Source organism: Pseudonaja textilis, chromosome 1 (assembly GCF_049901715.1).
Source record: "Pseudonaja textilis isolate UNSWEBS1 chromosome 1, rPseTex1.2, whole genome shotgun sequence".
NCBI classification, from domain to species: Eukaryota; Metazoa; Chordata; class Lepidosauria; order Squamata; family Elapidae; genus Pseudonaja; species Pseudonaja textilis.
The window spans coordinates 209,782,674-209,926,852 of record NC_141990.1 but is presented as its reverse complement, the minus strand read 5'-3'; the positions used below and the strand labels follow the sequence as shown (position 1 = coordinate 209,926,852).

Genomic DNA, 144,179 nt, shown 5'->3' with positions numbered 1-144,179 from the left:
GAAATTAAAAAATAAAATAAAATAAATTGTAATGGCCTTTCATTTAGGAAAGTTGTTCATCACTGCACATGAGAACAAAGAACAAAGTTGCCTTGAGATTTAAAGATATGAAATGTTGTAAATCTATTCTAATGCAAGGGTCCACAACCCTCGGGCCAAAGTGCCAGAAACTGGGATGTGCAAACAAGTGAAGCCCCATCTGCGGGATGCAGCCAACATGTGAAACCATGCCACCTCTGGTCTTCAGAAAAACTTGTCTCCACTGAACCGGTCCCTAGTGCCTAAAAGGTTGGGGGCTGCTGTCCTAATGCATATCCTACACAGAAAGTAGTTTGAGAAAGCACTGGGATCACACGCCCATCTCTAATAGCTTAATCAAATAGATCATTTTCATTTGGGTACAGATCCTTTAATCCAACACTCCACTTTCTTCCTCATATAAAAACTTAGATGTTTCATAATGACTAAAGGATAGAGTCAGAGAAAAGGAAAATGAGTAAAAGATATAGCCAGGCTAAAGGAAATAGGCAGATAAATGACTGAAGCCTGGAAAACGGGCCCCTTGTCAGTCAACAAGAGGGCTGATTTATTACTAAGTTAGGTACTTAGGGGCCAGGGGCTCAGCAGTCCAAGAAAAGAACAATCAAGGACTTAATAGCTGGCCATTGACACACACACACACACACACACACACCGCAATTAACAACAAAAGCCACATACAACCAGGCACTCCATAAATACTGTGCACAGAACAGCCCAGTACACACATTCTATACAGAGAGAAGTTCCCTGAAGATGGGTTCCAGCACAAGTCCGAAGCTTGGAAGAATAAACTTCTGGTCCCAGTGACCGACTCAGATCGATCTTAACAGATAAAAAGATAATCAGAGTTGGAAGGGACCTTGTAGGTCATCTAGTCCAACCCCCTACACCATTTCTTTCTCTTCTTGAAAGTCTCAAGTGATGATGCTCCCACAACTTCCGAGGGCAAGCCGTTCCATTGGTTGATCCATTGGAAGACATCCATTCTCTCTCTTTAACTCCTAAGCCCCTTCTGAAGTAGTCCCTGATTCTGCCCACACTGAAGAGTAGACTGTATAAAGTGTAGAGCAAGTTTGATGTATTTTTTATTTATATCTATAGCAAAGAAGGTTGGGATTCTTTTTCTATTTTTTTTCTTTTTTTCCCTTCTTTCTTTCTTGTATTTTTATCTTTCCTCTTTCTTGGGCTTCTCCTACCCTTCTGTTTATCTTTTAACTTCATTTTTTCCTGAAAATCAATAAAGATGAGTAAAATTAGTTTATGGATGAGACATAAAATATGCGAAGAGGAGATATTTTGTTGAAGTACCAGAGAGGATGATAAGTTTTTAGGATTGTACTTGATGGAGGGGAAAGTCATTTCTTTATGTCTTCTTTTTCTTTAGTTTTTTCCTTTTTCTCTGTATTTTTTTTAACTTTTTAATATTTTCTTCATTTAGCTTTGTATCTGAAAACTTTAATAAAAATTATTATTTAAAATATGAACATCTAGCCTACCCAAACACTGTTGATGCTTAACCTATATTAGTTCATACTAGGTTCATTATGTCCTACATTATAAATCTTTAATCAAGATTTGACAACTATAATTAAAATAACGAAAATATATTACCGAAACAAGATGGTAGAGTTGAATTCTTCCATATAATCAATACTCATAAAAGTCTCTGGAGATATTTATTTTCACAATTTTATAAATATTTATGTAAAAGATCTATTATTCTTCCTACCAGCAGCCTAGAATTGTAAACAAGCTACAGAGAAGAGCCAAGCCCAATCTTAGAGTAAACCATGATTTTAAAGGACCTTTATAAATTGCCCCCATGATATTAAGAATTTCTCAAAACTTTTTGTGAAGCCTTCTGTGTTAAACCACTTTGGAACTTTCACTCAGTTTCTGATGTTCTCCTTGCTAGCTTCTGAAACTCACATTGATTTTCTTAAAGTTTGTCCTCAAATAAAGTAAAATAGGTTCATCTCTGAAATTCATGTTCCTGCCAGACACAGTTCCTCTGATATATTGCAACAATACATCAGAGGAAAGCTGGCCTGTTGATCTATTACAGTGATACTACAGTTCCTTAGGGAAGAAGCAAGTTAGAATTCCAACTTTTTTTAAAAAGTGAGCCTTCTTTTCAAACATGGTCTACTGCTGGCTAAGGAATTTCACTGTAACATCTCCCCCCCCCACCCCCAAACCTCTAGCTGAAACCATATCAGATTGCAAGGTGGACATTTCAAAGAACATGCTCTTTATTGGCACAAATTTAGTGCAGCTTTTGTTACTGGGAATGTAGCCAGATACTCTTCATAAATTCTTCAAAGCCAAGCCTTTTAAGCTGAAAGTAGGCCAAAGTCACTTAGAAGATGATGGAATAAAATTCTACCAAAAAGAAGTGAAAGAGAGCAGAAGAAATGGAGCTGTTCTAATATGCACATATTGTTATAATGTGTTAGCTTCTGTGCGACCAAAGATTCAGGTTCCTAGCTAGTGCGAAAGCCAAGGGATGTATATCAGGTCACAAAAGTTTTCTCCTGCAAACATCCATGGAAACATGGAAAGAGTTTGAAATAAGTTAGCATCACTTGAGTGATAGTGGTTGGAGGAATATAAGGGAGGAATATAATAGAAGCAAGCTGGAAAGACTAATAAGAAGATAAAAGGGAGAAAATGCAGACCTTTTCTTCTTGCAGCACTCTGTCCAATTGAGGTTCCTTTATTTATTTATTTATTTTTGGTTTTTTTGGCAGTTAACAGATAAGACAGCCCCTTCGGAGGCTCAAAGCAATCAGGATTATAGGCAGGCAATTCTCATCCAAGGGAAGAAAGAAAGACTGAGCACTTAACTGGGGAGAGAAACTTTTAGGCCTTTGACTGAGAAAGGTTTAAGCCATGAGGTGTCCTGAGGAAGACTCCCAGTAGTGGGATCCTGCCTTAGTCGCTACCGGTTTGGTGGGTGATTGCGTGTGCACACATGCGCCCCTAGCGCGTGCCCCTAACAAGCCAATCAGCTGAGAGGATGAAGAAATGAAAAGCTAAGAGTGAGCCTCCCACCCCCCCATGCGCCTTTTGGTCTTTTATCCTCTCAGCTGATAGTTGGAGGCCTTTTTCCCCCTCCTCTGAGCTGATCGGAGGCTGTTTTAAACTACCAGTTCATGGGTAGTGATTTTTACTACAGGTTCAGCTGAACTGGGCTGAACCGGTAGCATACCATGACTGAAGACTGGAGGGAATAGATATAACAAATAAAGAGGGATCAAACAGCCAGAGGTAAAGGAGAATGAGGCAAGCGACTTTTGCAGACCTAGCTGATACTCTGGACACTTGCAATGGCAGCAAGGAGGGAGGCATGGGACAGTCTATATGGTAAAGTAGATAGAGTTGCTTCAAAGTTTGCTCAGTCAGTTAAACATGAAAGTCTCAGATAATCTCTAGGTTCTTAGAAAGCCTTTCTGCCAGATGAAAAGGGGATTCATCTCAACACATCCAATAGCTTAGTATTCCTTCATGTCAGTCTTGTACCTATGTGATACTGTCTATATAGCTGTGTGGTTTTTGTTTCTTTATTTTAAGAAAATGCTATGTACAACTTGTATCTAGAGGTTTGTTTTTATTGACAAGGAACGACACACACACACACACACACACACATATCCCCCTTCTTAGTAACTCAGCTCCAGGCTTTGTTTAAAGCAACTCACGACAATACTAAAGAAATCCTTACTTAGGGTTCCTGAGAGATCCAGCTTTGAACACAGCAGAATTTCTGCACTAAGCAGTGGCTACAAACAAATTTATTTTCAATCGTTCTCATTCAGTGTGATAAAAGAAAAAAGAAAACGCGGTTGTTTTGTTTTCTAAAGAAAAGAACATTGTGGATCTTTCTCAAGAGTCTTGCATTTTGATTTGTTACATGGTGACCAAGGAACAGCTATATCTTCTCTGTTGAAATACATATTGCTGGCCGATCTGTTTCGTGAAATCATGTTGTTCTTGTTATTAAGATATATAAGGCCACTCACTAAAAGAGTCAAGATGGTGTGCAGAATTAAAGACATCATAATATACATCCAAATACTGAAAACTGAGTGCTTTGGAGAAATACACAAACAATAAAAGTCAACCATTCATCTTTAATTCGCCGAGACCGCAAATTACCTTCGTTTCTACCCTGCCAGCAAACCCAAGTCTTTCAAACTTAATATATCTTGGAAAGCCTGATATTCCGGAGTGATGGCAGAGAAGGTATGTTCCCAGGGTCCCACAAGATGGCATCATTTAGAATTGGAAGCCAGAATATGACCATTCTGCTGGACTTTATAAGATGGATGGATCCTGCGGAAAAGTGGTCCCACTTAAACAAGCCATGACAAGTTTTATGGATGATGATCAGCACCTTGAACTCAACCCCCCAAAACCCCCCCCCCAAACCCCCAAAAAAAACCAACCCCCCCAAACCCCCCCCCCCCCCCCCCCACCAACCCCCCCCCCCCCCCCCCCCCCCCCCCCCCCCAAAACCCCCCCCCCCCCCCCCCCCCCCCCCCCCCCCCCCCCCCCCCCCCCCCCCCCCCCCCCCCCCCCCCCCCCCCCCCCCCCCCCCCCCCCCACCCAAACCCCCCCCCCCCCCCCCCCCCCCCCCCCCCCCCCCCCCCCCAACAAAAAAAAAAAACCCCCCCCAAAACTTAACTGATAACCAGTGCAGCTTGGAAAGTAGGGGTAGCACATGGGTATGCCAAGATGTGCCCATAACTGCTTGCACAACTTCATTCTGTAGTTTCTCAGGGCAGACCCACGTAAATCAAATCACAATAATCCAGATACAACTCAGAATCTAGTCTGTTTTTGATTTTTCCTCCCAAATAGAAAACGGTTTGTGCAATTGTTCTCTGCATCCCCTTTTCATTGGTTCAGAAGTTATTTGATTCAAAGCTTTTAGAACACTGGTTTATTCAGTAGCATTTTTGCTTTGCTGGTTCATTTTTTAAAAAGAATTTTTCACAGTACATAGACTCTACCCTGTTTCTTCTTTTCAACTTTACTTACAAAAATTGAGAAAGGCTTTGCAATTGCAATTGCAGTCTAGATTTAAACAATTAAAGAACAACCAGAAAGCAATGTGGTGACTCACTATATGTACTTTTTATTTCTTTTAAAATTTATGCCACAGTGCCCCTCAATAGCCTGAACATGTGGATAGCATTGGAACAAAATAGAGTCCCTCATTTACTAAAGGACAAAAATGATTTATGGAAAGGAAACGCATGGGGGCTTCTGAAAGTTAATGCCACAGGACAATTATTTCTATCAATAAAGGAGAATTATATCTATCTTTTATTCAAGGGAACACCTCATCTGAAACATTTTAAAGGACTCTATTTTTGTATTATCTTTAATGCTTGACTATGTTTGACAATACATTGGCACTGGTAAGAAACTTTACATAAAGAATTGGCAAAGATCTGTAAAGTTCCCTGCTACACCTACAAGTAGTCCTCAACTTACAGCTGCTCATTTAGTGACCTTTTGAAGTTACAACAGCACTGAAAAAAAGTGACCATTTTTCCCATTATGACCATTCCAGCATCTCTATGGTCACTTGATCAAAATTTGGATGCTTGATCACGGGGGGATCATGTGGTCCCCCTTTGCAACCTTCCAACAAGCACAGTCAATGAGGATTCCAGATTCACTCAACAACCATGTGAACTAACTTAACAACTGCAGTGGTTCACCTAACAACTGTGGCAAGAAAGGTCATAAAATGGGACAAAACTCACTCGACAACTATCTTGCTTAGCAATGGAAATTTCGGGCTCAGTTGTGGTTATAGTCTGAGAACTATCTATATTTAAATTAGAAAAATAAATGGCAAATCAAAGATTTAATTCAAAGAATTTCTTTTCCCCCAAAGAATCTCCATAAGCTCCAAAAGCATTCTTAGGAAATCAAAACAATAGGTAGAGCCCAGTAGTTACTTTGGATATGAGTTGGAAGGAAAGAGAGAGAGAGAAGCTGAGAGTTCGGGAAAAAGGAAACATTCTTGCTGGTGGCTGGCACCAGTTTCATCCATTTTCTTTCTAGTAAGTAGGCGATTTTATAAATGGCCATTTTGTGGCTGCTGTCCAAAAATGCATCACTCTGCTGTATACTAATAGTGGGTATAAAGAATAAGGGCAGACTTGGAAAGGAGGCTTTCACAAAAGTACAGTAAAAGTTGGGACGAGAGTGGGAAATGGAATTTAAAGAGGAGAAAAATGGAATATCCTCAGTGGGTAGAGAGAATGGAAACAACTGGCCAGGAATAGTGAAAAGCTGAAAGGAATGTAGTGAGGTATGCCGGAAGAGAGATGGCTTGTTGGAACTCTTATTGAGTAGGGCAGATAGTGGCCTTCTCTTTACAATCTCCCAAGTTTAATGTGCCATTCCTCAAATGACTTTCGATTCTGCTATTTGACAGCTGGCCCGGACTACTGAAAAGGGCATGGCTAAGTGAGCAAATTCCACTTTCCCTTCCACTGAACTGAACAAATCCCCTTTTTCTGAAAAAGCATATATAACAGACCAATAATTCCTGTAGGAAGCTGTTATAAATGAGCTTCAAATTCTCAGTAGATGTTACAGAAGAGAGAAAAGGAGCATTAACATAACATTTAAGGAAAAAATACAGTAGTCCTTGATTACGAAGGCATATTGTGATGAGTCAGAATTACAACAGCCTCAGAAAGGGTGCTTTTCAGCTCATAAAGGACTCCCCCCACGCCTGTTGTCTCTCTTCTGTAACATCTAGTGAGAATTTGAGCTCATTTACAGCAGCTTCCTACAGGAAATATTGTTCTGTTATATATGCTTTTTCAGAAAAAGGGGATTTGTTTAGTTCAGTGGAAGGGAAAGTGGAAAATGCTCACTTAGCCATGCCTTTTTCAGTTGTCCAGGCCAGCTGTCAAATAGTAGAATTGAAAGCATTCAATTGAATTGTAAATCACATGATTTCAGGGCATTTGGATCCAGTCATAACTACGAACAGGTTGCCAAGCATCAATAAGGCACGCGCGCGCGCGCACACACACACACACACCATGGTCATGGAAGGGGGGGATGCATTTTGGGCACTTGGCAATCTGTTTGTACTTATGTCTGGCTGCCAACTGTCCTGCAATTATGTGATTGCCATTTACAATTTTCTCTGCCAGCTTTCCCAGAAAGTCATTGGGGAAGCCAGCAGAGAAGGTTACAAGTTGTTGCCACCTGCCATCTTGTCTCTGGCAACTGACTAAAATAGCTATTGACCAAGATGTGCAGAAACAAACCTTAAATCATGAAGACTTAGGTTCCATTTCTTCACCCTGCAGAAGGATGTTAGCTCTTGTGCATGTAACTCATGCAACTGACTGTGGAGTCAAAACCAAAGTTTTTTTAAAAAAAATCAGGAAGAACTGAGCTTCATTTCTGCAACCCATTGGAGGAGATTTCTTCTGTGTATGGAGGAAAGCTGAAATCTTTCCATGGGATGAAGAAATGAAACTTGAATCATGAAGATCTAAGCTACATTTCTGTACCCAGAAGAAAGATATTTCTCCAGAGGGTGGAGAAATGAAGCTTAAATCCTGATGGTCACAGCTCTATTTCTGCACCCCACTGGAAGAGTTCCCTTCTGTTCATGGAACAGAGCTGAACTCATTCTGCAGGGTGCCAAAATGGAACCTAAGATGATTCTTCTAAATACATCATGTCCAGGAGGCCTCAACTAGTTTCTGTGCCCACACTGCATGTAAATAGCAGGAGCCTTCCAAACAATCATGCGAATGGTGCCCACTTGGAGAATAGTGTGAGGTAGCCCATGTGGGAAGACTGTGCCTCACATTGGCTGGGCATTCCTGACAACTGCAGTGCAAAGGTAAGTTGGAACAATTTACTTGTACTGCTGTGCCCTGTAGTTGGTCAAAATCTACTAGACTTCCCCACACTTTTCTTGATGATCCATGTGATCACTTAATGACTGCAACTGGAAGAGCAGTAGTTGAGATAAGTGTCATGTGGGTGTCTTGCTTAACAACTGCTTCACTCAAAAACAAAGATTCCAGGCACAATTGTTGAGGACTACCTGTACTTTACTAAGCTTCTTGAAATAGCTGAGGTCAACAACAGTTAATTGAAAGCTATGAATAGCTCTCAATAACTTTGGGTGACTGCTGTGGACATCATCAGCACATTTTCTTATTCCTTGTAATTCCATTGAGTTCTTGAATTTCCAGAAGTCTATTTACCACCTGGATATTTCATGCCTACCTTCCCCAATGCTGTAAAGCTTTCCAGCACCCCATAATTAGTAACTGGTGGTTTGCTAGAAAAACCAGTGGTGGTATGCTTACTGGTTCAGACTAGCTTGGCCAAACCAAATGGTAGTAGAAAAAGTCTCCAATGATCAGCTGAGAGGAGGAGGGGTGGGAATGACAATCAGCTGAGAGGAGAAATAAGAGAAAAGCACAGGATAGCGCCCCTGCGCTTTTCTCTTCTTTATCCTCTGAGCTGACTGGTGCTGCAGGTCTCAGCCGGTGTGGGGAAAGCTGCGTGCTGGCATTAGGCAAAGCACGCCCAACAAGCCACGCCCACCAAACCGATGGTAAAACAATTTGAATCCCACCACTGTAGAAAAACCCTTGGCCTGAGGAAGACAAGCTTCTTTACATGTACTCTTCCTCAACAAGTGTCCGTGCATATCTATGCATGTTCTTGACTCATCATCTTGTCCTTTTTGTAGTTCTCAGGTTGTCAATTCTGGGCTTAGACGAGATTTCTAAAATCTTCAAATTTCTTTTTGCGAAAGCATCTGAAGAAGACAAAACTGGTGCTGATTGGTAATCTTCGCAGTTCTTACACAGTTAAGAAATTCACCATGTAGAGGCCAAGTGGATGCCAAAGAGATCTGATTAACTTTTGCAAATGTTTGTGAGAAAGGATGGACATATGGTGCACACTGATGATGTCTCAATCAAATCAACAAATCGGATTTGTAAGTCTGATTTGGGATTTGGGTCTATTACACCTGGGCAAATCAGGGATGACTGATATGATTTAATAGTACATTATGTATGTTTTTCCTGAAATTTATACCAGTTAGTGACTTGGTATTCTTCACTGTAAGATAACAGCATCTCACAAAAACAAAGGAACTTTTTTCTGCCCCATAAAAAATGGTATTTTGTACAGGTTGCAAGGTAAAAAATTAAACAATACCCCTACAGGTATACATGATGAGTTATTATTTTTATTAGAATTAAAATGCCCTCAATAACCGAAGAGATATTTCATTAACTCACAAAAAACATCTATTGGCATTTTTAACATCTGTTAGATACCTATTCATGCTAGTGACAATGTTCTGAAGTATTTGCCAAATATTTAATGAACAAGCTGCTTTGCATAATCAAATAATTGGGGGAATATGATTAGAAATTTGGGGTTGTCCCCAAACCTAATTGCAAGATCAAAGTTAAATAGATTTTTCAAGATCCCAACTTTACTTTCCATATCTTGGTTAAAAAGAATTGGGAGTTGGAATATCCTTTCTTCTTCTTCTGTTCAATTGGGTTCAATTCCTGGAGACTGCCTGCCCAAGACCCTGCAGTTTTCTTGGCATGGTTTTTCAGAAGTGGCTTGTCATTCCCTCCTTTCTAGGCCTAAGAGAGTGACTGGCCCAAGGTCACCAGCTGGCAAATGTTTATTTATTTGTTTTGGCATGTGACTGTAAAATGCATGTGGTGTGTTTTCGAGGTGTCCTTGAAAGCTTATACAATTGAAATTATTGGTAATGATTAAGTTTAGCTTGAGTCAAACTTAATTCTGGCTCTCTGAATCATCAAAACCATGGAGTTATCTTGGGAACATTATAATGGTTTGATATTGCCTTCTTCTGGTATCCTTTTAAAATATTTTGTTAAAGGTTTTAATTTTTAAAAATATTGAATTAATTATTTTCCCCTTTCTAGGTCCTGCACTTCTGACATGAGATGAGAGTAATTTTAACTGGCCAGACATGTATGAAAACTGGAGACCAATTATTCTTAGGCTTTCACAATTCTCTGAATTTTGAGCTTGAAGGTCCCACACCATAAGTGGTTGATCGGTCAGTCTATCTGTCTGTCTGTCTGTCTCTCTCTCTCTCTCTCTCTCTCTCTATCCCCCCTCCTATCTATCTATCTATCTATCTATCTATCTATCTATCTATCTATCTATCTATCTATCTATCTATCATCTATCTGTCATCTATATTTTAATGTATCTTTTTCCAAAGTAAGTTATTTTGGAAACTGTAAAATAGGAAATGTTCCTGCATATTATCCATATCCAAAGAAAATCCATGTGAGGCAAAGAGAGAAATATTATAAATTGTTGTGATGTTAAGCATTTTCCTTATTTTTAAGATTACAATCTGCCTTTCATTTACAAGGTTACAATTTTTACAATTCATACAATTTTTACAATTCATACAATTCATACTATTTATACATACTATGTACAATAATTGTACATAGTATGTATATTTATTAGAGTATGAAGTATAGTGAATATAAGCAACTTCTATTAAAACATAAACTTAGTCTGGGGAAACAGGAAAGCACGGGAGGGAAATTCAAGGTTTCAATGCTTTGACTTTCACTGGTAATAGCACTAGCACTTGGACTTATATACTGTTTCACAGTGCTTTATAACCCTCTATAAATGGTTTATGTAATCAGCATGTTGCCCCTAACAATCTGGGTCCTCATTTTACTGACCTTGGAAGAATGGAAGGCTGAGTCACCCTTGAGCCATTTAGAATCAAACTCCTGGAGTGAGCAGTGAGTTAGCCTGCAGTACTGCATTCTGACCACTACACCCTCATGTTATAAGAGGGAAGGAAGGAGAAATGCTGGTAGACTGAAGATACTGTTATTATACCCCACATCAGTACAGTCGATTTCTAGTGTTTCTAGTGGTCTGTGTTTCCTGACTTGGACTACTTCAAAGGACTACTATCAATCTTGAACATCTCTGAGGAAAATCAGGTGAGGAAACGAATACCGTAAGAAATGCTAAAACACTAGTATTTTGATGTAGGGTAGTAACAGTATTTTCAAAGCCTGACACTTAGGCAAAATAATAAATGTTAATGACAAAAATACCTATTTGCTAATATGGAGCCAAAGTTTCTTTTCTGTTACTGATATTCCCTCTTCTCGGGTGCCTTCTTTTTCAAAATGGAACTCACACCCTGCTGTGGAATGGCTTCCCTGCTGTTTTCAGAAATAGTTACTTTGAGTTGTCAATAACAAAATTACTTGACCTACCAAATAAAAGATTTTCTGAGTAAAAGAGAAAATAAAATAAAATAGACAGAGAGTAAGAGAGAGAGAGATAGAGAGAGAGAGAGCAAGTCACATTTTAAAGTTGTTTTCAAAAGTAATAACTGTATTCTATTCTTAGGATTAGCAACAGGTGGCTATTAAAATTGACAAGCCAGTTGTCAATGATGGTATCCAATTCTTGGCACCATAATTTAACTGTTGTGTGGGAATGTCTGGTAGTGAGTAAACCTCATTTGGTGTTGTCTATATCCTTCATTAAGTTGAAAAACATGGTCAGAAGTTATTATTTACCTTGCTGTTTATCAGTGCATATAACTGAATCTCATACAGCTGCCACTGTTTAAAATATTATTGTGGGTCATTAGTTACTTTGGAATCTCTCAGATCTGTATCGGTGAGCGTACTATCCATACATAGAAATTCTAGTTTAATAATCCCATGAAGTGATCTGCTACAGGTATAATATTATATTCACCTCATTTACATTTACACACATACACACAGCACACTTTGATTTTACTGTTATTCAATTCAAAATATATAAGGATCATCTCTTTATTTTGTTGTTGTTGCTTTATTTAAAGTTTATTTTAAAAAATAATATTATTCTGACTTAGCAAATCCAAAAGGCTATGTTGTCATCTCAATTTCTTAAATTGCATATGTATCTCTATTCCTTGAATCAGAACTATAAGCAAAGTCCTTTGTGGTGGAAAGTCCTCTTTTTAAAAAAAGATGAAATAAATCAGTTTCAACTTAAATAACCTACCCAGAAAGAAACTCTTGAATTGATGGTAATTATTATTTTCGTGGTCCTCCTTTCGTCCTGACTCAGGCACTACAGAGGCCAAATTAAAGGAAAAGGCAGAGAAGTCAGTGTTCATGCACTTTGTGATGACAGACAAATGTATCAATTCAGATTTGAAGGGGAGAAGTTGCTTTGGGGCACACAGGACTAACTAGAAGGAGTATTTGCCAGCATCTCCTTAAATCAATAGTGCCTTTTCCTGGGATTACGTGAGAAAAGATGTATTTGATTGGAGTTGTTAATTGGTGCTGCATGCATGAGCTCCAAAGTACTCAATTCCCTTTTAACTTGACGCTGTGAACAACCCTACTATGTCATGTGCATGTTGTGTACAAACGTTTGGAAACCCACTACTGGAGTTATCCCTCAGCAAGTTGGCCATTGTGAGGTGGCCATGGCGAGTTGGCTGCAGTGAGTTCGCTGTGGCAAGTTGTCCCATTCCAATGATCCTGGAGACAATCCTTAAAGTTAAAATCTTTAAAAAGTTAGAATTACAGTAATAATACTTGGGAAAGCTCAGATACTCTGAAGAATTATAAGAAATTTCAAGACATAAAATTAAACTTGCTACAGAAATTACGTTGATACATAAAACCGGGCTCGATTTAGCATGTCCTTTTTCTGGAGTCAAACACATTTTTAAAGTCAGTGGCTCTTTTCTTCTTACTTCCATAACTACTGAAAAAGAATACTATTATTCAGAAACAGTTTGACATTGGGTATAAAGCATTGACCTATAACCAGGGAGATCTGAATTCAAATCCTTATTCAACCCTGAAATCCCTTTAGGTCAGGAATATTATTGCAAGGCTAAATCAGATTTGCTGTCAGGGCATAAATGAAGGTGGGGTCATATATTTATGTTTAAGGTTACTTGAGAGAAGAAAAAGTTAAACAGAAATTCTTTGTGCTTTACTATAGTCTCAGTGTAATGTATCTGGGGGCAATTTCCAGGGCTAATAGATTGGATTTATAGTTTGCCTCACAATTGGCAAAATGTTCAAGTCTGCAGTTAAATTCTGCTGAAAATAATTTTCTTCAGTCCTATCACCAATCAAGAGCAGATGGATTGGAAGAAAAAAAAAAACAACCAGAATCACTTCTTTCTTTGTTCTCCAACAAACCTTTGATGGATAAAAGATACTGTTCTACTATCAGGTGAGGAAAAAATGAATATTTACAGCAGAGGGGGCATGCATAAGCGCACCAACATGCCTACCGTCCCTGTCCTATTGTTTCTTTTATTTTTTTATATGGATTCATTTCATGTATTCATAACTATGTTTATCCTGATACTTATTATCTTGTAAGTGATTGACAAATCAAAAAATAAATAAAATAAATAACAATTTTTCAATAACAATAATTTTGAAGTAAAAAATAAAGACTTCTGAGCAATTTGCCAGTAATTGACAAAATGTATATATAAAAGAATATGCTAACTGCAATAGCAGTTAATGTATATATCACTCCACAGAGCTTTAAAGCACTCTCTGAGCATTTTATGCTCTCAGTTTAACAACCGGTTTGGTGAGCATGCGCTTTGCACATGCTTGCGCGCTTAAGGTGCTTGCACTGGAAATGAAGCATTTAGAAACTCAGCTGCTTACCTTCCAAGTCAGCAACGATAAGTAGAACAGCGAAGGTGGGAAATCAGTTCGTGCGAGTGAGATGAGCTACAAAGCAGGATATAAAAGACAGAATAGGGCAGGGCCAACTGATAGTTGGAACTACCAGTTTGCCTGAACCGGTCTGAATCGGCAGCATCCCACCACTGAAGTAGACTCCACATAGGAATAGCAGTCTAGTATTGAACTGAGCATTTACTTGATCTCTGCAACCCCACCTTAATTACATGTTTCCCCAACAATTGCTATTCTTCAAATGTATATAATTAGTCACCCTTTGGATAAATGAGGGAATTTAAGGCAAGATTGCTGTCTTTGATGTCACCTCCATGATCTATATAACATGTAGTTCTCCCCTCAGCGAAAGTGTTTTTTCATTATACTGACTGGAGAATTCTGGTAGTTGAAGTCATCCATCTTGAAGTTGCCAAAATTGAAAGACTTTTCTCTGACCTCCCTCCTCCAAAAGAGTCTGAATTTATTATTATTATTATTATTATTATTATTATTATTATTATTATTATTATTATTATTATTGTTGTTGTTGTTGTTGTTGTTATTGATCACACAGTCATCCAGATATTCAGAGTGGTTTGGCATTTTTGTCTACCTATCAAGTCCTTACCAAGGACCTGGGATCGGCAAATCTGGATGTTTGATAGTGTTACAGATATTTCCGCAGAATAGAAGCTGTTCCAAGTAAAGCTGCCTTCTGCAATTGACTGATGGCAAATTTGTCAATGGTTTTCAAGTGGACTGCATCCAAAACAACCTTTGTTTGCCTTTGCCATAGTCATTCTATTTCTATTTGTAGGTCTTTGTATTTTGTTATCTTCTGCAGTTCTCTGTCTTCTATTCTGCTGTCTACAGGCACTGGCACATCCACTATCCAGACTTTTTTGTCTTTCTTATCGACAACTGGGGTGTTATGTGGCTGGTGCCTGTCTGTCTGAATTCTGAAGTTCAGAGCAATTTAATGTTTTCATTTTCTATGACTTTTTCTATTTTATGGTCCCACCAGTTCTTGCTTACATGCAAATGATATTTCTTGCAGATCTTCCAATGCACCATTGTTGCTACTCAGTTTGTGCAATCTTCTTGCAGCAACTTACCAGGTAGTCCACTGTTTCTTCAGCTTCTTTGCATACGCGGCACTTACTGTCTGATTCTGTCTTCTCAATTCTGTCTTTATATACATTTGTCCTTAAGGCTTGGTCTTGCACAGCCAGTATTAATCCTTTGGTCTCTTTCTTTAACTTTCCTGCTCTTAGCCATTGCCAGGTCTTGTTATTATCTGCTTTCCCTGCTATTTTTTTTTAATGGACTGGCCATGTAGTGCTTTGTCTTCCCATGCCTCCATTCTGTTCTTCATTTAGTCTTTCTTGTAGGCCAGTTTAGTCTCTATCGTAGTCAGCAAGCCTTCCTGGCATATTAACTTCATTATTTCCATTATTACCATTATCATTACTAAATTTACCAGTGACTGAACATTTTTCAAGTCAATTAAAATAGGAAAAGACAATAAAAACAACAAAAACCCAAACAGGATAGAGCTGGCAGATTAACAAACTGGGTGGGTGGGTGGAAATGAAAAGTCATAAAAAGAGGAGGCTTCATTCATCCCCATCAGAGACTTGGAAGACAAGCCAGGTCTTCAGCACCTTTCAACAGATGGGGACGTTGGGCCCTTCTCTGCTGTAACAAAGAAGATGCACTTCCAGGTTCTGAATAGATGGTTTTGATTAATTGAAGGGACCTGGAAAGTGCCAACCTTGCAAATTCAAATAATCTGGGTGAAATACTATGGTAAAACAAGTGAGATATAGATATAAAGAGAAGATGCTGCAACTTAATTATATCCTAACATTTTACCACTTTTATTTTAATAACACTGAAGTTGATCCTAAAATGATTGATCCATTCAACAAATAGCAGACTAAATGAGATGACACTACATATTTATCAAGCTTTTGTAGCCAACAACAAAATATATTTGGCAGTTCAGCTGCTTCCACATCCAAGATAATATCTCAATGGAATTCATCGTAATGGAGCACCATAAACCTGTCAGTGGTATGTGGGTACAAAAGTAGAATTTCTTGCCATAATCTCCCCTGATCATTGGAAGTACTAGAATTCCCACTGACTTTTCTGGTTTAGAATTTCACTGGAGATGAATTCTGACAAGCTTTATTAAGTAATAAATCTTAGCATTGAAGCTTTTCCCCCTCCTTTGACAGTCTTCATAAAACCTTGGATGTGTTTACTTTTTCTTTTTAAGGAACTTAGCATCTCTCAGAATTGTAGAGAGTGTATTTAATTGATGAAAGTTTGATTATTTTATTAAAATTTCCCCAGTTTTGAAGCAAGTTAGGTTTTCAAAAAGCTATTATTCTCTGCACAGAAGGAATCTTTGAAATTTTCAAAGACCAAATTGTTCTGCTTCCCTGCAAACCATTTTTGAAACTGTAGGAAGTTTCTAAATCACTTTGAGAGTTGGCTCAGTTTTCTGCAGTTGGAAAAACAAATAACAGAATTGTAATTCTTACTGAATATAACAGAGTCCAGTAACCTGTCTAATGTCATTTAGTACATGCTCAGAACTACTTTTTGAACCTAATTTAAGGGAGGGGGAAAGTAAAGACACACTTTTTGGGAATTTTTCATTCCCATGGCAAGTGATAAGTATTAGGTTTAGATTTTATGGTGATACCATGGTGTTGTTTTAAAGAGTTGTTTGTAAAAAGCAGAACATTGGTGACATTGAATTCAGAATTTAAGTCAACAAGTTGCACATTTGTATGCAAATCATGCTGCATCTAGTATAAAGGGGAGATCTTTACCAGTATCTTTAATAGAAACATAATCAATAGATTGGAGCCCTATGTATCTCAAAGTGGAAATTAGGACATGTTTTCTTCATAGAACATAGAGTAATATTATATTGTATTGTTTATTTAATTGAATAGTCATAAGACCTTATCAATAACATAATGTAAATATATAACAAGACAGAATACAGATAAGTTAGATATATAAGAATACATTAATAAAAACATATGTGGAAAACCAGGAAGTCAGAAATCAGATAATAGATCATCCTTGCAGGATACACCAATTTGTTCAATATATTGTGTTCTTTTTTTTTTTAACAAATTATATTAATTTTCCAAAACAATACACAGACAAACAAAACATAAAATATAATGACATAGGAATTTTTTTTCTTAAAAAGCCAATACAACAACTTATTTAAAGACAGAATTATTCCAAACAAACACAATTTGATATATATATTTACCTTATCTGTTCATCTTCATATCTTATCCCAAACTTCTCTTTATTACTTCTTTTCCTTCTATTTATTCAAATTATATCTCTTTAACTTTAGATTGTATACATTTTTATATCCATCTGTCTTATATATTTTCATTATTCTCTTCCAATAAAAAAAACAAACAAACAAGACATAAAACATAAAAACATAAACATCTTTTCTGAAAGTTGCTTGATCCCGGGTTAAAACTCATCATACAGACACCTCTTCAAAAATCACGTTCCTTTTATATATCATTCCATATCTTATTACCGTTTTCCATTTTCTATATAGCTTCTTCCTTTTTTTAACTCTCTTGATTTTATTCTACTCATCTCAGTTCAAGTCATAATACTTAACATTCTTTGTCTGTTCTCAACTATCCATTCAGTTTTTCTCTTTAAACAAAACCTCTCCTGTACACTAATTAGAGTATGACGCCTTTAACTCTTTCCCCTAACCTGATAATACTTAATATCACACATAACTTGTATTGGGATTCTGTTTAGCACATCCTAAAGTCACACAATATATTATATAAAGAGAAAAAGAAAAATTTTAATCATACCTATTAATACTTATTTATATATTTATATCTTGAACATTTTATTCTATAAATGCCTATAATAACACAATCTTATGTACCTTACAGAATCCCTTTTTCAATTAAATTTACCCATTGTCTATAAATAAATTTTGTTTCTTCAAATCTTGCTTCCCATCGTTGAGACTTCTCACCCCTTCCTTTCTCCCTTCTTATTCTTTTCCTTACCCTGTTTACCCCTTTGTCTTTCCACCTCCCTTTTCTTCTTGTGCTTTCCCCCTTCCTGTTGTTTCCTTATCTTATATCCACCCTTCAACTCATTTTTATCTTTTTGGTTGTTTTTAAGTTTTAAAATCCCTTTTTCCTTTTCCTCTTCCTCCTTCTTCTCCCCCAGTAGGGTCACATGTTCATCAAAAATGGTTCCTTCTTTGTCCCAATTATCCTGCTGCTAATCAATTCTCCATAGGAATGCACCGCCATTTCTAGAGATTGAAAAAGAATGTCCAAGGTATCTTTCCAGTCTTGTTCTTCCTTTTTATATTTTAGATATTCAGTTTTAAATTCATCCAAAAGTGGTGCCATTATGAAGAGGAAAACTTTTTCCCAAAACAACCACCGAGTGTTTTTAAACAAAGAAAAAAAGTTTCCCAAAAGATGCAAAGTCACCAAACAATCCAGATAAACTATTTCATTTAGCACTTTTTCCCTTCTTCCATTTCTTTTTCTGGGGTTGCTATTAAATCACAAAATTCCAATTATAATATGTCTTTTGAAGTCCTATTAATGTTCAAATGGCTCTTTAAAATTCTAGGCAGTCTGCTCCTTATTCTCAAATTCAATTTTTGTTCCTCTCCCTTCCCACTCACAGCAGAAGAAAAATTTTCTTTAAATATTTAGAAATCCATATCCCTTTGGCATTAGCACAGTCTTTAGCATTTAGCATACCTTCAATGCGGGTTTCCGATTTCTCTCAAAGCTGTTCCGTTTGGAAGGAGAGTGAAAAGAAAAAAAGTTTTCCCTTTGATATCCATTCGCTGCTTACTCAGTCTGAGAACAATGTGTCTTTAATAGGTGTTAAATACCAGGATACTTTCACTGTTCCTTTGTCCCGGTCAGCAAAATCAGTTTCATTTCTTCACAAACCCCTCCAGCACATTTCTTTCCCGGCTGGGCTCTTCTAAATGGCGGCCATAAAAGATCGCCGTTCAGTTGCCGTCGGAGAGGGAGATTTAGCCGGCTAGGGAAGAGAGATGCGATGTCTCTCGTCCCTGCCAGAACCCCCCAGTCTTCACCACCTTCTACAAAGGTGGCTTAGCCCCGAAGCCAAATGGCTCGAGGCACTCAGGCAGTGAACACAGGCAGAACCCGTGCAGAGTCATGGAATCCTGCCTGCACTGAAGCACCACAAGCCGGAAGTCCAATATATTGTGTTCTTAGGACCACTGCCTTAATTATAAACTTAGCAGACCTACAAACGATGTGTACATTAGAGACCCGGAAGAAATACAACAATCTGTGGTTTGATTCCCAGTGGGCTGTTCTTTCCAGTAGAAATGATAAATATTTAAGCCTAATGGGGGCATATATTTGGCAGTTGAGCAAGATGTGGGGAATATCTTCAATGGCAGATGAACCACATAAGCAGGTTCTCTCGTGGTATGGTACATGGTGGAAGCACCCATGTCTAGACATGGAATCCAGTAACTCAAATCTGGCTCTGGTGTAGGCTCTTCTCTGTAATTGTAGCCTACCCATTGAAAGGTATTTTTCAGGTTGGAAGATGTTTTTATTCTTAGCCAACCATCTTATAGATCTGTTTTTTGCTAATAATTCCATGTCAGTCTGAGCACTAATATCCAAGACTCTCTGTTTAAAAATTTTCCTTGCCTGGGAAGCCCTTGACAATAAATATTGGGTAGAAAACCCATGTCTTAAGATGGCTCTGTGGAGTTGACTGGCCCAGGAGTTAAATTGGAACTTATTTAACTGTTCAGTTAGGCATAGTTTGGGAAGTCTATCTGAATCCATTGATTGTTTCTTTAGCCAGTATGTAAATGTTTTAATTATTAAGTGGCTATGTAAGGAGTGGATACCCAATTCCGCTCTGACTGCTGAAGCAGAAATGTTCTTATCAGTCCCCAATAAGTGTCTTAAAAAGCGGGTCTGTATTTGTTCAAGTGGGGAGGCTTTATTTAAACCCCACAGTTCTGCACCATATGTCAGCATTGGAACTATTTTTGCCCTAAATATTTTCAACATAGGGGTCAAAGTGCCTGGGTAATTATGGTTAAATAATTTATATAATCTTTTGGTGCTTATCTCAGCTCTTAATGCACTACTTTTAAAGTGATTAAACCAAGATCCTGTATTAGTAAAGACCACTCCTAAGTAGTTGTAAGAATTTACTTGCTCGATTGACTCCCCATTAATCTGCCAATTATATTTCCAACTTTTTGTGCTGAAAACCAACACTTTGGATTTACTTTTATTTATTTAAGAAATTCAAAGTACAATAGGTATTCAGTTTATACAACAGTCTCCTCAGGCCTATTTGTGAATGAGCTATTAATACCATGTCATCGGCATATAAAAGAGTATTAATAAATTTATCAAGAATCTTTGGCATATGCAAATCTACTGCATGCAGGAATCCTGGTAAATCATTGACATAGAGATTGAAAAGCATTGGGGCTAAAATGCAGCCCTGTCTTACATCAATATTGGTAGGTATGCTCTTAGACAGGGCTCCATTTATGCCAGTACGGATTTTCACATGGGTATTTGAGTAAAGGGCCCTAACCAGAAAAAAGAGTCTGGGCTCCATGTTCAGGTCCACCAGTTTCCTCCACAAAATATTTCTGTTTAATGAATCAAAAGCCGCACTTAGATCAATAAATGCAGTGAATAATTTCTTACCCATTTTTAAATACCTTGTTACCAAGTGATATAATGTGAAACAATTGTCTATGGTAGATCGCTCTGGTCTAAAGCCTGCTTGTTCCTCTGCCAAAAGATTATTCTCCATAACCCAGATTTCAATTTTGCTCAACAAATGCTTTGCATGCATTTTAGCAACAATTCCAATTAGGCTTATTGGTCTGTAATTAATTGGGTTGCCTCTGTCTCCTTTTTTATGTAAGGGAACAATAATGGCCACTTCCCAACCTGCAGGTATGCGGCCAGTATTGTTTATAAAGGTGAATAGCCCTGCTAAAAAAGGTGCCTACCAGTCTACATAAGTCTTAAATAATTTCGGGGGCAAAAAATTTTCACCAGGTGCCTTATTAACTTTTAAGGATTGAATAATGGATTTAATTTCTGAAACAGAAACAGGGGGGCAGATAGGGAGATTTTCTAAAGTTTATAAATCATTGCTTTGGGTATGCATAGAGTCCTGATTGGATTTAAAAATATTAGAATAAAAGTTCTCCCAGATTGAAGCAGGAATGGGGATATCAAAATAAAATTTACATTCCTTCAATATACTCGAGACAGCATTCCAAAAGAAAGCTGAATTTGACCCTTTTGCCCAAATTTCCAAGTCCGACAATAATTTAGTTCTAAAGGAAGCCTTCTTTGATGCTATCAATTTCTTATAATCACGCCTAATTTTCAACATGTTGCTATAGTTTTTTGAGGTGGGACATCGCTGAACCCTATGCATTGCAGCTCTCAAATATTTTCTACTGTGCAAACAGTCAGAATCAAACCAGCTAACTCCAACTTGTTGGCGGTTTCTTATCGGAAGTTTGACAGTAAGAAATTTCTTCAATGAATGACGTAGATCGTCATAATGGGCCATAATATTATCTGAACCTGAAGATGGATGAGAAATTAAGCTTTTCCAGATCTGAGGTTGTGCAGAATCCCCCAAAATAGATAATGCCACAGTATCAATTTTGGCCCATTTGAGTTTTCTATCCTGTCTCACTTCCAGGTTTGCAAAAAACCTTTTGCTACAGGATGAGTTTCTCCATGTATCTGAACTGCCTTGAAATAAGACTGAAATCCCTCACATGGACTTGTATATCTGCGAACCTCTCAAACTTATCTGTTGAAACAGATATATAATCTGGAACATTACTGGAGTTACTTGAGTGATAAGTAAAAGGATATACAAAACCATAATCCTTACCTCCTATAGTATAGAGATTACAGTTATAAATCATAGAAATCAATTGTGTACCTGCAATATTTCTTTTGTAATCACTAGAATGCCAGGGAGGAATAGTTAGTAAATAATCCTCCAGGAATAACACCAGAATAAACAAAGTTACGTAAAGATGCCCCTACCCTGGCATTAAAGTCTCCTGCCAAAACTAAAGTAACGTTAGGGTGTTGTACATTTAATTTTATAACTGTCTCTTCCAAATTTGCCCAGATATTAGGTGTATGATAAGGGGAGGAGTGAAGAGGGATATATATATTCAGCAATATCAATCCGAAAAAACCATAGAAGAACTTGACAATTAAATGAGAAGCAGAAGCATTACCAAAGCCGAGCTTCTGGGCTTGCCAGCCCAACTCTGCTTTGGCTAAAATTGGCAAGCCTCCGGAGGCCCTTCCTTTAGTCTTGGATTTAACTGCAGGAATAGACCATGAATCAAAGCCAGGCAGATGGATCTGTTCTTCATCCGTGGTCAGCCAGGTCTTCTGAAGGGCTATAAGATCAAAGTTTATCAAGAAATCCTCCAAGTCACCATCCATGGCTCTGGCTTTCCAGCCAGCAATATTCCAGGACAATAGGTGAAAATAATCTACTTGCTTGTCATTTGACATTATAGGGGGGGAATTAATGTGAGCATTGGGAGGGACACTGACATTTTCCAGTCATTCCACAGGAGTAATATTATCCAAGATTCCCTCAGAGTCAAAAAAGATGAACTGGTTTGTTAGGTATTTGCCTTCACTACTGCTAAATTGGTAAACAGACTCCAAATGCTTCTGAGGGCCAACAGCCTGTTGCAAAGGTATCATTGTAGGTTGGCCCAGTGGGATAGTATCCGAGACCAAAGGGAGTAGCAACGAGCAGGTGGGAACCTCCTTATGACGCAGTTCAACACCTACTCCAAGGTCATCTTCTATTTGTTGTTCTATTTGTTTTTCCACAGTAATTGAGCAACCACTCCTTTCTTCTTGCCTGTACATCTCTTTTACAGAGTTATTATTTACAGCATCTATATGAAGATGAGTTTCATCAGAATTCTCAGAAAGAGCATTAATAACATCTGCAACCGGGATAGCAAATTCTATGGAAGGTTTTGCAGCTTTACGTGTGACTTCTAAAAGATCCTTCAAGTCATCTAATCTTTTAATGATGCCCGCTTGTTCTAGCTCTGGCAAAGTACAAAAAGAATTAATCAGGCTTGACTTCACTATCTCAGTACGCTGCCGGATAGGAGGTTGATTTTTCAAGTTGCCATTTCTCAAGGGTGTGGGTGAGATAACATCCTTAGAGTTAACAGCTTTAAAATCATTGCAATTAGGCTTGCGGAAAGCAGTGCTCTTCTTGTCAATATGAGTTATTAAAGGACTGATATCCTCCTTAGTAAACACGCAAATAGGAAAAATTCCAAATTCACTAAGGAAGGAATTCATTTTAAACAGCATACTGGCTATAGTGGGTTGTTTAAAAGTCAGCAAAATCCATTTAAAAGCCCCTCTGGAGGGAAGCCATTCCACCCTCTGCAAATCCACAAACTGCTTTTCACAGCGAAGAAGCTGGCTAAGGGAAAGAATAACCGCATTTCTAAATCCCCACTTCCCTTTATTCATTTGGTTATTTAAAATTTGTAAGGTAATCTGATGCCCCTGTAGGTAACAGTTAAAACTTGTGTGCTTTTTATCAGAGACTTCTTGGGAGAGAGAACCTTGCTTAGCATGCACCTCTAAGTGAGGGAGTAAATCACATGTCAAGTTTTTTGTACTTTTAGTGAAACCCAACTTTGCGTCCATCTTTGGATCAGCAAACTTAACAGTTTACTCTTTTAATGAATCCACTTTATTATTGACCTCAGTTAAAAGTTCAAAAGTAGTCAGCACTGTCTGCGCTGTCAGCATGCATTGCCTAGATATAAAATCAAAAAAGTTTTTATTTGTAATTCCCCATACTCTTGTTGCAACAAACCCTCAGTGGCAACACCGACAGCTGCTGTTTGAAAGAGGAAAGACTCCCCTGATAAAGAAGCAGAAATGTCTGGAAGCTGTGAGCTCTCTACCTCAGCTTGTAAGTCCCATTCCAGTGGATCGTATCTGTTAGAAAGGCTAATAAGTGAGGATGATAATTTATTACTTACGACCGTTGACTTAATATCATTTAAAAAGTCATCCATTTTAAGTTGTTTGGTAGGGTTGCATAAGGACTGTGTTTCTGAAAGAGGACGCTCCCTCTTCTTCCGTTTCCCATTGCTCATGGTGCCATTCAGTTTCCTCTCTTTTATATAACACTCTTTTGGATTGCAAGCGTCAATCGAAAATAGAGTGGACTTCCTCCTCTGTTTGGGTTGGCAGTCCAGATGGTGGCAGGAAATCCGTTGGCAGACGGAAAGCTGCTTTCTTGGTTGTAAATTCCACAGCTCAGTAAGTTTGCTTCATTATCTTATTCCTGTGAGGTAATGGATAAGGCAGGAACCCAGGAGAATGTGCATTCTCTATTGGTAATGATGAAACTTAGGAGAGAAAAGGATTAGTTAAGGTTTTCTTTTCAGCCTCGAGTGGGCTGCAAACCTCCATAGAATAATAGAGTTGGAAGGGACCATTGAGGTCTTCTAGTCTAACCCCCTGCTCAAGCAGGAGACTGTAACATTTCAGACAAATGGCTGTCGAATCTCCTCTTACAAATCTCTGATGATGGATCACCCACAACTTCTGCAGACAAGCTGTTGGTTGATTGCTCTCACCATTAGAAATTTCTCCTTAATTTTAAGTCGCTTCTTTCCTTGGTTAGTTTCCAAACATTGTTTGTTGTCTTGCTTTCTGGTGCTTTGGGAAATAGGCTGACCCCTTTTTCTTTTTAGGAGCCCCTCAAATATTGCAAGACTGCTATCATAACTCTTCTAATCCTTTTCACTTAGACTGGATATGCCCAATTCCTGCAGCTTTCTTCATATGATTTAGCTTCCAGACTCCCAAGCATCTTTGTTGCTTTTCTCTGCACTCTTTCCAGAGTCTCAACATCTTTTTATATCATGGTGACCAAAACTGGATGCAGTATTCCAAGTGTTGTCTTACCAAGGCCTTCTAAAGAAGAACTAACATTTCATGTGATCTTGATTCTATCCCAGTCCAGGAGCAATCTATATTGATATATCTTATTGCCCCCAAGCTGTGTTCTTTGGCCAAAAGATTTTTTTGGTGGGGTTGCACTTCAGATCAAGCGTTCAATGAATTGAAAGACTGTGTGGAGTTAAACCAAATGACTTGTTGTGCTTTAACATACTACCTTCCAAAATAGCCAATGGGACATTTAAACGCATTATAAGTAGTCCTTGCCTTACAACCATTTATTTAGTGACTTTTCCAAGTTACAATGGCACTAAAAAGTGACTTATGATTGTTTTTCACATGACCACTGCAGCTTTCCCATGGTCATTGTTCTGTACAGACATTTACCCACTTGTGTTTTTTCCCGAATAAATGAGCTGAACCAAGTCACTGCCTCGCGTCCTTTGTTCGTATGAGAGATACGACAGTCATCTGATCAAAATATGAACCGTTGGCAACTGGCATGTCCCAGGTTCATGTGATCACTTTTTGCAACCTTCTGACAAGTAAAGTCAATAGGGAAGCCAGATTCAGTTAACAATGGTGTCACTAACTTAACAAGAGCAGCACTTCACTTTGTGACAAGAAAGGTCATAAAGTCATACGCATTAAATCAATATGCATTAAAAATACTACTTTTTCTCCATAACAGCTGTCCCACTATTCAGTTTTCATGAATCAATTCAGATTCTTTGCCAAATGGGTGAGACAAAAAGCACTTTTTCTCTCAAATTTCTTGAGTCACTTAGGTGAGGCAGGTGTATAAATTTGAAAAATAAATAAAATAAAGGAACACCATGCAAAACTTTACAAATTTAGCTATGGCTCTCTAATCACGTGCTTTCCCCCCAGCCCCCAAATGAAAATGTTTGCAAAGTCATATTTTTTCACATGCTACAGTAGTCATTTCCAAACCAAAGCTGCAAATTTTAGCTGCTATTTTATTTTTACAGCTCAGTGATATCCCTTGCGATCAGAAAAGAGTACAAGATGCCAAGTGTGATCACACCATCTCTTTGTATAAAAGCTAGTCGTGCTGACAAGTTTATCTTCCTTTTCCTAGTGATCTATTAAAAGTGAACTTCCTCTTTTCCCAGCTGGGTTTCTAGGATTTGTCTTTGTTCTTATACTTCTTTGTGATGAACAAGGAGGATGAGCATTTTACTAACAAGGACACCAATGTAGGTATTCAAGCTGTTCCATAAAACTTGTCTTCTTTTTTTGCTCTCATTTTGGCAAGAAAAAAAAGGGCTGTCCTGATAAAAGGGTTTATGATTCTGTTTGTTAATTTATACACACAAAGACTGTGTATTGTCTTGATGGCTTCTTTCTTAATTTCCTGGATATCTTGCACCTGAATGTGATCCTGCAGCACAAGGGAAGTATCTTAGACCAGTGGCCCCTTTGGGTGCCAAGGACCCGCTACATGAACAGAGATTTTTCCATGGACTGGAGGGGATATGCTGCTTGCAACCCATGGGTGCATGGATGGGGCTTTACTCATTTGTGCAACCCAGTTTCTGGTGCACCACAAAGTGGTGTTAGCCTGTGGACCAGGGATTGGGATCCCTGCTGTTACAAGAAGTATAATATATGAAAGTGGGGAGAGAGTTGCTGGGTTTCAGCTGATGAACCCATTATACCCTACATCGTTCTGTATATTCTGGTGGAATTCATAGCAATAACAATAACATTTAGACTTATATACTGATTCATAGTGCTTTACAGCCTTCTCTAAATGGTTTTACAGAGTCGGCATATTGCCTCCCCCAACAACCTGGGTCCTCAATTTAGCAACCTTGGAAGGATAGAAAGCCAAGTCAACCTTGAGCTGGTCAGGATGGAACTGCTGGCTGTGGGCAGAGTTAGCCTGCAATATTGCATTCTAATTACTGCCCCATCATGGCTCATTTCAGAATTTATGTCCCGATCCCAACACAGTTAGACTTCTGTAACACAGTCTGTGCAAAGGTGCCTTTAGAAATGATCTAGAAGCTGCAACAGAAAGAGAACACTGTGGCAAGAATGCTGATGGGTTTATCTCCTCCTTGTAGAAAAAATTGATTTGTAAGTTGCTGCATTGGTTACCAGTTGATTTTCATTCCCCATTTGAAGTGCTGGCTGTTACCTTACCTAGATGGCCAGATTCAAGTGCTTAAACAGCATAGTACTGGGTTAAATCAGTCAAAATTAAATATATGAGCATCTGGTTTGGACATCTAGAGCCTTCATTGGACATTGACTAGGTGACTGGCCTTCATTTCCACCTTATATAAAACCTTGCCTATGAAATTATAGGCAGCACCCAATTCTTCATGCTTTTAAGAAGCAAGATAAAGTGTCACTGTTCCAGTGAGCTTTTGGCCTATGATTTTGCAAATAAATAATAGATAAACAAATAATAAATATTATAAATAATAAATAGCTGTTAGGATATGTGCAGAGTAACCCTTGTATAAAAAGGATATGCACATGGAAAATGGTTTATGAGAACAGTTATGAAGAAATATCAGCCACACAGAGTTGACCAAGTTGTATTAATGTTTATTTGAAGAAATAGCACAGTCCAATAAACAGTCCATGTCGTACACATTTTTAACAGTCCAGAAATATCCAGTTATAAAGTCTTTTTACTGGTTCCATGTCTTTTACAGCAGACAAATGTCAAACCATAATACAGCAAATGTCAAACCATAATATATCAACAGAATATCAAAATAAACAGGGTTAGTCAGTATCGGTCCGTAGTCAGTCAGTATCAGTATTAAGAGAGATCATCAGTGAAAAAGAGAAAGAGAATTAAACCAAGATCTATAGCTCCCTCTTATGGCAACTTGCAGCATAATTAACCAACCAGAACACAGCATAATACATTACAGTTTATTCCTTAAAGCTACAAACATATATATTTGTAGTTTATATATTGTCAACCCAACTACATTATTTATATATACATAACATTCTCCCCTTTGGGTTGGTCAATATATAATACATTACATCTTTAATTCATATTTTTTTCACAATTAATAACATACAATTTAATAGAGATTAGAAGGTTCTTTATCTAACTCTACATACAATGCTTGTTTGAACTCTGTTATATTTACATCTCTCTCTAATTTACTTTCTAGAATACTTGTTTATTTTCTTCCTCTAACACCCCTATCAAATCTTTTGCAGTTATAGATGGTTCATCTTTTACTGATTCATCAATATTCCTATCATTTTTATGATCAGTGAACAATGGAGTTTTTACAATAATACTATGTTGTTTATTATTATATTCTTGCTTAAACTTTCACCAGCCAACATGCTTCAGAAATTTAGCGCTCCAATATATATTAGTAGTACCTGGCTCCCAAAATTTAAATAATCTACGATTAGCTCCATAACCTACAAAATACAATTTCTTAACTCTATACTGTCCCTTTTGCCTTACTTGCATGGGAATATGAACCCATGCTGGGGTTCCAAATGTATGCAAATAACTAAGATCTGGTTTTCTTCTATGCCAATGAATAAATGGTAATTCACCAGTCGTTAAATTTATTACATTATTCAAAACATGGTTAGCACACATTACTGCCTCATCCTACAGTTGCTCTGATATACCAGAATCAGACATCATATTCCTAGCCCTAACCTGTCATGTTTGTCTTCTACATTCAATATATGAGTTATGTTGTAGTCTATAAGGATCAGAATGCTCATGTTAAATTCTAGCTTTTCATAACATGGTTTCAAATTTGTTATTAATAAATTCAGTATCATTATTTGCAATTAATCTAATAATTTTCTGTTTCTGTTTTCTTTCAGTAAATTTTAGCCAGTTTACAAAATACTGGTATGTTTCTTGCTTTGTTTTCATTAGGTAACAGAAACCATATTGGAAAAATGATCCATAATACTCAATATATAACAGGCTCCACCTATACTAGGTTTTCTAGGCCCAATGATATCAGCAAACACAACCTCTAATAGTTTACTTGTTTTCAGTCCATTTACCATATTTTCAGAAATTACCTTGTTTTCCTTCTTATTACACATATTGCAATCTACATACCTTATATAAGGTTTTAAATCTATACCAGTAGACAGCTCAACAGTTTTCTTGATCATTTTGAAGTTTATATGTCCCATACATCTATGGCATAGATGAATACATTCATCATGAGGCTTCTTATTCTCATAAATTGGGTTAACATTACTTGATGGATCATCATTTATAATAAACAAACCATTTTCCAATTTTGCAGTAATACTTTTACCTTGTTTGTCTATTAAACATGTATCTCCCTTAAATGTTACTACAAATCTTGCTTTTTCCATTTCTCTTACAGATAGCAAATTAAATTTCGTTATTTACATACACATAACAATAGCTATGTTGCATTTGTACACATTTCTGCTCTGTACAACATTTTCTTTACAAACAACAATAACAGAAACCATAAGCAAATCCACACATGAGGAAATGCATTGAAAATATACATTCTCTGTGGAAGATCTTGGAGGAGTCAGGTCAATTGTCTTTCCCCTCCAAAATGTCTATCCTATTAGATGCAGAAAATCAGATATGTATATGAATTTTGTATCCAAAAAGAATGTATGTCATCAAAATTTATTGGGTTTTACCTAGGTTACCCCCCTAGTGAAATTTATGAAGTGGAAGAAATGTACAATGAAGAAAAACACTCTTCATATATAAAAATAGCTTTCCACATTTTTTTAAAATCATCACATACATAAGGTCATTTTCCTTACACCCAAATGAGCAACTTTCATCTTCTTTCCAAAGCACGTTTTTTATTTTGTTGCGTGTGTGCAGATCGTTGTGTATATGTGTGTGTGAAGATTTTCCTGCTGTACTGCATTTTGAAAGTAACTTCTTTACTGTATGCAAAAGAAAATCCAAAAGAGGAAGAAGAAAAGGGGGGTGGGGTGGGAAAAGCCAACAAAAGCAATATACAGCATAGCTTGAATATATTGTGAGGCTAGTCTTGATTAGTGAAAAAAAGAGGTATTCATCTGTGTATTAAAACAAAGGTAATAGTATTTGAGCAACAGAACTGACATTTTTGTGACATGGTAAAGGTTTCCCCTTTCCAGCCTTGTCCAACTCTAGGGGGCAGGTCCAATGATATTTCCATGGTCATATGGCTAGCATGGCTATAAACCAAGGTGCACGGAACACTGTTACTTTCCCACCAATGTGGTACCTATTTATCTACTTGTATTTGTATGCTTTTGAATTGCTAATTGGGCAAAAGCTGGGCCAAGTACTGGAAGCTCATCCCATTGTGTGGCACTTGAACAACCCAGACTGTCACATTTCTAGTTTACAAGCTTTGGGTCTTTTATTTTGATTTAAAAATAAAATACAGAATTTTGCTTTCCTTACCCACTCATGCTATCCTATCAAGTGTTCATAATTTAAGGTAATACATGTTATGCATCCCAGTTCTAATTTGTTGCATCACATAATTATTTTCAAACTTTTTGCTTCCAGACCATTTTGAATATTCAGAATAATCTTATTTTCTCTTCCCATTATTTTACAATCAGATAAATCCTGAGCATCCTTTGTTTCTCAGACTCTTCTGCTTGTTTCAAATTACCCTGTTCTAAAGCACAACTTCATCACTAAATTATTCTCTTACTGGTAATGAAGTCGGTAGAAAATGTGCTTCTTGATAATAACTTTTTAAAGCTTAATATCAATGTAGCTTGAATTTTAAAATAATTAGATTGCCCTTGCATGTACCACATCAGATTGTCAGCTTTTTACATCTCTGAAAGCAAAAAGAGTTTTGGTTTGTGTCTTGTGTGAGTAAACGAAGGCAAATTATGAAGGAAAAAAATCCATATTGGCATCTGAAAAAGTGGAATAGTTGGTTATTATTAGTATTCATCGGGCATCTTTTTACACTGTTAATATGAACAAGATATAATTGCCATAATCTTGTAATTAAGTGTACCAAATCAATATCTCTTTTATATATAACAAAACACATTCTTATAAATATATTTTGGCCTCCTTAGAGAAAGTTATAATCTCTCTGCTTTCAAAAATCTCAGAAGCTTTTAGAGTGTTCAAATTCAACGTGTTTAATTCAACAACTCAATTTGGGTCAGAATGTTAATTGGACAGAATAGCATTTCCACTGAATTTCCAAATCAAATTCGGAAAACATTAAGTCTTCCACTAAAAATTCCTTTCCCATTATTACTTTATAAAAATGATTTGGCACTCTCAAAAATACTTCCAAAAAAATCCACTTTTTAGTTTAGTTCTAGACACAAGGGAAAGACAAAATATAAAAATAAGAAGGATGCTTCAGAAAAAGTACAACACAGTTGCATAGATAGGCAATAACTTACGTCAAAAGCAAAAAAATAGTGCAGTTATATTGTGATTATATAATTCAGTTCCACTATAATTTTAGTTAACCTGATCTTAATTATCCATGAATATTTGTAGGCCTCCTGTAAATTGTAAAATGAGTCCTATATGTTGTAGATGGCTCCCATATGCATAATTCCAGAGCACATCCATGAACACTAACTAGCAGTAAGAACTTGGCCCACCCACCCACCCGGGCTCTTACCTGACCTTTATTTCCTGCTTTTTCAACCGCAGCTGCTTTGTGCAACACAGCTGCGGTTGAAAAAGCGGGAAGAAAGTGCTTTTTCAACCGCTGTGTACCCGTGTGCAATGCTGCTCAGCTGTCCAGGCAGCTAGCTGACAATGGTATACACCCGCACACAACATGTAAAATCACCGAACCGGTAGTTACACTTGTCGGATCCCACCCCTGGCTAAACCCCAATCCCAAGACCCAAATCACAGACTAGACCTGGAGAGCACCAGCATCCTGACAGTGAGATAACAGAAACTTGCCCATAATTATTTGAAAAGCAATCAAACTATATAGATATTCAAACAATTTAAAGTAGAAGAAGGATTCTCAATTGACAACTATTTAGTGGTTTGTGGATTTATCCTAGGCATCTTCTTTCCTTGTACACAGTTATGGGAGGATATTGCCAAATTCAGTTTCCAAATTGATCTGATGAATCAGGATGTGCAGCTAGCTAAATGCCAGCAGATAGTCAAGGTTTTGCATGATGTTATCTGGAAGTCATTTCACAAATCGATTAAATTTGTTTGCAACAGCCATGCTGAAATTGACTTCATTTTACATTTATTCATAGGAAGCAGGATATATTTATTTCCATGTCCACCATTTCTTTTTTGCGGAATTTTAATTTTATCCAGCCATCTATAAAGAGTGTAATTTCTTGACTCATTTGATTTTGACGTATCTTGTTTATTTATTTGTCAAATTCAGCTACTTCTCATCTCACTCTCTGAGTGATTTTGGACAGTAGACAGTTAAAATCAAGGATATATATTTTATCAGGGTATAGAAAGATTTCTGCAAGTATTTGTTCAAGCAGGCACATTTTGTTAGGAAGTTATACTCTAACTTCTCCTGCATATTTTGAGAAGCCTTAACTCTACTTATTTATATTGAAATTCTTACATAATTAATAATGTTCATATGTTCATAGAAAATAATCCATGAATATATTTATACTCATCAACTTAAAGTCCAGCCATGTAGGTGGACAATTTTCAAATACACATCCAGATGTTGTCTGTTTAAACTGCGTTACTTCTAATAAAATGTTAATTTGGCAGGCAACAGAAATATGTATGTTAGTTATTTCTTGATTCACCTAATCAAATGAATTGGATTAAAGAAGAGACAGTAGCCATTTTTCCTAATCTTGGAACTTTAAATATCCATACAAACTGGATATTATCACATTGGTCTTGCATAACTTGTTTTTGGAGATATATATTTGATAGTAAGCCTCCTTCCTCCCCCCCTCTTTTTTTTAAAACATATGGAAGACATTTAGCTTTTTCCAGATTTAGAGGAGCTCTAACTTTATCATGCTTGCATATACAGGTGAAACTTGAAAAATTAGAATATCGTGCAAAAGTTCATTTATTTCAGTAATGCAACTTAAAAGGTGAACCAAATATATGAGATAGACTCATTACATGCAAAGCAAGATAGTTTAAGCCGTGATGTGTCATAATTGAGATGATTATGGCTTACAGCTCATGAAAACCCCAAATCCACAATCTCAGAAAATTAGAATATTGTGAACAGGTTCAATATTCTAGGCTCAAAGTGTCCCACTCTAATCAGCTAATGAAGCCATAACACCTGCAAAGGGTTCCTGGGCCTTTAAATGGTCTCTCAGTCTGGCTCAGCAGGAATCACAATCAGGGGAAAGATTGCTGACCTGACAGTTGTGCAGAAAACCATCATTGACACTGTTATGTCCTGAGGACTCAAGGAGTTCTCACTCAGGTCCACTCACTTTGTGTGGGCGTTATTCCCCCATTCCCATTGGTCAGTTCTCCCCAGCAGCCAGCTATAAAAGCAGGCTGTGGGGTCCAACTGGCTGCTGATTGCTGCGAGCCAGTTCCAGGCATGGCAAGCACGGTCAGCCCTTTATTTGTAAAATAAAGTACTGTTGCACTCATGCTCTGGTTCAGCCTCTCATTGCTCAAACTTAACACTGGCGACGAGGGTGGGATGGCTACCAGAAGCACCTTGCAACCGCTGAGTCACTAGCCACCGATCTACAGCCCAGAGAGAGCGATCGGCTGGCAACAAGGGAAACGCTGATCCGCAGCCAGAGAGAGCGGTCAGCTAAGCAAACAGCGATCAAAAAGAGCAAACGCAGATCCGCAGCCAGAAAGCGGTCTGAGTCAAATAGTTAGAAGCGTCTGTAGCCGCTTGTTAGCCTCGCTACGGGGAAAGTGAAGCGCTGCGAGCCGCAGCCGCTCTGCATTTGGCGCGAAATTCAAAGCGGGTGTCATTTGAATTTCGAGCCAGTAGGAATCACAGCACAGCGCTGTAGAGAGTCACTAACGCCCACTTTTTGGCGCGAATCAAGACACCTCCAACGGCTAGCAGCCAACGTGGTAACCCAGAGAGAGAGAAAGAGAGGGTAGCAAAAAACCTCTCCAGAGCTGATATCACTAGTAACTCACGAGCGTTCGTAGTCCCAGAGAGATTTCTCCCGCAGGTAGCCCAGCCGTTCCAGCACCATGAGTTCCAATCCAGTATTCCCGGCGTTTAAACCAGACGAAGAGAAGTGGGAATCGTATAAGAACCGTTCAATCATTACATCGATGCGGTCGGCCTGTCGGATGCGGAGAGCATCGGAAAAAATCCTATTTCCTAATCTACTGCGGAGCCACCGTTTCTGATACCGCTGCAGCACTCGTGGCGCCGAGAGAATTAAAAAACATTCCGTGGTCCGAGTTGCTTGAGATCCTCACAAACCACTACGCTCCCAGGCCTTCACAAATCGCCAGGAGGTTCACGTTCGAATGAGGAAGCAATCAAGTAAGGAGACCATCAACCAATATATGGCCGCCCTCAGAACAGCAGCCCTGCACTGCGGGTTTGGAACATACCTGGAGGACATGCTCCTCGATCAATTGGTTTGTGGGGTCAAGGATCTCAACCTACAGAGGCGACTGCTAGCTAAAAAGACCTCAACCTCGCGCAAGCGAGAGGAGGCCCTAGCAGCCGAGCTAGCAACGATCTCAGCCACCGAAATTCAGGGCCCAAGCGCCAAGCTAGCAGCGTTCCCAGTCCATTCCGAAGAGGTGGAAGCGGAGGAAGGCCACAACGATGAGAACGATGTCCATCGCCTCACCAATGACAGACGGTGTGAGGTAAGGGCCAAACAAGAATACACCGGTCCACCCAAGCACATCACCCTGTGCCTAGCCTGTGGGGATCACATCAAAGGGCCACCTGCAAGTTTAAAGGAGCCGTTTGCAACAACTGCCATAAGAGGGGCACATTGCAGAGTCTGCCAAGCCCCCAAAGCGCTGCACAAAGACCCCGTCCTCGCACTCGGGACCACAGAGGCAAGTATTAAACTGTCGCACGCACCGCCTTGCCAGGCGTACTTGCCACTCTGTTAGTAAAATTTCTCTCTCCGTTTCCCTAGAAGGTAAACCGTGCCACATGGAGGTTGACACAGGGTCAGCGCTCTCAATAATCTCGTGGAACACCCTCAAGAGACTCCACCCCAGCCTATCTACTACCCGGCTTCAGAGATGCCAGTTCGGTCTGAAGGACTACCAGGGAAGGCCATTCCCGTGATCGGCAGAGGCAAGTTCTTTGTCAGTTTTAGAGCTTTTAAAGGCCACCTACCTCTAGTGGTAGTTAACGGCAATCTACCCACCTTATTGGGGCTCGATTGGTTTCCCCACCTCGGCCTAGGGTTAACAGGAGTCCATGCTGTCTCAACCTCAGACACTGACTCCTTATTCGCTGACTACGCAGATGTGTTCAGCGAGGAGCTGGGGTGTTATAATGGAACCCCATCTCGTTCACCGTTGACCCCCAGGCAGTCCCAATCAGATTAAAACCACGTAGAGTTCCATTTGCTATTCGACCAAAACTAGACGCTGAATTGGATAAACTACTAAAACAAGGGGTCATTGAGCCAACAGATTTCGCCAAGTGGGAGACGCCCATTGTCACACCCTCAAAAAGATGGTAGCCTGAGAATTTGCTCGGACTACAAGACAACAATCAATAAATATTTACAAGTTAGCGCCTACCCCGTGCCCGTCATTCAGCACTTATTGCACACATTCGAACCGGGCAGTATTTTTGCTAAATTGGACATGTCTCAAGCATATCAACAGTTCCCTGTTGATAACCAAACAGCGGAACTTCAGACCATCGTCACTCACAGGGGTGCCTTCCGATGCAAGCGTCTCCAATTTGGCGTAAGTGTTGCCCGGGTATTTTTCAATCCCTCATGGAGCCGGATTTTACAGGGCCTCCCTGGTGTAGTACCCTACTTGGACGACATCTTGGTCTCGGCCAGGGACAGACCCCAACTCTTCCAGAGAGTGCGAGCAGTGTTAGAGAGGTTCAGACAGCATGGCCTCAAGTTAAAAAAAGAAAAATGTGCCATTGCCACTAGACAGGTGGACTTTCTGGGTTATAAAATTGGCGCCTCTGGCATTCACCCCTGGAGTCCAAGGTCAGGGCGATCACGAAGCTCCCACACCGACCTCCAAAACGGAGCTACAAGCTTTCTTGGGACTCCTAAACTTTTATGCATCCTTTTGCCCCATAAAGCCTCAGTAGCCGAACCCCTACACAGATTACTAGACAAAAAGTCACCGTGGCACTGGGGGCACAAAGAAGACCAGGCGTTTAACGCCGTCAAATCACTACTTACGTCAGAGGCAGTGCTCATCCAATTCGACCCCAACCTTCCTTTAGTACTGGCAGCAGACGCATCCCCTTTTGGAATTGGGGCAGTCCTTAGTCACCGACTCGCCAATGGCGCCGAGGCCCCCATCGCCTTTTTCTCCAGGACGCTCTCGGCCACGGAGCGAAATTACAGCCAAATAGACAAGGAAGCCCTAGCAGCTGTTGCAGCCGTGAAAAAGTTTCACGAATTCCTTTTGGCCACTTCTTGAACTGGTCACCACCATAAGCCCCTCCTGGGCCTACTGGCGGCGACAAACAGACACCTCAAGTCCTCTCCCCTCGGATGACAAGGTGGACGCTTTTCCTAGCGGCCTACTCATACAAACTTATCCACCGCCTGGGCAAAACTCTATCCCACGCTGACGCACTCAGTCGCTGCCCCTTACCGCTCCGGCTGAAGACCCAGCTCCTGTCAATGCCATTTTGAAATCACCCAGTTGGACCTGCCCATCACCGCCCTTGACATCGCCGCCAAAACCAAGGCAGACCAAGCGCTCGCCCAGGTGCTCGACTGGGTGAGGAGGGGGTGGCCGGGAGGCAATGTTGATAACAAATTCGCACCCTTTAAGACTCGCATGCAGGAGCTGTCCAGTTTGCAGGGTTGTCTACTGTGGGGCACTCGAGTGGTCATCCCGACCTCGCTGCGCACCCGAGTCCTGGAAGCGTTGCACGAGGACACCCCGGCATTGTGAGAATGAAGGCGTTGGCATGCAGCTACGTGTGGTGGCGGGTCTAGACGAGGACATTGTCAATTGGGTAAGTTCCTGCAGCATTTGCCAGGAATCCCGTCCTGCTCCCCCCATCGCCACCCCTACCAGATGGAGAGCGCCAGCGCCCTTGGTCTAGAATCCATATCGATCTGGCGGCCCGTGCATGGAAAGATGTTCCTAGTGGTCGTGGACGCTTATTCCAAGTGGATAGACGTGGCGCAGCTATCCACGACCACCACACTAGCAATCACCAACGTGTTAACGCGCCTGTTCGTTACCCATGGACTACCCGACTCCTTGGTCTCCGATAATGGCCCACAGTTCGCATCAGTAGAATTAAACTCATCAGTAGAATTAAGCTCAAACTTAACAGACACCCTCCACAAGGAGTGAAAGCCTCAAAAGGCAATTACGAAAGAAGTTGGATGTTCCCAAAGTGCTGTATCAAAGCACATTAATAGAAAGTTATGTGGAAGGGAAAAGTGTGGAAGAAAAAGGTGCACAAGCAGCAGGGATGACCGCAGCCTGGGGAGAATTGTCAGGAAAAGGCCATTCAAAAGTGTTGGGGACTTTCACAAGGAGTGGACTGAGGCTGGAGTCAGTGCATCAAGAGCCACCACACACAGACGGATCCTAGACATGGGCTTCAAATGTCGTATTCCTCTTGTCAAGCTGCTCCTGAACAACAAACAATGTCAGAAGCATCTTACCTGGACGAAAGAAAAACAGAACTGGTCTGTTGCTCAGTGGTCCAAAATCATTTTTTCTGATGAGAGAAACTTTTGCATCTCATTTGGAAACCAAGGACCCAGAGTCTGGAGGTTGAATGGAGAGGCACACACTGCAAGATGCTGGAAGTCCAGTGTGAAGTTTCCACAGTCTGTGTTGATTTGGAGAGCCATGTCATCTGCTGGTGTTGGTCCACTGTGCTTCATTAAGTCCAGGGTCAACGCAGCCATCTACCAGGAGATTTTGGAGCACTTCATGCTTCCTTCCACAGATGAAATTTATGGGGATGCTGCCTTCATTTTCCAGTAGGACTTGGCACCTGCCCACACTGCCAAAAGCACCAAAACCTGGTTCAATGACTATGGGATTACGGTGCTTGATTGGCCAGCAAACTTGCCTGACCTGAACCCCATAGAGAATTTATGGGGCATTGCCAAGAGAAAGATGAGAGACACGAGACCGAACAATGCAGAAGAGCTGAAGGCCGCTATTGAAGCATCCTGTCTTCCATAACACCTCAGCAGTGCCACAGGCTGATAACTTCCATGCCACACCGCATTGAGGCAGTAATTGCTGCAAAAGGGGCCCAAACCAAGTACTGAGTACATATGCATGCTTATACTTTTCAGAGGTCCGATATTGTTCTATGTACAATCCTTGTTTTATTGATTGCATGTAATATTCTAATTTTCTGAGATTGTGGATTTGGTGTTTTCATGATCTGTAAGCCATCATCATCTCAATTATGACACATCACAGCTTAAACGATCTTGCTTTGCATGTAATGAGTCTATCTCATATATTAGTTTTGCCTTTTAAGTTGCATTACTGATATAAATGAACTTTTGCATGATATTCTAATTTTTCAAGTTTCACCTGTACGTCAAGCAGCTACTCTTGAAGATAAATTTTGAAAAGTCCCACATGAATTAAGGCTTTGTCTTTGTGCTAAAGAAGATACTAAATTTATGTCCATGTTCTGTTACATTGTTCCTTTTATAAAGATGCACACATTCGTTTACCACAAGGTTTAGGAAAATGTCCAAGCTGTTTAGATCTTCTTTATGTGGGGTCCTTGGTGTTCTCTGAACTTGTTGTTTTCTTGCAAATATTTCATTACCAAACTAGATAACTTCATCAGTGCTTGCTAGCTTGGTAATGAAACATCTGCAAGAAAACAAGCAAGGTCAGAGAGCACCAAGGATCCAACAGTTCAACCTAAGCTATAAATATTCTCTTCCATTTTCTTTATGTTTAATTGTTGCCATGTGATCATTATGTTGTTGTTTATTCATGGAAAAATCTGCTTTATTGTGGCTAGAACTCATCATGATTTATTGCATTGATGATATAGTCATATTTGCTTTTATTTTTGCCTGTGTTTAGTATTCATTTTTGTTATTTTTAGAATTTTACTTTTTGATCACAGCATAATTATGTTGTACTACATACCTTAATGGGAAAGATTGATCCATAGTACCTACTCTTACTTAATTCTGAATGAATAATTTTTGAAATGTGAAAACTAAAACATAATTGTATGCTTTTACGGAAGGTTTTCCTCTTTCTTTAAAGCCTCACTAATTGCAAACAACCTTTTACAGACAGCACGAAAAAAATAACAGAAACATCTTGGAGCATTACCAAAATGTTCAATTCCCAAATTAATCTCAGAACTAAGACCTTTTGCCAGGGGATGGAGAGGTTTCCTTCCTTTGTGTTTAAACATACAGTGCTAGGCACATATGTAAGCTGCCTACATTTGCACAAGAAAATGAAATTGTTGTGACATTTTAAAGTTGCAGGATTGAAATTTTGGCAATTAACTAATCACCCATAGAGATCTGCTCTTAAATACCCATTTAGATAACATGAATGCTTTTGAAGAAGTTTCTTGACAGCATCATTTTAACTGGCCAAGAAATTAGACCCAGTTGGACATCTTTGTTCCAGAGAAGCCCTCATAGGGCATTTTGGAGGAATTGTATGGGGAGCATTTGCTTGGCGTGTAATTGTCATTTTTCCTTTCAGAAGAACCCTATAGGCCTACAATGGGCAAGAATTGCCTTTTTACCATTACCTAACAGCATCTTGGTGGTGGTAGTGGCGGGGGAGGATCCATAGTCTGATTTAACTCTAAGCATATATTCTAATGAGTTTTTGCCAGTCATTGCCCATGTGATGGTTGCACTGACCATTTTCTCCTGCTTTACTTATTTATTTAGGAGCCTCTGTGTGGCGCAGTGGTTAGAGTGCAGTACTGCAAGCTACTGCTGCATCCAGCTGCCTACAATTTGGCAGTTCAAATCCCATCAGGTTCAAGGTTGACTCATTCTTCCATCCTTGAGGTGGGTAAAATGAGGACCCAAATTGTTGGGGGCAATAGGCTGACTCTGTAAACTGCTTAGAGAGGACTGTAAAGGACCATAAAGCAGTATATAAGTCTACGTACTATTGCTATTATTTGTTCCTTCCTTCCTTCCTTCCTTCCTTCCTTCCTTCCTTCCTTCCTTCCTTCCTTCCTTCCTCCATTCATTCTTAAAGAATTTCAATGGTTGCAACTTGGTTCTACTCAATGAAATGGGTGACTTTATTGGTTTTTTTTTCTCAAAATAAATAAAAAAAACTGAACTCTAACTCTAACCCTCACCCTTCAGAAGGGGGAGAGGAGTCTTATGCATATACCTGAATTGAAAAGCTGTGATGGAGATAGCTAAAAGAAAATCAATCTACTCCAGCCAATATGGAGATCCTTAAAAATAAACATGCATAGGATATTTACACCACAGGTTCATATTGAGCCAGCTAAAGTTCTGGAGAGCATATGTAAAGTGAGGAATGTACCCATTATTTCTTTATGTGGTTGGCTGAGAAGAATCTAAATATCTGCTGATTTTTTACATGTATGAGAAGACCTCAGTGATCTTGAAAGAGAAAAAGAGGAAAAAAGGAAAACATCAGACAAAAGCACAGTCAGCTGTATGAAAATAATACAATTTAACAATTGCCTTTTCATGAGACTGCATTCTTTCACCGTGTTTCATTTTCATTTTGTTTTTAATTGTGATTCTGAAGACAGACAGACATTTGCAACTCAGCTTTAGGCAGCTTTGCTTTCTCTAGCCCCAGCAGTCTTGGAGATCCTTTCATCCAGCATTCCTATCTTCTGAACGGAGCACCAGAAGCACTGAGCAATTACAGCAAACCTGCTATTTAAAGTATAGCAGGGCCATAGTCTTGTCTTGCTAGCAAGGGCAGGACCTGCCAAAAACACGTACGCAAAAAAGAAAACTGGCTCTAAAGTCAATCGAGGGATTATACATGGAATTTAGAGAAATAAAAAAACAGAATTAAAATCCTAAATGGGAGAAGATTGAATGACAAGAGAATAGCAATAGCACTTAGATTTGTATACCACTTCATAGTGCTTTACAACCCTCTCTAAGCAGTTAACAGAATCAGCATATTGTCTCATTTTATCCACCTCAGAAGGACAGAAGGCCGAGTCAACCTTGAACCAGTCAGGACTGAACTGCTTCCAGTCAGCAGACTGAGCCTGAAATACTGCATTCTAACTACTGGGCCACTACAGTTCTTGGTGAAAAAAGAGTAGCAGTTAAAAAGTTTGTGATTCTCAAGGCAGGCTTAGAAGTTGCTGGATTTTTTTTTTCTTTTTTCTTTTCTTAATGATTCTATAGCTCCTGAATCTTATAAAGTTCTTTGTTGCTAGCCATTAAACTTCGCAGAAGAATACCTCTTCATGAACAAATCTGAATATGTCTTCATTCCTCTTTTCCCTGTGCACTTCACCAATGAGTCTAAACTCTCTCTCTTCCTTATCTCTCTGACCAACTAAGGGTCATATCCAGATTTCTTGTGAGAATAGCCCAGAAAATAGTCAAATCAAGATTTTCCAGACTCTTGGAGGGCCCCAGCTCTCTGTTAAGCGAAAGACATTCAGATTCATTTTCTTTTCTTTTTTTTTAAAAAAAATATTGTACATGTTTTGTTATTATTCATCACATTTCCAATTTTACAACAGCAATGTACTGGGTATATCAAGTCCTTTTCAAATATACATCATAGTATACACCCTGGTTATAATTATTATTCTCATAATCATACAGTATAGTCTCTTTTAAATACATAGTGTTGTACATCATAATTATAACTATTATTTTCATAGTTGTACCATAACACTATTACATTTATCACTCTATACACTTTTAAACTATATCAGATTCATTTTCTGATACAGACTTTTGCAAAATTGGTGGTTGGACAGGCAGGTCCCAGGCAGACAAGGGTCCTGTAGCTATGGTTCTGTTAATTAATTCCAATTTATAAAGGTTTTTTTTTACAGTTATGTAAGTGGCTTTCAACTTGCCAAGCCTCTTCTGTACAATACTTTAAGCAAATATTCCTGGAATTACCATTATAGTACACTGCAAGAAAGAAACCAGAGACGAATCTGTAGGCATATGTGATAATTATATAGCTGAAGCTGAACAGGTCCTCTTGGTATGAAATTGCCTGGAACCATATATAAATTATACAATAATGAAGGGATGGAATCAAGAGAAAATGGACTGTTCTGCAGTGATCCTATGGTTTACTTATTGCATGTTCATACAAAATGCTTGTCTTCAATTGATACATGATACTAGGCCCACACATCAGCTTTCCAAACTCCGGATTACAGCTTCAAAAACATAAACAGAGACCTATTTAGACTGCCTGGGAGACAAAATCACTCCCCCATCTATTCCAAACCACAGAATATGCTTTGTCTAATGAGCTATAAAAAGGAGCTGCTGAAATACATAGTCATTTTGCTATTTAAAACTGATAAGAGCTGAGCACGGACCCTTGATTCCTGCTATAAATTTAACTGGGATATTTGCCAGGCTCTGTTGGGTGAAATTGCAGTATTGGAAGGAAAGGAGGAAGTCTCTCCATATCTTTAGCCCCAGGAGGAGACCAAAATGCAAGAATCATCCCTGTGGGTAGTCCTTGACTTACAACCAGACTTGAGACCTGAATTTTGGTTGCTAAGTGATGCAATCTTTAAACGAATCATCACTTGATTGGGCCCAATTTTACTATGGTTGTAAATCACAGGGCTTGTTAGGTAAATCATGACCTTTTATGTGAATCCAGCTTCCCCCGTTGACACTGCTTCTTAGAAGACAGCTGGGAAGGTTGCAAATTTGCAACCACATCACTACAGGCCACCACAACTTTTGTAAATGCAAGCCAGTTGTAATTGCCTAACTGTGGGGGTGGTTCAACATTTGTAGCTTTAAGGAGAGTTGCAAGTTGCTTTTTTTCAGCCCTGTTGTAACTCTGAATCATTGTTAAATGAATCATTGTAAGGCAAGCACTACCTGCAATTGAATAGCTGCCTCTGCTGAGCTCAAAACTCTCTATCTACGTCAGGATGCTTGCTCAGGCAGTTCTTGTGAGCACCATAACTTTCACCAGCACCCAGTGCTTACGTTTCAATTAGTGACATCATAGGAGTGGGTCCAAGATGGTATCACACCCTTTAAGGAATCGCACAGTTTCAGTAGTGGCTGTTATTGCCCCTATTTTAACTTGAGTGTTCCTAAAACTACTGGTAATATTTATTTGGATCTATTATTGGCCCTTACCTCCTTATTAGAAAATTAGATTGCATTTATCTATACATCTTTATCTCCATCTCGGTATCATTATCTTTTGTAAAATGGGTGCAAGGAAAGTAGCATAAGCTACCTGAGATATCCAATGACAACACTGTTATCCTTTTATGGATTGTTTGTGTTATCTGGAGACATAGCAGTTAAGAAAGTACCTCATTGTGTCATTTTAATTTGACTGATAATCAGGATATTTAAGATCCTAGATGAAAGGTCTCAAATGGGATTTATTTTTATTTTATCTTATCTTATAAAAGATAAGATAAAATATCTGTGGTGATGCAGTGGTTAGAATGCAGTACTCCTGTTCTGACCTAGGCTTCCTTAAAAAGCACTAAGTGGACTTTTTGTCCAGGCAAAACCCCTTTTATTCAACAAAGGTGAATTTCTTGCATTCACATTCAGCCAAAGGCCTGGCAAATAGTCTTTCAAGGGTCTAATTAGGAGCACAGACCTTATCTAGCCTGGAGAGCTGCCAAGTAAATATTTTCAAACACTGTGCTGACAAGGAAAGGTTTGGCGCAGAGTCTCTGTTATGCACAGATAGATCTTCACACTACAATGAACGAATGAACGAATGAATGAACGAATGAACTTCATTCGTACAATGAACAAATGAATGAATGAACTGATTGCTTCCTGCAAAAGCCCCCTCCCCTTTTGCTCCTCTTTTAATCCTGATGGGAGGGGCCATTCACAATTCACCTGTGGCCTTAATTCCATGTTGACCCTTAGTTCATAATTGTTCTTTTCTTTTATCAGCTCTGCACATGCACAGGCTGGGAACCTGCTCCAGCTGCTTCCCCGCCTTACTGCTGTCCGACTCCGAAGGCAGCTGATAACTGCCAGCCTGCCCTGGCCCCATCTCTGCCTCTGATGCAGAGCCCTCATCTGAGCCTTCCTCAGCCTCCCAAACTGGCCCATGTTCCTCCCCAACCTCCTCACTGCTGTCCAACTCTGCTGCCAGCTCTGCTAGTCACTGGCAGACCACAACAACTGCTGGCTACTTCTGTTGACTGCCAGCTGCCAGCAGTTTGACTCACACTGGCTCAAGTTTGACTCCGACTTCCATCCTTCTGAGGCTGGTAAAATGAGGAGCCAGATTGTTGTTTGGGGCAATATGCTGATTCTGTAAACCACTTAGAGAGGGCTTTAAAGCACTGTGAAGGGGTATATAAGTCTAAGTGCTATTGCTATTGCTAGTATTTATTTATTGGCTGCCCATTTTACCATAAGGTAGCTCTGGGCAGCTTACAGTTACATATACAGTTAAAAAAAAACCATAAAAAGTTTAAATCAGACATGAAAACCAAGGACACATGGGAAGGGTGGGAGTGGGGTGGGAGTGGGATCTGTTATTACTCAGTCAACCACCTCCATTGTTTTGTTCTCCCACTGTGGCCCAAAGCTGACTGGCAGAACCATGTCATTAGGCCATTACAAAAAGATAGGAGGGTTAGGCCCAACCTCATATCGGGAAAGGCAAGATGTTCCAGAGGGCAGGAGCTACAGCAGAGAAGAAGGAATGAGGGGGTTTCAAATAATCTTCCTGTCTTTAGCAATTCTTCTTCTTTTTCCTTTTTTCTTTTTCATCAAGCATTCCATTCTTTCAGATTTCTCCGTTTTGCCTTGGAACGTCAAATATACCACTCCATGTCACTTCAAAAAAAAAAAAAAGTTTGGACATGGTCTTGGCTATTGCTGAATAATTTGAATAGTTAGTAGGTGGAAATAGAATTTTGATGAGACAAGAATGGCAGGAAGAAACTCAGTTCTTGCTCTTTTGACAAAATAAAAATGAAATTCCTTGATATGGTTACAGACAAATGTCCCTTTCTGTACTTAAACCTGTGATGCTTAAAAATAACCTTGACCTTTATTTATCCTTTGCTTCTGTAAATCAAATTATCTCCTTCCATTTATTTTAAAAAAACCCTCTTTCTTTTCAACTTAGCAGAGCAAGGGGATAGAAGGATGTTGGCTTTTGCTACCATCAAGCACAGTGTCTTCTAGAACAGCAGCCCCCAACCTTTCAGGAACCATGGACTAGTTCCATGAAGAGCAGTTTTTCCACAGACCGGATGGGGACATGGTTTTATAGTTCCACATGAGTGCACAGATGGGGGCTTCGCTTGATGCATGGACCAGTTCCTGCAGGCCATGGACTGGTGTTGATCCATGGACCAGAGCTTGCGGATCCTTGTTCCAGAGCAGCCAAGGCAATTGTGAGTGGTTAATACATGGTGTTATAGTGGTTCTCTTTGCTTCAGGGCTATTCCTAGTCAATAGTGCTAGGAAGAATCTAACTTCAGACCCTATGAGGTAGTAGAACTGGCTAGGTTAGACACATCCTGGGCCTTTCATGTACATTATTGGACCTATAATCAGTCAGGTTAGTCTATTTCATGGGTGTCACACTTGATCATGTCACAGGCTGGATCGTGACATATTGGGACATTTTTTGCCTTTGTGGAGCTGGGGTGGCTGTGGCCTGTGTGACATATCCAGCCTAGGGGCCACTAGTTTGACAGGCCTGGGGGACTTGACCACTTTAAGACTTGTCAATTCTGGGAGTTGAAGTCTATAACTTTTAAAGTTGCCAAGTTTGGAGCTTCCTGATTTTCCTTGTTCCATTCAAGACCTCAGAATGAAAAGGAAAACTACCTGGAAGTACAGGTGTGTGATTGGGGGAAAGAGAAAGTTTGCAAACTTTCAAGAAGTAACATCTGAGCAATGCTAACAGCAAGATTCACAAGATTCTGGCATCCAACTGTCAGGATCAAAGGGCATATTAATTAGTCCTTTAAACCTTAAAGCTGTGCCTAGAATTCAGCTTGGGACATTAGCTTGATGCTCAGCAGCCAATCTGCTAAGAGTTTAGCTTGGAGTTGAGTCCTTTTGTGACATTTCATGAAATTACACATTTCATGCATTACAGCTTAAAAGCAGCACGCTGTGGCAACCAAATTAAGAGGGTAGGACGGATTCCCTCTTTAACCTGTGAAACTCAAAGGCAGGAAAGTGTTGAATAAATCTGATTATAATCTGGTTACTTGAAGACGTTAGCTAGGATAAAATTAACATTTCTGTACCTGGTATTTTGCATAGCCTCACTGCAAACGTATGCATAGTAAGTATGAATTTATTACCATGATTGCTGTGAGTAGATCATTACTAGAGGAAGGGAAATTGGCTTTTCACATGGATGGGGTCATAATTCCCCAAGAAGAACTGGTATATGATTTAGGGATCCACCTGTACATAGGGCTGCCCTTGAAGATCAATAAGAAACTACAGCTGGTCTGGAACATACAGAATGAATAACTACAGACAAACCTTGATAAGTTCATGTAATGTTGCTTCTGTGCTGCATATTAAAATGCTGGTACTCACCTGTTTCATGGCACAAGGCCAGAATACATGCAAGATCATTTGTTCTTGCAATTATCTCTGGTACCCAATATGATTATACAGGATTGGCATGCTCTAGATCTCCATCAATGAAACAATGTAATCTTATGAGATCCAGAAGGTGTGCTTTTTCTGTCATCATAATCTATGTAACAGCTATAGACTTCTCCCCATAAAATTTGCACGTCCCAATGATGCTGGGATTTATGAAGGTCCTGAAGATTTAATTCTTGTCCCACAAATTGAGGCAGGATATTATTTGAGCCTGTTTTACTATGTGGGATAGAATTTCTTCCAGCACAGGTGTTTTATTGGTTTTGCTACACTAAGGTATGTTTTAATCCTCCGTAAATTGCCTCAGGTTGCTTGGAGAATAGATGGATAAAGAAAAGAATTAATTAATTCCCAAACATGAATGAATTTGGATTGAATGAATGAATGTTGGTTTTGAGAAAAAGCACTCTAAACTTTTTTTGCATGGAATGGCTTACTTAGCTCATGTATTGTACAGTCCTACTGTAAATACTCTATAATTATAGTTTGTATGGATTTGTTTTGATGATTTCTACAGGAAGGGAAATTGGTTTTGCACATATAGAAAGACTTGAGCTGAAACTTTATCAAGTAATTATAAAAGAATGGTACAGAAACATTAACAGAAATAAATATTTTGCAAAATTCAATGGAAGTTCATTTCCAGAATTAATTGCTTTTTTCAAAATTTAATCTGACAAGCCTGGAACTTTTTAAATTTTATTAATTATTGGGGGCTGTCCAATTTTACATGGACACTCTAAATGGGTGTCACTATAAATGATGGAAAACTCCTAAGCCATTATCATAGAAAAAATAAGCATTATCTTTTAATGAACCTAAATATTTGGGAAGCTGCTCTTTAAAATATATGGATTACTGATAGTCATAATTGACTTTACAGGAATATTTATATGGTAATTTACTCTTTTCAATAAGCTACTCATGGTATTGCTACATGAGTCCCTGCAGTGTATGTGTAGTGCGAGGGATTCCAGCTTTAACATACAAATGAGATCGTGCATTGCAATATGATTAGCATGTTGTGCAAGTTTCACATTATTGTTCATCAATCATGACATAGCTTAGCATTACTGGTAATAAGATAAACTGCAGTTGATTAGTTTGCTTAACATTCTCCAAACCCCAAAAGATTGTTGGAAATAACTGGACTTGGATAAAAGACGAGGCTATTCATGAGCTGACAATCCAGGCTGAGGTTTCTAGGTCTAACAATGGTATAACAATGGTTATTTGCTGTAAAGTTGTCCATTTGCTTGTATATTACTTGTAAATTTTAAAGAAAGCATATGTATACATTCCTAGTACAATTCAAGTGTAATTAACACTGATTGCAATGTGTTTGAGCATTAGTTATCTGAACTTAGTCACATTGCTACTTTGCTTAGTCACAAAGCCATCCCAGCTAAAGTGCTAAGAGTCCCAAAAATGGAAGAGTGGAACTTTGTCCAAGTTACATACTCAACAAATATCCATCCAAGATCTATACCCTCAACAGTGCAGATTCATAAAACATGTACTGACAAGGCTATATTTGAGTTTTAGCCCCCTCCTCATATCAGCTGTGATCATGCTCTGGCCATGCTCGTGATCAATGTAAAAATAATGCTTATTTTTAAGCTGTACAAATCCTTATCGTTAACATCGAAATGTTGCCTAAAAAAGGATAATGAAAGGTTCCACATTTCCATCTAAGTAACTGTTAGAATGTTTTAATAACAGAAGTATAATTATCCTTGTCTGTAACTTAATTGTGGCTGAGAAGGCAGACCTGATTTACATTACTGGACCCTGGATGAGAAAGGAGGATTGGGTGCCCCGCTTAGAAATTTAGACACCAGGGTTTTGGGTCTGAGCCCTAGCAGGAAATAGGGTAGATATTATCATCTGAGAGATTCTCCTAGCATCAAGTCCCTAGTACAAGTCCCATTTTAGCCATGAAAGCCAGCTGAGTTACATTGGATCAGTCATTCTCTTTCAGTCCAACCCACCTTACAGGGTTGTTCTTATGGGGAGAACAGGAAGAGAAAAATGTTTGGATCTGTTTGTCACCTTGAGTTATTTATAAAAGTAATAAAGGCAGGATACAAATAATAAAAAATATATAAAAACATATTCTGCAAATGATCTGATGTGAGAACTTGCTTTTATGACTCCACATGCTCCATTGCATGATTCATGCCATATCTGTTCAACTTTACTGTTGAGGGGTTGATAGAATTCCTCAAGCTATACTTTCTTCTTGCATCACTTTCTTGGTTTGGCTTATTTTCCTGAAAACACTCAGAAATCCAGATTCAAACTGTTATACATAAGGAAGGTTCTAACTCTTTCTTCTTGTTCCCTGTTGGTTGTCATTGCTCTGTTTGGGTTTCTGTTTTAAAACCAACGATTTGCCTTTGTTTTTCAATCCCTGCACCCTCCAGAGAAGAGCTTGGAAGGTTGGAGAAGTAAACTTGCACTGCTGCTTGTAAAGGTCCTAATCCAGATAAAGTTCACTACACTCTAGTTATAGAAATTAGAATATGTTGCTCAGAATTATTCAGTTTGCCTCTGAGAGACCCGAGCTGTTCTCTCTAAATCCAAGATGTTCTGACAGGGAAGCAACAACTATTGGAGATGTTTGATAATTCTATACTGTCCTCTGTCTCAACAGCTATAAATTAGCAATGAGCCATTGGTTCTGTCAAGGCAATCTGTATACAGGTAGTCCTCAACTTACAACAGTTCATTTGGTGACCATTCAAAGTTACAATGGAGCTGAAAAAATATGACTTATGACCATTTTTCATAGTTATGACCTTTGCTGCATCCCCATGATCATGTGATCAAAATTCAGATGCTTGGCAACTGGTTCATATTTATGAACTTTGCTGTGTTCCAGGATCATGTGGTCAATTTTTGTGACCTTTTCACAAGCAAAGTCAATGGGGAAGCCAGATTCATCTAACAAATCAAGTTACTGACTTATCTTTATGTCAGTTTTTTTTTCATTTTACATTATGAATATCAACTGCATTGATTCACTTAACAATGGTGGCAAGAGATGTCATAAAATGCGGCAAAACTCACTTAACAAATGTCTCACATAGAAATAGGGATTTTGGGCTCAATTACGGTCATAAGTCAAAGACCACCTGTAATAAAGGTTCTCTCCAATAAAAAGATTCCAGCCCCAACCAAGATCTTCAGGTGAGATATCGATTCATGGATAGGTCTTCTGATTGAAGAAGAGCTGAAGAGCTGGGAAGACTCACAGCAATGGAGGTGGGAGTCTACTGGACTGTCCACAAACCTGCCTTCTCATAAACAAAGTTCAACAAGGCTAATGCTTGATGGTATCATCCTCAACATTTTCTTCTAAGAGGAAACAACATTTCTTCCATTCTCCGTTTGTGTTGGTAAGGAGAGTTGGCAAATGATAAAAGCAGCTTCATGACACGAGCCTTGAGTATTTTGTAAATACATTGTGATGTTGCAAAAACATAAGACAGACATAATTTATTGTATGATGCTACTTTTATCATTTTTATTCCTATAGAAACCCAAGTTTCTATACGGGGGCGTGCATAAGCACACCAATGTGCCTACCGTCCCTGTCCTGTTGTTTCTTTTTATTTTTCTTATATGTATCCATTTCATGTACTCATAACTATGTTTATATTATCTTATAAGCACCTGACAAATAAATAAATAATAAAATAAAAAGTGGCTTCTTACAATCATGTTCCAAATTTGATATGAGAAACCATATTTTGCCTCTGTTTTTTGTGACGTTTTAGCAATGAATGTATTCAATAATTTACATTATTATAATACGGACTAATTAAAGGTTTTTTTAAAGTTTCATTCATTTTCTGGAGAGATAAACATGATCTTTGCCTTTTTGGAAAAGTAGGAAGAAATTCTTCAGTGCAAACAGTATTGTGTCATCTATATAAAATATAGTGGGAAATCTCTGGAGGATAAATCACTTTGGATTTTCTTTCCCAAAGTCACAAAATGGCTGAAAATTCTGTACTGAACATTCAGATCTTTTGACGCTGAATTTTGGTTGCATGTTGCCTAACTTTGAAAGGGTGTGTGTGTGTCTTTAAATGTGAAAATTTGATTAGGTTACTTCTTATGCACAGGCTGGTTATAGAGAACCCACTTAAAGCTTGTGGTGGTGTGGCAGGAAAACATTAACCTTCTGTTTGTCTTAGCCTATCTCTTAAGAACTTGCTGATGTATGAGTTGTTGCCTGCTGTTGCTGTTGCTGTTTTGAACATTTGTTGGAATAAGTAGTGGAAAAATTGCTGCAATAAAGAGAGATTAAGCAAAGCAAAACCCCAGCCTCTCTTCATTTAGAAACACTCCCTTGTTCATTAGAGTCATCTTTTGTTAGTTCATTATGTGTCTTCAGGGATTTTTTACCTATAGTTTGGGAATCCCAGAAATAAGGGGAATTTGTAGAAATATATCAAAATCTCTAAAAATCTATATTCATGTAACTTAATAGTAATAACAACAATTGGAGAAAATAACAAAATATAAAGGCCTGCAAATAGAATTACTAGATAGTACCGATAGTAATAGGTCTATTGGGTACAATCCCAAAACATCTGGAATATCACTTGAACACCTTGGGTATTGACAAATTCATCATCAATCAACTGCAGAAAGGCAGCTTTACTTGGAACAGGTTACATTCTGCAATCAAATCTTTAATGTTATTAAACAATATCTCTCTATTTCAGATCCTTGGGAATGACCAATAGGTAGACAAAAATATCTGGATGACTATACGACTAACCGTACCTTTAAAATAAATTACTAATAAATAAATTGTGCTGCCATTTCAGATGTATAAAATAAATAAATTACTGTGAACCCATTTCATATGTATCTGATCAAATAGCATTTCATTTTGGATTTCTTCAGACAATGCAATCTTCACTTTCAGTTTCAAAATAATTTCACCTTTTCATTTCTTCTTCTTCTTCTGAAGATTTGGAGATTGAACTAAGCAACGAAATGTTACAGTTTTATTTTTGAAAGACAAAATTGGATGACATTTGCAGGAACAGAAGTTTCTTCTAAGGAAATAAAGTACTTGGTTTCTGTAATGTTGATTCAGTATGAAGAATATTAATCTTGTCAACCTACAGTAACAGTCTAACTTTGCTAAATTTTGTTACATTCATGCCAATTCTTAATGGAGGGCATGTTATTTTACTGAAATCTGAAAGTCTGTACCAATGATCCATATTAGCTATGCTTTCTGTGGATGTGCATGTTGAGTATAATACACAAACAAGAAAAAACATCAAATCAAACATACAGACATACAAGTATTTGATAACAATTTACATGCTACTAAAGCTGGAATGATGTGGTACTGGGTAAATTGATTTACATAATATTTAAGTCAAGACATATCAAAATGATGGGATAAATAAGAGTTAAGCTTAAGAGTGGAGTTGATAAAAAAGGATTTGGAAAAAGATTTGAATAAGAGGTCTCGTAATGAATTATGAATACCTAAAACTCTACAGTTTCAAGTTTCAGAAAGTGCCAAACTATCCACCCAGTGTGATTAAGAAATGCTCCCATTTTCAACATACTTAAACAACTTTAAGTAACAATACAGTAGAGATTTTAACACTAAGTTCTTAATGCTAAATGCACAGGTTATATGGAAACTTTTATTGTACAACGAATACTTTGGTGTGACCTGAAGCAGTTTATTATTCAGTTCCAGATGAAAAAGCCAAGTAATCGTATGCTCATTGACATTTTAAATCATGATTAATTTGATATAATATTTATTTCCTTTTTTATCCTCAGCAGTCTTAGCTATATAAGCATTAGAATGTTAATAACATATAACCAACACTCTATAAACAATTTTGTATCAAAACCACATAATGTATTATATAAGTTTAACAATATAATACAAATGCTACTATTAAAAAAAACTCACCATAAAGTTATTCCAACTGAAAACTCTAATTGTTAGTATTAAAACTATACATTCTTCTCTACCATTCCCCAACAATACCTCTCCTCAAAATATGATTCTTTTTTTTTTCTTTAGGGAGAAGATCAGCTTTGAGAAGACCTTAGATCTATCAATAGCATTCAAATATACTGCATTATTCATCATGCTATTTTCTTCTGAGATCAAGAAAATTAAGGAAAGTTCAGCAAACAGTACTAAGCAGAAGGCAAGGGGAGAAGAAAATTCTTTCTCACCTTAGTCTACTATACATTCTTCACTCCTCAGTCTTTTGTCATTTTTCTATCTTTGGAAAGCAACTGTTCTTTCACTACGACCATACATAGTTTCATAGAGTGATTTTTGTTCTTTTAATAGCCCACTTCTCCCTTTCTGTGGACCACATAGTCTCCACTCAAACAAGCCTTTCTTGATCTTTCCTTTTCTCTCAATGTATCTATTTCTTTTGCAATTGTCTCCTCATTCATTCTTTTCATTCAATTTATATCCATTTATTATCCACTCTTTCTTGACCTGATCTCTTCTTGTTTTTCTATGCACATTTTTACAGTAACCCATTCCTACTGCATTCAACATTTCTCTGTCAGCTGATATATCATTTCTGCATAAAATAAACTATGCAGAAAAACACTGTTTGACACAGCCATTTTGCTTCTTTTGACAAATTTTACAATAGACCATATACTATCCTATCTGCATTTGAACATCTTGAAATTTCTCATCCATTCTCTTATCTTTAGGAAACCTTCAAACAAGGGATACAAATTCATTTATTACTCTAAATTTTCAACATTTATTGCTCTAGTTTTTCAATACTCATTGCTCTGGTTTTTCGACAAACTTGCAATGGATTACTTCCTTTTCAATCAGTCTTTGATAAATTAGAATTTGTTTTATTCCACACTCCTCAATGCTTTGTCCAATCTAGCTATCATTTCTTGGAAATCATTCAGATTCTCAGGAAACAAAACATTGTCTGTGTACAAAGTGTAAATATATTCATATCCCAACAAGGACATCAGGAAAAAATAATTACAAACCTTTCTTATACATTGGTTTATAAATATATCGATCAGTCAAGGGAGCACCACACATCCTGGCTTTATACTCTGGCCAATCATGAACCAGTCATTAGACTTTTATCATCACAGATACCTACTTATTGCATTCAGCAATCAGCTTTCAACTATATATTCTTGTAAAAGATTGCAAATTTCAAAGCTATTCCCATATACTTTCAAGAAATGCACCATTTTCCTCACTTTTGAATATTTCACACTGTTTTGCTGAAGAAGCGATATCTTGTCTGCATACTTTGCTACACATAAAACTTTATTACAGTTCCCAAATTTTGGTCATTCTCAATTCTTCTGTTCTTTGAATAAAAATTCTGCAAAATCACTTTCCAGAAGCACTAATCATCTATTAGTTTTTCTAGTTATTTTTTAAAAATCACTTTCTTCAAGGATATTTTTCATTCTCTTCCAAAATAATTTTAATAAGAATTTTGTTAAAGTTATCAAAGTGTAAAGTACAAATGAAAATTAAAATAGTGGGAAAATTGGGAAGGGAAAGATGGGATTTGTGGAAAAAAGAAAATCATTGACTTCTACTCTCACAACACAGCAGAATAATAAATTACATCATTTTATTTAAAAATCTTTTAAATTATAATTTACAATCTAGACTTGTTACTTTTTCTTACTTAATTTGTATTAACCATTTCTAAAATAACAAACCTATCGAATCAGCAAAACAGAAAATACTTTTTCCACTTTTTCCATCTAAAACACAAAATCCATAAGCAGTTTCCAAGTAGAAACAAAGCTGGGTATATTCTTTTCTTTAATTAGAGCTGTTAATTTAGCCATCTCTGCTAATTCCATCTGTTTTTCCAATTATTCATTCATCATGGAAATAAGAATATCTTTCCATTTTGGTGCATTCTTGTTGCTGTCAACATATATAATAACAAAGTTCCGGATTTTTTTTTCAAATCCTTTTTCCTTTAAGCCTAAAAGAAAAGTCTCTGATTTAATTTTATATTCACTTTAAGAATCCTCTGTATTAGAACATAAAAATATACTTTACACCAAAGATTATAAAAAGTTTCTTATTTCCATTTACCTTAATACCTTTGTACATCTTTGACAGCTGATCAGGTGCTAAATATCAATGGCACATCAGTTTATACCAAATTCTTTTAGATTATAATTTACCTTGTACAAGGTATAATGTATGTAATCTAAATCTGTAATTAAATGTAAATGACTCTTTTATTCTTAATTCTTCTTTGCCATCATTGACTGATCTTTCAACTCTATTTTTCTGTTTATACATATGATACAATATCATTCATTCTTTTTATTTGTTTCTGGCAACAGTCATTCTCTCGTATTTATTTTGCTTTATCCATAGCTCTTTCACGTCATCTTCAGGCATCATGTTTTTATATTTGTCAGTAGCGTTAATTCCATTCACTTCTGGGGCACCTTGTTCTTTTCACTCTGTTGAACTTCTCCATTCTGTTTCCTCATGTCCACTTTCCAGTCACTCTGTCTGGAGACAATCTCCTAAGACTCTTTTCATACATAATTCATACTTTTTCTTCTTTGGGCCATTCTACTTTCATTCTCATTTCTTTCATTTCTTTCCTTATCCTTTCTTTCCTCCTAAGACTCATCTTTAGCACTATGAATTGATGGATTAATAGTTTGAATTAATGGTACAGAGAAGAGCAACCAGGATGATTAGTGGATTGGAGGCTAAAACATACAATGAACGGTTGCAGGAACTGGGCTTGGCTAATCTAGTAAAGAGAAGGACCAGGGGAGACATGATGGCAGTCTTCCAATATTTGAGGGGCTGCCATAGAGAGGAGGGAGTCAAACTATTTTCTGAAGTGCCTGTAGGCCAGACAAGGAATAATGGATGGAAACTGAACAAGGAGAAATTCAACCTGGAAATAAGGAGAAACTTTCTGACAGTGAGAACAATCAACCAATGGAACAGCTTGCCCTCAGAAGTTGTGGGAGTGCCATCAATTGAGACTTTCAAGAAGAGATTGGACAGACATTTGTCAGAAATGGTGTAGGGTCTCCCGCTTGGGCGGGGGGTTGGACTAGATGACCTACAAGGTCCCTTCCAACTCTGATGATCTGTTATCTGGTTTATGGTAACCATGAATTAATGGTTTGTCTTGCATTCAGTACCACTCCTCTTTTAACACACATCTTTTATTATGAACAACTAATCAATCATGCTTTTTAAAATTATTTTCCATCTATATACGGCATTTGAACGGTCTCATACTTCAACCATATATTTGAAATACACTTCTTTTTCTAAGGCAATGCTTGCCAATCACCATTTAATTCATTCTTAAATCTATAAATATGCCTGGAGCCAAGCATTTACTGGCCAGATGTCCTTCCTGATGCCACACAGAGTACGCAGCAGATATTTTTTCTTTGTGCCTTAGGAGAAAAACATCTGGTGTTCCCAAGGATTGAACTCTCAACCTTCTAAGTGGGAGGGGAGCATCTTCACCACTAGGCCACCACATTACTCATATACAAGTAGTCATCGACTTACAGCAATCCATTTAGTGATTGTTCGAAGTTACAATGGCACTGAAAAAGTGGCTCATGGCCATTTTCCAAACTTATGACTGTTGCAGCATTGTTATAGTCACGTGATTTACATTTGGATACTTGACAGCTGCTTCATATTTATGATGGTTTCAGTTTCTCGGGGTCATGTGATCATATTTTGCGACTTTCTGACTTGTAAAGCTAATGAGGAAGCCAGATTCACCTAACAATCGTGTTACTAATTTAACAATTGCAGTGATGTGGCAAGAAAAGTTGTATAATGGGGGCAAAACTCACTTAACAAATTTCTCATTTAGCAACATAAATTCTGAACTTAATTGTGTTTTAAGTCAAGGACTATCTGTATATGTTCTGCCTCATATGCCTTTTCTATCTCTCTTTAGTCCCTGTCTGTAGAATCCTGGTCCATATCCTCACAGTGGACTGGTGAAAACTGGACTTTTGTTTCCCTTTTTTTTAACAGGTTCACCAGTGAGTAAGAGGCCAGAAACAGTTTCTGCTGGGGATAAGGATAGTTGGGGGCATTTGGGCGAGCATTTAAAATATTTGACCAGAAATATAACCAAAGCCAAATTTAATCCGAAACATGCCTTATGTTATTCTAGGCAACCAGGGATTTCTCATGTAAAGACTGCCTTGTGAAGCAGACCCAAGTTGCCTGCATCCTGCCAATTAGGAGGTACACACGTGCTCAGAATACAATAATGTCCATTGCAGAGCAGAGTAAAGCTATAAACAAGAACAGCAATGCACTTCCAAGAATGAAAGTCAGTCCAGTGCTTCAGGCAATAAGCTTTTAGGATCATATACTGTTTGAAGAAACTATGTTTGGTTCACAGTAGACCTGCAATCTCTGAAGTGTCACGCTTTGCTTCAGAATTAAGGGTTTCCCTGAAGTTACTTTCTCATAGCATAAGCCAACATTTTCATTGCTTAATATATTGTGGTGCCAAAGACTGCCTTCCTAAAGAAGGCAACTGGTATTAGCATATCCTCAGGAATATTGTGGCTATACCACTGAACTGCAAAAGTATAAAGCGCTCACGTTAACAAAAAGCTTTTTTAAATATCTGTAATTTAATAGCATTTTGTGCTCGGTTATTGTATTTGGATATGCAAAATGTGTAGCTGAGGTGACTTTTGTACTGAGTATGTCATGTACTTTATATCCCAATATATAATTTAGAAAAACTGAAATGCTAGGATGTTTCATGATCTTATTTTGAATGGCTTTTGAAACGTGGCAATGGTTGACAGGGAATTGTAAATAATTTTCCCAACAGGATTTCACTTCACGCATATGACTGATAGAGACACCTGACAAGCAAAAATATCAAATAATTCCCTGGGGCATTACACCAGGTTAATAGCAGAGTTATAAGAAAAGCTTCAAGCAGCTGCTGAATTTAGTAAAGAGAAACAGAATTTTTAAAAACGGTATGCTTTAGAATTTAATTTATGCAGGTGCCATCATAGATGGAAAATGGGGGATATACAGTATTGTAATGCCTCCCATGATATTGTAATGCCAGCATAAAAGGGCAGAAGCCTGCATTGTGAATTCATCACACATTTTGTTAGTAATAATAAATGGTTATGAATAAATAAATTAATAAATGCAGTTACAATAAATGCTTATGAACATACAGTTTGTTTGTTTTTTAAATCTTTTACTCATGTTGCACTTGGGGAACTTTATTAACAAGTTAGCCTCTGTAAGCATCTATTCAATTTAGTTGGAAAAGGTTTATTACAAAGTAAATCATATAGCCTGTCTCTTACAGAATGGCCTGCTAGATGTTCTCAGATATAAGCACCGGGAACTTCTTTTAACATTTCTCTCACTGGGAAACTACTCTGCATGATAGAAAATAAATAAAACTCTTTGAATCTATAGAGCTTTCAGAGTTGGAATTAGGGCCTTGTATCAGGTCATAGAGACTGAGTTTGGCTGTCAAGTGACTCTGTTACTGTCAGTTTAAAAAAGAAGATGAACTCCCCCAAATCTGTCTCTTGGCTTCCCTAGATTTCTTCTCAGCTTATACCTATTATTCACTTCACCCATATCTGAAAGCCTAACATCTGATGCTGGCCAGGTGTGTTGGACTAAGGCCCACATTATCTTGACATTATTATTTCATTAAAAGCCAATGGAAATTAGTAGGTAAACAACTATGTAATATATCCCACGATGAAGGGGTGTGTGTGTGTGTGTGTGTGTGTGTATGTATATATGAATATGTGTGTGTGTGTTTAAAACTATATTGTAAAACTATAGCTTTCGTTAGCCTCTGCTAACATTGTCAGAGTGTAAAACTACCATTGAAACAGTTGAAATATGGCTTTGATGGTAGTTTTACACTCTGACAATGTTAGCAGAGGCTAATGGATAATATAGTTTTAGTTCCGGAGATCATGATCTCTCTCTCTCTCTCTCTCTCTCTCTCTCTCTCTCTCTCTCTCTATCTATCTATCTATCTATCTATCTATCTATCTATCTATCTATCTATCTATCTATCTCTATATATAACACTCAATGCACACACACAAATAAGCCCAGAGATATGCAGTATATACACAGCATCTCTGTATGTATATGAGTGTATATACAGTGTGTGTGACTGCTACAAGTTACCAAAAACGTAAGTTTTCACACTCATGACTGCTGCAGCATCCCCGTGGTCATATGATCAAAATTCAGACACTTGGCAACTGGTTCATATTTATGATGGTTGCAGTGTCCCGGGGTCATGTGATCACCTTCTGCAACCTTCTGGCCAGCAAAGTCAATGGGGAAGCCAGATTCACTTAACAATCATGTTACTTAATATAACATCTGCAGTGACTCACATAACAATTGTGGCCAGAAAGGTGGCAAATGTGGTGAAACCCCATAACTTTCTCTCTCAGCAAGAGAAATTTTTGACTCAATTGAGGTTGTAAGTAGAAGACTACTTGTACACAAACACACACACAGAGATAGTGGTTTTTTAAAAGAAATATACTTTTACTTAGGAATCATGAAAACATATTGTTTTCTTACTGGCTTAAAGTTACTGTTCAAGGATAGTTTATTAGTTCTTCAATTGCAGCACTGTGTGATGACCCAAGGCATGACACAAACATAACCAAGTCACAAAAATAGAAGAAAGTCCCTTTAAGGCGTCCAACTTGGCCCCAATGTCCAATTATCCTCAGCTGGATATCAAACTCTTAAAGAAAACAGTTTATGGAGGAAGTAAATGCAGTCCACACCCAAAGTAAAGTTAATTTGAAATAAAAAATGCAACACAAACCACACTGAAGGAATTACTATGTTAGGCAAGAATGATTAATTGCATACTTCTACCAGATAACGCAGCAACCACAGTTGGGAGGAAACACAGTGACAAAAATGCACGCTTAGCTTCCAGCACCTTTGCTATGTGCAATTTGTCCTTTCAACCAGTCCTCCCAGCTGCAGCCTATGAAGGGGATCAGGGGCCCTTCCTACCCATAGACCACACCACTCACATTTATCCTCATCCGCTCCTCCCTGCATGCCCTAGAATGAAGAGGGGGTGGGCCTGGGTCTTCCTCTGAATGCCCATCCGGCCTTTGCCCTTCCCCAGTTTCATCCACAACCACTGGAGCCACACTCCCATTCCCTGTCAGCTGTTGCATCTCTCCCTCAGAGTCAGACTCCAACATGGGCATGACGTACTGGTTGAAGGAAGATAGGATAAATTATATTAGATAAACTGGCATGATTTTAGATAATCCCATTTTTAATCGCTGCCTTTCTAAAATAGATTTGTTTACTTAGTAGGTTTTTCAAACTGCCCACTCAGTAAATATATTTGAGTAGCTGTAAGTGATATTTTCTTTCTGAGATATAATTTTCTAGAAGAGATTTATTTTTAAATGCTATTATTAGGTTTCACATATACTATCATGTTTATATCTCTGAATATGTCAGAAACCGTCAATAGATTACTACAACCACATGGAACCAGCATAGCACAGAAGCCAACTAAAGCCCTTCAAAGCATCCTAAGCAAAAGATCAAAAGATCCAGCAACCCTAGAAGAAAAAAGCAGGAGTCATCTACCACATACAATGTAATTCTTCAACAACCATTTATGTAGGGCAAATAGGCAGAAGAATGGCATAACACATCTTTGAACATCAACCAGCATAGAAGACATGATGGAAATTCTTTAATTTCACAACATAGAGACAGACTTAACCATAGTTTCAGTTGAGAAAATGTGACCACCCTAGATTAAGCCCAGTCTAAAAATGCTAGGGAATTTCTAGAAGCCTGCCACTCTGACAAATTAGCCATCAATAGACACACAGACATTAACAATATCTATAAACCATGAAAAAGAGACAACTAACTGGCTAAAAAGGGAGCAAAAAGACCTAAGTATCTTTCCACCAGCAATCAGCACCCAGATCAGCAAAGATTAATTCCAAGATTAACATCAGACCAACAGTCATTGGTCTAGTCTAAACAATACCCTAGTCAAGAAACTGCCAAAGAAGTTAACAGTAAACACTCCAGCCAAAGAATCTTTAAGATCACCCCCACCCATACTGTCATATAAACTGAGTATATATAGAATATAAACCAAGAATATAAACTAGAATAAAAAACCAAGAGCAAATCCCACTTCTTACGAGCACTGATGATGTTACCTAGTTTGGGTGATGTAATGTCTGCAAGAAAACAAGCAAGCTCAGAGAGCACCAAGGACCCTTTATTTCAACCCTGAGCTACAGATATTCTCCTATATTGGTACTATCATCTGTAAGCCATGACCTTCCTCCATTGAACCAAAATGTATTAGCTTTGGTTTATTTTGCTGATTATACATATGGAAGAAAAAATTGAAAAAATTAAGATAAGGAATAATTACTGTTATGCATTAAAATAGCATAATAAAAATATTGGGAGTAAAACAATATATCGCTATAAAAGGATAGCCATTTGACTACCTCTGAAAAGATGATCCTTGTAGTGAAATAGTACAGTGTTATTGTCTGCCGCTTGCTCAGATGGTTGATTTGTGTGCAGAAACCTCACCATAGCACTGGAGACCTATGCTTCATTTTGCTGACGGCTTACTTTCCAAAAAAACACTATCAAAGAAAACACTGGAATGACAGGGAGGGGAAGTTCTCTCAATTTGTACGATGGCATTTAAAATGTTTATTTTTCCATTGTTCCATTATTGACTTTGAAGCCCACTCCATGCTGGATAGTGTCATCAGATGTCAGAGCCTTCCCAACTGGTGTCCATTGTTCTTGAACTACACAGAGGAAATTGCTTTCTCTTAGGGAAGGAGTTTGCTGTCAGGCAGCTGTTCAGTTAAACAATAGCAGTAGGTAAAGCTTTCTGAGACCCCAATTTATATTCTGACTTGGTGCCAGAAGTATTGTCAATGCTTTGAAAGAGAAAGAGAAATAAGAATATTCACCTTAGAAGTGTGTAGCACAGTAGTAATATTCTGGATCATAAATACAATGGAAACAGAAAATGAGAAGGGCAGCTGAGTAATACTTTGAATGTGGCCTAACCAGACTGGTTTTTGTTATGACCTACAGGAATGGCATTAAAAGAGTTGGTGCTTCTACTTGCCTTGTTTGCTGCCACTGAACAGTGGAAATCTACAAAGGAAGTAAGTCTTCAATAAACTCCAGCTTTAGCTGGTTATGGAATATAGTGAAGTACCAAATTTTTATTTTAATATAGGGCAATTGTCTGGAGGAATATCTAAGGCACTGAAGGTCACCACCAAGAAAATAAAATTCCCCCAACTTTAGAAATTATTGTGATACATTGTGGGATATAATTTACCTTGTTGGATTAGGAGGAGAGTGATGCAGATTCAAGCCTTCATCCAGGATTGCATTTTTCTAGATACCCTGTTCCACACATTCACAGCTTGCCCTCAGAAGTTGTGGGAACGCCATCACTTGAGACCTTCAAGAAGAGATTGGACTGCCATTTGTCAGAATTGGTGTAGGGTCTCCCACTTGAGTGGGGGGGTTGGACTAGATGACCTATAAGTTCCCTTCCTACTCGGATTATCTATTATCTGATATTATTTCAGTCAAACATAACTTTATATTGTTTTGTGAAGATGAAAAAAATATGGGTGGGTGAGGAAGTGGCTTGTGTACGCTGAGAATTTTCTGGGGTTCCTTGAATAAAAGCAGATGAGATAAACAAGCAAGATGATCATTTTTTTAGATTTGGGCCTGAGGCAAATTAGGAAAAAAAAATGTGGATTGATATATATCAAACCTATATTACTATTCACTTGGCCAGGCATGTATCTGTCCCAACAAATCTATACCCAAACTTATAGTAAAATATCTAGACATAGCTTATTTAGAGGTATTGAGAGTTTATATTTATTCCTGAAAATGAATACATTTCTTAGGGTTCTTGGTTCCCCCCAGATCAGTGCAAGATTGCTGATACTTTGCATTGCTTTCTAGAATGACCATGTGATATCAGTTGGAAAGAATCATATAGAATCTAGACCATGTTTGACATTATCCTTGTAGGAATTTCTCTTTTAGATCTTTCACCATACTGGTAGCCCCTAACTTTATAATCCAGTTTGTCACTGTCCTTTCTGAACTATGGTGCTCAGAATTGGACACACTACTCAAATGGAGTCAGACTACAACAGACTAGAGTGGAACAGTTTCCCCCATGATCTGAATTTTGTGTTCCTGTTAATTCATCCAGAGATGGCATTTGCTTTCCTGGCAGCATGATATTATCTGATTTCTCTCAAAACAGAGGAAGACAAATAGAAGCTGCATGGAAATCAGGCTAAAGGAATGAAGCAGCTGGAGCAGTAAGGAAAAGAAAAAGAAAAGAAACAAATGAGAGTCAACTTTGGCGAAAATTTAGAAACAGAAAGAAGGGGTCTAAGAACCTATGGCATATGGTGGAAATCTGATGCATTACTCTAGTATCTGATGTTGCACAACTGAAGGTAGAAAAGAAGATGGACTAGAGGGGAGGTGCTGTTGAATTTGGACAAAGGTTTCAAGAGGTCTTGAAGAAGAATTTCTCTACTTTGCTTTCATTCGTAAGAATTTCTTTCAATAGAATTCTGCTCATGGGCAGAGAATCATGGATTTCTGCTATCAATAGCTAAATGCTATTACCAATAAAATAACAGCTGATACAGTGAACCTGTAGAAGAAAACTGGGGATGGGCTGTCATTTTAAATTGGAGATGGGGAGACAGAAGGAGTGATCGCTAATATCCTCAGTAAGAAACTCTCCCTTTACTATCTAAATCAGTGGTTCCCAAACATTTTCAGTCCACCGCCCCCTTGGTGCTACAAACTCATCCTCGGTGCCCCCCACCCAGGGATGGGATTCAAAGTTCTACGGTATAGCCTAATTTTAGGGTGTGGCTTGGTCACATGACTGGGTGGGCGTGGCTTGCTGATCACATGACTGGCTGGCGTGGCTTGATGGCTGGGCATGGCTTGCTGGTCACATGACTGGGTAGGTGTGGTTTTGTGGTCATGTGACTGGCAAACAAGCGGCCCTCACTTTATGGCCAGTTGTTTAGCAAGAGTTCTAATTTATGACTGGCCTCTCCAAAGATACTTGACCTGTTTTGGAGTTTTGACAGCCATGCACACAAATACACACACACACACTCCCTTCTAACCCTGCTGGAGCAGGTCACTGCACTAGAATCGGCAAAGCATCTCTGATTAGATTCTAGTTGTGAATAAAATCTAATCAGAGATGCTTTGCCGATTCTTGATTTGTTTTATTTGTATCTCTTTATTTTATGTTGCTGAATTGCATTGACATGTGTGTCCCTTCTTGTGCACACCCCAGAAGCTTTGTGATTCTTTGCAGCAAAAATTACTGACCTCTGGCTTTGCTCTACTTTTCAAACATGCCGCCACTGCTGCATTCTAGGTGCCGGCTCTGCAGGTCCACCCCATTGAGCCCACTGCACTGGAGGGACCTGCCCAAGCAAGTCAAGTCAATGGGGTGAGCCTGAGAGAGAGAAAGAGAGAAAGAGAGAAGGAAGAAAAGAAAGAGAAAAGGGAAAAAAGGAACAGAAAAAGAAAGGGGGAGATGGAAGGAAGGGACAGAAAGAAAAAGAAATAAAGAAGGAGGGAGGGGGAAAGAAAATGAGATATCTATTCTAGTCCAATCACCTGCTCCAGCAGGGTTAGAAGGGAGAGTGTGTGTGTGTTCTCCTTGTAATTTACCAGTACAATTTGGTTTTGCCTTCTTCAGAATTGGCACTGTAATATATTGGGGAAAAGTAATTTTTAGGGTGGAGATCTGGTCCAATGGATCCTGTTTAAAGCCTCAACAAAATGTGAGAGCTTCCTGATAATCTTGACCATGTTTCATCCACAAAACCTTTAATAGAAGCCAAAGATGTTTCAGTGTGGAAAAGAGCCTCAATCTAAGCTAGGACTCATTTCAATCTGATGCATCAGTGCGCTCTCTCTCTCTCTCTCTCTCTCTTTCTCTTTCTCTGTCTCCCCCTCCCTCCCTCCCAGACTGCTCTACTTTCCCAATGTGCCTGCAGGGCTGGAGTTTGAACATGGATGGATGAATGGATGGATGGATGGATGGAGAGAGAGAGAGAGAGAGAGTCAGAGAGACAGCTAGGTAGATAGATAGATAGATAGATAGATAGATAGATAGATAGATAGATAGATAGATAGATAAAGATTGGTAGGTAGGTGGGTAGGTAGGCAGGCAGGCAGGCAGATCTTTTGGATGAACGTATGGATAAGTAGGTAGGTAGGTAGGTAGATTGGTAGATAAATAGATAGATAGATAGATAGATAGATAGATAGATAGATAGATCTATATTGGTAGATAGGTAGGTAGGTAGACAGACAGAAAGACAGGCAGGCAGGAAGGCAGACAAACAGACAGGCAGAACTTATGGATGGATGGATGGGTGGGTGGATGGATGGACGGACAGACAGACAGAAAGAATCTGACAGCAGCGGCACTTTGGGAAAGTAGAGCAAAGCCAGAGTGGGAATTGAAGTCCACACAAGTTGCCAAGGTTGAGAAACACAGGCTGAATATATCAACCCAGCCATTCTGGTTTAGAGTTTAGCATGCTGTTTGATTCTGGCTTAGTCAATAAACGATGGCTAAGATCTTCCTGCTCCTTAATGCAGCTGCCCCTCTGTCCCTTCTCCAGCCCCCTGCCCCAGTTCTTTCTTTGGCATCCAATTTTTCAATGCCAACCTCCCTGGGGCAGCGATGCGGCTGACTTCACCCTCTTTGCTTCAACCCAAGGTCCACTTCCATCGGGCCAAGCAAGGGGAGGTACTCTACACATGCTCAAAGACTCCCAACTTCGGGAAAGTGCTCTGCCCATCTTTATGCTCTGCCCGGGAGGAGGAAGGCGTGCAGAAGCAGCCCAGATGGGCGGAGGGGAGGCAGAGGGAACGATCACTTGGAAAGCAAGCAAGCAAGTGCAGGGCTTGGTTGGAAGAACCAGGCTGCAGAGGGAGTCTAGGTTCTAGGCCCAGAATGGCCACATAGAGCTGAACTGAACCGAGCCACATGCCTTGGAGAGCTGCAGCTGCACCCACCTGCATCCTGCGTGCAAGCCCGGCTGGCTGGAGAGGCAGAGGCCGGACAGGCACTGCGCACTCCCTTGTTCTCCTCCGGGGAAGGGATCCTAATGCTGGACCACCCACCCCTTCCACTGCGCACCTTGGGAGGGTTTTGCTTTCAGGCCTTTAGGCACATCTCCACCACTTCCACCGGAGAGGGCAGCCTGCAAGCTTTCTGCCACCTCCCACCCCTCTCCGCCCCCCCCCCCCAGGCTTGGCAAGGCTCAGCGTGCACGGGTTCTACATTCAAGGTGTTGGCTATGGAACGATGAAACAGTCAATTGGCTGTGTAGCCAGCAGTCAATGAGCCTGCGGGGCTGGCACCTCGAATACCTCCCTGCTGCCTCTTAGCGCCCCCTAAGGTATTCCACCCACCCCCAGGGGGTGGTACCGCCTACTTTGGGATCCACTGATCTAAATGATACTTGAAGTAAGGGAGAATCATTAGAACTGTTGGGCTTTTTATCACAACTTTGGAATCCCTCCCCCTAACATCATTTTACCATTTCCAGGGGAGAAAATGGAGCTCTCTTAGTTCTATTAATGTGAAAGGAGGGTAGCAGAAGGCTGTGTGGACATATACAGAAAGTGAGAAGAAAGTCTCATCTTTCACTTTTGGAATTTCCTCTGCCACTTCTTTCTATCCTTTTCCAGCTACAATTACACATGAAAAAGAAGAATTTTGGAACAAACAAGACATCCCACATAATTTTTAAGATTACCCCCAGTGAACATTGAAATCCATTCATAATTCAGTTCTGGCAAACTTTATCAGTAATTGTAACATTCTGCACTTCAAAAAGGCAATTGAACTTTCTTGGCCTGGGTGGTCCTGCAGTTTTTAAAGACTGGTGTGTGAATATTTAAAAGCTGTCTACACATTTCTTCAGATTTGTCACATTGATTTTAAATCTACAGACAGGAAAGCAAATATTTTTGTTTTGTTTTGTTTCCATTGTCACAATCTGTCATTTTAAAGAACCAACCTAACTGAAGGATCAAGGGCTATTCAGTTCTAGCTGCCAATATTTTGACCAGAGCATACAGTAAAAGAGTTGAAAGTTGTAACAGAAATATAATGATTACAATTACAATTATTATTTCTAAATAAGCTAAAATAATATTTTCAAGCCATTCTAAACTCAAACCTAAACATGTTCCCATCAACTTTATTTTTAATATATTTATTACAAATAGTTATATCCAGCCTTTGAGAATATAGCTAGTCCTTGTGTAAGCCACCACAACTAGGTTGTAAGACAAATGGTTGTAAAACAAAACTATGACTGTACTTACAACCTTACTTCAGCTTTTCTTTGCTTTACAGACCTCTGAATGTCATAAATATGAGGAATGGTTGCAAAGTAATTTTTTTTTTCCCATCAGCACTGTAACTGTGAATGCTCACTAACCCAAGGCCGTTGCTAAGGGAGGACTATCTGGAGCAGTAAGCCTATATCAGCATCATTTAATAATGCATATAAATGAAAATACAATAAATATTATTTAAAAAGCAAAAAAAAAGAAATCTCTTCACAAGGTTATTCGAGGTTAAAGGTGGTGGAGTGAATGTGTAAGAGAGTACAGTGAAGATTTATGTTGGTTGTCACCTACCATAATGGGACCCTTTGATTTTGGCTAAGTGCATTGTATGAACTGAAAGCTTATGATGTATCAAATCAATCATAGTGGCTTATGCTAGAAAGCAGGATTAAGATAATGCATAGTTTGGTGTACTGTGTGAAACTAACTTCTGTGTATAGGCAGCTGAAACTAACTATGGAACATGCTTTGAGACCAAAATATTGGTGTTGGGGAGGCCATGTTAATGCAGAAGTATTGGTGTCTTCATATTGGGTATAAACTGTGGCATTCAACATGACCATTATAGATTCATGACCATTAATAAATAAATGTATGACACATGCCAATGACATTTAAAAAAAAATCAAAATGCAATAAACTTAATAAGTGAGAATAATATAATTTTATATAAATAATAAATACATACAGTAGTTTCAGGACATAAATGTAACAATGAAAATGTAATCAAATTAATATTAATGTGATACTTTCTCTTAGAAGAGTGGCATTTAAAAAAAAAATTCTATGTAACTTCAAGATATCGCCCTCAAACAGGTCAGCTCTTATGTAGGAATTATTTGATATATATATGCATTTACAGAATGTTTACTCTTGATTGCAGGGCAACATGTTCCCTCGAAAGATGTATTGTAATCAGACTAAATGTGACAGCACAATGTTTTTTAATGTTATTTTCTACTTGAAATGGTTCCTTTTTATTTATTGATCCTCTGGTTAACTTTGAAAGAAACAATCCCTTATCATTTTATTTTTAATTCCAAGTGGTTTGACCCAAAACTGATCTGAAAGGAACCTTGTCATTCCTTGTGACACGGGCTTCTAATCTCAATATCTTCTATCAAACCCTAAAATGATTTTTGAAACTTTAAATAAACATGATATTCAGGACAATTTTGGAAGATGTGTAGTAGTTAAGATAGCAGGCTAGAAATTGGGAGACAGTGTGTTCTAGTCCTACCTTAAACAGAAAGCCAGCTGGGTGATCTTGGGCAAATGCAAATCACTTTCTCTCAGCCCTAGAAAGTAAGAAAGGGCAAACCTCTTCTAAAAAAAAAAAAAAAACCTTGCCAAGAAAATTGAAGAAATTTGTTGATGCAGTCTCCAAGAATCAGACACCATTTGAACAAAAGAAGAAAAAAGCCTCTTTTCATCTAATTAATAAGAACTATGCCACAGATATTTGTTGGAAACTGCTAGATTGGATGGTAAATGAGAATCTGATAGGTTGGAACAACTGGATTTAGAATAGGTTACACTAAACCAGATTAGGGTTTGACACCATCAAACTTGTGACTGAAAAATATAGCCAGGCTCCCAAGTCAGCTCTGCTTATTCTGTTTATAGACTTCAAGCAGGCATTTTACTCAATCTTGAGGAAAATGCTTTGGCCTAAGCTGAAAGCCTCTAACATTTGACAGACAGATCCTCACTCTCTTACACACTTCATAATAATATCAGATTGAGTTTGAACTGTAACATAGCAGGCCACCTCTCAGATGTAACCTTAAGCAGAATGGGAATTCAGCAAGGGTAATGGCTCTGCTATTATTTAACTATTACAGTATGTCAATCTAATGGTGAGACCCTTAAATAAAGAAGAACATCATTCCCTCCAAATTGGCAAATAGGTATCTGTACTGCTTTAAACAAATGACTTGCTAATTTTAATAGTCTACTGGTTGATTTAGAAGGACCATGGGAACACTATTCATTTCCTACAACCATTGCAAATAAATTATGAAAAAAACTAAGAGTGTGCACTTGGCAAGGGGAAATAAAACTACCCTGGAGACTTGATGGAAAATTCATCGATCAAGTATCTTGGGTTTGGGTTGTTTTTTTTTGTATTTGATGTTTGCACACAGGGAAGCAAAATACTTATAATGGAGAGATGACCATAGTATTCACCAACCGTTCTTTCCTTTTTCTTCTGCAGAAGCTCACTGTTATCCTAACCATAGTGCATTTATTTGAGGCCAAGGTTCTGTATGGGACTCAGCTAAATCCAGGTATCAATTACATTAAAGTTGAAAGTGTACAAATTAACCTCTAACAAAAGTTGCTCCAGGCAGCAAGTTTTGTCCTTAATGGAGCCCTACAGTTGGTAGGATGGTAGAACTACTAAGGGTTGAGAAAAGGACATGGCTAAGTATTTTCAAATACTGTCTAAAGATTCATTTTCAGTCCTAACATTTGACATCTCTTATCTTGCTGGACAAATTCCAATAATCTGGAAACAGCAAATTGAAGACAGTTCAGAAATTGGGTTTTACTCCAGAGGAATTGCTGACACTGGGATAACACTCTATGGTTTTCTTTGACAAAGTATCCTGGATACAGAATTGTAAATTGAATACACCAAAGTATCAAATGGAATACAACTGGGACATTATAAGTTCCATTTCAAACCAGCCCAGTATCTTAACCAACTTACAGTTAATGAATAGATAGCACTTGTGGCCAGGAGGGCTTTTACATAGATCTATCTTGTGCACCAGTTGTGACTTTTCTGGATTAAGAGATTTTTCTGATACTTGTGCTTTGATTACCTCCTATTCAGTCTACTGAAATTCATTCTCTAATGGGCTGTTTTTGAAGATGACTTAGAAGCTACAGCTGGTAGCTGTAGAAGCTACAGCTGGTAGCTGCACATGTGTATGTGTGTAATTATGGATGTCTTCACTTTACCCATGTAACATCTCTACTTTGCAAACTATGCTTGTTATTAGTGAGCTTCTGAGTATAATTTAAAAAATTGTCATCCATAAAGCTATTCAGTTCTGCTTATGATTGGACATGGCTTGCCTTTTCCCTGATGTGTTATTAGGTAAATATTTTGCTTCTTTTGGTCATTTCTGTATATTTATTGGTACTATTTTGTTGCTGTCAATTTTGTAAATGAGGTAGCATACAAGTTGATTAAATTAAAAAAAAATACACTGGTTTAGAATAGTGGATCTTTCTTGTGTCTCCCCAATGCCAGATATTTCTTTGCTATAAGAGTAGCAACATGAACCTGCATCATCATTCCCTTAGAGTTCTATGCTCCCCGTTATTCTCAAGTTCCTCAAGCACTTGCTACATATATGTCACACCAGTCCTGATCTCCATGTTAAAGGGATCTCTGTAGATTATGTAGTGTAAACCTCAAATACACACTAATTTCAGCCACGGTGGATTCCAATAATCCCACAACTTGTCATTTCACCTATGTTCCCTTCTCAGTTTACAATACAACCTTTAAAAGCCCATTGTTTTCAGCAATCAGTGGTTCCTGTAACCTGTTAGAGCACCAGGCTAGAAAGTGAGAGAATTCAAGTCCCATGTTAACTATGAAAGTCAGCTGGGTAATTTTGGGCCAGTCACTCTCTCTCTCTCTCAGCCTAATTCACCTCACAGGGTTATTGTTGTGGGGCAAATAGGAGCAGGAAAGTGTTTCTAATCTGTTCCTATCTCCTTGATCATCCTTCCAGACCTCATAAGTCATCATTGGCATTAGCATCCCTCCTGCTTTCAAAATCTCCATTGTGCTAGTTTTTGTAGCAAACTCTCCTACTGAACAAGTTTTTTCACATTTTCATGTGTACAGCTTATTTTTTAATAACAATTTACATTTCTGTCCAAGAATGGAACCACCTCCATTCAATATCTCTGTCAAATCCAGGTCGATTACTATTCTTATCCTTCTTCCTCTTGATAAAATACCTGAACTTCCTCTGTCCACTCTTAACTATGGTCTCATCCTATTTGGTCAATTCACTTCTTCTCAAAACCCTACCCATCTTCATTCATTCTCATCTCTCACCTGCGCTGTTCCATGAGTTGAACCCTACAAAATATTCTTAATACCTTTCCCACTTTAGTTTGATTTCAATCAAGCCTATGTTCAATTGCCAACCGTACAATATGAACAAATACAATGCTGTTTACGCAAAATTAATCTTTTTAAACTTGACCTTAACATACAAAGATTCATTCCTCATTGTGCCTTTCACATAATGCATGTAGAATTTGAGAATACATGTGACAAAACAAATGAAGAAGGATTATTATTTATTTGGGTCTTATAAAAAGATACATTTTTTACTGCTAACCTTGAATTTTCCCTTAGCGTGTTGATGACTTTTTCTTGCACATCACTGATCCTGTTCTGACTATATCAGCTTTGGCAATCACTTCTGAATTCAAGTAAAGAATGACAGCGATGCTTTTTTCATTCTGACAATCCAATTTTTACAGGCTTCTGTTATCCTACATAGGGGTCAAGGGTTCTCAAGTAGTGTTAACAAAAATTAGATTAAATTTAAAAGTTGGGAATTCTAATTAAATGAATGTGACAGCCATTTGTTTTTAAAAGTCAAAGTCTTCCTTTTCCCATTTCCACCTTTAGAGGTGATGCTGCTTATCACAGAGTGGAATCATGATGCAGACTTGAAACCACATTGCTAGCTGCTACTATGCATCCTAATCTGATGAAGACCTAATTTCCTTTCTCTCCTGGGATCTGTAAAGTTTCAATTCTTCCCTTTCTGTCATTGGCCTAAAGAAATAAATAAATTGACAAACGGGAAATAGACAGATAAATGCATAGTTCTTTTTCAAGGAGTTTACAACCCCATAGAAAATTCAAATAGATTGTTAGCAAGATCAGAGGAAGCGCAATTTATTTAATTTTTTTTTTTTTTAAAGAACAAAGGAACAAAGGAAACATCTTCCAGTCCAGAGATGGCAGCCTCAATCTCTTAAAATCCCTTAACAAGATCTAGGAATCCAGGAATCCTGGGTCAACCCTTCACGTAACCCTGACAGGTTTCACTATCATCCATGATGGAAGTGCAGCAATATGAATTTGAAGTTACAAAGAAGTTTCAAAGTGCGTAATCTCAAAAAAGACATATGAAATATGCCCACCCAAGCTTGTTTCCCAACACTTCCCTCTCCTCCCACGAGCCCATCCCTTTCCATTAGTGTTTCAAACTCCCACAGGAATATTATAAGGAGTGTGATGGGGTGAGAGGCTACTGAGTCCATTATAACTGGAAAGAAGGTAATCAAGAAACATTCCTAATACTGCAAGAAAAGGAATCTCCCATCACCTTGTGATGCTTAGGTAAAAGAATCCTCTCTCAGGACTCCTAAAATTCAGTCAATGTTTCTCGCTCCTCCAAAATATATATATATATAATCAGAGACACAGGGAGAGAGGGAAAACACTAAAATGAAATTTTGTCCCGATTTTATTTTCAAGTTTTATACCACGGTGTATCTTCAAAATGAACAAACCTTCTTCACAGCTATAAGAAAACACTTATAGAAATTGGCATTAACTATAGAATTCCTTTTATTGTAAACGTCAGAGGGTTGGTCTATGTCTTTTTGGAACTGGCCCTTCAAAACTTGGGCAGCTGAGTCAGGAAAGGCCAAGCAGATGGGGAAGAAGCAAGGGAAGGAGGATCTAGTTGTGCATCATTAGCAACGTGAGGAACTTCATTTACTCCTATTATAGCCAACTGTTAGTGTTAAGTCTGGGCGGTGGGTCCCAAGGAGAGACGAGACTCGAAATAGTGACAACAGCTCTTTATTAGGAAACCAGATACTGAGACAAGACTCCCAGCCGAGGCAGCTCCTTTTATAGAGCTGGCTGTGGCTAGGCAGCCTATGACATGCATTTGAGCTTGCCGCGCTTTGTTTTACCCAATCGCGGCAGCCGAATAAGAACCAATCAGAACGCTTAGTTTTGTCCAATCATGGCCCGGCTTTTCCGGACCAATAGGAATGCAGGCCTACAAGCCTGCTAGTATGGAACAGTGAGAAAGGAAGGACTTTGTTCAATTATTTGTAAAAGTTATTGCATCTCTCTGTCTCTGTCTCTGTCTGTCTCTCTGTCTGTCTCTCTGTCTCTCTCTGTGTGTGTGTGTGTGTGCACGCGCGCACACGCGTGCGTGTGCACATGCATCTACTACTCCAAATCTATATGGAACTTTTGTGCTTTGATTGGATGGTATTAATAGTCTGGTTTGAGGAAAAAAACAATTAGCACACACCTTTTCATGATTTCCCGTTGGACAGAATGAAAGAAGATACTGCTGATGTTTATATCAAGTATAAGGTTTATTTATGTATTTAAACATTTAAACATTGTATGGCTACCTGTCTCAGAACCACAACTGTGAGTTCACAATAGTTACTTAAAACCAAACATCATATAAGAAGATAACAACAAAATAAATAAAAATAAAAAATGTAATCAATGAAACATAGCACCACAATAAGTCTCCCTTGATGCAACCAAGGGCACTTTATTCTAGCTCTGATTTCACCCTATCCCAGAGCTTAGGAATTAATCATTACTGCTTCAGGATTAACCCAAACATTCTGCTGGGCAAATTATTTCAGTGGCTGATTTGCCTGGGAACTGCTAGGATATCTGATTTGTAAGATTCCAGTGGACAACTATTCATGCCCTTCTCAATACTTTTCTGCTGCTTTACTAAAGGCAAGCATGGCAAAGTCAAACATGCTGAAATTAAACCCATCCATAAAGACAGAACGATAGAATGCAATCCCATGGACTTTGATATCAAGGTATATAAAAAATAAGGTAATGCTGACTGTATGGAATCTCACCTCAAAGGAAGATACTAATCTTCTCCTGAGTTGTTGCTTCAGTCCCTCTACAGCTGGGGTGTCCAACTCGCATTGTCATGGTGTCATCACGTGATATATTGCAACTTTTTCCCCCTTCGCTAAACCAAGCCTGGGCGTGAGCAGCATATGATGCATTTGGCCCTCAGGCCTTGAGTTTGACAGCCCTGCTCTACAGCATAAGGATGGTTTGAGGGCCAGTATCAAACTTGGTAAAAGAAATATTTACTATTTCATTCCTGGTATGTAGATAGAAAGTTAAGACAATTTTTGGCTGTGGTTGCCTTATCATGTTTGCCTTCGCTTATAATTTGGTGAACTAAATATTGACCAGATAAATAAAAAAAAATCAAGAAATAAACTGCCATGCAGACAAGATTGATGTATAAATTGTCATGAAGTAAGAGAGGCAAGAGGCTGATTCTCAGGTCCAGGGTATTTAGACCCCTGATCTTAATGCATGTAATTTGGTCCAAATAATTTCTGTTACTTGAAAGAAATAAGAATGTGGAAATGGGAGATGCATATAAATGAGGTGATACAATCTGCTTATGACATATTCTTTTCTTTGTAGGCTATTTTAGTTTTTAAAAACCTTGTCTCCCTCTCTATCCACAAAGAAATCATAAACAGAGAACTTTAGTGCTAAATTTAATATCATCTTTTTATGACCCCATAATCTTTTGTGGGGTGGAGTCAGGGTAACCAAATGGAGCTGAGTGTTTACTGGCTGAATGCCCTTCCTGTCACCAATGCAGAGTTATATATTCAGCAGATATATTCTCAATGTGCCCAGAGAGAGAAATATCTGCTTCTACATAGGATCGAACTGATCGTGAGGCAAGAGCTCCACTTCTAAGCCACCGCACCACTCAGTGCTAAATCTAATATGTATCTAGGCAAATGCTTGAACAAAAATATACAAATCACAGTATTTTGTATTACCATCATGACAGAATCTTTTGTGCTGCAGATACTTTCAGTACTTGCCATAGCAAATAATCTTTCGGAACACTTACCATTAATTATATCTGTGGTTATAATACATCTGGAAACAGACTGAATTAGTGACTCAGTAAATATTTGATGCTACAAAAGAACCAAGATGGAAGAATTTCATCATTGCATATAGGGAGCGGAAGATACTTTTAGGAGACAGCATTGTCACTTTGGAATATTTTCAGAGAAGAAGAAATACTTTTTTCTTTTTCTTTTTTGTAAATTTTATTTGAGTTTCACAAAGAGAAAAAAAAATACAAATAAAACATCTTTTTTGAAAGTAGTGTAATCCTGGATTACATTTCTTTGTACAGACACAAATTCAGGTTAATGCTCATTTTTATATTCTATTCCATATCTTATTACTATTTTACATTTTCTGCATAGCTTCTCCCCTCTTTTAATTTTCTCAATTTTATTTTAATTATCTCATCTTAATTCAAATCATTGTATTTATATTTTTTGTCTGTCCTGTTTCAATTATCTATTATCTTTTATCATTAAACAAAATTTCTCCTGTAGTTACTGATTGGAGTATGACGCCTTTATATCTTTTCCCTAAAGTTGTAACATTCAATATAATACATAACTTCCATTCGGATTCTGCTTGGTACATTCTTAAAATACACACTGTATTCTTAAAAAAAAGAAAGAATTATAAATGTATATAATTAAAACAACATTCCATTCCAATTCAATTCTATTATTAATATTAATATTCATTAAAGTCTTAACATCTTTAACATTACTTTTCAATTAAATATCATACTTCTATGGGAACAATTATAAGCTTTCCATAGTTAATTCCCCCCCTTCACTTATATTTTATAAAACATTAATTAATTAAAATGTTCCCGTTCCTTCCTAATTCAATTTTCTCATTTATTTTATTTCACTTATTTTATTCACAAACATTTCACTAAATTACACTGACTATTTTATCCCTCATTTTAATCATATGTCGTTTCCAATTTTCTAAAGTTATTTCTATTACTAATATAACAATACAATCTTATGTACCCTTACAGAATCCCTTTTTCAGTTAGATTTTCACCCATTATCTCTAAATAGGTCCTGTTTCTCTATATCTTGCTCCAGTCCTTTGTAACTTCTTTTCCTTTCCTTTTTCCCTCTCTTCTTCTCTCTCCCCTTTATACCCCCTTGTCTCTCTACCTCTATTTCTCTCTTCTGTATTCCCCTTTTCTGTTGCTATCTGTTGGTTTTTTAAGTCTTAAATTCTCCATTCTCTTTCCCCCCTTTCCTTTTTCTTCCCCACATAAAATTGCTTGTTCATTAAAGATGGCTTCTTCTTTGTTCCAGTCTTCTTGTTTTGCAGTCTTTTCTTGTTGTTTCTCATAGTTCCAAATCTCCATTTCTAAGAATTGAAAAATGAAGCCAAAAGAACCCTTCCCTTCTTGTGCATCTTCTTTGTACTTTTTAAGATCCATTTTCAATTTGTCCAGAAGTAGTGCCATTATATAAATTTTTAAACAACCACCCAATTGATTTTAGTCATTCAAATATAATAACCAAGAATCCAAAGATCACCAAATAATTCAAATGCACACAAGCTGTTTCTTTTTTGCTCTTTTTTTTTCATTTTCTCTTCCTGGGGTTACTACTTAATTGCAAAGTTTCAGTTAAAATGTATCTTTTAGAAGTCTTGTTGAAGTTTTACTGTAGATTCTTTTTAATTCCAGGCAGTCTCCTCCCTTTTCCAGATCCTGCCCTTATTTTTTTTCTCTCCCTTCCTGCTTATGAAAAAGAAAGGTTTTAATGTCCAGAAATCTTTATTACCCCTTTGGCATTTTGTTTTATTTTCAGCTTAATTGCCTATTGATGTCAAAGCAGATTTTTCCGATTTCTTATTTAAGTCTCTTAGTTGTCAGTATAGGGAAAGAGAGAGAAGAAGAAAAAAGCCAAACCTTTCCCTTTTCACTTTCCTTCGCTGCTTCCGACTCTTCTTTGTTATTTTTTGAAAGTTTAAATTCCAGGGTACCTTAGTTGTTGCTTTTACAATTTAACCCGGTCAGCCAAAACTTTCACTTCTTATCTTCCTCTTGCACATTCTTTTCTGGTCGAGTTCTTCTTTGTGGTGGCCATTTCTGACCACCGCTGCAACTGCCTTCAGGAAAGGGAGTAATGGCCAGTTGAGGAGGAGAGATGCGGCTCTCCTCAACCCTGCTGGCGGTCTCCCCCCTCTTCACCACCTCTACGGGGTGGCTTAGCCCCGAAACCAGCTGGCTCGTGGCGCTCCAGAGGTGAGCCCAGGCAGAAACCATGCACGATCACGGATTTCTGTCTATCGCCGAAGCCCTTCAAGCCAGAAGTCAAGAAATACTTTTTTCAAGGATAGAATTGTTGCCATCTAATGAAGCTGCCATTAAAAAGTAAGATATGCTGTTGAAGAGAAAAGTGAATGAGGAACTGAATGAAGAGCTGAATTAACAACCTCTTTTTCTTTCTTTCTGCATATACCACTCAGAAGAATAATGTATTGGGCTCTTAGCAGCAATTTTCATTTAATTCATATGTGAATATTATTACAATTTTCTCCATTTTTTTGAAGGAAAGACAATGAGTCAAATTTTCTTCTGATTTCTCGGTCATTATCTCCAGATAACATTATCTTGAAGAGTTGTTGTAGGGAAAATTGGAGAAGGGAGCTATAAATATATTACACTGACCTCCTATATAAAAGGTGGAATATAAATTTATAAACTATTATAAAATATCTTTCCTTCCTTTCTTGCATTTTCACTACTGGAATTTCACATCTCATATCTTCAATCATGTGAGAAACAATAAACTAATGTGATCATAAAGGTTATTTTATGTTCAGGTATGATGGACACTCTCTCAGATTTGGTCAACTCTTGGTCTTAAAGTGTTCAGGTACTATTTCAATGGGTATGTATTTAAAAAGTGTTTCAGCATTAACCAGGCTCCTGAGAATATATGGTCACTATATTTTGCTAACTTCCTGTCTAGATGTTTGGATGGCTTTACATGAGGGGCTGCCCTTGAAGATAGATCAAAACACCTGATTGGAATAAAAAGGAGCAGCAAATTCACTCATTGAAACTGGATGTTATGATTATATTACACCAGTATTATATAAACTTCATTCCTAGTTCCTCTCAGCTATAGTACCTGAAGGAACATGTCTTTCTATATGTGATTATTTAGACTTTAAAATAATCCTCTGGAACCTGCTCCAGTTCTAAATCCATGCTCAAGGCAAGGACTGATAGTCTGGGAGCAGGTCATTTCAGTGCTGGAAGCTCAGTTGCAGAATACTCTTTTGTGAAGCATATCTGGCCTTTATTATATTACCTTTTCAGCAAAGGGAATACTTGTCTACATTCTCCAGAGACTCTTGATATGCTAGCTAGATCATACAATTTTAATGGGTAGACTGCAACAAAGCTTTTTAATCAGTATGTGTCTGCTGTCTGTGCTTATACTATTTTTAAAACACAGTTGATATTATTTAAACAGTGATTTTAATTTATTGGATCGCAGAATCCTCTCTGCTTTAAAGGGCACTGCATGCTCATTTTTGCAACCATTTGACTGTTAAAAGTTCTGAGCTTTTTCATTTTGTATTTGAATGCCCTTTATTTATATATTTGTACCACTACCTGTGTGATTATTTTTTCCAAAGCATAATAAAATTTATATTTATTCATCATTCATTGTTACTCTTGATTCATACTCAAACTCTGATTTTCCTTTCTTCTCTCTTTTTGATACCATTACTTCTCTCCATAATCAAAGAGGCCATATTTAAATATGTCAGAATAGGTCAGGCGCTCTGAGAAGAAAGATGTCTCATTAAATGGCTTGCTCGCTCTCTGTTGTTGCAAGATACAGTGAACAGACTCATTAAAGGGTCTACATTCCTTTGCTGTCGTGGTCATGATTACAACAATCCTGCCCTCTGAGCAATGTTTTAAAGACATTTCCTCATAAATGGAAGACAATTTTTCCTTTGTTTTCTTCTCTTTCTCCCTCTTTAGAGTGGAAAAATTTGATCAAAGCTGCCCCCACACCCTTCTTCTTTCCACCAGATATGGGAGAAAATAATACAGTATATAACTCAGACTAGTGCAATCAGCTCAGATATGCCATACAAAATATACAAAGATTGAAAACCTATAATCTAGAATGCTGTAGAGAAAAGGTACCTCTTACCCTGATGCCAAAGAGATTAGCATGAATGCCCAGTAATCTGGGGGGCAGAAGGGGAAGGGTATGTTGTTATCTTACGGACAACTGAGAAGATTCTTTCTCCAATAGCCACTCCCTAAGTATAATTTCATTAGTTTATGTCAGTGGTGGGATTCATTTTTTTTTTTTTTTGCTACCTGCTTTGTGGTCGTGGCTTGGTGGGCATGGCAGGGAAAGGATGCTGTAAAATCTCCATTTCCACCCCATTCCAGGAGAAGGTTACTGCAAAATCCCTCCCCACCCCACTAACCTGCTTTCCAGCTCCGTTCTCCTGTACAGGGCAACAAAAGAAGCCCCAGCTGATCAGCTGGGACTCGGGAGGCAGAGAATAGATGGGGGTGGGGCCAGTCAGAGGTGAAATTTTCTGGTTCTCCAAACTACTTAAAATTTCCGCTAGCGGATCTCTAGAACTTGTCAGAACCTGCTGAAAACCACCTCTGGTTTATATGAAGAAGGACCCCCGACCATAGGATTCTAGAGTTGGAGCCTCACTTGGGCTACCAAATCTAATCATCTGCTCAATCTTCAAATTAAACTATTCCAGGCAGATTGGAATAGTTGCCTTTGCTTGAGCACATCAAGAGAAAGAGATCCGACTAATTTACTCAATCTGAGTAATTTGTTCCACTGTCAAACTTGCTCTCACACTTAGAAATTTTTTTTTGTAAAAAAAAATATTGTTTGGAATTTTCCTTCCTGTAATTTCAGTCGCTTACTATCCTGCTATCTCTGAAACAACAAAGAAAAATCTTTATCTTCTGTGTAACATCCAGAGGTATTTGAAGTGCTAGTATATGGTGACTAACTTGACCTTTTTCAAGGCTAAACACATAACGATCTTGGGGTTTGGTTTAGATCAGAGGTGTCAAACTCACATCGTTATCATTGCCTTTCTATGAACTGCTTGCAGTTTCTTTCAAATCTTCTTAAAGTATGATGACCAGAATAGGAGAAGCATTGGGAGGATGCATTCAAATGAGTAGCATAGAACAATTACTCCCAATGATTTGGAAATTATGCTTTTGTTTATGCTGTATAAAATTATATTTGCCTTTTATAATAGTCATGCCACATTGTTGGCTCCTATTTCATTTGCAGTTAGCCATTTCCAAGTTCTTTTCCCCATAGAGATATATATTTTATCCTCCATCCAATCCTTGTGCATGAGGTTTGTTTGTTTGTTGGTTTGTTTTTTCCTAACTAAAGAACTTTGCACTTACCTTTTTTAAATTTCATTTTGTTACTTTCAGGTTATTGGTTCAATCTGTCGAGATCATTTCAAATTTTATAGTAAAAATAAACCCTTAATTTAATGGGTCTCAGTTTAGCAATCAAAATCTGTTGGATCTTGAAGATTGTTGAGTAAATGAGTCTTAATGTGTAGTGTGCTGATTATATCTGGCACTCATTCCTCTAGCTCTTACATTGGCCAGCTCATAGAGCTGAGTGGTCATTATGGCTCTTCTGCATCCAAGTTCTGATCCTTACCCTACTTGTGATGACATGGGATTTCTTGGCTGTAATTCATATTTGCTGTGCTAATCCACCACTTATGTGGTTGATGGAGTCACAATCACAGCTGTAGTACTTAAACACTCACACACATCTCACTGCTTTTTGTTCCTCAGCTGTAGCTCTAACTCTGCTTTTCATTGGGAGACAGGGAACTTTTTTGATCTAGTATCCATTTAATAAGTCCTTTGGCTTTAATGAACATCCTTCCCTACTAGTTCTCTAAACCAAGGTGTTTTTTTTTTAATTATTAAATTTTCAGCTTTAAAAAACAAATTCTATATAATTTTTTGCAGTTATTTGTGACATCAGTTATACCATTCTCCTATATACATACAGTATTACAATTACCACTTTAAAGCTTCTACTTTTGCATTGTATTTTTTTCTATTGTCTAACCAGACATACAATTTTTCCCAGGTCATATACTATTCTTTATCTTCTCTCTTCTGCAATTCCATTGTGAATTTGTTCATTTCTGCACAATCCATTGCTTTTTTTATAATCCTGTCATTTGTGGGTGTACCGTCTAATTTCCAATTTTAAGCATATAGTATCCTAGCCACTGTTAAAATGTGTATCATTAAACATTCATTCTCTTTTGTATATTCTCCTTTGGTTATCCCTAGTAAAAACATTTCAAGTTTGGGTACTATCTTTAGACTTGTTATTTCCTGTAACTAGATCTGTACCTTATTCCAGAATTCTTTCTCTTTTGGGCAGGTCCACCACATGTGAAAGAATGTACTGGATTTCTTTTTACATTTCCAACACTCTGATTTTAAGTTTGGATAAATTTTAGCCAATCTCACCGGTGCTAGATGCCAACGATAAAACATTTTATACAAATGTTCTTTATATGAGGCTGCCAATGTTAATTTATATTTTTTTGTCCATAATCTTTTTCAATCTTCTGATTGTATGCTGTATCCAAAATTTTTCATCTAGGTTATCATGGTGGGTTTCACTACCTCCTCTTCTCTATTGAATTTTTAAAAATAATTATACATTTTGGTTATAGGGTTGCAACAACCCTAACCCTAATTCTAAACCAAGGTTTTATTTCTAAGCATTCTCTTAATATCTCCATGCAAATCATTAATGAACACACTGAATAACAGAGGACTCAGGACTGATCATTAGACTATCCCATTTGATACATCTGTCCAATTTGATGACAGCAATAATTGATAAGCACACTTTGATTATAATTTTTGAGCCAGCTATAAATCTATTTTAATTGTCTTTCCAGTCAGCTCCCTTTTAATTACCTTGCTAATGGGATGTCATGGAGTCGTTTTTCAAATGCTGTCATGGCCAGCTCAGGCTCAGGGGAAAGTGATAGAGAGGAGACCGTTGTGGGACAGCTGGCTGGATCTCAGCCTGAAGAAACTTTGAGGCTGATTCACCTTCCTATGCCCACAGTCAGAAGATGAAGAATTGGGGTTGGCAAGACCTTCCCAGCCCCAGAGCATACCAACAAAAAGCAATGGCATTCAGTGCCTCTCCTTGCACACCAGAGGTGTTCCCAGTCTTAATGGATAGCACTATTATGCCTTGCTGAAACTAAATCTTCTATATTTAGCAAGTTACCCAGTTTTTTTAAAAAAATAACTTTAATCTAGCAATATTTGTTTCCAATACATGAATGCTGATTTCAGGTTATGTTGTATTGTATATTTAAATTTCAAACCTTTGGTGTTTCAAGTCCAACATCAATATTTTTATTTAAACTCCAAAGGAATGGTATTGGTATTGGTATTGTTTATTTATTTGAATAGTCAAACGACCTTATCAATAACATAACATAAATATATAACAAGACAAAATGCATATAAGTTAGATATATAAGAATACAGTAATAAAAACATATGTGGAAAACCAGGGAGTCAGAAATCGGATAATAGATCACCCCTGCAGGATACACCAATTTGTTCAATATATTGTGTTCTTAGGACCACGGCCTTGTTTATAATCCAAAGGAATGGGAAAACTGCATCCAAGGAAGACTGGCAAAGGTTAGCAAGGAATGATCTAGCAACTCAACTCATATACCATACCTTCACCCACTTAGGAAGGTATAAGTTTCAAGATGTTTCCAATTTCCATTTAAGCAAAGAAAACAATTCTTTGTGTCCACTGAACTTTGAGAAACATCTAGCTAAATTATATTCTCATTTGAAATAATTTTTGTTAGTTCATCTTTAAATGTTACTCCTGCATATTTCTTTGCTGCTTTGTTTCCAGGACATATTCCTACTCATATCTAAATATAGCACAAATATGTCTTAGTAACAACTTTTTTCTGATGTGTCCCCATGGCATTTTTCTGTTTATTTTTTATTTTTTCATTTCATCCTTAGAACATGAGTGAGATAGTTTCAACCATCCTCCCTCCCTCCCTCCTTCCCTCCCTTCTTTCTTTCTTTTTTTAAAAATAAAGTTATATCTTTACTTTTTTACAAAAATATTTTTCCCACAAAAACAACAGCAATATTGTTGTTCAGATTTCCCCTTTATTCTATCACCATTCAAGAGAAGCTTCAAAGTGTACAAAAACAGACAGGCTGACCACCTACTACTTTGGAAGTTGGTCAGGCAGTGACAGGTAACAAAAGAAATAGAGGTAGGATAGGAATTGGAAAGCAGCAAATTCCATGCTAGCAGAGTTTCTGCTATTCAAGGATGCATGAATTGTATTTCAGTTGAGTGTAGAAAAAGATCCTTAGAGGAAGATCTCAACGTGTACATAACATGTTTTGATTCTGTCCCTTTTTTATCCATAGCAATTTTCTGAGATATTTTCTTCCCCGATTTATTTCTTTTTCACCATCTTATACTAAACACAAGACAAAATGACCATATCTTTGAATAACAGACCATGGTCTTTATCATCTGAAATGTCAGCTGAACAGGGGTGGGATTCAATTTTTTTAACAACCAGTTCTGTGGGTGTAGCTTAGTTGATGGGCATAGTTTGGTGGACATGTGACTGGCTAGACATGGCTTGGTGGTCTTGTTACTGGCTGGGCGTGGCCAATTCAACATCACTCACATTAAGGCACGCATCTCCTCGCCTAGCCTCTCATGGCTGTGGGGATGCTGCAACAGTCGTAAGTGTGAAAAACAGTCATAAGTCATTTTTTTCAATGGTCACTCCACACAAGCAAAGTACCAGCAAAGGAGGGGAAAAAAAACTCCAGAGAAGTTCCAGAGACAGGAAGTCTAGTCCTGCCAAGAATGTAATAAGGGTTAACGGAGAGGCAGTTTCTGTAAGCAACACCAGAATGTTTCCTTCCTGCCTTCCTTACAGGATTAGGCCGGTAATTTCTTCTAACAACCGGTTCTCCAAACTGCTTAGAATGTTAACAACTGGTTCTAACGAATAGGTGCAAACTGGTAGAATCCCACTCTGCAGCTGAAGTGGGAACCACTACTGAATACTTAGGAAAAGCAGTGAAATTACTCCACTGCTTATATTGGACTAAAGACAGTGCAAAACTATATGCAATCTCTCCTCAAGAATATTCTCAGTTGAAGATGTAAAATCTAATTCTGCAAAGTTTCCTGGGTCAGAGCAAGAGATGGTCAAGAAAAAGCAGAGTTTTCTTTAATCCAGCTATTCATAGACACAAATAAAGCAATCAAATACTTTTTTGTTTTTCACCTTATTTCCAGATTCTTTCCATTTTGGTTGGTTTTCTTAGGACAAAATGGAATTTAAAAGGAAGGCCTGAGACAAGGCTTCAAGATTATATAAACAAAATATATATCACCTGGGATTTTAAATTTCAGAAGAGAAAAGATATGAAATTACTAGGTTATAGGAATAGCAAACACAGGAAAGTACAAGTTGATAGGCTACATTTTGATGCATGGAATGCATCAGATTGGCAACTATATAATCTGCTAAAACTTTAGCTGATATCAATGCTTGGACTGTGTTGAATTAATGTTCTTACAATCATAGGAATAAATGAAGCACTACTAATCCCAATTTTCATAATTACTTCAGTGAAATTAGCTTTATGTACTTACTTTCTCAGTCATTTATTTTTAGTTTTCACATTTGTCCCTTGTATAATTCCTACATCATTAGCAGAAAATCTTAGCTTTCTGAAAGTGACTCAATACCTCTTCTCATCATATTTCAAGTGATTGATTGAATGACCTCAAGCTTTTGGATTTTGCTTTAATATTTTACGACATTTAAACCCTAACATCATTGGTTTGAAGCAGTGGTGGTATGCTACCGGTTCGGACTGGTTTGGCCAAACCGGTAATATAAAAAGCTCCTACGATCAGCTGAGAGGAGGAAAAAAGACAATCAGCTGAGAGGAGTAAGAAGAAAAAAGCACAGGATCGGCTCTCCCACCTGCCTCTGCGCTTTTCTCTTCTTTGTCCTCTCAGCTGATTTGCACTGCAGGCCTCAGCTGGTGTGGGGAAAGCTGTGCATGTTAGATACACGTGCATTAAGAGCGTGCACGCAATTACCAAACCAGTAGTGGAACAGGTAGGATCCCACTGCTGGTTTGAAGGATATGATTTCACATAGAATGTTGCTTCTATAGAGTCGCATTTATAGAGTAGATTATTTCATAGAGAAGAATGGCCTATAAAGATCATGTTTATGGATCTACTGTGCACTGTCTTCCAATATGCTAAAGGGAGTGTGAATAAAGAAATTATTCTAAAAATGATGGGGTCAAGTCAGGCCTTAACAGAAGTTATAAGTAATTATCCCCATGGAGAAGGACTTTATATCTTATTCTTGCACAGAGTTGGCCATTCATTTTATATGTACATTGACAAACTTAGAGGACAGAATAGATTTTTGTAAAATAACATACGTGTTCATATTATTGTTAGGCATAAAGGGATAACTAATATGAAGTTCAAAGAACATCTTAGCGTTGGGATGAATACATAGCTTTCTTCAAAATCTTTCTACCATGAAATAGCAAAATAGTGCAACAATAGTACAATATCCTGTACTGTTTTTACATACTGTAAGAAGGCTGCATGAGGCCCAAAAAATTAAATCATTGTGGCTAATTTTCTCAGTGAAGATTGTTAGTTTCAATCAGTTTGTTTTATATTTACTCAGCCTGCTTTCTATTCTCCCCAGGTCTCTAGATCAGTTGTTGTTGCCGTATTGGGAGGATGGATTGTAACATGAGGATATTTTTTTAAAAAAATCTCAGATTTCCAGAATTAATTCCTGCTCATGGTTTTCCCCTTTTGGGTGGAATAAATTTTTCTTCAAAAAGGGCATCTTTGTGAGGAGGAGTGCATGATGCTTTCAATAAAAGTATGGACTAGTTTGCCTGGTACTTAGTATCTCATTTTCACCCTTATCCCAATGCTAACAGGATCAACCACAAAGGAATGTTTAAGTGAAAATGAGCAATACAGTCCCGATTTTTTTTTTTTTAATATAGTATTCCTGTTGATATTGAGCAAAACTCTGCCTGGATTAACAGATAGTTAGAAATGTGTGTGTGTGCGTGTGTGTGTGTTGTGTATGTGTATGCCATATAAGTAGGATACAAATAAGAAGTCCACAGAGCAGCCTGGTGGTGAAGATGCTTGCCTCCCATTCAGAAAGTTGGGAGTTCAATCCTTAGTAGCGGCAGATATTTCTCTCCTAAGGTGCAAAGAAAAAAAATATCTGCTGCAAACGCTGCATGGCATCAGGAGGGGCATCTGGCCAGTAAACACTCAGCTTCATCCAATTGCCCTGACTGTACTCTGAATTAAAGAATTACCAGGTTGTAAAAAAAAGGGAGTTTATATAAGTAGGATGTCCATAATTTACAACTCAAGCAAATGCAATTGAAGTTGATATATGGAGAACCATGTTATTAAAAGTTCTTACTAACAGCTTCAATTGCATTTTCTTAGATTAGAAATTATGCCTATCCCACTTGTATAACAGAGTTTGTTATCATTAATCTTAATCCTAACTGGCATGCTACCTTTTACTTCATAAATGCCTATTAAGAATATTGCTCCAGTGGACAGTTATAGAGAGAGAATTTACTACACGGTTAAACTGGAACATATAAAAATCTGTTCTCACTTATGTGAAAATTTAAATACTGGCCGTCTGGTACAATTTATATTTTATGTCCCATGTTTAGCATGCTACATTTTATATCTTAATACAGTACTAAGTGCTATCTGATTAAAAATGGCATATTTTCACAAAATATGATTATAGAAAAGGATGGATGGAGAGACAAGAGTCCTTTTCCAAATTCACAACTAGAAAGCAGTGAGATACTGCTCAGGGCAATTTTTGCCATTGAAAACGTTGGTTTTATACTGCAGTTATTTAATATATATTTATCAACTTCCCTGTTTTATAGATATGAAATTGATTTTTTGTCACAGGCCATAATATTTGATCAACCTTAAAGCTATTCAAAGCTAATATTCAACCCTGATATTCTGTATGATTTTCCAGAATGTTGTGTATTTGGCATTTCACTGTGACAATTATTTTTCTGGCTCTTATTTAGCTTTTAAATAGGGTGAACTGTCACACATACTGCAAATACTTTTATTCATTTATGTTTTTCTCCCTAGCCTACTATCTAAAAGAACTGAAGTTATTCTAGCCAGCAATCTTAATTTAAAAGATTGAAATCTGTTTCCCAAAAGCAGTATCTTATAAACACTATAAGCCTATTCTTTAATTATATGACTTCAGGAAACATGATCGAATTATTCTATAAATGTACGACAGTCATACTGACCAAAAACTTCCAGAAAAAGTGTTCTAACCTTGTTTTCTGACCAATGAGCTAGATTTCAATAAACATAGTATAAAAAGACAATCAATCATACGGAATAAAAAGTTGCCTCAAGCTAATTAGAATAAAAAAGAAAAATTGTATACTTAAGCAGACTTAACAAAGTAATAAAACATCCAGCTTTACCCTTACATTATTACTGAAATGTAGTCCATGTACAAAATAACTTTTGAATGTTTGACCAAATTGTTTGCAATTCTTTTTCCTTGTACATTTTTGTGGGGAAGGGGAAGGACTCTAGAGTCGATGTCCAACATCTCACCTCAAGTCCCAAATGATGCAAATCTGTCTTGTCACGTAGAAGAAAAAGATGTAGCCCATGGCTGTCTAAGCAGGAAGGTCCTCTTCTCAGAGTGTTTAATATCTTGTAATTCAAAGGTTGACAGATGATCAATACCAGTACTCCATTGCTGAAAATCATATGGGTGTTTAATCACTGAAATGCTTGACCAAGAGGTTGGATTAGAAAGCTTCCAAGGTCCCTTCCAATTCTGTTATTCTATTTATTATATGTACAGGTTTGTAAGGATTAGGGTTCTTCTGGCCATTCCTCAAGAACTAACTATGAAAATTCATGTTTCTTGATGTCCTGATGGGCTTTTGAGTGCTTTAGGACCATATGTGGGATTCAATTTTTTTTTTACTACCGGTTCTGGGGCATGGCTTAGTGGACGTGGCATGGCTTGGTGGGCGTGGCAGGGAAAGGATACCGCAAAATCCCCCTTCCTTCCCCACCCCACTAGCCTGCTTTCCAGCTCCGTTCTCCTGTGCAGGGCAGCAAAAGAAGACCCAGCCAGTTTGAACTCAGGAGGCAGAGAATAGATGGGGGTGGAGCCAGTCAGAGGTGGTATTGGCTGGTTCTCCGAACTACTCAACATTTTTGCTACTGGTTCTCCAGAACTGGTCATAACCTGCTGAATACCCCCTCTGGTATCAGCCTGCAATGATTGATTTAAAGTCATGTTAATAATCCTAACGATTTGAATCTAAATTTAGCCATAGTAGCATAAATCCAAAACATAAATTAATGTTCCAGTTTCTAAATTGCAGGTCCAGCAGCAAAGATTAAGTATGATATTCGTAAGTATACACATGATAGAATCTTTTGTTTTATACATTTCATTTTAAAATCGACAGGAGTTAATCTCAGAATCTTTAAGGTAAGTTTCCAGTGATTCACAAAAACAGAATATTCTACCTCATTATTCCAAAGTTTGCATAAATAGCTAATACCAATTTCATCATACAGTTCAACAAGTTGAATAAATAAATAAACCAAAGGTTTAAAAATGGCTACATTGAAAGCAAAATGGTCCAGAGTAAAACGGTTTCAGAATTTTACAAAACAACAGTAGCAACAAGTAAAACAACACAGTTTAGACCTCTTTATATTAGGATTATTCCTAAATCTTCTCTTTTCATGAGCAAAATGGTCAAAATAACATTACATTTTCTATAGATTTATCTTGTGTCATTAAATGCATGGAACCCAATATTTGCCAGGATTTTAATGAAGTCATATCTTATTATTCAAACTTGGCCAAATAGGGAATAAATTAAGTTTTTATTCTAATCAATAAACACAGCTGAACTAAAGGCAAAGTGATAAACCTGAAAATATGGAAGAAAATTAAATTGACCTTTCCTAACTAGTGTTTGCAGTTTGCAAATAAAAATTCTTGACAGATGTTTCTGCCAGCAAATGTTACTGTTATACAATATAATACAAATTTACTTTTACATTTATAAAGGTATAAAACTAAGATGAAAAATTAACAAAAATGTCAATTAACTTTACAGGTAAATCTGTATAGATCAAATTTATCTTACCCAAATTATCATACACACACAGAGAGAGAGAGAGAGAGAGAGAGAGAGAGAATCAAAATTGGAGATCATTGAAATTTACTAACTAAGCAATCTTTCTATGAATACTTATGCTGAGATCAAAATGATTAAAGAAGTCAAAACGCAAACTAAAATTTCAATACTTATAATAATGTAATATTTTCACTGAGTCCAAATGCTATGAAATCTAACTTACTGCAATTTATAAATTAATCAGAGCATCGCACATTAGTAAAACGAAGTGAGAAATACAGGTGTTTAGGTAATCTATAAAATATATCATTCACACACAGTAGAAATTTATGCCCTCCTTTCAGTGATATCCTTTTAACTTTTTCAAAATTTCTAATAATACAACAATACATTCAAAGTCAGTTAAATTAGAAGAGAAAAGGGAAAAAGGCAGCTCTCATGTGCACTATAGCATCACTTTAATCAAGGTAATAGAGTTCTGTTGATAATCAGATGAGAATATAGGTTAAATAAAAATGTCAGTGCAAGCTGTAAAACTTTGGAAGAAGCTTAAAATAAATCAGCTTTCAGTTTCAAAGAATTTGCAAATCATATAAAAATATAAAAAGTGTTCTCAGTCTCCAAAGAAATAATAGCTGCTGGATTCTGTCTCTTTTGAGTTAAAGCTATTATATATATATATTAAAAAACTCTAATATCATTATTCTCCATATAAGTTAGGTGAACAATAATTAGAAGACAAGCTGTAATATAGAGGCCAAAATAGCTTTTAAGATCTCAGCATCCACATTTATTAAAGAAAGAAACTTATAATTGGAGGACACATTTAGAATGCTACCTTGTTTAGGCAGGACTGCATTTGCCTCATTAAAAGTGAATTATGATAATCTTATTTGAAATAAATATACCAGCGATGGATAAGAACCAAATATATTCCTGCGCTTGTCAGAGCCAAGAGTCTTTCCAACTCTTTACTGGAACTGTTGCCCCTGTTTCTTCAAGGAAAAAACAACAATGAGAAAACGAGATTAAGTAATTTGTTCTTGTTCTCAATGAAAACAGGTTTTGTGTGCAAAATAGAGGAACACATATTTGAAAGAGGGGGAGAGAGTCAAACTACACAAATATTCCTACAGTCTTAAATTATGCATACAACTCAGCAAAATGTTACAAAGTAAATCTGGGTTCTTTTCCACTGCTAAAAAAAAAACAGAACAGGAGTGTTAGCTTTTAGGAGCCAATGTGAGGAAAATAAAAGTAAATCCAAACCTATTATGTCCTGAAGAACCCAGCAAATTATATTTTAGATGCTTTAATTCAAAACCTGCAAAGGACAATTACTGGACCGGAACTGTACTTCCCAAGGCAATCATTAACATGGTTGTCTCATACGGGTCATGATCCAGGATGCATACACCCACATTGCAGTCAGTTTTGACTAGCAAATATGACCAAAGAATAATCCAAACAGTAAATCAGCAAGGTTGGAAGAGCCCCAATTACCCAAAAATTTACTAGTCCTCACCAAATGGTAAACCCCATCTCCTTCTCAGCAAATCATTTAATCTCCAAAACAGTCAGGCACCATGTCAGAATTGAAATGTTAAATTCTCCAAAGGTCTGACTCCTTACCCAGGGACTTGTGTACAGTGGAAGCTTGCAGAGACAACATAGTTAGATAAGCAGCTTTCTCACATAGAAGATAGAAGTGATATAGCTGCCCTGCAGAACACAGAAATCATGTTATCTGTCTCTCCATCCCAGGGCTGAAAGTCTACATTCTCCTCCCATCTTTTCAATCAATAGAAACATGTTTTTGTTTTTGTTTTCTTTGATTGTGAGAGGCATTTGCTCCAGCACTGTTCAAGTTAGGGAGAGGCTGTGTTTAGGTATAAACATTGCCTCAAGCTGCAGACAGCAAATCCGATCCCCTGTTCCAAGGAGAATTGTATTGGGTGACATCATTACTGCTATTAACATAAATAAACCAAACGTTATACATGAGATCAAGACATATTCCCAAAGTTTTTAATCAAGATAGCTTTCTTGTTTTCCTTGCCTGGTTGGATTAAATATGACCCTTTGCTATTCTATATACAGGTGTCAGATTTCTTCCTATTTCATTTTTACGATCTTCATGAACTTGTACACCATTTCATTACATGCCTGCCTAGGGTATTTTGTATTTACTGGAGATGCAAAAGTCATTCTCAAATAAATTTCTCAGGCAGAGAAGTTGAAATTACATCTGATGGCTTGGTAGGATACCTAAAAGCAGGATTTCTCTTCTTTTTTTCTTTTATGCAAATAGTGCAGGTGAATTATTTATTGGTTTAATGGGGCTTTTAAAATTCTCTCTTCCTTCAGATGTCTGATTTAAAATCTCCTGAAATCAACCAAAGACTAACTGCAGAGTTTGGGGAACATTATTCCCAAATAAATGGAAAAAGGACAGCACCTGGAGACTCCTTTTTTTTGAACACTGGAACTTTTTAACATTGAGTTTGTTTTCTTATCTATTATGGCAAAATAATTCCTTCTGAACAGAGATGCTATTTGAGATTGCTTAATTTTAGTGTCGTTTGGGGGTATGTGACTTGAAATTATTTTTCACTGTAATTGTTATTTGAGTCTTAAACACCTCTGGTAGGTTCACTGATTATTAAGATTGCCTATCTTCAAGTATGACTTTGCTAGATATAAATAAAAGCTAGAGCAGGAGAGCACTGAAAGATAAGGGATCAAATATTATTATGAAAGATAAAGGATCAGGACATTATGACTCAAAAACTAAAATTGCCATTCCGCTATCAGGACACAAGTACAGAAGGAAAGAGTTTGTATCACAATATCTCTATAAACACACTTCATTTTGATGTAATCTCCATTTACGGAATATGCCTATAAGAAAAGTAACAGCAGCTTAAATTGCAGTGTGCCAAATTTGTTATCATATCTGCATTTCTATATTTTAAGGGTCAGGGGAGGTGAAGCTTAATTTGAATTCCTTTCTATTTTTTCCTGTTTATGGTGCACAAAGGAACTATAAATATGTGTAATTTTATTTCTATTATTTATCTGAAGAATCATTAGCATTTGGGTAAATCATAGGCACTAAATTAAAATAAACATGCTGTTAATAAGTATTTAGTCACTGAAACGGAAAAAAGAAACTGTTTCCCAGAATAAAGATTTCCGAAACAGCTGAATATTTTGAACATTGAGAAAAGATAAACTCTCATGGAAATAGATGTCCATTATCTGGATTAATTTGCTGCATCCACAAAATCCACTAAAATTATTCAATGTCTTGGATAATTCTAGCCCTTCATCGTGCATTCTCCATGTCTCCCTACGCGAACATTTTGAAGTTATTTTTTCTTTTGCCTGTTCAAAAATTCCAAGGCTGTCATGTTCTTTGATAATTACTCACTCCTATAATATAACATCTGGTGATCGTTGAATTTTTGTGTTGGTTAAATGAGCTGCATCTAATACTGAGACAGAGGGAAAAAACCCTCTTGATAAATAAAAAAGGATGACCACCTTGCAGGCGCTATTGATTGCTCAGTGTGCTGAATTTAACCCTGGAAAAACAGCAGATGCTGTGAAGGTTGGCAGCAACTGGGTTAAAGAAAGTCAGCTTCAATCCGAGACGATTTGTGTTGTAAGCTGCAGTGCAGAAGTCATTTTTTTAAGAGGAAGATTCACATTTTAGTAAGAGGAAGAGAGCATCACCCTAACAGGACTGCTGAAGGAAGGAGGAAAGCAGGAAAGAAGCTGTATTCGATAGATGCTTTGAAAGAGCAAAATTTGCAGGGTAAGAAGATTCCAGTTTGATAACGGTGGCTGGAAGAGCAGCCTGATCATTATTACATCCTGTTGCCCAGCTCCAGCTCATTTAATACTCTACCATTCCACTACATATGATTGACTTCAAAATGTGGATATGAAATGCTATTTCTAAGCTGCTTATAAAGCCTGATTATTAAGGGTTCATGGAGACCCTGTAATTCTCTCTACCCAGTCTCACAGCCTACATCTGAGCCCATTTCAATTTGTACTCCATCCTTTTAAAGACTTCCTGCTTTTACATTAGCCTATGACTGAAGTCTGCATTCTTCTAGAAGCAGGACTAAAATAGCACACCTTTTTCCAGGTTAACTCACGGTCAACATGCAGCAAATAAAAGGAAAGGGAAAGCCTGGTTCTCCTTACAGTAATATTCTATACCTTCAGGTAATGTTTGGAGGGAAAGAATGAATTGGGTCAGATGCCACTGCTTCATCTGTATTCAGTTTTAAAATTGTTGTGTCTACTGTTGTATTTGAAGGCAGCAGTAGGGAAAGAGGCCCTACTCTTTCTCGGGATATATACAGTATTTCTATAGCCATCACTAAATTATAGAGGAGGAAGTTGCAGCAATGGTAAGGATCCACTTTTGATCAATAATCTCTACCAGTTGGAAGTTCCATGAATGAATGTGTATGCTTCTTCCCCCACATCAAATAAGCTAGTGGAATTTGAAGTATAATGGTGTTACGAGACATGTTAGGTCAATACACTGAGGTTCCCTTCATAAGAAGGATCACTTAGCATTTTCCTCTTTAATTTTCCAAGGGTTAGCCATTTTCTCCACCTATTGTTTTTATTTTGGGGTTTGTTCTAGAAAATAGTGATAGTTTATGTTTGATTTCATTCCTTGTTTGATACTTCTTTGTGATGCCACTTTGAAGCCTCCTGCTGAAGGCACTATCGCTGAATCTCCTCAGATCAAATCAAATCAAAGCTATACTGGGCATAGATCATTGTGGAAACAAAAAACACAATATCCTGAATTTGATTCTGTGGCATTTAAGTGTATTCCTCCTTCTTTACTGAGATAGGAAACTGGCACTTATACGTGAGTTCTGGAACTTTATTTGCTATTTTTAATTAACGGTTAAAACATAAAATATTGTCCAAATACCATCTTATCTCCAAGAGAAGAATGTTTTTAAAAGTCCTTCAGGCCATCAGACTGTGATAATATTTCTACATCAATCTGGACTCCCTTATATTTATTTTATGTTTCTAGATAGGGTAAATTCCAAATTGGAAATTAAAAATGGGATCTAGCATATTGACTCCAAACTGATGACATCTTTAACTCCATGTCCCAGCTCTGTCTGTAGAATAGAATAGAGCTGGAAGGGACTTTGGAGGTCTTCTAGTCCAGCCCTCTACTCAAGTAGGAGAACCTATACTATCAGACAAGTGACTGCCAAGTCCCTTCCTAAAAACCTCAAGTGATGATTTCTGAAGGCAAGCAGTACTGGTTAATTGTCCTTATTCAAAATGCCTTCAACCAGGTTTAGACAACAGGAAATTGTGCCATGGTTTAAGTATCTAAAGTCCACAACTGATCTGGATGATCTGAGGAAGGAATTAATGCTAACAAAATTTCAGTTAATGGTTAACAGTGATTTTGGAAGGGCAAAGGCAGGTTTCCATTTGACTTTGAGTTCTCTCTTGAGGATTAGGCATGATAGAATTTCTTCATAATCTGTTTTAGGGAAATATATTGCAAAGATTAGGAGAAAGTATGTTGCAGATTTCATTCAATTTGAGATATGCTAGCTGGATTCCATGTTTTTTAATGTAGATCTGAAGGTTGCTAGGAAAGCTTCTACCTTCCTGCTGGAACTATCCTTAGATTAGCAAAAAAATTGCTAAACCAATACACAACAGGACTTGTATAACCAAGTGCTTCCACCAATGGAATGAGACAGCTCATGGCAGCTGACATGCAGTGGCCATCTCACTCTGGCCAGCCAGCAAAAGCATATGCATCAACTATAGAATAAAAATCCTAAATCTATACTGAAAAAATGCCTAGAAGTTGAGTTCTGGCAACCAGACTGCTTTTCTTTTCCTGTTGGTTCACCAATTTCAATTTTTTCACCAATTGTCCCACGGCAAGTTGGCTGCATTGAGTTGGCTGGGGCAAGTCAGCCGCATCAAGCTGGCCGCATCAAACTGGCCACAGCGAGTTGTCCTGGACCCTCCACTTAATAGGAATAAATGTAGTTTCAACCAGCTTTTCATTGTTATATATCTAAATAGACCATTGATATTATATAGGTCAGTGGCCCCCAATCTTTTGGACAGATCAGTGACAGATTCCGTGGAGAGAGGTTTCACAGAGGGCATGGTTTTGCATGCTGCCTACATCCCGAAGATGGGGCTGGGCTTGTTTGTGCAACCCAGTTTCTGGCTTACTGCAGTTCAGTGACAGTCCATGGACCCGGGATTAGGGACCCCTGGTTTATATAAGTATATGAGAAGATATCGGCAGACCCCTTACATCCTGGACACAAACTTTTTAAATTCTTTCCCTTGGGATGACACTATAGGGTATTGTATGACAAGATAGCTGGACACAGAGTTTTTCCCTCATGCCATCACTCTGCTGAACACCTAATTGTTACAGTTGACAAAACATGATGGCTACTACGTTCTGTCTAAAGTGTGTATATATTAACCCATAGAGTGTATCTGTAGTACTATTCATCCTTTTATTACTTATTTCCCCTTCAACTGATAGCATTCTATTATTATTAATCATACCTCGGGCGGCACAGTGGTTAGAATGCAGTACTGCAGCCTACTTCTGCTGATGTCCGGCTGCCTCAATTTAGCAGTTCAAATCCCACCAGGCTCAAGGTTGACTCAGCCTTCCATCCTTCCAAGATGGGTAAAATGAGGATCCAAATTGTTGGGGGCAATATGACGACTTTGTAAACTGCTTAGAGAGGGTTGTAAATCACTGTAAAGCAATATATAAGTCTACATGCTATTGCTATTGTACAGTTAGTCAGATGTTCAGTCTAGATTTGACAGTTTTGTCTACCTATCGTGTTCTCACCAAGGACCTGGGATAGGCAAATCTGGATGATGATGATATTGTTATTATATATTATTAATACTAATACTATATATTAATAATACTATTATTATTGTTATTGTTTCTATTTTTTTATTTTTTATTTTATTGTTTTGCAACTGCACTGAGCAGTGGTGGGATTCAAATTTTTTTACTACTGGTTCTGTGGGCATGGCTTGGTGGGTGTGGTGTGGCTTGGTGAGTATGGCTTAGTGGGCATGGCAGGGAAAGGATATTGTAAAATCTTCATTCCTTCCCCATTCCAGGGGAAGGAAATTGCAAAATCCCATTCCTTCCCTACCCCACTAACCTGCTTTCCAGCTCCGTTCTCCTGTGCAGGACAACAATAGAAGACCCAGCCGATTAGCTGGGACTCGGGAGGCAGAGAATAGATGGGGGTGGGGCCAGTCAGAGGTGATATTTTCTGGTTCTCCAAACTACTCAAAATTTCTGCTACCAGTTCTCTAGAACTGGTCAGAACCTGCTGAATACCATCTCTGACACTAAATGCTTTTGTATTCCTTGTGTGTCTAGTCATTCAAATTCAAATTTAGTATTCAATATATGTTTATGTTCTATATATTAAAAAAAATTGCTGGGACTTTTTAATCCTATATTGGAACCTGGAGAGGTTATTTGTGGTCAATGCAAACAATATATTAAAGCCCTAATGGAATTTTGAACATGTAATAACTTATTGATTCTTTATTCCTTTACTTGGTTGTTTTGGCACATGGCCAAACAAATAAACTAGCCTCAACTTGATTTGACTTGCTACTCAAGGTCAGTCAATATTGATCAAGTGCTGCAATTTCTCTGGCAAAAAGGGGGAAAAATTTAAATGTTTGGGAGGATTAGTACCACTAAGACTATAAGTGCTGCAAAATAATGAAGACATTAGTTTTAAAGAGGAAGTAAGAATTTTGTAGTCTTGTTCAGTCACTTGTGATAATTAGTCACAAAATAGTTACTTACTTTAGCTTCAGTAGATCCTTTCTGCTGCTTTCCAGATCAACAAATAATCATCTGAAACTAAGGCTTTTCCAGAAGTCATAGTCTGATCAAAGTAACCTTTTGGCTTTTAGCTCTGACTTGCTTTCTTTTGGTTACATCTCAGTTCATCAGACTAGTTTAATTCCTTTGAAATGACTTCCAGTTGGCAAGTAAGGAAGAAGAGAAATATCAATATTCTTGGTATTGATTCAGCTGGCTCGTCTCATCTTTGCTATCCACGATGTGGCCTCAGCCGGTGTACTGGGATGTTCGACCACTTGCACTTGTCAAGTTCCCATCAGTCACACTAAAAGCTATTTTTTTTTCCTTTGGAAGAAAAAAGAAATTGCTTTCCCAGGCTATTGCAGTATTACTTCTCTCTCTTTCCCGAACTTACCTTTTAAAAGTTTTGTATAGTAGCACATGGAAACTTTTTCAACCATGCAGAAGAAAAATTAAATCAACTGCATTGCATATTATGAGCAGAAATACCATTACTTTTGGCACTGTTTACAGATGCCATTACATGATTAAAACAAACAAACAAACATGCAGTCCAGTTTAAACTGTGCTTCATTAAATAGCTTCTACAATTTTGCAATTTTCTAGTAGATCGTGTCAGCTTTAGGTTTCTTTTTCAATAGAGGCAACTCATTGTATCATGCATGTTTTACTGAAGAGGAAGGCTAGTGATCAGTGAGGAAAAAAAAACCCACTAATGAAACATTTGAAACTGTATTATGTATTATGCTGATACTTGATCTGTTTTCTAGTTATGTGTGTGGAATTGTATTATTTAATATTTATTATTTTTGTCATAGATAGTAAACTTTCCTTTGGAAAGGTAGAAACTGATTAAAGCAACTAAGTACTTACAACCATTTATTTAATGGCTATTTGAAATTAAATGGCATTGGAAAAAGTGACTTATGACCATTTTTCACACTTACGTCCATTGCAGCATCCCTGAAAATTCAGATGCTTGGCAACTAGCTCGTATTTATGACGGTTGCAGTGTCCTAGGATCATGTGATCACCTTTTGCGACCTTCTGAATCAATGGGGAAGCCAGATTTCCTTAACAGCTGTCTTATTAACTTAACAACTGCAAGTGATTCACTTTAACAACTGTGGCAAGAAAGCTCATTAAATGGAGCAAAACTCACTTAACAACTGTCTCACTTAGCAACAGAAATGTTGGGCTCAATTGTGATCACAAGTTGAGAACAACATGTTTATGTAAAAAGATGCTACTACACACATTCACTTTCCTTACAATTTGAATACAGTCCGAGAACAATTCTTTAAACCATACAGAAGAGTTATTGGTATTCTCAACCGCACTCATAAAACCACTATTATTATCAATTAAGTTAAGTGATAGCTTTATTTTCTAGTCAGAAGGATGTTATAAGCAAATTTGGCTCATTGCAGTGCCTATTTCCTTATGCAAATATCTCTTCAAATGTGATGACAGCCACCCAGATTTGAAGTTGTGCAGCCATGTGGACTGAAAGTTTTAATGCCTCTTTTTAATTAGGACACAGTCCATCGACATCTAATGCATTTTTGGAGTGCTTAATGCTACCCGTTATATTAGTTTTTATTGCTTATTAGTATTGAACAGTTGGAAAAGTGGATTTTATTTTTGTTTAAATGTTATTGTTTATAGGGCAATTAGAAAAGGAGAAGCAGAAATGTTCTAGGTCTGACCTTGTTTATATGAAAATATCCTTAAGTAACCACACATACCTGCTTATTGATTAACAAAATAGTGGCTAAATTAAGTTGGTCATAAATATCCCCATCAATTTTGACTTCCCATGGTCCAGCGTTAGCTCCTCCAAAATTTTACTTTTTGAAAGTGCCAGTGTTATAGGATATAGGAAAGTGATTGATTGAGTGAGTGATTGTTGTGCTGGAGGTCGCTGATAAACTAGATGGTTAAATAGTGCAGAAAGCCTTAAACAGTAATGCTGTTCTGACTTATGGGAAAATGGATTAATTGATATGAATGTAGCAATTTTATATGACTGTGTTTACCATATGAAATCTTCTTCTGTTGTATGTTAGGTCATTATTTCCCCTTGAAGACCATAAATATCCATAAATAAGACCATAAATATCTTACTTTTGCAAAAAGTGTCCTGAGAGAATAGAATAGAATTCTTTATTGGCCAAGTGTAACTGGACATACAAGGAATTTGTCTAGGTGCAAATGCTTTCAGAGTACATAAAAGAAAAGATACATTTGTCAAGAGTCAAGAATCATATTTAATAATAGTCATAGGGTACAATAAGTAATCAAATCATACTAGGAAACAATCAATATAAATCGTAAGGATACAAGCGACAAAGTTACAGTCATACAGTCACAAGTGGGAGGGGATGGGTGATAAGGAGTGATGAAAAGATTAATAGTAATAGTACTGCAGATTTTATAAATAGTTGGACAGTGTTGAGGGAATTATTTGTTTATCAGAGTGATGGCGTTCGGAAAAAAAACTGTCCTTGTGGTTTGTTGTTCTGGTGTGCAGTATGTATAGCTGTATAGCGTCGTAGGAGTTGAAACAGTTTATATCCGGGATGTGAGGGTCTGTAAATATATCACTTGCTTGTGTGGATTAATATAACTGATTTCTAAAATACAGGATGGAAAAAAACCTGTAGCTTAATTTAAGGAAGCCATATGTTCTAGGTGTAAAGAAGAAAGAACATTATTCTTGGCTGGAACAGTCAGCATAATGGCTTTCTATAGATTTACAACACAGTGTTGTAGGAATATTTCACTTAAAACTAGAGAAGCAAGTGTCTCTAGGTATTGTAATCTTCAATTCCCATTAGCCCCAGCTAGCAGAGCCAACCACAAAACATGGGAAAGCAGGAAGATTATCTAGCCTGACTTGGAACATAATGCTGACTGTTTTGCTATTGATGTTCAGCATCAGAGGCTACAGCCAAATAGCCTATAGTATAAATTGGACAAACAACATTCTTTCTCTTAGATATTAGAGCAGTTCGATTGGACATACTGATCCATCTAGGTTAAAAGTGAGTATAATGAGAATATATACAGAAACATATTCAAAGAACCTTTTGTGAAGTATAGCCCCATTTTGTTATTAGAACATGATCATATGTTTGGTGAGCTCATTGCTCTCCCTCCCTCCCTCTCTGTCTCTCTCTCTCTGATTCTGGCCTGTAACATGTTAAATGAGATCCAAAGAATATCATGCAGACAAATCTACTTTAGAAACTCATGGGCTGCTATTGGTTTCACTTTTTTCCAAAACTAGGTTTGCATTGTTTAAAGGATTTATGGTTCATTAGTTCAGGTTAGTTAATAAAAATACTTTGTTATTTAGAAGTTGAGAATTCAGTCGAAGAATGGAAAGCTACTGTGCTTTTCACTGAAATACTTAGTGGGTGGAGAATGAAGAGAAGATTGGAATTGCAAAATGGTGGTTCAGAGTGAAAATGCACTATTAAGAATTCCTTAAGCCCAAATCTAATTTATGTTTAAATAAAAATTTTCACAATCTAGACATTTCATGCCTATAGATTATGTAAATAATGGTAAATAAAAATCTCTTTATAAATAGAAAAACTGAATGACCTTTCCTTTCATAATGTTGTCACCATAGTCACCATAATACAACTACTTTCACAAGCAGAATGCCATGAAAAGCCCTGGATGCTTGTATCACAACTGCATGAAGTATATTGTAAAAAGCCAAACACCATCACAAATTCCTTTGGGAAGAGAAGAGAATTCTGCCTCATTTCAGACCAAATTCGTCTTTGGCTACTTTCCCTGTTCTGAGGAAAACATGTTTGGTCAATAAGGATATGCACCACAGATCTCAAATCTTTGAATACCTAGCAGGGAAATGAAATGCTGCATCATAATTTCTACCAGTTAGAAGAAAGAGTAAATCTTGACTCCTCTTGGAAATTATAGAGAGAGTAACAATTTCTTACTGGATACATGTGTCCTGGCAAGAAATAACAACTACAACAATTACAAGTATTGACTACGAGCTGTAGCATCCACCTATCCCCAATCCCCTATCTATAATTTTGGGAGGGAATTGAAATAGCCAATGAAGTAGAGCTCCATGCATTCAGTTTGAAAGAGCATAATATTGAGAAAAACTTGCCATTTTATTGCTGCGACCCATTGGGTGCCTGCTTTACCACAAAGAAGGAAACTAAACAATGGGAAAGCAAGGATTTTTTTTTTTTTTTACAAAAATTAAGGGCCATAAGGCTGGAAATTTTAGGGTCCTAATTTACTGGCCAGTTTGGGAAAGCTAGAGGTTTCCTTGTCAGTGAAGCTGGGGTTACTTTAATTACATTGTTAGATAAAGTGGCCTTTCAGGGAGGTGGCAGATATGAGGAAGTTCATTGATAAGGAAATTGAATGTTGAGTTCATCAGTCCCAAAGGTGATTTTTCAAGAGGCAATTGGACTGAAGTCTGGTTGCCTTTTGAAACATGCACCTTTGGGACAACCATGACCTAGATCAGGGGTCGCCAACCTTTTGGACCTCAGGGATCACCAAATTCATAATTTTAGATCCCAGGGATCACTAACTGGTTCTGTGAGCATGGCCTAATTTGCGGGTGTGGCTTGGTGGTCATGTGACTGGCTGGGCATGGCTTGTATGTAAATATTATAAATATTGAATTTTTTATAAAAAAGAGCAACTTTTACCCAAAACCAGGCAAAGCAGGCAGATTGAATTGGTCACAGAATCACAGATTCATTCAGAGATCTATCTATCTGCCATTGGCTAGCTCAGTCTGTCACATAAACTTTGCTTGCAAGCAAACTCACAAAATTAACTCACAACACCCCATGCATGTAAATATTGAATTTTTTATAAAAAAGATCAACTTTTACCCAAAATCAGGCAAAGCAGGCAGATTGAGTTGCTCACAGAATCATTCAGTGATCTATCTATCTGCCATTGGCTAGCTCAGTCTCTCAAATTTGTTTGGCATGAGCCTGCACTGAATTTGCTTGCAAGCAAACCTTCAGTCCTAAGGGAGGTTTGGCTGTGCTGAGCCGAAGATCTAAAGATTATCTAGAAAGCAAGAAATCCAACCATTTCCTGCTTCCTAGCTAATCTAAATCTCCCAGCACAGCAGAACAGCTGATGGTTGGAAAAAGGAAAAATAGCAATTTAGCAGGCAAGTTTACCGGGTAAGGAGTGAGTGGGCAGAGAGGGTTCCCATGGGCCATGTGGGCCACGCAGCCTTGTGTTTCTGCACAGCCTGGATTAATTGCTTTGTGGGGGTGCTCTGGGGGTTAAATTTCTCTGCGGCCCACCAAAATTTTCTCATGGCTCACCAGTGGGCCACGGCCCACCGGTTGGCGACTGCTGACCTAGATGACTGAGAATCTCCATAGACATTGAGGTCATCAGCTAATAAAGGATGGAAGACAGGTTTCTCTAGGTTGCAATTCTCTTGGCAGGGCTGACCTTGGGCTATGCCATGAGCTGGTGTCCATTCTTTGGGTTGGTAAAATTGCTGGGGGGCCTGTTTGGGGCAGAGATAGTCAATTTGAGTTAAATGGGATTAGGCAAAGAGATGAAGTGACTTTGGTCATATCCCAAAGATGGAAGTGGGGAGAAGGAGATAGCAGTTTCTATTTTGTTTGTTAGATTTGGTTTTGGGTCAGCTGGTATTTCTCTTTGGAATTTTCCAAGGAATTAAAAATTCTAATTATGCTGGCAACTTTCACTAAAGAAAAATACTGAACATTTGTTTTCAGTAAAAGAAATCATCTTCTGTATCATTCCATCAGTGGTAGGCCAAGTTGACAGCTTTCTGGGGAAAAAGAGGCTGAGATGTATGAGTAGATGGCTTCCTTTAATCACATTAACTCGCAGAGGAAAAATTAGAGGAGACCATTCAAGCAGCTCCCTGGGGGGTGTGAAGGAGAAGGCAAAGAAACATTCTAACAAGTCCTTCACCAGCAAACTCTCTGAGGAATGCCTTGGGAATCAAAATAGTTGAACTCATCCTCTGATGGCATGCAGCATCAGTTTTAAAAGGCAGCTGGAGACGGCTTTACAAACCTATAAGGACACCTATGGGGCTCTGCAAAGCACAGCTTGGCCAAACATCATTGCTTGTTTTGCAAACCTATCCACCACAGCTGAGTCACCTTCAGGAAGTAATATTGACAGTTATATGAGTTTGAGGTCAGACACTGGAGAGAGAGATGAAGGGCTTCTAAATTCAGCTATGCTTTTCATTTCATTTAGTAACCTTAATTTTTGAGACTGTTCTTTATAGAGAATAAAATGAAATATTAAAACTATTTTTATGTATTTTTTCCTTTATCCAAACTGTATTCTTTGGATCTCAGCATCTTTGGAATACAGTTGCATGGGAGAGCATAAAATTGAGGTGTCCAAGATACGGTGTCCTTAATTTTGCCCCATTCTTGGGTTTGTCATGTATTTCTGTTGTTTTCAGCCATGTTCCAGAGCTACAGAACATAATTCCCATTTTCCATAGGTTGATAGTTTTGTTATTCATTGTTTCATTATCTCAGTTGAACACTGATTATAAACGCCACAGGTTACAAGGTCTCCTTTATAATGTTAGGAAAATACTGGCAGACAGGTAGAAATATCTAATTATTAGCAATATTTGTTGTAGACATTGTTCTTTAAATATAATGATGCACATTTCTTAATATAACTGGATTGATACTCTTAGTGTGTGTGCGTGGGGAAGAGAGAGAGAGACTGGGAAGAGTTAATTATCACTACTCTATTATATATATATTTTTAAAAATTGCATGGAAACCATATATAAATGCATGCATGCTTATACATTTTGATACATTATTTAACAAGATCTACATTTAAAATGTATTTCACTTTTAAATGTGTAGATTTCACATCTGAAAATAAGCATAAAAATGCTTTGTCAGAAAAAGAGAACTGCACTGCAAAATTGAGGAAAGTATGACATCCAATGGAAAATTCTTTACTAATCCATTCAGCCATCCAGATACACAGATTAGTTCACATCACAAAGCACAAATAGTTATTTCCTCAACTATCCTTAGTTCAGATTGATTTGTAGACATTCCCCTTTCTTGACAAGCCTCTAACCTAGCCTGGGTTACACCTTTCCTTAGTTGCACTCATGTTAAATTTGGGCAAAATAGGCCTGTCACGGTTACCAATTGTATAAACTTTACAAACCGTTTAATGTGATCAGAGCACTGAAAATACTAAAATCTTTACTTAATCATCCTGCCAGGGGGACCAAATCAAAACTAATGCTGCAGTTTAAACAGCCCTTCCTGCTGCAAGAGATACAGTCCTACCCACATGGTCCCATAGCTCTAACCAATGCATTTTGGCTCACCAGTGCTTCCTGTTTCTTAAATAATGAGCATTCATATTCTTTTTTTGCAAATGCTTAGAGAATATGGCATTAAAAGATACAAAGACTCACATAGAGCAGAGAGAAACCTCTCTTATCCTGTATTTTGTTCTCTTCACCTGAGATGTCCAGAGGCTGGACAGGCATCTGTGGGAAGCTTTTATCTGATTTGCTGCACTGAGCAGTGACCTAAAAGTTTTCATCCAGCTTGGTGATTCTATGGCTCTATTATGATTTTAATAAGTTAGACCCTTTGGAACAACCAAACCAGGATGTGATTGCAATCATATAATTCTACTCATGTTCCTCAACAAATAATGTTCAGAGCTAGAGATTAATTATACCCAATATATCCAGAAGCTATTACTCAATATATTGTTCATAAATATGTCCATTTTATAACTATCCAAATTGGTGGGAAACAGTATGAGGGAAAATTTAATCTAAAATGTAGCTTATAAATTTTTTACATGAATATTGATTTATTTATTGAATTTCAAGGCTACCTGGTTCTAAAAAGACCCTGGGCATCTTACACATTTTAAAAGGATGCATAGTTTTAGAAAGAACACAACTGCCTGACAAAACCATGTAAATAACTTCCAGGGGGGAAAAAAGGCCCAAGTCTCCACAAATACCCTACTCCAGGGCCTGAGAAGAGATAGGACTTTCACAACACTTGAAGAGCAACAGTTGCATTCATCTTGGTGTGCGTGTGTGTGTGTGTGTGTGTGTGTGTGTACAGGGATGCAGTTCCAGAGGGCAGGTGTTGTGACAGAGATGGCATGTTCCTTCACACTTGCAAGATGGCAACATTTAACTGAAGGGACCCAGAACCCACCTATTCTGCCCAATTGAACCAGACAGTGTGAAATAATTGGAGGCAGGCAGGCCTTCAGATCCTTCTCCTCTTGCTGTCTCTGTTTAAAACTCTCACTATTTGGTTCCCTGGTTTCTAGTACGAAGGCAATAGTCCTCTAGTATACCATCATCAGGTGCACATTACTATGAGCAGGAACTGAGTTCAAAGCACTGAGAATTTATTCTTGCCACCTAGACACAAGAATCTGAACAACCAACAGACAGTCCAAGCAAATCAGCTCTAGATAAGGATCAACAGAATTCCATGGGTTCTTTTTTTACTGGACTTGGGCCTCCTGTGGCTGTGCAATAACTCCAAACTGATTATTCATTTAACCCGGCCCTCCAGCTCAGCCTGCTCATTTCCTGCAAACACAAAAATAATACAAAATAAACATGATCTTCTAAAATGGTATTTGTATGCATGAATAATAATTCATTGTTCTGGCTTAAACATACAAAAATAGAACAGAAACGCTAGCAGAAGCAACCAAGGCTGATTTATTTAAGTTCAACTCATTCAACCTAAAGTTAATGCCCAAACAAAACTATAGTATATTTTAGGCCTAGAAAAGCTTTAAAGGGGAGACAAAGAGGTCTATTGCCATTGTTGTTCTGTTGGCTATCAAATGTGAAACTCTGTTCCCTTCAGAAGAATATCTCTAGGGGATTACTCTAGAGGCCATAACCAAGTACTATTCTAGAAGTTAAGAAACACAAGATTATCACTGTGTCTAATATGAGGAACCGGTCACTTCCCATTCTTTACACAGTATGAAATCCTCCATGTGTTCATACAAATAGTTGACAAAGGTTCTTCTAGTTTCAGTCCATTCTGAGGTCACTTTTAGTGGTGATTTGCCTTTGGTTGAGAGCTATAGCTTGAGAACCCTTAAGAGGAAAAGCAAATCAAACCAACTAAAATACAATCACTGGTCTAATATCAGTATCAATTGCAGCATCAGTCTAGCAGTTTCCTTTCTCTCTTCAAAACATAATTTTCTCTACCATATTCAAAGTTCCAGAACCAACAGTGTACAAGTTGATGTTTATGATTTCTGGTGAGGTGGAAGGCTGTATTGGCACAACATATTTAAGGTCAGATAGCATGTGCATAGCATAACAAGCAACATTAACATGCAAATAATGCAAGTAATTAATAGTAACATTATTTGTTGTTAATCTACAACATATATTCAATAGCTTGAATTGGTTTATAATTTAACATAATGTTCAAGTCCAAAAAATGAGTGAGTACAGTCATATTATCTCAAGGTTGAATCCTTCCTTCCTTCCTTCCTTCCTTCCTTCCTTCCTTCCTTCCTTCCTTCCTTCCGTCCTTTTTGATATTAAGACAGGGCAGCTATTAACAGGTTCATAATTATTAGGATCTTTAAAATTGCCCTGAATCTTGGGCTCATGTGGCAAGATGAATAGTGCTACAAACAAGGAAGGGACAGAATTTAATGGGTTGTTGTGCAAATGAAGTACTGTTGGTTCATTTGTGAAGGAAAATCAGGCCCCGATGCACATTCAACAAACTTTCCTGCTGTGTTGATGGTAGCATGGTGTTTGCAGAAGTGTGTTGTCATTAGATACACAACTGGAATAGTGGACTGGACTCAAGCAGAACTAAAAGCCTCAAATAGGAAAACCAGAAAATTAATGACAATCATGCCCTTCATTCATGGAACTGGATCAACAAATCTGTTCAAAGGAATATGGTTTGATTCTATGGATTAAATTAATTGGATCTTTGGATTCAAAGATAGTCATTTGACCAAATGGCCTCAAATCAAAGTTTATAATAGACTCATTCCTCTCTGTCTATTTTTCTTATTCTTGATTCCCTTGGACAGTATCTGGCTGACCTTCTTGGTATTCAGTTATGGAAAAGCTGCGTTTGAAAACTTTACCTATTTGCAACCTATCTGATTTGTACATTATTTTCTTTTAAAATGCAACCTTTAATTTGCTTGTTATTGTGACCTATTTAATGGAAGTTGCAAGACTCCAGCCTAACACATCTAATGATACTCTGAATATTTGACATAGCTAATAAAAATTATATCAATTCAGTATGGATATCTTCTAAGGTTCTCAGAACCTGACAACATAGAAAAAGCCAATTTTCGTAGTCATACTAAATCCACAGTGGATAGTAACTAGTGATCTATGCTTGCCCTGGAGGAAATTTAGGTGAACCACATCCTAAATCCATGGTGGTGAACCTATGGCATGCATTCCAGAAGTGGCACGCAGAGCCATTACTGCCAGAAAACGTCTACTGTGCATGCATGCATGCCACCCACCCGCCAGCGGATTGTTGGGTATCCGGTGCGCATGCGCAATGTCGCAGTGGCATGCAGGAGACATTCACACAAGCACAGAAGCATGTGGCATGCAGGGGTCAGGCACGCATGCGCAGAAGTGTGCAGCACAGGTCATGTGCGCATGTGCAGGAGGTGCCCACATGCATTGCCTTCTGGGTGATGGCATGTGAGCACAAGCGCATGCACAATTATTGGCACGGGAGCCCAAAAAGTTTAGCCACCACTATCCTAAATGATCTTGGGAGCAATCCAGGGAGCAGACTGAAAGGAATATAGTCTTCTCACTGTTAAATCATTGCATAATTTTTCCAATACTTAGCTTCATTTAACTTTCCCAGGAATATTTGCTTTTAGCGAGCAAGTTTTTTTTGTTTTTAGAATATTTATGTTACATTTTGGATTCCAAGAATGTAAAATATGTTTTTTTTCTCTCTGTAATGGAAATAATTTAAAATATCACACGTCTCCTTTTGTCTACATAAATTAGTAATTTTCTGCTGCCAATCACTTAGAAGAAGAAAAATGGGAACTGATGAGCACATTCAGATAAATAAGTATAATGTGTCACTGCTTAAAATATCTTTCAGTTAACACTGCTGCTAAATAGCAGGGCCAGCTGACAAATAATCACCCAGGACAGAGCCATGTTTAGTGCATTATTAAATTATCAGCACATTAAAATCATTACTATGTCAATCTATATCAGCATGTTCAAAGACATGTGTTCCCTTAGAGGAATTAGCTCAGCTATTAGAGTTGGCAAGGAGATCCATCAGCAAAACAGGTGCTAATCAGTTCTGAAGAAAGATCATTGCATGAAAGAACACATGCTGCCATCGAAAATCGTGGAGAAACATTCAACAGAATGCAAAGCCAGAACTGGACAAGTCCTGTGACAAGTGTTGATTAAAACACTGAAAAGGAAAAAAAAAAGGAAAAAAGTAGTATAGTGAATAACACAAAGCAGGCATAAATGTATTTGGTTTTCTTTTTTTAAAAAAAGCCCTGGGTAAATTATTATTCCGTGTGTATTATTCAGTATGTATTTTTGTTGAGCTGGAACCTGAAAATGAGAGGTCATTATTAACTAGATTTTGAATTGTACACACTACTAGAGGACAAGCAGATTTGCTTACTCCTAATATTACTATAACACACTTCTGTAGAGATCATCAAAGTAAAAGTCTGATTTACAGCCATTTCTTTAGTGACTGTTCAAAGTTACAATAGCATGGAAAAGAGTAACTTATGACCATTTTTGACACTTATTACTGTGGCAACATCCCCATGATCAAAATTCGGATGCTTGGCAATTGGCTCATATTTATGACAGTTCCATTGTCCCAGGATCATGTGGTCACTTTTTGTGACCTCCTGACAAGCAAACTCAATGGGCATGTTGTGCCCCTGGTGGAGACTGACTCTGAGTCAGAGGAGGAACAGCTGACAGGGAGTGGAAGTGTGGCTCCGGAGGTTGTGGAGGAAGTGCAGAGGCCAGCTGGGAGTCAGAGGAGGACCCAAACCCATCCCCTCTCCATCCTAGGGCACACAGGCAGGAGAGGATAAGGGAGAGACATGGTCTCCTCTGGAGGAGAGGGCTTTGATCCTCTTCATGGGCTGCAGCTGTGACCACTGAATAAGAGGACGGACATGCATATGGGCGAATGCTGGAAACAAAGCGTGGAAATATCTTTAGTCTTTGGTTCCTCTCTGAATTTGGCATCCTTCCCAGTGTTTGTTCTGTTCTCTGTGGACGTCCTCCAGCCCTTATCTTGCCTGGTTTGTGTTGCTTTTTTCCTTCTTCTTGTAACTGTTGATGTGATCCTTCCGTCAAGGATATTCGGAGCTTGGAAGCAAAGTGAAGGAATAAAAGGGGCTTCACCTGTTTTCTGTGACTGTGTTTGTTTTGTATTCCACCCTTTTGTAATCCATCCCACAGGGCAAGGCAGATTGACTTAACGTAACCACTGCAGTAATTCACTTTTCCCCTATGACAAAATGGTCATAAAATGAGGCAAAACTCACTTAATCACTGTCTCACGTAGCATCAGAAACTTTGGGGTCAACTGCGGTTGTAAGTCAAGGGCTACCTATTACCACAAGTCAACATGAAATAACCTTACAACGGTATATAGATAATCAACAATACAACCAATATAAAAATCCATGATAAAGATTGTCAGAGTAATTGAAAAAAACCCTGGTTAAAAGGAGGGATGTCCAGATTGGTTTTTTTTTAATCTCCCAGAAAAAGTATGGATGCAAGCAATAGGAAACTCTAATGAAAGGTATATTCCACTCTAGGAGCCAAATGATAAAAGACTGTTCATGCTTAGCTCACTAATGGATGTCTGCAAGGAACAGTGTCCTCGGAATGGCCTTGCCTATAGATCTTAATAACAGAGCAGGTTCATAACATAACACGACAAGTGATTTGTTAGACAGCCAGACCTAAGCCACTTAGGGCTTCAACTTAAAACCATCACTTTAAACTGAAGCCAGAAAACAGCTGTCAATCAAGGCAGGTTTTTCAATATTGGGGGAACATGATCTTGGTAGCATGTTTGATTAGCAGGCTAACTGCTACATTTTGTAACAATTGTAGCTAAATATTTGGAAAATTGAAGTTTGACAATCTGTCCAAATAACGGCTAGACATTTGACAGACAAAAGTACCCTATCCAGGTAGCAGCCCAAAATGAAAGCACGATGGAAATGTGTTAGAGCTATCCATGCTTCCTGCCTTGAAATACAAGGCGGAGGGGGGTATAATAAAATGGTATTCAAACGACACACTATTTGTCGTCCTCCCATTTAATAAAATCTATACCAGCATCTCATATTCATATTCTTTATTAATAAGGCCTGGCATTATGACAACTTATCATCAGTATATCATTCTCCTTTGGTATGCCTATTCATTACTTTCCAACGTCATATCTTGAAGTTTACATTGTTTGAGTTATCTTCAAAGTGATGATCTATTAGCAAAAATGACTTTTGTGATGTGTGAATCAACTTTATAAAGATGATGGTGATGATGTTACCCCATGAAGTCGAGTCTGACTCTTGGCGATTTTATGGGCTAAGTCTCTCCACATCTTCTGATCCTGCACTATTTCTTTGAGTTTTTCTATGCTCTGCCTGGTGTCAGCTTTGATAGGGTCCAGCAGTGGTGTTCTTTGATGCCCTGGTTTCCTTTATTAATGTCACTTCCCGTAATACATTGCATTTGAGCTAGCATTCTAAGAATACTGGCAGCATACACCTGTCCTGTCATTATGATGTATATAATTTAGAAAATAAGGGAAAAGCAATTAACATAGCTTATGATCTAAGTCAGGGCTGTCAAACTGGTAGCCCATGGGTAGGACACGCCCATCCCGGCTCCGCAAAGGCAAAAAACATCACAATACATCACATGACATCACATGATGCAATCAAGTTTGACACTCATGATCTAAGTCAACCTTCACCTTCATTAATCATCTCATGGTCTACTGGATAATGAGTAGATAAATAAATATTTTTGGATAGGCAGGTGTCTTAATTTGTAATAATTTCCTTGATTGATACCATAATTTAGGTACCTATCTCCCAAATGTTTTCTGGTTGTTTGGAATAATAATTAATCAATTAATTAATTAATTAATAATGCACCTCGAAAACCAGACATACAGATTTTTTTGTAATGTATATTAATACATTAATTTTAGCATTACATTATTTAATTTAGCATTGTACCCAAGGTTTCTGCCAACTTAATAGTGAGATATGTTCTATGTTGCCAATGTAGTCTTGCTGGGTATATTTCTCACTTCTTCTTTGATACAATTAATAAATGAATAGTAAACCAGGTTAATGTGCATCATACACACTATTGTACATATGACTTCTAGAGGATTGAATACATATTAGTCTCCAGACAATACAGTCTGGAACTGCAGGTCCCTTCATTCCTCATCATGCTGATTATAACTGATGGCTTTCATCAGCATCTTGTACTTTGTCATGCTGTGCAGAAAAATAGTATTTTTTGAAAATTTTGAGGAATGGGCTATGAGCCATTTGAACTGAGTGGTTCTTAATTATAAGACTGGGGTCAAATTGGCTGCAAAATGTTCACTATATCGGCAGCCTGTCTGATCAGATTACTTGAAACCCTGATTTGGGGTGATGTGACAAAGGAAAAAAAAGTACTGGTGCTTCTCCATCGGTAAGGGAGGAGGCATAATAGGTAAAAGTTATCAAGTTAAATCTAACTTGGTTATATTTTACCAAGAGTCAGCAATAATGTAAAAATCTGCAAAGATGTATAATTAGAGGCTGCTAAGAAACTGCTATTTGGAGGTTTGTTGCAAGAAGGCAGAATTAACAAAGGATGAAACCAATGGGACTCAATCAGGAAATTAGTGGTAGAGATTTTCAAACACGGTGGGACAAGAGTGGTGAGTTAAAGGGGTAAAGAGTAAGTAGAAAAATAAAAAAAACTCAAAAGAAATTTTAGGATGTAAAATCTAGTGAGCTGTAAGAGATACAGTGGAGGAGGAGAAAGAAAGAAAGAAAGAAAGAAAGAAAGAAAGAAAGAAAGAAAGAAAGAAAGAAAGAAAGAAAGAAAGAAAGAAAGAAAGAAAGAGGGAGGGAGGGAGGATAAATAATATTAATAAGAGGATGAAAAGAAAGAAGAGGGGCTGAAAAGAGCCTGCATAAATAGATAAAAAAGCAACATCAGAAATATATTCTTCCTCTGAAAAAGACACCAAGTAAAAACAACAAAAACAGGAAAAGGAAGAAAGGAGAAAACATGGGTGTTATGTATTGAATGTATTTAGTTGTGTGAGCCTCCTAAAGTGAAACTAACCTTTAGATGACTCTCACCGTTAGCTCCAACTGTTTTGGAGGAAAACTTTGAACATTTATAATTTTCAAGCATTATGATTGGTTAAGGCCCTATGGGCCCAGAGTATAAATTACAGGAATTTGCCTGAAGTTCCTCAGTTCCAGTTTTGAGTCAATAAATGGATTCAAATAATTTAACAACTGGTTCTCTGCCCTAATGATTTCTTCCAACAACCAGTTCACCAAACTGCTCAGAAAGTTAACAACCAGTTCTCCCGAAGTGCTGCAAACTGGCTGAATCCCTCACTGTTACCTCCAACTGTTTTGGAGGGAAACTTTGAACATTTATAATTTTCAAGCATTATGATTGGTTAAGACCCTGTGGGCCCAGAGTATAAATTACAGGAATTTGCCTGCAGTTCCTCAGTTCCAGTCTTAAGTCAATAAATGCTGTTGCAGCTATGCTGGTCTATGCTGGTCTGGTGCTTGCCTACTGAAGCCCATTACACAATAATGGGATTGTCTCTTGTTGTGTTTTTTCTGCAGCAAAAGCAGAAGAGAAGAAAAGCTGAGGAGGTCACCAATGGAGGAAGCACCGGCAGATTGTCTGGAGGAAGATCAAGGCTTGAAGAAAAGCAGATGGTAACATCCTTGAAGGAGAGAAGTAGCAAGGGGGATGGAATCAGAGTGAGTCATTTCCCTCTTAAATGTAAGATTGGCTTATAACAAAAAATAACAATAATCTGCACACAAAAGTAGGGAGCAAAAACAATTCCATCAAGTGGACTAGGAGAGGAAATATCATATTTAAAAAATTGATCAGAACCTCAGCTTCTATATTGTTTGGGATAATAACTTAATGCATAGAACTTGGAATCATGGTTTCTACATTTCTGAATGTTATCTTTCACAAGAGAAAAAAAAGTAAAATTAAATAAAAGGGAACTGTAGTTCACTAAGTAGACTTTATGCTGTCAAAGATATTCTTTAAATTATAAAAATTTGTCTGCCTTATTATATCCAGAGTCTAGATAACATATACTTGAACATGCTACATTCCAGAAAATGTCATTTTTTAAAATAGGCTTCTGATTTAGTACTGGACTGAAGCACCACTTGGTATTTCAGCCGCGAAAGATAAACAGGAGAGTCCATGTTGGGAGATTATAACCATTATAATATTTCTGACCTAAGTGAGAATCAGTTGGAAATCCAGTAACTAGAAGCAAATCTATAGTCATACAGCTATTTGGCAGCATTAAACTCAGAAAACCCGCTGATCTTTTTATTTTCTCCAACATAGTGATTAATGATTAAGAGCAAAAGCACTTCAGGACTTCTATTTAATGAGTAATTTACAGGTCAGTATTCTTCAAATGTTACAAAAATCAGAAGAGAGGAAACCTGGGGAGGGTGTGACAAAACAGAAGATTTGTCTGGGTTATATTTAGGGCAGACATTAGATAATTCTGGATCTAAAGGAAGATCTGATTGATTGTCAGCAGTTTTGTAAGAATTTCTATGTTCTAATATTATTTAACAATATCAGCTATATAAGAACTGACCACAACCTAAATTGTACTCTTAAAATGATCAAAGTTGGACTTTTAGGTTTTTTAAAAATTCATGTTTATCCTCCGATGGAACTGACATCTTCCACATAATAGAATTCTAAGAACAATTCAGAAAATATACAGGAAGGATTGCAAGAAGAGGAAAAGCAAGAAGAAATTATGTTGCATCTATAGAGACATCTATTTGAATGATATCAGATGTAGATGTTGAGTGAATGGACTGAGGTTTTTCATTTCCACTACTCAGGAAAAAAAAAAAAACCTTGGGATCAGAATGCTTTAATTGTATATGTCTTTTATACAAGGCTCCATGATCAGTGGATCAGAGGTGGTATTCAGTAGGTTCTAACCAGTTCTGGAGAACCGGTAGCGGAAATTTTGAGTCGTTTGGGGAAGCGGCAAATACTACCTCTGACTGGCCCCGCCCCCATCTAGTCTCTGCCTCCCGAGTCCCAGGTGATCTGCTGGGTCTTCTTTTGTTGCCCTGCACAGGAGAACAGAGCTGGAAAACAGGTTAATGGGATGGGGCGGGAATGGGATTTTTCAGTAACCTTTCCCCAGGAGTGGGGAGGGAATGAAGATTTTACAATATCCTTCCCTGCCACGCCCACCAAACCATGCTACGCCCACCAAGCCATACCCATAGAACCGGTACTAAAAAAAATTGAATCCCACCAGTGCAATGGATCCAAAATGAAGCAGATCTCATAAACCTGGGATTTGCTTAATATTAAAACATAGTCTGTAAACATGGATGACATTTTTTAAAAAGCATATTTTGGAAGCCAAAGATCTCCGATGCTTAATTTTTCTATTAAACTTCTAGGTCATTGAGTTTAGCTTACCATAATGGTTAATGACATATGAGTGATGTTACTTGGGATTTTATTGCTATCAGTTATACCTTTTATTGCCTATTTAGGATTTGACTTCTGTTCCTGTTTTCAGTTCAAATTCTTTATGACAAATAAAAACAATGAAATCTTAAGGCAACGAAAGCTTATCTAAATCTTAGGGGCTTTCATATCAAGGAAACTAGATTTATAATCCACGTACTACAGTTTGGATGCAAAAGTTCTTGATTTCTTGGTTTCACTTTTCTTGATCCAACTAGCCATGATCTTGGTTCAGTGTTTTTTCCACATATTTTGCAGAAATAAAGTTTTAAATGCAGATTTTCCCATTTTTATTATCTTGCTTTTTCTTTTGCGTGTAACTATTGCCACTAGGAAAGGCACAGATTGAATTTTGTATTGTCCAAAATTTCTCTTGTGGTATTACTAGATTTCCCTTCAGAGCCAACTGAAAAATGGCCTAAGCCCCACGGAACATTTGAAGGCATCTCTGGTGCTTTCCATTATGACGTCCAAATGTCCTCTTTATTGGGCATTGAGTTTCAAGTCTTAAGACTAGCCAATATCTGGGACACTGGAAAGTGCCCAGAACAATTAAATTCTTCACATGGATCAGTGGGAGTCTCAATTCATATCACCTAGGGACCTGAAGGAATTGCAAATAATAGCTTTACACAAAATATGGGGATATAGTCTATTTCCCTTGACATGCTGCTGCTTTCATTGATTTATTGTCAGGACAATGTTTATAAAGTGAAATGGGTTAACACATTCTGCCATTTTTGCAGTCCTTACATTAGACCTGTAAGGTCTAAATTTGTTTGATCCAACAAGCACTGCTATTTATTGAGATTCAATTTCTTTTAGTGTATTTTTCTGCAATACTGATTAGGTAGTACAAGGCAGGTGGTGTGTGTGTGTGTGTGTATACATGTATGCAAACAGGCACAAGCATATAAATGTGTATGTGTGTGCATGTGTATGTAGATTTAGATGTATATATTAAATTTCATCTCTCTTGCAATTGGTTTATTGTTTCCTAATTTTTATCATGATTATGCTACAAATTTTCTTAATTTAATTCTGATTAATATCTATGGTTTGTGGAGAAGACATTAGCCTGGCAGGGTATGTATTATATTTTGGGTCCCAAAATCTATTGTTTTTGTCCAAGCACACCTTTTTAAAAAATCCATAGTTTGGTTTGAGGTGATCTATGATTTAGTCCCTGTTAACTCAATTAGAACTTGTAAAGCATTTGCATCCTACATCTCAGGTGACTTATGATATTGGGGAAAAAATCAGCAATGCCTTAGTTGGCCAATGGATTAATTTAGAGTCTGATACTGCTGGAATGCTGCTCTGTCCCCATCCCTCCCCTTAAATTCTTCCAGGATGAGATCAGCTGGAGATTCTCAAGTCCATATAAGCATAATTGGACAATCAGTTTTTATTCATCTGGTCTTCATCTAATTCTTGATTTAATGTGACAATGGTTTCTTAGGAAACAAACTCAATGTGGGTTAGGATGGAATTAAGAGATAGTTAATTACTCAAAGGAAATGCATTCTAAGACATCCCAAGCCTAGTTTTGCTTGTGTTATTGAAACTTATCAGTTCTAGCTATATCCAGTTGCTATTAACACAGTGAATACAACTTCAAGTATGTTACAATGTATTCAAGTGATGAGAAGCAGCATTACTTAGTCCATGTACCACATCAATCCAGATCATAACAGCTATCAGCATGGCTTGATGTGGAACACTAAATTGCTCCAATCAACATCCTGAATCAAAACATTGGAGGACACAAGAGTCACTTTGGATAGTGAGATGAGTGGCATATAAATTTAATAATAAGAAAATAAATTAAAAATGAGCCACCACAGCAATCCCTTTATGTATCGGTCTTGAAGCAGTGCAGACACTCTGCTCCAATGCTTTGAAGACAAGTACTGGTTTTAGAGGAGTGCACTGAGTACAATTTTGTTAAATGAATATGTCACATGAAGCTTGATTTACATACAATATAGGCCAGTACAGGGTATACCCAGTGTAATTAAGAGGTCAGATTAGAATTAGGGAGAGCCGGATTTTAGTCCACTCCACCCAATGTACTTCACTGAATTGTTTTTATGGGGAAAAATAGTGATGCATACATCACTATGAAGTGTGTATGAAAGATGGCATAAAAATATAACAAATAAATTCACACTGGTTTACAGATCCATCCTGTGCACCAATTCCATCTTTTTTGGACTAAGAAGGCCTTGCTCATAATCACTCATAAGTTGGTTCTTTTCCATTTAGATTTCTACAGGACCATATATATGGGGCTGTCCTTAAAGATCATCCAGAAGTTACAATTGATCCAGAATGCAGTGTTGGTTACCCCTAGATTCATTTTGTTCTGGGTGTAATTCAAAATGCTGGCTACCATCTTTAAAGCCATGCACAGCACGAAACCAGGTTGTCCTTAGGACTACCTCTTCCTCAAGCCCATCCCACCAGAGCAGAGAGGGTATATACAGGCCAGGTCTCTTCCCTTAAATATTCACTTTGTGGGTCCTCAGAAGCAGAGGTGGTATTCAGCAGGTTCTGATCAGTTCTGGAGAACAGGTAGCAGAAATTTTGAGTAGTTAGAAGAACTGGCAAATACCACCTCTGACCAGAGATTTTACTGTATCTTTCCCCTGCCATGCCCACCAAGCCATGTCCACAGTAAAAAATAATAATAATCCCACCACTATTCAGTAGTATGTCTTCTCTGCTGCTGCAGAGAATACCCCATCACACTGAGCTCCAACATACATGTACCCTTTTATCTTTCTGGAAAGCATTTAAGGCCTAGTTCTTGTCCTAGGTGCTGGGATAGAGTAAATTCCAAATGACATGAGAATGAGGAGTAAATAAGGAAATACAATCAAAGCACCGGGATTTTCTGATTTTCTTAATTTTTTTTGTTTCTTTTCATTTGTTTTATGATTACATATATAGTTTTATTGATTGTAGGCAATCCAAAGTTGATTTAAGATGGCTATACTCCCAGAATACAAAATCAAGACATACATCATTAATTAAATAAAAAAGTATCTGATAAAATGAGCTAAAGTAGCTATTGCAAATTGTTTTGACACATTTGGGTATAATCAGAGCTGAAGAGATGCCTACGGTGAAGTAGCCAAGTGTGTATTATAGATTCCTTGATGATAATTAAATGGTTGACAATAGATCAGCTACCAACTTGTGAAAAGAGCAGAGTTTAGGAAGTATTGGAAAATTATTGTGGGCAATTATCGTGTGCAGTTTTCAGTTCAATTTCTGCTCAGCCTGTTCTCAGTCAATGTCTATATTCAGACTGGAACAAGTACACATGTCTATAGCCCAGCCAGTGAAAATATAGCTTGATGTTTGTTTATTAAATATGAGCAAACATGAAAAGCAGTCAAGTGTCAAAACAGGGTAAAAGGCAGGCAAAAGCAGAATACACAAGAAGAGTTCTCCACTCCTCTCTGCTTATTGTAGAATCCCTTATGCCACCAGACTTGAAATTCTAGACCTAGAAAACCTTGAATTAAGCCGTCTTCGGTCTGATCTAAGTATGGCATATAAAATCATACATTGCAATGACTTACCTGTCAATGAATACTTCAGCTTCAACCATAACAACACAAGAGCACACAATAGATACAAACTCAAGGTTAACCGCACCAAACTTGATTGCAGGAAATATGACTTCAGCAACAGAGTGGTCAATGTCTGGAATATTCTACCTGACTCTGTGGTTTCTTCCCCAAACCCCCAAAAACTTTAACCTTAGACTGTCTACTATTGACCACACCCCTTTCCTAAGAGGTCTGTAGGGCGCGTGCATAAGCGCACCAACGTGCCTACCGTCCCTGTCCTATTGTTTCTTTTTATTTTTCTTATATGTATCCATTTCATGTATTCATAACTATGTTTATACTTATACCTATTATCTTGTAAGCGATTGACAAATCAAAATAAATAAATAAAAAAAAAATTGAGCAACAGGAAATAATTTACCTTCTCTGTATGTCTCTGTCTTTTAAAGCCACTGAAAACAACACTATACATCTTCACGTGTATAGCCCCAAAGAGAATTGCTTTCAGTTATTTTAGCACTATCCTTTTTATCCACATAACACTGGGAAAATAGAGATGGAAAGTAGGATATCAGGTAATTCTTTCTCAATTCTGCACTATTAAAGAAACAATTTCTTGGATGAGAATGATGTTCTCCAAAGAAACTTCCTCCAATAAGAACTGGCTTATTGGACTGAAATGAGTATGAGACAAGATCAGAGACCACTGCTGGTGCCTGAGGAGCAAGTAGCATAACTTCAAACAGTACTTTGAAGTCTTCTGTAGCCCTTGAAAAAAAAAGAGCTGTATTTGAAGCAGGAAGAGGAACTTTAAGGTGGGGAAGTTTGCTGTACAGTATCTGTTCCTGGTGGGAAGTAAGTTTTAGGGGGACTATTAATAGAATGTGATGTAGGGGAATAACAGATAAGATCTGACTGTGCTAAGAGTGGTTGCTTTAAGAGTGAAAAACTGCAAGAGAGTTCTTATAATCTAAGAACATTGGATTTAAATAATCTCACTTGACAATTTCAAAAGCTACATTTTGTACTGGATGTACAATGCAGAGTTTATTAAAAATAAATTATTTTTTCTCATCTATGACCATGCTATTGATTGGTCATAACAATTCTATGTCTATGCAACAAGAATCATAGCAATAAATGTACATGAACATGCTGCTGAACAGATGGGATGCAGACCAGATATTTGCTTTTGTTCCCTGAGAATTATATTAAACTGACAATGAAAATTAATTAGACAATTGTTGATCTAAAAAGGCGTATAACAAAGTGAATAGGATTGAATTGTGGGATGTTTTGCATAAAGAGTTGAAAGTTTATTATTAAATGAAATAAGAATACTATAGGACGGAAGTAAAGCATTTGTAAGAATCAATTGTATGCTTGAATCAGGGGTGGGATTCTACTGGTTCTGTCCACCTCTGTAGAACCGGTAGTTCTGAAGAGCAGCAGACAGAAAGCATATATAGAACCAGTTCTATGTCTGCTGTTGTTTTGGCCCACCCGCCCACCTCGGCTCTTACCTGACCTTTATTTCCTGTTTTTTCAACCGCAGCTGCTTTGTGCAACACAGCTGCAGTTGAAAAAGTAGGAAAAAAGGGCTTTTCCAACCACTGCGCACTTGCACGCAGTGCTGCTCAGCTGTCCGGGCAGCTCAGCAGCTTGTAAATTGCACTTATGCGACTCGCGCGACGCAGAGCGACAGAACCGGTAGTTATACGGTCGTATCCCATTCCTGGCTTGAATAGTTTAATATTGTTCTAGAACTAAGGCAAGGGTGTGTGATATGTGCTTGTTTTTTTAATGTATTTATAGAGTTTATAGTTATAAAGGAATGCTTCTGATATTAACCATGTTGGTTACAAATGTGAATATATGTCACTTTTGTTTGCAAACGAAGCTGTGCTATTGGATATACTATATTTTAAATAAATTAATGTCTCAAAGTCCAAGGTGGTTGCATTTGAAATAAATACATTACTTGAAAAATAACTTCAGCAAACAGCTGAATGTATTATCTTTATAAAAAGCTTGTTAGAGTGGGAAAAATGTATGAGAAAATTTTAAGTTAGACAAAGGCTAGCAGAAACATTGAATGTAACATGCATATTGTTAGTGAGGGATGAATGTTTTTGTAAGAAGTAAATTGGCTGAGTCTCCTTTTGAAAATGAAATATACACTGTGAAGGAAAAGTGAATGGGATGATAGTAAAAAGAAATTGGATGGCTAGAAGTTATGACATATTAAAAATATAATGATTATTATTGGTGTAAACTTGATTTAGTTATATTACCTCATCTTAATTTTTTTTGTTTTATTATGTGTTACTGCTTTTCTAGAGGTTAAGTACTACTGTTTACCTGGAAGTGAATAGTCTGATGGAGAAGACCGTATCTAACTGCAATTATTGCTAGTGCAGTATTATTTCTAGAGAGATCTCTATGCAGAATTACAGGTATCGTTAGGTAGTGATTTGCCTATTATTATAACATAAGAAGTTGCACAGGCCTAAACTGCAATCTTTCAAAAAGGGAACCTAAAATCACCTGCTTGTTCATCAAAGGCAAATATAGATTAGTTAGTTGTTTACAAACTTTAACAAAATCTCTGTAGGATTAAAATAAAAATAACTACTGGCATGAAGCCTAACTGTATATGCTTTCTTGATAACAGCTTTGGAAAATGTTCCATAATTCATGTTGGCTTTTTCTTTCTGTTCAGTGATATGGAATAATTATATCTTAGAACTGGTCCAGACTTCAGTGGCCTCCTCAAACAGTTTTTGACTGGTAATAACATATCCTCAATTATTCATTATGAGTTTCTGGTTATCCACTTCTGCAAAAGGATAGAAGTTTGTACAAGTTGGCTCACTGTCCCTGACACAGGCATAAAACCCTTGGATATGATTGAGGACTTTGACATTGCACAAGCAATACTGAAATAAATGTCAACGAATTGTTTATGCAGACAATAGGGAAGAAGTAGGAATTGTAGTATTTTATGTTTCAGGAAAGAAAAATGTTCTGGTCCTGTATTTATTTATTTATTTATTTATTTGATTTACAGGAGCTCAACTCACTCGTAGAACGGCTCTTTTCTTATAGAACTTGAAAAAAACCACAAAGCCCCCAAACCCTTTTCTTGATTTAAAATTGGCATCTCTTCTGGTATGTTGGGCTGCAGGTAGAACCAACCAGTCAGTCCTAAAGGAAATCAACCCTGGTTCCTGTTTGGAAGGACAGAAACTGAAGCTGAAGCTCAAATACTTTGGACACCAAATGAGAAGAGAGGACTCTTTGGAAAAGACCCTGATGTTGAGAAAGACTGAAGGCAAAAGGAAGAGGAGATAGAAGAGGATGAGATGGCTTGACAGTGCGATTGACACAATGAAGATGAATGTAAGCAAACTCTGGCAGACAGTAGAGCCTGGAATGCTGTGGTCCATGTGGTCACAAGGGGTTGGTCACAACTTAGTGACTGAATAACAACAACAAAACAACAACATAGTATGTGGGAATGACCTTGGGAAATGGGGAAAAGCCACAGCCAGAAGAATGATTGCATATATCCCTTGTGCTGAGGCAGCTTTGCCTGCAGTAAAAAAAAATGTAGATGTGCCACATATCTCAGAAGGGACCCTTCCTGGTTTCATAGATTATAAATACAATGGGGTGGGTGGGGGCGGGGGAATGTACTTTCACACTTGCAAGATTGGCATCAGCCTTTCAAGACAGGAATCACATCCAGATGAATTAATTCATTCTAAGGTTGCCAGAATTTTGCAAGTCTGAAACTACATTTCATCTTTACTGGTTTTACAGCCCAAGAAACTAAGAAGAGATCCTTTTGAGACATTTGGCCCATCAACATTTCTGCTGTTCTCTAGCTGCCTCTTATATGACCATTCATCTGGCTGTTGCTCTTACCTGTCTCAAGAGTAATCTCACATGTCATTATAGCATCAGCCTTCTTTGGTCACTTCCAGTGAATAGGTTTAATTGATGAGTATTAAATTTGTATGCGTTATCAGGTTAATCTGATTTAAGCCTGAGTCAAGCTCCATAAAAGGAATGAAACATGTCAAAGAGGGTCCTAGCTTTTACTTGCATTACAACCAATGTCTTCTCAATTGGCCAGGAACCAATTTGGCCTAGTGGTTAAGGCACCATGCTAGAAAGCAGGAGACCATGAGTTCACCATGACCACTTTAGCCATGAAAGCCAGCTGGGTGACTGTGCCAGTCAACCTGTCATCCGAACTCACCTTACAGGATGGTTGTTGTGGGGAAAATAGTAGGAGGAAGGTGTGTTAGATATGTTTGCTGCCTTGAGTTATTTGTAAAAATAATAAAGAGACACAAATAAATAAAATTGAAGTTGAATATTCAACATGAAGATGGATATTCTAAATTTCAATAAATTTGTTTGACATCCTACTTCTCAGAACGCTGACCCAGTTTATGAATTTACTAGCTTAACCTAAGCCTATGTTACTTAGTGGGTCACAATGACATTCATATTTGCATTTAAGAGCTGCTAAGATCCTACTGGTTTGGTCTTTAATTATTAGCTCTTTAATAAAGACCTAACAGACAATTTGAATTCCAATTTTGTTTTCCCGATCAACCACTTCCTATAAATCTGGCAACTAAATTCTTCCCTGATCACACTTCTAGTTAATAGGGTGAAGTTTTTTATCTTGCTGGTTTTTTCATATTGGTTTGGTTTCAGTAGGTCTGAATCTTGCCTGAGGCTCCTAATGAAAATGGACCTGTAACATGTATGATGTTAAATGAGTTTATTGGCCAGGGGATTTCAGCTGCAGGGGATGTATCTCTGCAATCACTTCCTAGTGATTTCTATAGCTTTCTAGCAAGACTATAGTTTATCTGAAATAAATTCCTTGCTAATCAGTAAGTAGCCTTTCCCTCAACTTTTCTTCCTTCAAACTGCTATTTGATCTGAGGTTCCCCCATGTGGTCTTTGACAGATTAAGAGGAGAAAAATCAGATATAAATCTCATTGCATATTGTATTCTAATATCTTTTGATTACTAATAAGTTTGGTTCCTGACTTATGTGAGCTGCAGATGAATCCTGAAAAAGTCCTGAGTTTTCAAGAAGTGTCCTGTCAATTGCTTCCTTTTAATCTAATCTCAATTAGGCTGTAAGCGAAGGCTAAAATTGCTATGTATTTAAATAAGCCATAAGATAGTCACACATTTCAGTGAAAGGTACTGGTATAAATCTTCTCTGAGGCTGATGGCCATGTTCAGAAAAATAATAGCTTTTCACTTTCCTTAGCAACTGAAGGTTGACCCTTCCATGGTCAACTGCAAAAAGCTTTGAGGAGAAGCAAAGAAGTGGCTTTACGTTATTGCTGCTATTGTCATTGTCATCATTGTTATCTTGGAAAGCTATGACTATAGTTTATGCTCTGAGTCCAAATTTAATGTCAAAGCTACAGGTTTATTTTACGTTTTTTTTCTATATGATGATAAGACCTACAGATTATTTCTTAAATTAAAAAAAAATCCAATGTTGAAATGATTGGAAAAGGGTACTTTGAATCTCTATAGGACAAGATATCAACACTTATTATTAAGATTGTGCAATTTGATGAGAGGCAAAGCTGTTATTGTAGCCACTTCATGTGGATTTAATTCGTGGTGGCCACTTGAGTTGCTTCTGCAGGCTGAAGATGTCAGGAAAAGTGCACTTAGTACTGTGCCATTTGTGTGTGGGGATGTTCATGTGTGGTGCTGCTCATTTTTCTGAAGAGTCCTCAAGAGGTTTTGCTCAGCATAATTATTCTTCAGGAGGATATTTTCTTAAGAAGCCTATATTGTCCTATTTAGCTGGCTCAGTGAGGACAACCATTCTGTAGTGTGTGGGCTGGCTACTGAAGGGAGTGCAGCAATACAATTTAGCCCAAGCTGATAGCAAAGAATTTTGCCATCCAGAGTAATGAATCCTTTCCAATTGTCCCACCCCCCCACTTCAAAACGACTCTGTGATGTCATGTGCAAGTTATTCCCCACAAAAATAATCGTGCTGGAACTAGTAGGTTTCAACTGATGGAGCAAGAAATGGAGCTTTGGTGAAACCAAGAACCTCAACAATAAACCAAATCCTTTCCTACAATAGTGTAAGTAATTAGTAGTTGGATTTCTTTCTTGCATTGCTGATCAAAAGGCATTTTATACATATACACAGACATATATTTATGTATTTTGTGTATGTGTGTGTAAAATGAAGGGTTAAAAACATGCTAAAGAAGGGAATAAATAAATTAAATATTGGATTTTAAATTTATCTGGGCTAAATTTTTAAAAATAGTGGGTTTTGGTTTTTTTGTGAGGAGATTTGTTTTACAGCTTAGACCAAAGTCCCAGGAAAGCTAACCTCTATAAATATACAGGTACTCCTTGACTTACGACCACATTTGAGCCCAAAATTTACTTTGCTAAGTAAGACAATTGTTAAATGAGCTTTTATGACCTTCCTTGCCATCTTTGTTAAGGGAATCACTACAGTTGTTAATGTTAGTAGCACTGTTGTTAAAGGAATCTGGCTTTCCCATTGACTTTGCTTGTCAGAAAATCACAAAATGTGATCATATGACCCCAAGACATAGCAATCATTATAAATATGAATCAATTGTCAAGCATCCTATTTTTATTTTTATTTTGTAAATTTTATTTGAGTTTTCACAAAAATAAACACAAATAAAACATCTTTTTTGATAATCCCGGGTTACATTTCTTCGTGCAGGCACAAATTCAGGTTCATGCTCATTTTTATATTCTATTCCATATCTTATTACAATTTTACATTTTCAACATAGCTTCTCCCCTGTTTTAATTTCCTCAATTTTGTTGTATTTATTTCATCTCAATTCAAATCATTATATTTATATTTTTTGTCTGTCCTATTTCAATTGTCTATTATCTTTTCTCATTAAACAAAATTTCTCCTGTAGTTACTGATTGGAGTATGACACCTTTATATTTTTCCCCTAAAGTTATAACACTCAATATAACACATAGCTTCCATTCAGATTCTGTTTGGTACATTCTTAAGCTACACACAGTATTCTTTAAAAAAAGAAAAAAAAATATAAATGTATACAATTAAAACAACATTCCATTCCAATTCAATTCTATCATTAATATTAATATTCATTGAAGTCTTAAGATTTTTCACATTACTTTTCAATTAAATATACTTCTATGGGAACAATTATAAACTTTCCATAATCGATTCCCCCCCCTCTTCACTTATATTTTATAAAACATTAACTAATTAAAATGTTCCCGTTCCTTCCTAATTCAATTTTCTCATTTATTTTATTTCATTTACTCTGTTCACAAACATTTCACTAAGTTACACTAAGCATTCTATCCCTCATTCTAATAATATGTTGTTTCCAATTTTCTAAAGTTTTTTCTATTTCAAATATAACAACACAATCTAATGTACCTTTACAGAATCCCCCTTTCAGTTAGATTTTCACCCATTATCTCTAAATAGGTCCTTGTTTCTTTATATCTTGCTCCGGACCTTTGTAACTTCTTTTCCTTTCCTTCTTCCCTCTCTTCTTCTCTCTCCCCCCTTTACCCCTTTGTCTCTCTACCTCTCCTTCCCTCTTCTGTATTCCTCTTTTCTGTTGCTTTCCAGTATTGTACTTATTTTTTGAATTATTTTTCTGTTCTTTGGTTGTTTTTTTTAAGTCTTAAATTCTCCATCTTCTTTCCCCCCTGTCCTTTTTCTTCCCCACATAGTTACTTGTTCATTAAAGATGGCTTCTTCTTTGTCCCAGTCTTCTTGTTTTGCAGTCTTTTCTTGTTGTTTCTCATAGTTCCAAATCTCCATTTCTAGAAATTGAAAAACGAAACCAAACCTTTCCCTTCTTGTGCATCTTCTTTGTATTTTTTAAGTTCCGTTTTCAATTCATCCAAGAGTAATGCCATTGTATACATTTTTAAACAACCACCCGATTGATTTTAGTCATTCAAATATAATAACCAAAAATCCAAGCATCACCAAGTAATCCAAATACACACAAACTGTTTCTTTTTGCTCTTTTTTTCCCCCCACTTTCTCTTCCTGGGGTTACTATTTAGTTGCAAAGTTTCAGTTAAAATATATCTTTTAGAAGTCTTGTTGAAATTTTACTTTAGATTCTTTTAAAGTCCAGGCAGTCTCCTCCCTCTTCCAGATCCTGCCCTTATTCTTTTTCTCTCCCTTCCTGCTTATAGAAGAAAAAGTTTTTAATGTCCAGAAATCTTTATTGTCCCTTTGGCATTTAGTTATATTTTCAGCTTAATTGCCTATTGATGCCAAAGTGGATTTTTCCAATTTCTTATTCTTAATTGTCAATATAAGGAAGGAGAGAGAAGAAAAAAAAAGCCAAACCTTTCCCTTTTCACTTTATTTTGCTGCTTCTGATTCTTCTTTGGGAGCGATGTTATTTCTTGTAAAATTTAAATTCCAGGGTACCTTGGTTATTGCATTTTCAGCTTAGCCAAGTCAGCCAAAACTTTCACTTCTTATCTTCCTCCTGCACGTTCTTTTCCGGTTGAGTTCTTCTTTGAGGTGGCCATTTCTGACCACTGCTCCTACCGCCTTTGGGAAAGGGAGTTTGACCAGCTGAGGAGGAGAGATGCGGCTCTCCTCGACCCTGCTGGCAGTCTCCCCCTTCTTCACCACCTCTACGGGGTGGCTTAGCCCCGAAACCAGCTGGCTCGGGGCATTCCAGCGGCGAGCCCAGGCAGAAACCACGCACGATCACGGATTCCTGTCTGTCGCCGAAGCCCTTCAAACCGGAAGTCCCATCAAGCATCCTAATTTTGATCACATGACCAAGGGGATGCTGCAGTGGTCATAAGTGTGACAAATGGTCATGTCACATTTTTTCAGTGCCGTTGTAACTTTGATCAGTCACTAAATGAACTGTTGTAATCAAGGACTATCTGTAACTTTGAAAAATCCCTGTCTATTAATTCTATGTCTTGAGTTTTAGCTACAATCCCTTATATAACTACATTAAAGGTCAAATCCCATTTTATTCAATTATCCACTTTAGGACAGTCCTGTGCTTTTCACTTTTTAAAAGTTTTGCTTTTTGGCACTTTTGTACAGGATGGCTCTATAAGATTTTCGGTATAAGTGGAACAAGCTGGTTGCGTGTTCAGTAGGCTTATTCTGAGTGAGGGCCACCTTTCTTTTTAATGATGTGCCATGAGCTGTAAATTTTTTTAAAAATAGGCATGAGCATAACAAAATCAAAACTAATCTGATTCAATTCGGTTTGTATTTAATGCAATATTTTTCTGCCAGGTTCAAAATTATAGTTCAGCAGCAAGATTAGAGGCAGATTCTACTCTGCCTAAAGTCACATAAAAATGATGTGGCTATACAAATAGAATGAATGAATGAATCAATCAATCAATCAATCAATCAATGGCCTAAAAATCTGCTCTTAAGATTATAGAGGGCTACCATTTGTATGCAATGTTTCTTAGACTGAGAAAATTCCAGGAAAGTGTTCAATTCTATAAAACTGACCCAATTTAGATCTTTAGATATTGTCCTTATCCTTACTGAAAATAAACAGTTTCTTTCCAATGATCAATGACCCTCAGAAGCCTGAATATTGCAGCTGACATAACAAAAATGATCCTATCATTCCTAAAAAACAGCAACAGCAAAATATGAGTTGGCAACAAAGGTTCCTGAGTGAACAGTGGCTTTTGCCTTCACTAGCCAATTTCACATTAATGTACTTAATGATAATAATACTATTTTCTTCATCTCTTACATCTCCTTAATGGAAAGCTGAATTTTGATTATTTAACTATTTTTAAATCATGGAACTGTTTTATTCTTAAAGAATGACCACCACTAGGGAATAAAATAACATTCAAAGTCTAACCCTAACTGTAACCTGAATAGATGTGTATTTCCTTCCAATTTTAAAATAGAAATTTTGATTAATATTAGTGACTTTGTCCAATGATATTGATATTGATATTCTCTGATATCATTCTTCATATTGCTTCCTTCTTTTTTTGACCTCATCCCACTCACCACAATGCTTGATCTCATTTTAAGTGGTCCTGACACTCTAATGCAGGGATGTCAAACTCACGTTGTCACGGCAGCGTCACGTGATGTATCAGGACTTTTTTCCCCTTCGCTAAACCGGGCATGGGCGTGGCCAGCCCGTGACGCATCCGACCCGCAGGCCAGGAGTTTGACAGCCCTGCTCTAATGAGTCACAAGGAAGAAGGTGTATCTATCCATGTCTTTATGTAAAAGAATAAGCACTCAAGAGTAAGCCTAGAAATGGTTATGAGATACTATAAAACAAAAGTACAAAAACTTTCATTCTCTCTTTATGGCATGTATGACATTTATGAGAATCCCTTTTTCTGTAAAAAATCTGTGACATTTTGAGGAAACTGCTATGAATGTAGCAATCAAGTTTTATTAATCTTTTTAATGCTGTAATAATAATCAATAGTGCATTGTTTCTGAACATTTAACTCTTTAGTTGAGCAAAACAAGAACTTTTCCTTCAGCATTGTGACAGCTTGCTTCAGTCATCTGAAATATCTCACTTCTGTTTCAGTCTATGCCACTTCCCGAAAGCTGTTCCTAAATTCTTTGTGGCTTATATTTGTAATGTTAACAATAAAATAATCAGGAATGAACAGGACCAAATTTAAATTTAAATTTTATTTGCTGTCCCATTTTTTTGCCATATTTGTGCCATCTGCATACAGGTTGTCCTCGACTTATGACCACAATTGAGCCCAAAATTTCTGTTGCTAAGCAAGACAGTTGTTAAATGAGTTTTATCTCATTTTACGATCATTCTTTTCACCGATGTTATAAGTGAATCACTACAGTTGTTAAGTTGCCAACATGGTTAAGTGAATATGGCTTCCTCATTGACTCTGCTGGTCAGAAAGTTGCAAAAGGTGATCACATGACCCTGGGACACTGTAATTGTCATAAATATGAGTTAGTTGCCAAGCATCTGAATTTTGATCATATGACTATGGGGATGCTGCAATGGTTGTAAATGTGAAAAATGGTTGTAAGTCACTTTGCTGTCATAATTTTGAACAGTCACTAAACAAATTGTTGTAAATTGAGGTTTACCTCTATACTGTGCAAGTTCACAAGAACGAGGGAAAATATATACCAATTTAATAGCAAAATTGTGCTTTTAAAAAGGTAAGGCACTTTATCTCTCTGGGAATTGAAAGAAAAAAAGGACAAATGCAAAAAATGGAAAGAGGGACATACAACTAAGGCAGAATATCAGCAGATAGCCAGAATCTGCAAAGATGAAGTCAGGAAAGCAAAGGCTTAAAACGAACAAAGACTTGCAACAAAAGTCAAAGATAATTAAAAAAAAGTTTTCTTCCAACATATAAATATGGATCTGGCAGCAGAGTCGGACAGTAGCGAGGAGATTGGGGAGGAACCTGGGCCAGTCTTGGTGGCTGATGAGGGTTCAAATGAGGGCTCTGTATCAGAGGCAGAGATGGGGCCAGGGCAGGCTGGCAGTCATTAGCTGCCTTCAGACTCAGACAGCAGTGAGGTGGGGGAGTTTCTGGAATTGGTTCCCAGCCTGCGTATGCGCAGGGCTTCCGGAAGACAAGGACAATTGAGAAAGCAGGGTTGACTCAGGAGTAATGCCACACCTTGGAGATGATTGGCCCCTTAGGACATAAAAGAGGAGAGAATGGGACATGAGCTTTTGCAGGAAGCAATTAGTTCATCTGATCAGTTCAAGCTTTGAAAAGTTCTGTTTGACTCTGTCAAGTTTGGCCTTGCCCTGCATTTGGCAATAAGTTCTCTGGCAGCATTCCAAGTGCGTTAATTTCCCTGAAAGACTTTGTGAAGCCTTGCGGGCTATGAATGAACGTAATTCATAACCGTGGAAATAAAAGGTTTTGCGGGAACTAAGATTCTGTTTTATGCTTTCTAAGGAAGCCTAGGTCAGAACATGTAATTTCTTATTTTAAGAAATTACTTCCCTCTAATTTTAAAGAATGGAGGCAAGTAAAACAGTCATTTTGACCTTTTTTGTGCATAAGTAGCATGTTTTATGCTACATTATTTTTTAAAATAATATAAGCATAATTCAGGAATGATAGTGAATATTGCCAACATAGCTATCATAATGCTAAAATAGCATTATTCCTCTAGAAGGTACAATAGCTGGTTTAGAAGAAGACCAGAATTTACCTTGTTTGCAAAATAGATGGAGACCACAAAGATTCAAATAAGATCTGTTATAATGGATAGATCTGAAATCTGGAAACTATCTGGAAAGTTGTAGACATAGAGTGGCTAGGGAAAAAAAAAAAGAGGTTTTCACCTTCCAACATTTTGTTGCAGTTGTTAATTTGCTAATTGGAGCTGGCCAGTAAAGAAGATGGAAGATGGATAAAGAGAGTCAGATACCGTCACATGTGGTACAAAACTTTCTAATAATATCTGCCATTAATCTAACATGGTAAAGCCTCTCTTAAATTTAATCAAATTCTTGGTGATCATAAGGACACACCCATTTTGGCAATAAATACAGAAGAAGCTTGCATTGTCTTCTACAGGAGGTTTTTCTCAGTTTCCCAGTCTAACCTACATCCCTAGAATGTTCTGATATCATTGCATGCAATACTAACCTAGTCAGCCCTGTTTAGGGTTTTCCAAGAATAGATGAGGTAAGCTAGAAGTTGTTACTTTTGAGTTCAAACTTCTAAATGCTGTTTTCGATCAGGTACATTCAGTTCATTTAAACACATTGATCAGCTCTAAGTGGAAGGATAATGAATATAAAGGGGGAGGAAATGGATTCTTCATTAATTTTGTATCTAAAATCAATAACAAATCCTACCAACTTGAAAGGTAGTTCGTATTATACTAGATCAGCGTCAGACTGAGGAGTTTGAATCCTAAGCCAATTACATCCCAAAATATATTGTCCTAGTTGCCGAAACCAGAAATTCCGGAAACACTACCATTAGATTCCTTTCCCAAGAGTGACAAAGCATTCAAAATTAAACTAATGTTGAAAGTGAAGGAGCATCTCCTTGACGGACAGCAAAGTTCCAGACTGCAGGTTGGAAAATTCCTCCTACTTCCTCTCACTTCCCTAACTGTTCTGCAAAACCTTTTGCTATCTTAGGCTCCCTTTTCATAGTCTATGGATGTTTCATCCTAGTTATCCTTAAGGGTTATTAAAAGAGGAGATTACCAAATATTGTCATCCGTTGATGAACAATCATCATTGCTTACCAATCAAAACAATTTCAGCCAATGGACAAGTACAAAGAGAAGTCAGGGAAGGGAACTGATTGATGTGTTTTAGGGTGCTTTAGCCAGTTTGCTTTGCTAATCCCAGTTGCGCTGCCTGACAGATCTGACGGATAAATAGAATCAGCAAGAGGATATGAGTTTGTACATACTGGATTTCCCAGAGACAGAAATACACGGCATTTGGATTATCAGGTATTTGACATAATGTAGAAGACAGATGAACAAGCAGCATATCGATTCTTGGGTACGTGTAACAGCAGCAGAAAAGCCTTATTTTATATTACTTGTGATAATCTGAACTTTTTGCACTCTGCTTTTGTGGTTACAGTAATCCTCCCTTTTCTTCTTCATTTGGCTTGAGGTGTTTCTTATTTATACTTTGATTTTAACTGGTCGACACTCTTGGAAATCCTTGCTGAAATTCCTTGTATGAAAACTGCCTGGAACAATGAAGAGTAAATCATCCAGAAATAAAAGTATATTCCTCCGAAGAGAAGATTCAGAACAAAGGCCCCAACACTACATATCTGCATAGCATGTACTACGTTAAACTTTAAACATAAACTATGTTTATGTGTTCCTTTTTTCATGGTTAATTTTAGGCTCAGGATGACACCATTCAAAAAAGCAGGCTTTTTATCAATTGTCCCTTTGCTTCTGAATTCTGATTTAGTACCCATCCAGGCATGCCTTTAGATGGTTTATAATCCATCACCAAATAACACAAGCCAACTAAGTAGCCTAAAAAGAAAAAACAAGTAATTTACAACATGCAAAGTAAGAGCTACTATGTAGGAGAAGTAAACACCATGAACACCAACCAACATTCAGAAGACCCAATGAAAACTCCGTAATCTCATAACATACGGACAGATTCAACCAGAGGTGGTATTCAGCCAGTTCTGACCAGTTATGGCATACTGGTATCAAAAATTTTAACTGGTTTGGAAAAACAGCAAATACCATCTCTGGCTTGCCCTCCCCACTGATTCAGCTGATTCACGTGGCAGAGCCAATTGCCGTGCCTCAGCTGAGCTAAAAAACAGCACAGCTCACCTTCATTGATAAAAAAGGCGGTCTCTGAGCCCTTTTGCACACCCGTGAGCTTTCTAAACTAGTAGGACATTTTTTTGAAACCCACCACTGAACTCAACCCTTGTTTTCTACTGGGAAGCTGTGACCTCCTAAATCAAGCCAAATCTAAGAATGCTAGAGTGTCAGGTAATAAAACTTCAGCAAGCAAAGATCCAAGCTGAGAATACTGAGAACTCCATAATTCAACCCTGACCTACAGAGATTCTCTTCCATTGGATCTCATCCTGCAAATAAAGAAATGGAGATATTGTATTTTCCAGTCTTTTTTTGTGGCAATTTGTTGGTGTTCTTTCATTAAAATAAAGCAATTTGTCTGGTGACTGCCATTTTACACCCCCCCCCCCCATACACTGTTTATGTATTACTTTTTTCATGGTTAATTTTAAGTTCAGGATGACACCATTCAAAAAAAAAAAAAAAAAAGCCGGTTTTCTATCAATTGTCCCCTTGCTTCTGAATTCTGATTTGGTACCTATTCACTAAAAACTAACCTAAAATAATTATTGGAAAGTGTGAATGTTGGAAAAACTTATCCCCCTTTAGCAGAATAGTCCTAGATCAGGGGTGGGCAAACTACAGCCAGCGGGCCACATCCGGCCTGTTGGTCTTTTTAATTCGGCCCGCTGAAGATTGGGGCGCCCGGTTGGAGCACCCAAGCGGGAGTCAGGAAACAACAGATTTGGGCCGGACGATGGCTTGGCGGCTGCGCGGGGTGGCCAACAGCAGAGGGGAACAGAGGATAGTCCACCTACTGGCCGAAGGGAGAAAGACTCACCAGCTGCCCTTCGAGCCGGTGCGCGCCCAAGGCGACGGGGGAACCCCGCTGGCAGCCACGGAGCAGCAGGCAGGCGTGGGTGATTACAGGTGGGGACGGACTGACGGACGGATGGGCAGGCTCGAGAGCCTTGCGGGGTCTGCCTGCCTTGCTGGCTGCCTGCCTTCCACACTGGCAAAGGGAGAGTTTGGGGCATCCAGGCACGGATGCGCGCCACCTCTCCATCCCTGGAGAGCATTGAGCCCAGGGCAGCAGGCAGCGGCTTCAGTGCTTGCCGGGTGGATTTCTCCCCTATTCAGGACTGGTGTGGTGGTATCTGATGTCCAGGGCTCGCGTGTGTGTTTTGGGTCCCCCTTTTTGCAAGGGGAGGTGTGTAACTCAGTTCTCCCGGGCTGATGACTGACCTCTTGCCTTTATTTACACCAAAGGAGTGGGGGGTTGCAGGGTGGGGAATGGTCTTGCCGTGGCTGGCTGGGGAGCATGTTTGCAGGGCTGCTCGGGCGGAGATCTGGGGGTGCCCGGCTCCCCAAAGTACCTTAGTTATTTCTTGTGTACATGTTTGTGTGTGTGTAGTGACAGCTCTGATGATGTCATATGCTGCTACGACCTCCGTTCTGCACACGTTTGTTTTGTCCCTCCCATAAAGAATCTTTCGCTGTCAATCAGGACCGTTGGAGAGAATTGCACTAAGATTTCCACAATTCCCACCCTTCGTGGACTGGGCTCCGTTTACAGCCACAAACAGTTTTGCAAGAGCGTCCGCTTGACCACGCTAATCATGAAAATGCACGGGGATTATGCCAGGGCTGCTTACTTGGGAGAAAACCTCTCTTGATCGCTGTTCAAGGTAGGGTCTGACTGACTGACAGGGGGTGGATTTTGCAGTTTCTGCATTGACACCCCCCACCCCCCGAGCCTTTTCAAAGCATCTCAACTACAGTGCCCATGATCGCCAGCAAGAAGAGTTTGGGATAATTGTTATGGATACACCCTAGCAGAATCTGCACAGCTATCAGGCAGGCAGGCAAAATATGTGAGATAGACGTTTTTGTAGCTTACACTCAGTAAAACAGATACACTGTGCTAGTTAAATAGTTTATTCCAGTAAGAGTTATAGCATAGTCAAACAGTCCATATATCATTCACTAATTCAGTCCGTCCGAGGATTATTCAGTTGCAAATTCCAGTGTCGAAAAAGAGAGGTCAGTAAACTTACAAATATCAGTCCAGTAATATATCTCCTCGCAGTAGAGATATGAAGAAGTCAAAACTCCTCTCTTCCTTCAGCAACTCAGCAGCAGGGAAAACACGCAGTTAACAAGCCATCAATTCATCAAACCAGTCAATTGTCAGGGAATTGTCAGGTTCTCTTGCTCCCTCTTATGGCGGTTCAACACCGCACCCAAAATTACATGCTTTGCAGTTTAAAGTGACACACACTTAAACTTACAATCATAGTTTATATATATTATTTTACCCAAACTACGTTAGGTAACCTATGTTATTCCTAACAATAATGGGATAAAGTTAGGCACGCTTGGAAAGTACCCTAGAGCAAAGGCCTGCTTGACATTCTTATAGGACCTATAAGAAAAAAGGACCTTTTTTCTGTTTATGTTTGATATGTACTCTTAACAAATGCAGTTTTTTATAGGTATCGTATCTTGTGCTGAACCGGCCCGTCTGTCAAATTTTAAAAATCAATGAGGCCCCCGAGCCAAAAAGTTTGCCCACCCCTGTTCTAGATGATGGCTGTACTTGATTTTTTTAGTATGTTCAACTTAGCTAAGAGATCTTCTCAAGCTTTCTTTATCTGTGGACTCCTTGGTGATCTCTGAGTTGGTTTGCTTTCTTGCAAAAATTTCATTACCTGACTAGACACCATTTTCAGAAATGTCTGCAAGTAAATATCCAAGCTCAGAGACCATCGAGGACTCCACAATTCAACTCTGCGCTACATATATTCTCCTTTATTTCTGTTTAAAATGTGTAGTGTCGTTGCAACATTGAGGCATTATTCACAGGAGGCTTCTGCAATATTTCCTGGAATAATCACATTAGTTAGAAATGCTCTTTGTCAAAAGCCTTATGCCCCCATCATTGCATGGATATTTAAATAAAGGAATGAATGAATAGAGAGAAAAACCATTCTCAGGGAATTTGTACATGAAGGGTTATTTTAAAATAAGTGATGGGATTCAATAGTCATACATTTTACAAAAAGCAAATGGAACTCTTTAGTCCCCATTCTTCTTTCCTGTAGAAGATGGGCATTAACCATCACCTGTCCTTGGTATACTCCTTCTGTACAAAGAAAGGAGCCTAAACAACGAATTCATGCAAAGAACTGATTATAGATAATGTCTACCTTATACAAATTGTTATTTATATTGCACTAACTGAAAGACCACAGAGAATTCTTGTATTATGATAGGAGATGAGATAAAGAATCATAAGAATAGCAACAAAAACATTGCAGATGATACCACCATACTGGGTCTTATTAAAGGAGGAGACAAATTAGCATACAGGGAAGAAGTCCAGAAGTTATCCACGTGCTCAGAAAACAACTTGCATCTCAACTCTAGCAAAACAAAGGAGATGGTGTTAAACTTCTTGAAGCAGAGAGAGGAACCTGCCCCACTCTACATCAAAGGGAGATGTGCAGAGAGTGTCTCCTCTTTCACATTTCTAGAACTCCACCTTAACCAAGATCTCACCTGGAAAAAAAATAACACAATCCAGGTGGTCAGGAAAGATCAATAGAGACTCCATTTCCTTAGGGTCTTGCAGAAAAATCAGGTGGAACAACAACTGATGACTTCCTTTTACCGGTCTATGATAGAAAACATCCTTATATATTGTGTTATAGTACGGTATGCTAGCTTGACAGCCACAGACAGAAAGACATTACAGAGGGTGATGAGCACAGCATAAAAAATTATGGGCTGTCCTCTTACACCACTGGATGAAATCGTCAGGGCCTGCTGCCTCAGCAGAATGAGGAAAGTCCTCAGGGATGATTCATACCCTGGTCAGCACTTCTTTACTCTCCTACCATCAGGCAGAAGCATAGCCAACCAAATGAATAGGCTGAAAAATAGCTTTTATCTGTGGGCTGTCAAACATCTGAATGCAACACAGTTAGGTTTAATATGATAGACTTGCAGGGCCAGCGCAACATGCAACATGTTCACACCGGTGTAATATAATGTTTGGTGGGGAGGGCTGCACCAAGGGAGGCTCATTCAATTTCATTGTATACATGATGTGCATTAACAATAAAGGTTTGGTTTGGTTTGATTGATTTGACTTGATTTGTACCCAAAAATGCAAATTGTAAGTGTGGAGAAGAAATGACATAATAAGTCTATTGACTTCTGTTCTATTCCATGCAATGTAATTTATGCCATTTTCTTATAACTTGCTTAAAAGAGTCAAATTCACTGGCTTAGCCATAAATAACCCAAAGTGTTTTTACTTTTTAAAAAAACCTTTACTTAACTTTGTTCATTTCTCACTTTAAGAATGTAGTGTATCTTATGCAAGAAGACATACAGTATGTGATTTTGGCTAGCTAGAGATTAATGAAGTAATAGATTCAGAAATTAATGGCAATTGAAAAAAATTCAATTGCCATGCCTAAATGCACTTTCAAGATGAGCTCCAAAATCAAAGACTCTTATTTACTTATCTTAATTATATTTTTAAAAGATGGAGATGATCTTGAATCATGCACAAATTCTACTCCATATGCAGACCTGGCTAGGTAATTTTGGAGGGAAAGCATTCCAAATTGGTTTGCCATCATCTTCCATAAAATTTATTTTTCCAATTTCCAAGTCTGGATTTTTTTTTGTCCACCTTTATTAGTCAGGCCTAACTTTCCTTAACTTTCAAGGCCAGATGTAGCCAACAAGATTAAGGCACCAGCCTTAGGCATGAAGCTAGCTGGGTGATTCGTGGCGAGTCACTGTCTCTTAACTGTAGGAAGAAGGCAAGGGCAAACCACTTGCAAAACTTCAAAACAAAACAAAACCCAAACCCTGCAGGGACTTGTCCAGATAGCTTTCAGAAGGCAATATTGACTTGATGACATCTCCTCCCACCCAAAAGAAAACCACATTAAAGAAAAAAAGAAAAATCTTTTTGAAATGCATATTCAATGTGTCTGTTTCTGAGATATCAAGACTAAAATGGGTACGCTGACAGTAGGTTGCAGAAAACCCTTTATTTTAAGATCCAGAAAAGAAAAACAGCGAGCTGTAACAGGTGCTGGCTTTTATAGCCAACACTGTCCAACACTTCAGCCACTGATGGTGCTGCCAGTGGCTGAACCAATGAGTGGAGTCTAACATCCGATTCCACTCATGTATACAAAGTACATGTATATTCATGAGGTGTCATGCATATTTAACAAAGACCATGAGTATTTTGCAACCTGACCTCACCTAATATGATAAAATTTCATCAGAAGACTATACTGAAGTACATGTTAACCATTCAGATTCAACAAACCAGGCTTTAAGAAGAGTCATGGAAATTGAGAGGAGCATCAAGGGAAGCGTGCAACTACTGCAGCCTGACCCTCATAAGTTCAATTTTCTCTGTCTTCTAAGTTGTCTTAGATCCCAGAGGCCATAACCCAATTTCTTAAACCATACATATGGGAAATGTTAGAGTTCTTACCACTGCACATCCATTCAAGGTGCTTGTGTTAAATGGAATCTCAGTTAACTGGGTCTTCTCTCAAGAGGAATTGCTCTGCTTTTAAGTCACTGACATCTTTCAATGACTGGAAGTATAGGCCCAATGGAATTCTTCACTTCAACAGACTTGATGTACTAACTCTGCCTATCTGTTAAAGTGTGTGTGTGTGTGTGTGTGTGTGTTGCTTGCTGGCTAATTGGTTTATGGAAAACAAAATCTTCCTCCTCTCCCCCTCCTATTTTTTTTTTTTTTTTTTTTTGTAATCACCCTTTGAACTGCTTTTTGATATAGTCTTCTTTTGAAGACCAAATCTGGGGCTTAATATTGCTTCATTTTTTTTCTGCAGTTCACATACAGGTCTATTTTTAATTCACTCCCTCTGCCACTTTTTTTCTCCTGTCCTGCAGAAGCTGTTTATCATGAGCTTACTGATTCACTGAGCATCTTTCCACCGACAAATAAATCTTTTATTTACAAAATTTAGTCCTGGAGTTTTAGTTTATAGGCGTGCACAATGCATAAATCTAGCAACAAATTGAAGAAAGAGTTACTCTGATTTTGCACTTGTGAAAATGGAGAATCTCTTTTACAGCTTTATAGGGAGAAAGAAAGGCATAAAGCATGGGGTAAGGGACCTATTTTAAATTATTTCCACTCTAGTGACTCATAACATCTTCATAGCATCACCCAGGCATTGTTGAGGTGATGTAAAGCCTGTCTGTATTACAGTTATTTTAGCACAATGATGGTTGGATGGCTCTTGAATATGCTATAAATCGCTAGTACAAATATGACCTTATTCAGACATAAAGATGTTAGATATGTGACTACAAAAGTAAAAGAGGCAGCAAACACCATAATGGGAAAACAGAATATCTGAACCTTGGACAATCCGATGAAATTGAATGGTGGGAAATGTAGGACAGATAAAACAATGTGATTCTTCACTTGATGCATATCTGTATGATGGAATTCACTATCACATACCATAATCGTAGTAACCAAAACAGACCAGAGATACATTAAAGAAACGTCTTGCTAAGCATGCTTGCTCAGTACATCAGAAACAATTTTTCAACTTATATTTTAGCTACAAATATATAGAAAAAGAAAATAACATACATACACATAAGAACATTCATATTCATATTCATCGGATCACATTTTCTTTGTGAAGTACTAAATTAAAGCCAACATTTGCATTTCAAACTATATAAATATGGCTAACAAATAACCCGTTAGAGAAATGAGGGACAGATAGCAGGATAAAAGAGGGCACATCTTCACAGCCTATCTTGTAGACAATAACTAGTATAAACTATGAATAGACATCATTAGGGAATTGAAGTGATTAATAGACGATTTCTGAATATGAGGTAAATATGATCTAGGTAAAGCAAATTTGTTCTAAGTCTCTGGAACTTTCAGCAAATTTTTCTTTCTCTTTTTAAAGGTATATATATATATATATATATATATATATATATATATATATATATATATATATATATATATATATATATATATATATATATGCAAAAGACATTTAATACTAGCAGAGGTAGAAAGAGGATGACATTAAAAATTCAATGACTTATTTCTGTATCTTTCAATCTGACAATGTAAATTATATAAAATGGGTTTAGGATTTTGTTCACATATCCATCAGCAAGATAACTCTCTCAAAATAGAACAAAAGAACAACTTGATGTGATGAGAGAAGCTATCGAAAGATAGATTCTGAGAATTGGTGTGGAATTGCACAGAAAAATAGTTCATGTGTAGAATAGAATAGAATAGAATAGAATAGAATAGAATAGAATAGAATTATTTATTGGCCAAGTATGATTGGACACACAAGGAATTTGTCTCCAGTGCATAAGCTTTCAGTGTATTACACATACAAAAAAATGATAAGTCATAGATCATAAATCATAATTACAATCATTAATCATAAGATACAACAGATGCAACATGAAGGTATAACAGTATACAACTAATATACTGTATGCATACAGTCATATTGTTTGGTTATACAGAAGAAACTATACATCCTATGGCCACAGTTAGTAAAAGAATTGGAAATAATTCAGAAATCATGTTGTGCCTATTTTTGACTCCTTGTTTTTCTTCTTTGTTTCACAGTGCATTTGAGAGATATAGATGGAATATCTCAGAAGTGCTTTCAGTATTTTTACTGAGTATTTCTTTGATTGTGTCTAGGTCAGCAACTGTAAACACAATCAATTATTTGATGACCAAAAGTTGATAGATGAATAAATATTCAGGATGCTAAAAATAGCTCATTGAGCAGGCATTCCACTGGGTCCTTATAATTCAGTCACATGTTTTCTCTCTTTCTAGTAATTTGGCAGGGTTCAACTCACCAGAAGGGACTTCTATGCAAATCTCATTCAATTTTGCCAAAATAATAATAAAAAAATTGCATTAATGGTTTATTCTTCTATTTATTCGACAGCAATGACATTAGAGACTCCAAAAAATAAAGGCAAAGCAAGTCAAGTCTGCCTCAGTTGATATGGAGAAAATTAAAATTAAAACAAAAATAAATACATGCACACATAATTGAAAAGCCCGACTAAGAAGAAAAGGAACTAGTTAAGCAGAAAAATAACCCCAGATGTATTGTGGGACAAGGCAAATGGTGGCTAGGAAAAAAGGAAACACCACTCCTCAATATATAAAGATGTTGCTAGTTCAATATTTCTTGTGAAAATATATGGTTGACATTAACCTATGCATATATAAGAATAAGAATATATATTTAATACTTTTTGCTGATATCTGTAAAATGTAGCCATGTAAAGAATGAAAAATAATCTTATGACCTGGTGTCATAAGGCTTTATGGTTTACCTTATAAGAACCTCAGCAACTCAGGAACAGACATATATATCATCCAGCTTCCCATAAGAAAACTCAACGAGGAAGCCATCAGGAAGTCAGAAGGTTTTTTTTGACCATTGGTAGGTAGCAATAAGCAATAGCACTTAGACTTATATACTGCTTTAAAGCCCTCTCTAAGCAGTTTATAGAGTCAGCATATTGTCCCCAACAATTTGGGTCCTCATTTTACCCACCTCGAAAGGATGAAAGGCTGAGTCAACCTTGAGCCTGGTGAGATTCGAACTGACAAATTACAGGCAGCCGGCAGTCACCAGACGTAGCACGCAGTACTGCACTCTAATCACTGCACCACCATGGCTTGGGTTTAAGAAATATCGGTGAAACAATGACTCAACTGGGCATGGGTCTAATTAATAATAAACATATCCAAGAGCTACTCAGAAGCTTACAACCAGCAATGAATGCAGATGGGAATGGCCTGCAAATTGAAACACATCCATTTGCTTTCTCTCTTACTCCCAAATATAAACAACAAACAATAGTGCTGGGGAGTACTGGTTGAGCACCTAGCATAGACGATGGGAGTGAGGCTCTGATGTCCCCTTAGGCTTTCACATTATTTCCTTATGTTTTCTTGAAATGCAAATGAAAGACATTAATCAGTCACCAAGAATTTTTTCGACAGATCCTGCATTTTCAACTTCTTGAAAAGGAAATTCACAAAGGGAACTATTAGATGTACGTATACAGCACAGACCATTTCTGAGGTTTTTTTTGTGAAAATGCATTAAAAGGCCACTGGCATGGTTTCTGAATGAGGTGCAAAAGCCAATTAGGATCTGTAGTGGCCCCAGAAGGCTGAAAGTCACTGCAGGCATCTATTACCAAAATGTCTCTTTTTTGTCCTTGCTTTGCATCGTATCTACAGCTTGTCGCCCTCTGGAAATTTTCTGATTTTTCTCCAAGTGATGAAAATGGGAAAAGCAACACTTTCCTTCTATTTTCCAGTCAGGAATTCGATTCATTTTGCTAACTTTCATTGCATGATTTTACACTATTCAGGAAGTATCTATCAAGGCGAATTGTGTAGAGATTATTTCTACTCAGTCTCTAGCATAGTCCCATGCCCCTTTACTTCATTTTCTCATTCTTCTATTATTCAGGAAATTTCTCACATTCTCTCTTTTTTAATAATTTTGGCTTCCACTGGCTGGGTTCATCTATCATACTAAGCCATAGTTTGCTTCTGGCTTAATATGATGAGTGAACTCAGGCATTGTAAACTAAATAGAATAATTAATCATCTGCAACTATTTTATTGCTGGATTATTTTTCAGGTATTCTTTTTATGTATTGTTGTTTTGTAATTGCATTTGGAAGCCAGCCTAAAATATATGTGGAAAGTAAAAAGGCATAAATATTTTAAATAAATACATAATTAATGTTCATTTTTCATATCTCTCTGGCATTGTGTTTCAGAATCTTTTTTATGCTAAAGAATAATTGTCTTCTAGGTATCTCAAATGTAAATAATGCACAACCATAAGGTAATTAAAAGACTTTATATACCATTTCTGGAATTCTTATTTGAATGTGAAATATATGGCTCTGGGTCTATACATTCATTTGATTTGTTTCTACATGATCAATCTTTCTTTTGCAATTTTGTAATATTTGCAAATTTTATTGTTTCCTTTTATTTAGAGTAGAAGGATTTTTAACAACTATTAAAGTAAAGTTAAGGTAAAATAAAAAACACTCATTATATCTCTCAGTGACAGGGTGATTATTTATTATTTACATCTGAGACATCTAGGAAAGAAATATTCTTAATTAATTAGTTCTTCTCAGAGCCGCTTTCTCTGTCACAATCCATCAAATTAAACCTGGTGTAAATATATTGAGTGTAGCAGTATTTAATAGTTCCTGATCTGATCTCTGTTAAAAAAAAAAAAATCATAAACCTTGCTTATGGTTTGATTAAAAAAAATGTAAAGAAACTTGATTTATGACAGCAGTTTTGCAGAAAAAAAAATAAGAGGAGTGGGTTTTTTGGTAAATATTTGTAATTTCCAGTGAAGGAAAAATACAAAAAAAAAAAAAAAACGTATTCAAAATTACCTTTGCTTTGGTCATCTCCCTGGTGCTTTGCTCAGTGTGGGTACCAACTGAACAACCATAACTGGAAAAGCTGAGATTGCAGTTGTTGAATAAA

At 37.6% G+C, this 144,179-nt stretch overlaps 1 long non-coding RNA gene across 1 annotated transcript; it reads left to right on the top strand.

The window, feature by feature from the left end:
• The first annotated feature begins 62,076 nt into the window (after nt 1-62,076).
• Nucleotides 62,077-122,778, top strand: LOC148128006 (uncharacterized). The gene is made up of 3 exons (XR_015741292.1): nt 62,077-62,152; nt 113,667-113,829; nt 122,245-122,778. It is a non-coding gene; the product is annotated as an uncharacterized LOC148128006 (long non-coding RNA).
• The last annotated feature ends 21,401 nt before the right edge of the window (nt 122,779-144,179 follow it).